This window comes from Apium graveolens, chromosome 9, assembly GCF_009905375.1.
Source record: "Apium graveolens cultivar Ventura chromosome 9, ASM990537v1, whole genome shotgun sequence".
NCBI lineage: Eukaryota > Viridiplantae > Streptophyta > Magnoliopsida > Apiales > Apiaceae > Apium > Apium graveolens.
In genome coordinates this window covers 107300044-107444222 of record NC_133655.1, presented here as the reverse complement: position 1 = coordinate 107444222, position 144179 = coordinate 107300044, and the positions used below count along the sequence as shown (strand labels likewise).

Sequence of the window (144179 nt, the reverse complement as noted above, 5' to 3'; positions counted from 1 at the left end):
AGTCATTCTGGAATTGGAAGAAGATAAGTTCTACACTCTTGATGAATTGGATGAGCTAGATCAGTCAATGACCTATTTGGCTAGAAAATTCTCTAACATTAGAGTAAAGAAGCCAAGATACTTCAAGGGTAAAGGACAGTCTTTCAACAAAGACAACAGCTGTAAATGAAAGGGGAAGTACACCTCTGATAGCAAGAATGGTTACAAAACTGGATATGTTGACAGGCCTAAGATAAGGTGCTACAACTGTGATGAATTAGGCCATTTTGCTATAGAATGCAGGAAACCCAAGAAAGCAAAGAAGGATAAAGCTTATCTTGAACTGGAAGCAAAGTATGAAGCTCTTCTAAAGAGGGAAAGAGTTGGGATGATTCTAAAAATGGTGAAGATGAAGAATTTGGAAATTATGCACTCATGGCCTTGGAGCAAGGAGAATCATCCTCATCTATATCACAGGTACCAACTCTTACCACCATTGATTTAAATGTAAGTCAATATAAGGAAACTGTAATAACTCAAATTTTTCAGACCTTGTAAAACGTTTAAATGAATAGTAACCCTGACGGACGGGAAAAACTTTTGAGCCCACACTAGGTAGTGCATGAGAAAATGAATTTCGGAGTTGATATTACGACTATACATACCAAATGAGTGTATGTAAACACTATTAGTTTTCGAAGAAAACGGACTTTGAAAAACGACCGTATTTACGACTTATCGAGGATTACGTGAATCACAATATAATTATGAGATTAAAATCCTACGGATTTATATTCAAGTAGGATAAATAAAAATATAAGGAATAAATACGTAAGGAATTACTTCACAAACCAATTACGAGTAAGTATTACGGAGAACGTTTAAGTAACCGAGCGAACGCGTAAACGATTAAATAAACGTAACGCACTAACTAAACCATGGTAAGGAAGTAACCATGGATACTTCATCAAATAGTGAGCTAACCATAGGATGATCAAGCTAGCTAGCAAAATAGTGTGCTAAGGAAGCTAACCTTGTAGTTTAGCTTGTAACCTAGTAAGCTACAAAGATTTGTCCCTAAGATATGCAACCAAGAATCAACCTAGAATGCTATACTAGGAGAATAAAATCAATTTCAAAGATATCACCTCACATTCCTAGAAGCAACCTAGCAAATCAACCAAGCTAAGCAACCAAGAGGAGTATAAATACCCCCTTGATGCTTCCATTCGGCCCTAATGCAAAAGGGGAAGAAATCAAATTCAAATCTCCAAGTTCTAGCTCTTGTAAAATCACCCAATTAATTCTCAAGCCTCCTAGCAACTAAAATAAGGTAATAAAATTCTTTCATCTCTTTTTATCAAGTTTTGGTGGGTGGAATAAATTCAAGAAACTCACTAGTGAATAGTGTGAATAGTAACCTCTCTTTGGTTTCTTGATTTCAATGGTGGTTTTAGGTTCTAAAAATCATACCAAGCACTTCCAAGCCTCCACCATCCTCAAGAACACATCTCAATATTTCAAGAAAGGTAAAAATATTTGGCCCAACTTTATTTAAGGTTCATTTTTTTAGATCCATTTAGTATGTGGTAGTAAACCTAGTGTAATGGGTGTTATTGATGAAATCTTGATGATTAAGTTAAGTAGAGTTAAGGTTGGTTGTTGTTGCCTAAAGAACATGATGTTCTTGAGAGGAGTTTGTGTGTTAATGATGATATGATGATTTTTGGTGGTTGTGTTAAGAGTTAGGGCGTAAACGAAACCCCGATCGTAAACGTAAGTTCGTTAAAACCAACAAATCATAACTTTAAGTTTCTGCAGAAAGTCCCGAAGTTGTAAACTGTAGTTTCTTGATAAATAACCTTTTTTAGGATATAAAATGTTATAAGGATCATTTAGGTGCTTGAATCGCTTGATTCCGATTTACGGACCAAAAGTTATGGCCGTTTTAGTAAAAGTGATTTACGCGACAAAAACTGCTACGAATTACGAACTTTGAAAATATAAAGGGTAGACTTAAAAGTGTTCATAAATCATGAAATATTTACAGAGAGTAACATGTTAAGTTTCCTAACTGCCATAAAAATTTCAAGTGAAAATAATAATTTCCCAATTTTATAAAAATATCGGAGTCGAGACCGCGCGAGTAGAAACCGTGAGAATCCATAAGTGGAGCCGACGGCGATAACAAGAATGAACCTAAGATACTTAGGAAAATGAAGTGACCATAATGTGAATACGACTTAAAGGAATGATAAGGGTAGTGTAAGTTAAGAGGGTGCATAATAAGTAGCGCATGAGTGTGGGTTACCATAAATTAGAACGGAACCTAACGAAATGAAATGTGTTTATGGTTATAGATTTCCGAGCGGAACCTAGAGCATCCTCCACCTCGAGATACCCAGGCAAGTTTCCGAACCCAACTCCATTTTTTACTGTTGTGTTGTGAAAGGATTATTTTACTATCATTGCATAAATACCATGCTTGCCATGATACATAGTTGTTGAATTTCCCATAATATAGCGATGTTGTACAATAAAGTATATATCGTGAAATGTTAGTTCGCTTTAAGCGTGACGTATTATATAAGACCGAGAATCGGTTGGGATTTAAGATAAAACCCGGGAATCATTCCGGTGATATTATAGGATGGTTATAAGTCCATAGTAGTACATTTTAAAGGGACTCATCGTCCACTTACGAAACATTAAAACACCTCGAACTTTTATTTAAACGATTTCCCAACGATTATATTCCCTCAACTATATTTTATTGTTCGAAATATAAATATTATATACTTATTCCTTTATTATGGGAATAGTATACTCCAGCGATTATTTATTTCAAACTCGACTAATCATTATAGATTATTAATATTGTAAATACAAACTAGTTGAGGAATATTATTTTAAAGATTCTTTTAGAGAGTAAACTCATTCGAGGTTTAATAATATATCAACCATTATTTGATTAATTATTATTCTTAAAGGGTTTATTATTGATTTAAAAATCATAGATCCTGATTTAAAATATATTTTCTGATTTCAGAATATTATTCGAATAATTTCAGATATTCGGTGAATATTATCCCAACTTATTTAATATGTTGAATATAGTTTCAAGGAGAAACTTTTCCCCCTATTAATTATCTGTTGACAACGGTCAACTCACATCCTTAGTACTTCCTCCGAAATTCTCGGAAGTACGTATATACATATATATACACTTATATCTTAGAGAGATAAGATGTTTCTATCAACAAGCAAAACGCTTGGGGAACTTCAATGTGGTTCGAGTTCTCGAGATTGATAGAATTCTTTTAAAAAGACAAGGGAGGGGTAGACTCTGGTACTATGTGTGCTAGATGGACTACCAAAGGTACCGCATGCGAAGTTACTCAGTGTACTCAGGAACTTGTGAAGTATGTGTATACCCGAAAATGGGACACGTAGCCCGAATGCGGCAAGGGTGATAACCGGGATACGAAGGTGTCGTCCTTCTACTAGTAGAAAAGGTTATTATTATCGTATTACGACTGATCATCGTATATGGTGGCTCCAACGAGTGTCCTAATTCTTCCAATTGGAATTGCGATGCAATACCGTAACCCAAGTCTAGGTGCTAGGATTAATATTAGGTATTCGCAGGATATTAAAATCCCTTAAAGAATTGTTTTTATAAGAAGGTGTGTATCACCAAGGAAAACTATTTTCGAATAAAACATAATTATCATATATGATGTTATTATACATTCATCTCCATACTGTACATTATTATGCGGGGCATTATAGCTCACACTTGTTTTCTTAAATTGACACAACACAACAGTGAATCAAGATGCCTGCCATATGAACCACGGCCAGGAAACGGGTAGGATATGGCCAGCTGTTCCGTAGATTATTCGGTGATGTACCACAGGTAGTCAGAATAAGCTGGATTAGTTTTTAGTTGTTTATAGTTTGGCTTATTTATAAGTATGACTTATGTAAGGTAAGAAACAAGAAACGTATATTTGGCCGGCGGACTAGCCTTACCTAAAGGTCACTCCCCGGTAATACTAATTATATTTGGGTTGTAATAAAATTACTCTAGTTATGATGGTTCGTTTCCAAGACAATAACATGTAAGTGTGTGTATGATAAGTGTGGGGTCATGAAGCGTGAGTATTTACATATTGTAGTGTGAGTTATGTGAGTTTGGATGGCGTGGCTTCCGAGACTCCTGACCTCGGGTTTTGGGGCGTCACATAAACTGTAGAAAAGATGAGCACATAAATGTTTCATATTCTTACAAGCATGGTTGCTGCTGTTATTCCTAGAGGACTAACAATGAGATTTACAGAAGGGGGGTTGAATGTAAATCTCAAAACTTTTTCAGGTTTTGAGAAGTTTATTAAAGCAGTGTGTTCTAGATGAACAAGTGTATGAATTGCTTTGAGCTAATGCAGACAGATATATATTCAAACACAAAATGTAAAGAACACAACAAACTTTAAAAACTTTTCTGGTGGATTTGTTGTTCCACCAGAGATGGTATATTAGAAAATCTGTGTTCAACAATGTTGATCACAGCTGCATCCTAGTACAAACTAGATGAATTTTCTCTCAAGATATTTCTTAACAGCTCTGGAAAATCTCTCTCTAATTACTAGCTTCTTCTTGGTTTATATATTACCAAGTGTACAAGTGAAAAACAATATAAAATTATAATAGTAAAATAAGTTCTTCACTTGCTTCTTTTCCTGTTCACTCCAGTACTTTGTTGACTATTGCATCTTTGTACTAAAGAAGAACGGCTGCTTTTTCTGTTGATCCTGAAATTCGGCTGCCACATCTCAGTTTTCTCTGTCAACCCATGTGCCTCTGTCTGTAGGTACAACTACCACTTATCAACGGCTAATTAGCAGAACATCCGTTGAAGCTTTCATCCGTCAATGACTTCATCCGTTGAAGGATGTTATCCGTTGAAGCTTTCATCCGTTGATGCATTTATCCGTTGATGCTCTCATCCGTTGAAGGATGTTATCCGTTGAAGCTTTAGAGACATCCGTTGAAGCTTAGCTTCTCATCCGTTGAAGGTCTTTAAGTCATCCGTTGATACCACTTCATTTATACAAAACTACAAGGCATGAAATATTTACAATTGGCCTTCCTATCTGCATATCATCTAGTAGTCAACATGACTTATAGTTTCTCTCAACTTCTAAGAATTACATTTTAAATACAGAGACTGAAATATGCTACAATACTAGACTTATTTCTAAGTAAAGCTACACCATCAACGGATAGCCAAAGTGGTCTTATCCGTTGAGGCTACTGACACTAAATTTCTACTTAAGTATTTTGTTAAACATATCATCAAACTAATGCACATATATTCCTAACAATCTCCCCCTATTTATGTCTATAAGAATTGTAGGCATAAATTCAGGGTTAACTTGATGATAACAAAACACTTAACAAATATTTGAATTGAAACTAAGTAGAAATATAAAAGTGCTGCAAAAGTGTATGTACTAGGAGGTAATTGAAGATTTACAGTATTTCCAAGGGTGCTCCTCTAGCCTGAGCAAATCATTATTTTCTTCTTTGTTCCCTGGTTTTCTTTCCTAGCCCTTTGTCATTTTCCTCAAATTGGAGTTGGAGTTGTCTGAAGAATTCAGCTTCATCTTCATCACTGATATCCAACTTAGATTGCATTTCTTTGAGAGTTTCATTGCTGGCAATCTTGAGTTGGTCTTCAAGTCTGAAAAATCTTCTGACTCCTTTGTCATCTCTAAATTCCATCAACCAATGAGGTGATTTGTGAATTTTAGTTCCCCTTTCTTGTATGAGTAAGGTTCTGGGCAAAGCATTTGGTTCCCTCCAAGTCTTCCTTATGTTGGCAATCTTGTTGAGAATTTCAGTCTTGGCTGTTCTGGTAAAGCCAGAATCCTTTTTGATGGCTGAAAAGACTCTGATCAAGGTAGAGTAGCCTTCATTTAGAATCCTGTAGAGAGGCCATGTTCTTTCCCCAGCTCCCTTATATCTGAAAACCAATCTCTCTGGTAGCTGTCTGTAGGCAGCTATTCCCCTTACTTCCTCCAGCTCATCCAGATAGAGATTAATGTCTGAAGCTTCTTTTATGTCACAGATGTGAACATAATCATCTTTAGAAATGGGTGGCTTAGGGTTAGGTTTTTATTTTTGAGTGAATTTCTTAGAGGTTAGGGGAGGTGTAGATTTAGATTTTCTTTTCTGTTTCTTTGGTAGTGGTAGAGTGGTTAAAAAGGTAGGCAATGTGATGTTGTCCCAATCAATAGGTTCCTCTTTTGGAATGATTGGTTCACCATGGATATTTATAGAGGGATCAGCAACAAAAGGTTTAGGTATGGAAGGTAGTGGTTTAGATATAGATTTGGTATCTTCAGGGTTATCTTCACTCCTTCTGTGTGCCTTGGCCTTTCTTCTGTTTCCCTTCTGCCATTCCTCTCTTTCTTCCATATTTTCACCAAATATGCTCCCAAGAACCTCATCTAAGTTAGCAATCTTTTCTTCACCCCTGACTTCAATTCCTTTCATTTCTTCAACTTGGCTTGACTTTAGCTGTTTTTCAAGCTTTGCTTGTGCTCTTTTGTCAGCCTTGAGTTTTACAGCTTCTTTCTTCAACCTTCTGGTTTCTTCCCTTTTGGCCTTTAGAAATTTGGGATGTCCTTGCATCACACAGATACTCTTTCCCTCTCTATAGATAAAGGCCATGTCCATTCTCTCATCCTTGTCCTTGGTCTCCTTCTTCTTTATGATGCTTGCACTTAGAACTTTGTCTCCATCAGGTTTTGGAAGAGGAAAGTCTACTTCCTGCATCTGAGCAAAGTCTAGGGGATTCTTTGTGGAGTCCATACTGGATCTAGTGTTAGGCTTTAGAACCATAGGTTTTAAATTCTTGAAAGAAGTCTCTCCAACCTTATTTCTCCCTACTGGCTTGAGCTCCATGTTGATTGGTTCAATCTTTGTGCTAAATTTCACAGATGTTGATTTATTTTGTGTAGAACCAAACACCAATTGCAACCTTTCATCAATTCTCCTCCATTGTTCTTTCATTTGTATTTCAGCTGCTGCTAGCTGAATCAAATCAATTCCATCAGGTTTTCCCTTGATTTGAATGATTGGAGAGGTAGTGATGGCAGGAACTAGCACTTTAGATATCTGAATCTTTGTAGAGGGCTCTCCTTCCCCTTCCCTTTTATTCTCCCCCTTTTTGTTATCATCAAGGAGAGGGGTCAAGCCTTGTGCTTTTGCCAGCTGCATTAGGAGATTGGTTTGAGATTGTTGGTTGAGAAGAAGGGTGGCCACAGAATCTTCAATTCCTTGAACTCTGTCTTCCAACTTGGCCAGCCTTTGTTCAGTAACTGATTCCTTTTTCAATCTCGAAACCAAGTCCTGCAAAGTACCATAGGGCATGACTGAATCCAATTTTTCTGAAGTGAAGGATTTCAAGTCAGCAATATCTTTCCTGAGATCATCTAGACTCATATCTTGCTTTACTTTCTGCAACTTCATGAGATGCAGTGAGTCCAGGTGAGCTTGGAGGATAGCCTTGATATTTGCATTTGAAGTGTTCTGAATGGCCTGTTGAATAGTGATGATTTGTTTGACCAAGTGGACATTGAATTCACCTGTTCTATGCTCCTTAGTCAAGGCCCATTCAGGTAGATTAGGAATGGAATTAGGGTCTTCATCTCCCCCTATGTTCATGCTTCCATCAGAAGAAATAGAGTCATCATCATCAGAATTTACTCCAAATTCCTCAGATGGCTCACCAGCTGTAGAAGGCATCCTGTTAATAGCAGTTTTATCCCTTTGAAGAGATTCTGTTGAGTGCACTAGATGTAGTGTCCTCTCTGCCTCCTCATTGCCCTGAGCAGCCAACAGTTGATAGGCTGTCACAGGATGAGTAAAAGTGTCAGCATCCAAGGAAATGTTATCAATTACAGCTTTGTAATGTTGCTGAAATTGTCTTTCCTTTTCAGCATCATCCACAATCATTGACTCATGAGCAATGGCTGGTTCCACCCTTGTATCAACTGTACCTGCTTTTCTCTCTTTTTCTCTATGTTCTTGCATCAGGGGCTCCCCCTGGCTCACACATCTCACTCCCTCACCTTCACCTTCTAAGGTGGTACTCCACTCACTGACTTTTGCCATGCTGGAAGAAATAGCATGCATTTTTGTGCTCTCAATCTCTCCTTTTGCCTGGGAGCAACCCAGCCTCTCACTCAAATTTTCACTCCCTGCCCTCAATCCTAAAAGTGATTGCACAGTATTCATGTCTTCTACACTTGGAATCATTTCAGTTATTTGTGTAGAGACTATCAACGGATGTGGAATATCCGTTGAAGTTGAAACTGTTGTTATCAACGGATAACTGCTGTTAAGCTTATCCGTTGAAGAGCAACCACTTGTCAACGGATGAGTGATATCCATTGAAGAAGGAAAAGAAGATGAAATTGAAAGTGATATAATTGTTGAATCTGTATAGATTGATTTGATATGTGTTGATACAGATCCTTCAATTATATCTGAAAGAATTTGCGGGTGATCCAACAAATCATCTAAAAGATGATGATCACCTGTATTTGAGTGGGGCTCCTCCCTGAGTTGTAAAGAGGGAGAATCAGGAATTGATGGGAATAACATATCCACATCCAGAGATGGTGAAGAAGTATTTGGTGATTGATGTGTAGTTATTGTGAGAGAATGGGGCTGTGACTCCACATTTATTGGAGTCACATCAAACTGAGTTTGAGAAGGCACAGAGACAGATGGATGTATCTGTGCAGTGTGTGCACCCTGTGTAGAAGATTGGGTTCTAGCCTTCTTCCTTCTAATAAAAGCTTTTGTAGGTGAGTGTTTGGCTTTAGTGTCCCTCCCTCTTTTGTTCTGTGTTCCTGGTTGGGAACTCTTTTCAATAGTAACATCCTTTTGGGAGGATGCTACTAGGGATGTGCTAGAAACCTTTTCAACCACCACAGCTTTTTGAGAAACTGGGGCTTGGCTAGCTTGGGAAGCACTCAACTCTCCTTCCTTATCCTGGGGGTTTCTTTGATGTTCACCCCTCCCCTCACCACTCACACCCTGTTCACTTCCCTCAGGGTTAATGGTTGTTGTTACAACTGTTGTCTTTTGAGAAACAACAGAGGTGGTTTTCTTTGTCTTGGATTTTGAAAGTTTAGATTTGGTGACCTTGGTAGAAATCTGTTGGGGCATTGACACAGATTTCATGGCCACACTAGAAGATAAAGAAATAGAGGGGTTGGAAGAAGTAGGAGTTGTAGAAGCAATTACCTCACCTACCTGGGGTGCATTCATGATTGGTAAATATACCAATTGCACACTGCTGTTTAGATCCATTCTCTTCAAGTCTGCAAGAACTCTTTTCTCTTGTGCCCAGCACTTGAGTTTATTATTCTCATTGATTATGACTAAACCTTCAGCAACATGGTTAGCCAATAACATAAAGAATCTAGCATAATAGATGTTATTAGGTCTATTAGCTTTGTTACCTAATCTAGTACCTAATTCTAGCATCACATAGTTGCTAAAGTTAAAGTACCTATCAGAAACAAGCATATAGAACATATTAACAAGAGATGAAGTTATGGCATCAAAATTACTAATTTTCCCAGAGAAAACCTTTATGAAGGCATCCCCAAGAAAACTCCATTCTTTCCTAAGGCCTTTTCGTCTAATACCCCCTAAATTAGCAGAGTTAAGAGAGTAACCTATGGAATCTAACATGCTGGATACATCACTATCAGTGTGTGGTGTCATGGCATTGTTCTCAGGTAATTTAAAACATGCTTGTAAGTCATCACAGTTAATACAGTGATTTTTACCTTTGAGAGTGAAGGAGATAGTCATATCCATGGAGTTGAACTCAGCAGTTGTCCAAATCTCCTCAACTACTTCACAGAAAATCGTTGGGGCTTCCAGCATTGCATAGCTAAGTTTACAGTTTTTGATGAAGTCCATCATTTTGTGATAATCTGAGTGGGCTTCATTCTTTTCTACCAGAGCTATGAAATTGTTCTTCTCGTAGATGAACCCAGATTGAGACATAATCTTCACGACTGGTGCCATTGTTGTGAGTAGAAATTGCAGAGAATAACTTGAAGGTTTTGCAGAGAGAAAATGGTAAATGCTTGAAATTCTAAGAAAGCGTAAAGTACTAATGAACAATCAGAAGGGCTTATATGCTTTCAAAGAAAAAGAAATAAATAAAGGATTAATCAATAAGTAGGTGTTAGTGAATTTCAGCCGTTTAAGAATAAACTGTAAGTATTCTAATAACTACCTTTAAAACCAATACATACAGATGTATGTATGGTATCAACGGTTAAGAAAATAGAATCAACGGCTGTGAAACACCTCAAACGTCTGATGTGACATTTCAACGGATAATGTAAATTGTCATCCGTTGAAAGGTACTTCAGCTTTATCCGTTGACGGATAAAAGTTCCAGAGATATACTTGTCTTTCAACGGATAATGAATATCCGTTGATAGAGCAATTTTGACTTTCAACGGATAGGGAACATCCGTTGATGGAATAAACTTTGTTAAAAGTCAAATTTGTTCTAGCAACTAATATATTTCAGGCTTCTCATCAAATTGCAAAGAAGACATGAATTTTAAGAGTAATTAAGCATACCTAGCTCACTTACCAATCTTGTGAATGTTGATTCATCAAGTGGCTTGGTAAATATGTCAGCAATTTGTTGTTCACTTGGAACAAAATGTAGTTCCACTGTACCATTCATGACATGCTCCCTAATGAAGTGGTACTTGATATCAATGTGCTTGGTCCTTGAGTGCTGTACAGGATTCTCTGTTATGGCTATGGCACTTGTGTTGTCACAAAAGATAGGTATTCTATCAACATGAAGTCCATAATCAAGGAGTTGATTCCTCATCCATAACATTTGAGAACAGCAACTTCCAGCAGCAATGTATTCAGCCTCAGCTGTAGAAGTAGAGACTGAATTTTGCTTTTTGCTAAACCATGATACAAGCTTGTTTCCCAGGAATTGGCAGGAGCCTGTTGTACTTTTCCTGTCTATTTTGCAACCTGCATAGTCTGCATCTGAATAACCAATTAGATCAAAGCCAGATTCTCTAGGATACCAAATTCCTAAATTTGGTGTACCCTTGAGATATCTGAAAATTCTCTTGATAGCAATTAAGTGAGACTCCCTAGGATCAGCTTGAAATCTAGCACACAGACATGTAGCAAACATTATATCTGGTCTGCTAGCAGTTAAATATAAAAGTGAACCAACCATGCCTCTATAACTTGTAATGTCCACAGACCTTTCAGTCTTATTTAATTCAAGTTTGGTGGCAGTGGCCATGGGAGTTTTTGCAGATGAGCATTCCATTAAGTCAAACTTCTTTAAAAGATCATAAATATATTTAGTTTGACTAATGAAAATTCCATCACTAACTTGTTTAACTTGTAAACCAAGAAAATAGGTTAGTTCTCCCATTAGGCTCATTTCATATTTACTTTGCATTAGCTTAGCAAACTTTTTGCAAAGTTTATCATCTATAGAGCCAAATATTATGTCATCTACATAAATTTGAACAAGTATACTAGAGCCATTAACATCCCTAAAGAAGAGAGTTTTATCAACAGTACCTCTAGTGAAGTGATTCTCCAAAAGAAATTTTGATAAGGTTTCATACCAGGCTCTAGGTGCTTGCTTCAGTCCATAGAGTGCTTTCAACAGATAATACACATAGTCTGGAAAATTTGGATCTTCAAATCCTGGAGGTTGACTTACATAGACTTCTTCCTCTAATTTCCCATTTAGAAATGCACTCTTGACATCCATTTGATAGACTTTGAAATTGGCATGGGCTGCATGGGCTAGAAATATTCTGATGGCTTCAAGTCTTGCAACAGGAGCATATGTTTCATCAAAATCTATTCCCTCTTGCTGAGAATAGCCTTTAGCAACCAGTCTGGCTTTATTCTTTATGATAATGCCATTTTCATCCATCTTGTTTCTGAATACCCACTTTGTGTCAATAGGACTCTTGTTCTTTGGTTTGGGTACCAGCTTCCAAACTTGGTTTCTCTCAAATTGGTTTAGCTCTTCCTGCATAGCTAATATCCAATCTGGATCCAATAGAGCTTCTTCCACTTTCTTAGGTTCCTCCTGAGATAGAAAACTACTGTACAGACATTCATCTTGAGTAGCTCTTCTTGTTTGCACTTTAGATGATGCATCACCAATGATCAGTTCAAAGGGATGATTCTTGGTCCATTTCCTTTGTGGTGGAAGATGTGCTCTAGATGAGGTGGCCTCAGTATTGTCATGATGTGAGACAGAGTGTTGACTAGTTGAAACTCCCCCTGAGTTGTTGGTCCTTTGCAGGGAACTTGGAGTTCTATCAACTGATGATGTAAATCGATTATCCGTTGATGAACTATGATCAACGGATGCTTCATTTTGTACTTCAACGGATGGTGCACTATGTCTTTCAACGGATACTGCATTGCTTCTATCAATGGATGCAGTATTTTGTGCATTATCCAGGGGCATGTTTTGAATCCCTTTTGAAGTGTCATCTCCATCAGTCTCCTCTTCACTATCATCACAATATATCTCAATATTGTCAAATTTGAGTCTCTCATTATGTCCCTCATCTGTTAGTCCATCAATCTTTTTATCATCAAACACAACATGCACAGATTCCATAACAATGTTGGTTCTTAGATTGTAGACCCTATAAGATTTTCCAGCTGAATAACCAACAAATATTCCTTCATCAGCCTTTGCATCAAACTTCCCTTTATGGTCAGATTGATTCCTCAGTATAAAGCATTTACATCCAAAGACATGAAGAAAGTTTAGAGTTGGTTTTCTTCTCTTGAACAACTGATAAGGAGTCATGCCTTTAGCTTGATTGATCAAAGAAATATTCTGAGTGAAGCAGGCACAATTAACAGCTTCAGCCCAGAAATATGTTGGTAACTTTGATTCTTCAAGCATTGTTCTGGCAGCTTCAATTAAAGATCTGTTCTTTCTTTCAACAACCCCATTTTGCTGAGGTGTTCTTGGAGCTGAGAACTCATGCATGATTCCATTTTCTTCACAGAACAGCCTTAATGTCAAATTCTTGAACTCAGTTCCATTGTCACTCCTGATATTTCTAACCTTCAAGTCAGGATGATTGTTGACTTGCCTGATGTGATTGATAATGATTTCACTTGCTTCATCCTTTGATCCAAGAAAATAGACCCATGAGAACTTAGAGAAATCATCTACAATCACTAAGCAATATCTTTTTCTTGCTATTGACAATACATTGGCTGGTCCAAACAAATCCATATGTAGCAGCTGTAATGGTTCATCAATTGTTGTTTCAAGCTTCTTCTGAAATGATGCTTTCCTTTGTTTGCCTTTCTGACAAGCATCACACAGACCATCCCTTGAGAATTCAACAAGAGGAATTCCTCTTACTAAGTCCTTTTTGACTAGATCATTCATTGTTTTGAAATTCAAATGGGATAGCTTCTTGTGCCATAGCCAACTCTCAACTGAACTTGCTTTGCTGAAGAGACAAGTAATAGATTCTGCATCTGTAGAGTTGAAGTCAGCTAAGTACACATTTCCTTTTCTAACTCCAGTTAGAACCACTTTGTTGTCTTCCTTACTAGTGACAACACAGGCTTCAGAATTGAAGGAAACTGTATTCCCTCTATCACATAGTTGACTGATACTCAGTAAGTTGTGCTTGAGACCATCAACTAATGCAACTTCTTCAATGATGACATTCCTTGTTGAAATCAAGCCATATCCCATAGTAAACCCTTTGCTGTCATCTCCAAAGGTTATGCTGGGGCCAGCTCTCTCTTTAAACTCTGTGAGCAGGGAGAAATCTCCAGTCATGTGTCTTGAACAGCCACTGTCCAAGTACCATAGATTTCTTCTATTTTCCTGCACACCACAAAATCAATCAATTTGATTTTGGTACCCAAGTTTCCTTGGGTCCATTCTTGTTAGCCTTTCTCCTAGACTTCATTCCTCCTGCATCTTTAGACTTAGGTGAGTTTGAGTCAACCTTGGTCTTAGATGTGGTTGGTTGAGGTGTAGGGTTAGTCACAACATTATCCATCACATTTATAGAATTATTAGGCATGGATTGTGCATACATGTTATTCCACATTGGCATATTGTATGGCATTTGAGGCATACTGAATGCAGCAAGATAAGGATTGTTAAAATATGGCATGTTTGCAAAATGTGCATAAGGATTTTGTTGAGACATAACAGGCATAGCATGTAGAGGTGATACAGACATGTTAGGCATGGAAGAGGGTACAATTATGGGAGATTTCTTAATAGATTTACAGTTAGCAGATAGATGATTAACACTACTACAATGCACACAGCTTTTTCTAGGAGCATACTTGTCAGGTGTGTAATTGTTATGTTTGTTAACTCCTACCTTCCCATTTCTGTTGGATTTCCTTTTGGATTCCTTTTTATCCTCAACCATCTTGAGCCTATTGTTTAACTGTTCTAAGGTCATGTGCCCTACATTCACCTTTCTGACATCTTTGGATGTGCTTGCTCCTTCTTTGACAAAGTTCTTTGAAGTTGAACCAAACTTTTTGTTGAGTTTCTTTAGATTTTCTCTTTTAGAAACATCTGCCTGTTTTAATTGAGGAACCTTCAACGGATGTTCCTTTTCTTCCTTCAACGGATAACTTTCATCATCCGTTGATTCCACATCCGTTGACAGTCCATCAATTAATTCCAGTTTCTTTTTATTTTTATCCCAGGCAGTTTTACAGAATGATTCAATTCCTTGGACTTTGGCAATTTGAGCACTTACATCCCTAGATGTTTTCCAGGCTTTAATCACCTCTTGCTCTTTCTCTAATTGATTGGAAAGTATTTCTACTTTCTTAACAGATTCAGCTAGTTCATTTTCAACAGATATACAATGCAATTTGGTTTTCTCTAGGTCAATCAACTTATTTTCTAACACAGTATTTCTATTACTTAAAAACAGATTGTTCTCTTTGATCCTACTATTTTCTTTAGCAAGAGATTTAAGAGACACACACAAATGATACAATTCAGTAGACATGTCATTGAAAGCATCATTGCACTCTTCTTTAGTAAGCTGTGTTAAATCAGTAGTGATTACCTGATTGCTTGATGAACTAACTTCGTTTTCTTCAGAATCAGCCATGAGAGCAAGGTTGACATAATCCACATCTTCATCCTCTTCATCTCCATCAGCTGCCCAGTCCTTTTCTTGAGTGATGAAAGCCCTTTCCTTCTGTTTGAGTAGATCAAAATATTTCTTTTTGTAATCTACTTGTTCAAATTTCTTCTTTTCAGAGGTTGGCTTTCTGCACTCACTTGCAAAGTGTCCACTTATACCACAATTAAAACACTTGAACTTGGATTTGTCCACCATGTTCTTATAGGGTTTAGTGGCTCTAGTGTTTTTCCTGAACTTCATCTTTGCAAATCTCCTGGACAGAAATGCAAGATGCTCATCAATACCATCAGAGTCATCTTGACTGGAGTTGTCTTCATTTTCAGCAACTTGCTCTTTACCCTTGTCTGATTCTGGATTTCTTACACCATCTTTGGAGCTTGATGTAGATCTCACAGTTTCTTTTCTGCATTCTTTCTCATTTTCAGCTACCAATGCAACTGAACCTCCTTTCTTTCTCCCCCTCTCCAATACCTCATCCTGTTCCAACTCTAGTTCATAAGTCTTCAAGATTCCATATAATCTTTCAAGAGTAAAGTCCTTATAATCCTGAGAGTTTCTTAAGGAAACAGTCATGGGTTTCCATTCCTTTGGTAAGGATCTCAAAAATTTAAGATTTGAATCCTTCATCTGGTACACTCTACCATACAGCTTCAGTCCATTCAACAGCTTTTGGAATCTATTAAATGTGTCATTTAAAGATTCATTCTCTTCAAAATGAAAGTACTCATACTGTTGAATGAGAAGCTGCATTTTGTTCTCTTTTACTTGTTCTGTACCTTCACACAGCAACTGAACTGTGTCCCAAACCTCTTTGGCAGTTGAACAATTTATCACATTATCAAACATATCCTTGTCAAGACCATTAAACAAAATGTTCATAGCCTTCTTATCCTTGTGGACTTCTTCTGTGTCTTCCATTGTCCATTCTGCTCTAGGTTTTGGAATGGATTGACCAACAGCAATTGTGGCCGTAGCAACTGTGGCTACTTTGTGGGGAATGTGAGGACCATTCTCAATGCAGTTTACATAACCTTCATCTTGGGAGAGTAGATGAAGGTGCATTTTCACCTTCCAGTGGTGATAACTGTCTTTGTCAAGAACTGGGATCTTTACTCCAATATCCTTCTTACTCATCTTTGTTAGATTCCAAGATCTTTAAACTCTTTGTGTGTCAAGAGCTTGCTCTGATACCAATTGTTATTCCTAGAGGACTAACAATGAGATTTACAGAAGGGGGGTTGAATGTAAATCTCAAAACTTTTTCAGGTTTTGAGAAGTTTATTAAAGCAGTGTGTTCTAGATGAACAAGTGTATGAATTGCTTTGAGCTAATGCAGACAGATATATATTCAAACACAAAATGTAAAGAACACAACAAACTTTAAAAACTTTTCTGGTGGATTTGTTGTTCCACCAGAGATGGTATATTAGAAAATCTGTGTTCAACAATGTTGATCACAGCTGCATCCTAGTACAAACTAGATGAATTTTCTCTCAAGATATTTCTTAACAGCTCTGGAAAATCTCTCTCTAATTACTAGCTTCTTCTTGGTTTATATATTACCAAGTGTACAAGTGAAAAACAATATAAAATTACAATAGTAAAATAAGTTCTTCACTTGCTTCTTTTCCTGTTCACTCCAGTACTTTGTTGACTATTGCATCTTTGTACTAAAGAAGAACGGCTGCTTTTTCTGTTGATCCTGAAATTCGGCTGCCACATCTCAGTTTTCTCTGTCAACCCATGTGCCTCTGTCTGTAGGTACAACTACCACTTATCAACGGCTAATTAGCAGAACATCCGTTGAAGCTTTCATCCGTCAATGACTTCATCCGTTGAAGGATGTTATCCGTTGAAGCTTTCATCCGTTGATGCATTTATCCGTTGATGCTCTCATCCGTTGAAGGATGTTATCCGTTGAAGCTTTAGAGACATCCGTTGAAGCTTAGCTTCTCATCCGTTGAAGGTCTTTAAGTCATCCGTTGATACCACTTCATTTATACAAAACTACAAGGCATGAAATATTTACAATTGGCCTTCCTATCTGCATATCATCTAGTAGTCAACATGACTTATAGTTTCTCTCAACTTCTAAGAATTACATTTTAAATACAGAGACTGAAATATGCTACAATACTAGACTTATTTCTAAGTAAAGCTACACCATCAACGGATAGCCAAAGTGGTCTTATCCGTTGAGGCTACTGACACTAAATTTCTACTTAAGTATTTTGTTAAACATATCATCAAACTAATGCACATATATTCCTAACAGCTGCTAATGAAGAAGTTAGCAAACTGACAAAGATAAATGAGAAGCTTGAAAATGAGAAACAAGAAACTGAATTGTTGTTGGTGGAGCTTGAAGCTGTAAAACAAGAAAATGCTTATCTAAAGAACAAGCTCAAGTGTGCAAATGAAATTGAAGCAGTGCTAAGGGAGAAGCTTGAAAAGAATGCGGTGAAGTTGAAGTCCTTTAGAAATGCATCTGAGTTAGTTGGACAATTCCATGAGAAAAATAAACCATGTTCAAACATTGTTATTGGTCTTTACTATGATGCCTTGAACATCAAGAAGAAAAGAGATATGTTATAAAGGAAAAGCAACAGTTAATGAAAATGTTCCAGCTATGCTGAGAAAGGTTGTATCACCTATGTTCAAGGCATGTGAAGTTAACTTCAGTGAAGAAGAGTTGATTATCAAGCAAGAAATTGCTGATGAGAACAAAGTGAAGAAAACTGCAGAATCAACTCAATCTTCCAATACTGAAGAAAAGCTCATGGATAAACAAAGTCCCAAAACACCTGTCAAAGAAACCAAGACTGAAGATGCAAGAAAGAAGAAGAAAAATAGAAATGGAAAAATTGGGATAAACAAAAGCAACAATTTTGCTTATATTGCAGATGGTCCAAGAAAGAAATCTGAAAAATGTGGCTCTGTGAATCACCTAACTCACCTTTGTAAAAAGACAGTTAGCAAGCCAACTGAAGGATCCTGCAAATACAATGAAGCAAATGCAAATGATCCCTACTCCTTCCGTGACAAGTTTGACTGCATTCCTTGCAACTTGAAAGTGATGAAAAGTTGTCACAAACTGAGAGTGTAAGTCATATGTCATAGCCTATTTGTATATTCGAGGATTCAACTCAACTCAAATAAGAATGTAATAAGTAAATAGTGGATCTACCGTCAAAAGAGATCTCACAGAGTAATATCTGTCAAAGGATTCAGAAACAAGGTTCATCTACAGACTTGAGGAATTAACTCACTGGAAGAAGTTCAAGAAATTGATCATGCCTCAGTGATATAAATCAAGAGTATGGATTTAATCAAGTGACAGAGATCTCGTCAGAGTATCATTAATTACAAGGATTTAATTTGAAGAAAATCAAAGTATCAAAGTCAAGACATGAAGAAACGTCACGGAAGTTAGTCACTCATGAACCAGATAGTACATCAAGTGTCAACGTTGAAGTGGTGGAATTGATTCATATATTTCAGTGATTTTCAGAAGATATTCAGAAGAATGGATGCTGCTCAAGATTAGTATTAATTCTCTATTAATTAATTAAGTCATATAATTTAATTAAGAGAATAAATTATATCTGCAAAGATTAATTTATTTTATTAATTGAATTAATTGATTAATTAATTCAGAATTAATATTAAGGTTTTTCAGAATTTTTAATTGGTTAAAATCTGTTTTAATTCCAAAAAGACAACTGATTGTATTAGTATGACAATCGGTATGACAATCAATAGTCATACCGAAAGTCATGCTAATTCAGTTGATTGTCTTACCAGAATTATTATTAGATTAAAATCACTTATTAATTCAGCAAAAACAATCTGTTTGAACTACTATGACAATCGGTATGACAATTGATTGTCATACCGAAAGTCTTGCTAGTTCATTCTGATTGTCTTGCTAGTTCTAAAAGATAGTCCTACCGAAAGTCTTGTTGAGCCAAAGAGATTGTCATGCCAGTTCAATTCTATTCGGTTGGTTGTTAAAAGAAAAAAAGCAGCCATTCAAGAATTAACAATTCAACAGAAAAGAAGTCAAGAACATACAGAGAGAAAAAGCAGCCAAATATTTCATCTTATCTGCTAATTCAAGATCACAATTTCTAGTTTGTAATGTTAAATCCAATCAACTAGAAATCATTCTCTTGTTCTTGTGAAACAATCTAGCGGATCAAAATCCCTAGAACTTAATCTCAAATTGCGTTTAGCATTTGAATCTTTTTATTACAAAAATAGAAAAAGTTCATGTCGAATTTATTCTAGATTTGTGATAATTAATTTGAGATTAATTCCTTGTAATCGATACAGTTGTTGTAACACCTTTCAAGTTTAATAATATTTTTATTTAACTTGAATTTTGTTTCACATTTTTTATTCCGCATTTAATTCGATTATTCGGTACTGTTTGTATTCAACCCCCCTTCTACAAACACATTGGGACCTAACAATTGGTATCAGAGCCTTCTGATTAACGAACAAATCAAGATCCTAGACTTTTGTGATTTTTCAACTCCTTGAATTTTTATTCATTCAAAAATTCATAATGACTTCACAAAAAGTTGGAACCGTTAAAATTCTACAATTTGATAAAGAGAATTATATTATGTGGAAGAAGAAGATGCTCTTATTTTTACAAGTGGAAAATCCCAAATATTCAAACTTGTTAAAGAAGGGGATAAGAACTCCGATGGTTATTGAACCGGAGGTGATAGTAGATGATGTTGTGATCACCAAAGCCAGAACCTATCCTAAAGATCCTGAGGATTTTTCTCCTGCTGAAAAAGATGAAGCCTCCTTGGATGCCAGCCTTCAGTTAATTTTAATTGATTCCCTTGATCCCTTGATGAACAGACATGTGATGAACTGTAAAAATTCCAAACACATGTGGGAAACTATTGAGGTGATCAATGAAGGCACAGAGGAAGTTAGGGAGAACAAGTTGGAGATCCTAACCTCTGAGTATGAATATTTTAAATCAAATCCAGGAGAAGGAATTGCTGAAGTGTTTGAGAGGTACAATGCGTTGATCAACAACCTGAACATAAATGGGAAATATTATTCAATCAGGGAGGTCAACAAAAAGTTTCTTTTAACACTGCCAACTCATCTTGAACATAGAATCACTACCATTAGAGAACCTAGAGATCTGAGTGAGATTTCTTTGGACAGGCTCTATGGAGTGTTAAAAACCTATGAGTTGGAGCAGATTCAACAGAAGGAAGTCTATGGGAAGGATAGAATGGTCAGCACATCTACTACACTTGTAGCTGAAGGTCAACAACAATAGCAATCTCAACAATTGGAGAGAATGGTACAGTGTTCCAAGGCTGAGGAAAATATGTTAGTACCAGAATATGATCCTCCTACTACAAATCAATCAAGTGATGATTTTTATTCCTTGGAAGAGCTGGAGCAATTGGAAGACGAGTCAATGGCCCAAATTGTCAAGAGATTCTCCCATGTCAGATTCAAGAGGAATCCCAAGCTTAAGTACAAGTCCAACTACAACAAATTCCAGAAAGGTGGATCTTCATCCTCTAACACCAGCAGTGGTGGATACAAAACAGGGATGGTTGATCGGAGCACCATTAGATGCTATAACTGCAATGAGTTGGGACACTTTGCCACAGAATGTAGGAAGCCAAAGCAAGTAAGAAAGAACTCTGAAAGGGCTTATCTGGCAAAGGGAAGAAGCTGGGATGATACTGACAGTGAAGATGAAGATGAAGGAAATCTTGCTCTTATGGCTATTGATGGAAAAGCTTCATCGTCAAGAATAGAGGTAAAACTTTCTGATGCTGAAATGGTTTATCATCTAAGAGGTAACTTAGATTGTGCACGTCATGATAATGAACTGTTAAGTTTACAGATCACAGACCTTGAGAAAGAGGTCAATGAATTAAGACTTGTGCACATTAATCAAGATAAATTAAAAGAACAAGTATCTTTTCTAGAGAATAGAGTTGACTGTTATAGAAAACTCGAAACTATTCTCAAAGACAAGATCACCGGTCTTGAGACTAAGGTTAGAGCCTACTTCAATTCTTGTTCGAAGGCTAAAGAGTTCTACAGTAAGCAATCTGTTAATCAAACATCTGGAATAGGTTATGATTACAATGTTGCTATTGGAGAATTAGGCATAAACTCCCCTCCTCGTGTCTGTGCTAAAGGGAGGGAAGTACCACATGTGCTTAAGGGTGTTGATGAACCCCTCTATAAACCATCAATTGCTGAACCATTTGATGCGACCTCTTCTGTTATTCAAGAATAAATACGTGCTGAAGATCTTGCTAATGAGAAGGTTGTTTCCAAGTCAAGTGTGTCGAAAGTTCCAGTCAATCAAAGTTGTGAAAGCAACTGAGATTAACTCAGACACACATGAGTTGGATAACAAAAATGCCATGTCTACCATGCATAAATTGCCTGCTGTTAATCACTGTCATAAAGCATGTGGTGTATCTAATTGTATGTCTTGTGCTTTTAATATGATGTATGCTTATTTTAATGGTAAGATGTTTCTAATGATAAGACTACTCCTCGTCAGCATGTGAATAACAAGAAGCATGATAGGTCTAAGACTGACAGTCCTTCTAAGGCTAGAAAGGAGACATTTGTGCCTAAGCTTAAACAGAAATTTGTTAAGGCTGTTTACAAGGTCAAATGTTCAGTCATTGAGAAAGTTGAGACAATTAAAATTAAAAATGTTGTTTTGCCTGACAAAGGACAATTCTACAAGTATGCCGGGCCCAACCAAGTTTGGGTTCCGAAGAAGGTCTAATCCATTTGTAGTGCAGGGCATTAAACAGGTATAACCGGTAGTGTGGATTCTTGACAGTGGATCATCAAGACATATGACCGGAGATAGAGCCCTACTATCAAATGTGGTTGAGAAAGCTGGCCTCATGGTTATCTTTGGAGATAACAGCAAAGGTTTATCCGAGGGATATGGCTGTTTGCAAGCTGGTAATGTTATCATTGAACTTGTAAATAGTTTCTATATTTTTGCTATATTTATATAAATTTTTATTTGTATTTTCTGTAATTGTAAATATTGTATGATATATGAAATTGAATGCTGATATCTTGTTGATAGATATTTGGTATTTAATTCATTGATATTTGTTTTTATTATTATTATTTGTATTGTATTATTTTTTTATTTTTTATTTTTTTTATTTTTATTTTATTTTAAATCTTATGCAAGATAACAATTAGTATCTAAAGTACTTGACAAGTATCGGTCAATGATTTGTTGTTAACATTATGTTGCAGATATTTGTAAGCTTTTGACATGAATGAGAATTACTTAGACTTTACCCTAAGTGATCAATGTTTTATCAAAAACTCATTCATATTGAAAAACAAAATCAAACTTCTTTCTACATTAGTGATTTCTTATTTCATGTAAAATCTTTTGAAATCACTATTGTAAATCATTTTCTCTCTATTACCATATGTTCTGTGATACAGGTTCAGTCTCCAATGACGTTCTTTCATTGACAGTCATGAGGTTGAAAACCCACAATATCTATCCCAGACTGTAAAGACAAAACACAGAAACAGAACCAACCAACACTCTCTTACCACTAAATGTAGTATGAATGAGCGTGAGGGAGATAGTGCCTTAGTGCACCGCATAAGGAAGGTTCTGTAGTCAACCCAGTAGCTCTGTCTCCTACATAGATGAGTAGTATTTAAACCGAGACAACTGCTAACCCCCATACATCTTCTCAAAAAGATGTAATGGTTGAAAAGGCACAAAAACAGTTACTAAATTCATTCTCTCAACAGGGTGCGTCTATTGAAATTTGCCTGTCGGCCAGGGTATCCGATATAGTGTCAGCACCTCAAATATAAACAATTCTTAATGCACAAGGAAAGGTTACACACACAAAGGATGAGTTGACAGAAACAAGAGTTTCGACCATTTTAAGGTCAGATTCGATTGTTCAAGGTTCGTTAATGGACCAATTGCCTTTACAGGTGTTAGGAGAGGATACTGATCCAAAAGCCATATGTCAGTGGTCATTGTCTACCTCCCCAGGCTTAAATCCCCTGGATGCATCTGCGGATAGTGGATCTGACATAGGCGCATATCGGCAACTTGTTGACAATGATTCGGATATTACCTGATAAGTCACAAGGAAATGTCTTCACAGGCATTAGAAGGGAACTTTGATCTTTATGCTAAATTCGTTGGATCATTGTTTACCTTCCCAGAATTCAAATCTGGAACCCTAAAAGGGAAACTAGCAACTTGTAAATTATGACTCAGATTCATCTGACGAGTTTAACAAGGATGGGGATTTGCGAACTCCCATTGCACCACCTGTGACCTCCTTAAGGATGGCTAAGGTGATTTTCCTTGCAGGTACAGCTGGATTATGGAGCTATGAGAGAAGAGTGATACACTTGTGAGAATGAGTGTAAACACGAATGGAGAGAAGAGTGAAACACATGTGAGGTACACTAAACAGAATCACACACTCACAGTGAGGAAGAAAGAGAAACTTCTTGTTATTTCTTTTCCAACCAAGTGAAATATGAGAACTCCTTCAGACGACGGCATACATTCCTTCTTTAAGGGGGAGATAAAAGCTTAAGTAATAGTTTGGAGGATTCCTCAACTAAGGGGGAGAAATAGCAGGGAGGAAGAAAAAGATCATATGTACACTACACCACACCATTGTTGTTTGTAACTACGGATCCTATTGTACGGGAGAGGTGGTAAACACAAGGTGATTTTCTAGTAAGGGAAGAAGCTGTTTTCAAAAGGGGAGTACCATTGGTTTTTATCTGCGGATCCTATTGTACGGGAGAGGTGGTAAACGAAGGTGATCTTCTTTAATTAGTTGATTCTCATAGGGGGAGAAGCAAGAGAGATATGGGCTTCTCAAAAGGAAATGTGGTTGTACAAATGAAGATGTAACTACTTGAAGATATGTTCAGTCTAGAGGAACATCTACTTGGAATCTGGAAAATGTTAAATCTAGTCCAGAACTTTTCTACTATTTACTTTGCATTTCTTTTTATATCTTTTTCTTATTTGTTAGTTGAGTTATCCTCTAGGTATTTGTGTGTTATTGTCTAACAAACAAATAGAGGGAGATTGTAAGTCATATGTCATAGCCTATTTGTATATTCAAGGATTCAACTCAACTCAAATAAGAATGTAATAAGTAAATAGTGGATCTACCGTCAAAAGAGATCTCACAGAGTAATATCTGTCAAAGGATTCAGAAACAAGATTCATCTACAGACTTGAGGAATTAACTCATTGGAAGAAGTTTAAGAAATTTATCATGCCTCAGTGATATAAATCAAGAGTGTGGATTTAATCAAGTGACAGAGATCTCGTCAGAGTATCATTAATTACAAGGATTTAATCTGAAGAAAATCAAAGTATCAAAGTCAAGACATGAAGAAACGTCACGGAAGTTAGTCACTCATGAACCAGACAGTACATCGAGTGTCAACGTTGAAGTGGTGGAATTGATTCATATATTTCAGTGATTTTCAGAAGATATTCAGAAGAATGGATGCTGCTCAAGATTAGTATTAATTCTCTATTAATTAATTAAGTCATATAATTTAATTAAGAGAATAATTATATCTGCAAAGATTAATTTATTTTATTAATTGAATTAATTGATTAATTAATTCAGAATTAATATTAAGGTTTTTCAGAATTTTTAATTGGTTAAAATCTGTTTTAATTCCAAAAAGACAACTGATTGTATTAGTATGACAATCGGTATGACAATCAATAGTCATACCAAAAGTCATGCTAATTCAGTTGATTGTCTTACCAAAATTATTATTAGATTAAAATCACTTATTAATTCAGCAAAAACAATCTGTTTGAACTACTATGACAATCGGTATGACAATTGATTGTCATACCGAAAGTCTTGCTAGTTCATTCTGATTGTCTTGCTAGTTCTAAAAGATAGTCCTACCGAAAGTCTTGCTGAGCCAAAGAGATTGTCATGCCAGTTCAATTCTATTCGGTTGGTTGTTAAAAGAAAAAAAGCAGCCATTCAAGAATTAACAATTCAACAGAAAAGAAGTCAAGAACATACAGAGAGAAAAAGCAGCCAAATATTTCATCTTATCTGCTAATTCAAGATCACAATTTCTAGTTTGTAATGTTAAATCCAATCAACTAGAAATCATTCTCTTGTTCTTGTGAAACAATCTAGCGGATCAAAATCCCTAGAACTTAATCTCAAATTGCGTTTAGCATTTGAATCTTTTTATTACAAAAATAGAAAAAGTTCATGTCGAATTTATTCTAGATTTGTGATAATTAATTTGAGATTAATTCCTTGTAATCGATACAGTTGTTGTAACACCTTTCAAGTTTAATAATATTTTTATTTAACTTGAATTTTGTTTCATATTTTTTATTCCGCATTTAATTCGATTATTCGGTACTGTTTGTATTCAACCCCCCTGCTACAAACACATTGGGACCTAACAGAGAGTAGACCTCAAAGAAACAAAAATTGGGTCTAGAATAGAAATGGAAAATACACAGCAGTCAATGAATTCTATTTTATCTAAAACTACTCATTCTACTTCTGCTAAATCAGTTAACAAGAAGAAAGTGTCCAACACTGCTTGGGTTGCTAAACACACTTAAAACTCATTGTGTGCAGGGAAAAGTGAGAAAAGCCATTTGGATCATAGACGGTGGATGTTCCAGGCATATGACAGGTGATAAGGCCCTGCTATCACAGTTTAAGGAGAAGGCTGACCCTTTGGTGACCTTTTGAGACAACATCAAAGGATTCACAATGGGATATGGTAAGATTATTTCTGGAAATGTTGTCATTGATGATGTAGCACTGGTAGCTGGTCTTGGTGAATCTTCTAAGTGTTAGTCAATTTGCTGACAAAGGCTTTGAAGTTTTATTCGATAAAGAAGAATGCACTTTTATCAGCAAGAAAACTGGTGAAGTTGCTCTGAAAGGAACAAGGAAATGGAGCTTATTTGTTGCAGACTTGGATTCAACAAATAAGGATGGAATTTGTTGCTTCTACACCTAGGCATCAGAAGAACAAAGCATGTTTTGGCATAAAAAGTTGTCTCACCTAAATTTCAAGGCAATTAACAGCTTGGTCAAAAAGGAATTGGTAAGAGACATTCCTAAACTGCAGTTTGCTCAAATTGAAGTTTGTGAAGCTTGTCAGACAGGAAAAATGAAAAGATCAAGCCACAAGTCAAAAACTGTGAATTCTATAAGTGCACCATTGCAGCTCATTCACATGGACTTGTTTGGGCCAGTAAATGTCTTATCTATTTCAAGGAACAAATATGCACTTGTGATGGTGGATGATTTCTCAAGATACACTTGGGTAGAGTTCATGCACTCTAAAGAAAAAAAGAAAGAAAAAAGTATGTGTTTATGCATAATTGATCAAGAGTGAGCTCTTTAATACTCGAGTTATTAAGTTCTAGGGGACTTTGTGCCTAGTGACCTAAGGCTTTTATAGTCTGGGATCCACTAACCTAACGCTCGCTACATGGGTATTATTGTATAAGTCTTTTGGGACCTCATTCATTGCATGGTCAAATAAGCATCGTTGCTATGTGTTCAATAATAATGTGAATCCTTGTATAACTCTAGTAGAAAAGAGGTGTTGTGAATCATAATGCGCTTTTGTCTATTCTGTTTATAAACTTTTGATTGTTTTGATGATAGATAAGTTATGGTTATTGATCTAGTATCGAGAGTATATCTATTAAGCATCCACACACGCACGTTTCTGGTTTGTGAGTTGGTTTGTGGGATTTATTCGAACTCTATTTCAAGTTATTGCATTCTTAGAGGCATTGGTTTATTCATTTGGTTATGGTTATTCTGAGGGGATCGATTGCATTATCATTTAGTTGCATTCACATAGTTGCATTCATGCATTAGGTTTGTTTTGTAGTTTTGAGTCTGTTTATGCTTGAGGACAAGCATCGATTCAAGTTTGGGGGTGTGATAAGTGGATTTTATATCCACTTGGAACGCTTTATTACAAGCTTAAATTGGTGTTTTGGACTCAAGTTGTTGGTATTTTGATGTGTTTTTGTGTTATTGCATTTCAGGTATCAGTTATATGAAGAAAAGAGCTTTTAAAGGAAATATGATGAAAAGTGATCAGAATTGTAAGCCAAGGCCATTGTCAAGTTGTAGAGAATCTCAATAGCTTCGCGTGGGCAGTTGAATCGCCTAATTCTAACGAGTAGAACTCAAGTTATGGTCAAAACAAGATTCATCGGAATATTTTTCCAGTCAGTAGCTTAGCGCCCGCTCAGAGAGCTGAGCGGCCGCTCAGGAGAGCTGAGCGGCCGCTCAGGGCGCGGCTGGTCGCTGATTTCGCTGAAAAAGCCTTTTTTGAGTAGAATTTGACGATTTTAAGGGTCCAGGTCCACTAGGGGCGTATATATACTTAAAAAAAGGGTTTTCATCATCCGGGAAGATTGGGATACCAAGGAGAAGACCTAGAAGCACAAAACAACTCTGAAAAAGAAGATCTTGTTTTCAACTTGTGATTCTTTGAATTAGTTGTAACTTTGGATGCTCGTTTTCGTTCTTGTTGAACCTAGATCTCGTTTATTCGTACTTTAATTATTATTCAGTTTATTAAGACCTTGTTTTATACCATGCTTTCATTGGAACCCATGGTGACGATGAGTTCGATTATGGGCTAATCGTTGTCATGGGGTTCTAGCGGATTTACTTATGGATTTCAATAGTTAATTGTTTCGATATCTTGGTGTGTGGTGATTGATTGATATCCTAGTATTGGTTGTGCTTATTCATCTTATGGGCGTAGCTAACATATAAGATAGCGTGTTAATCTCTATTGAAGCGACAGTGAATATAGAGGTTTAGAACTTGCCATGCTAGCATAGGTTCTTGTATGTGTATACATGATTCGTAGGTAACTCTAACCGTTTTACTTGCCCTATGTAATCAAAATAGATAACTTATGCTTAAACCATTATGTTGTCAAATTCTATAGACATATAGGGTCTCAATATAATTGGTGCCTATTCGGCTTCTATCTCTTTTGTGGATGTCTGGTAGAATGGTACTCGTGCAACGAAAGTTGGCGTTTATCAGTTTCGTGTTATCTGATTAGTGTCATCACCATCACATGCTAAGGTTAAGAACGAGAAGGCTATTGAATGAAGTATTTAATGAAGTTAGAATCCCATGTTTGTCATAAATATTAATTCAACCTCAATTCTCTTAGTTAATGTTATTTAGTATAATCTCTTAGTTTAATAAAAACCCAATTTGTTATTTGTCTTAGCATTGAGCGATAACCATACATTGTTGCATAGGTGCATAAATTGAACTTAACCTAAACCAGTCTCTGTGGGAACGAATCTGATTTATATCTTATACTACTTGCGAACGCGTATACTTGCGTGAATATTAGCGTGTGTTTTCGTCCTAACAGTAGTTGAAAGGAAGAACAGAACATTAGTTGAAGCTGCTAGAATAATGCTGGAAGATGCAAAGCTGCCAATAAGTTTCTGGGAAGAAGCTGTTAACACTGCATGCTATACTCAAAACAGATATCTCATTAACAAGGCTCATGGAAAATCACCTTACTCAATCATGTCTAAGAGGAAGCCTACTGTGAAGCATCTTCATGTGTTTGGAAGCAAGTGTTACATTTTAAAAGATAACTCTGAATATGTGGGAAAATTTGACTCAAAAGTTTTTAAAACAATTTTCTGGGATATTTATTGAAAAGAACAGCCTACAAAGTTTATGTGATTGATCAAAAAAAGATTATGGAGAGCATAAATGTGACTTTTGATGATGACAAGTGTCCAGGCTTTGAATGCCTTGATGAAAATGAAGCTGAAGCCCTTACATTTGAAAATCTCAACATCGATAGTGATTCTGATGGGGAAGATGAAGTTGATACACAACAGATGACAAATGAAGAGTCTACTGAACAAGAAAATCATGAGAATGGAAGCTCATCTCAAACACCTGAATTTGATAGCACAAACTCAGGGGGAGAAAGAGAAGAAAGATTTAGCGGTCATACCAATAATGAAGAAAATGATGAAGGCACAAGTCAACAAACTCATACAAGAAAGTGGGATAGAAGTCACACTAGAGAAGCAATTATTGGTGATCCTACTGCTGGTGTGAGGACTAGAAGTGCAACTGCTTATGAGTGCCTACATGCATGTTTTCTGTCTCAAGTAGAGCCTAAGAAAATTGATGAAGCTCTACTGGATCCTGATTGGATATCTGTCATGCAGGAAGAGCTGAATCAGTTTAAAATAAACAAAGTTTGGGAACTGGTTCCTGCACCAAAGAATATAAGTATAATTGGGACAAAATGGGTGTTCAGGAACAAGATGGATGAAAATGGTGTAGTTACCATAAACAAGGCAAGGTTGGTTGCAAAAGGCTACTCACAAGAAGAAGGAATTGATTATGATGAAACTTTTGCTCCATTTGCAATACTTGAAGTAATAAGGATTTTTCTAGCATTTGCTGCACATTTAAATTTTAAAGTGTATCAAATGGATGTCAAAAGTGCCTTCCTAAATGGTGAGCTAGAAGAAGAGGTTTATGTGCAACATCCACCTGGCTTTGAAGATCCAGAATTTCTAAATTTTATGTACAAATTACTCAAGGCTCTATATGGACTAAAGCATGCACCTAGAGCTTGGTATGATACATTGTCAGAATTCCTGTTTAAACATGGTTTTACTAGAGGTACTATAGACAAGACTCTCTTCTACAAGAAACATGGTGAAGATATGATCCTAGCTCAGATCTATGTGGATGATATCATCTTTAGTTCTACAAATGAGAAGTTTTGCTAAAGATTCTCCAAGAATATGCAAAGTGAATATGAAATGAGTATGATGGGGGAACTGAGTTACTTTCTTGGACTTCAAGTTAGTCAAAGAAGTGATGGGATCTTCATCAGCCAAACTAAATATGTCAAGGATTTATTGAAAAAGTTTGGTATGGTTGATTGTTCACCTGCATCTACACCTATGTCTACTGTAATAAAGCTGGATGAAGATAAAAAGGGCAATAATGTAGATATTTCAAGCTATAGAGGGATGATTGGATCATTGATTTACTTAACTGTAAGTAGACCAGACATCATGTTTGCTACATGTCTATGTGCAAGATTTCAATTCAATCTAAAAGAATCACATTTGATGGTTGTAAAGAGGATTTTTAGATACTTAAAGGAGACTCCAAACTTGGGATTATGGTATCCTAACGGAACTGGTTTTGAAGCTATTGGTTACACAGATGCAGATTTTGATGGATGCAGGGTTGACAAAAAGAGTACTAGTGGAAGCTATCAATTTCTTGAACAAAGACTTGTATCCTGGTATAGCAAGAAACAACAATTTGTATCAACTTCTACAGCAGAGGCTGAATACATAGCTGCAGGAAGTTGTTGTTGTGGCGCCCTCCAAAACCGGGTCAGAAGTTTGGGGTCCACAACACATACACAATATATAAACCTGTATAGGAAATATTATTTGCAATGACCCTATTTCACATAACCACGGATCGCAACAGGTTAAAGTATAAAAACAAGCCACAATCTTAACTTTTATTACAACGTACCAAATCCCAACTAAATTAACTTACAACTGATAATAAAATTATTCTTACAATCTGACTATCCCTCTACCGCATGAAGCTTCTGCTAGCTCGATCTAACTCAACTGGAACCTTAGCCCGCACTTTGGACTGAGGAACTTCACTATCATCCATATTCTTTTCAACTGTAAAATATATAAAAGAATCGCAAGGGTGAGCTAACTAGCTCAGCAAGTCTTAATAGGGATAACTGAGGTTAAGCAATAATCAATTGAAATGATTCAGAGGAATCAAGTTTCTTTTTAACTAATCATTAGAATTGGATATTCATTTAAGTTTTAAAAACCAAGGTTAGGCTGCTGATCAGTCACGCACTAACCCCGAGCGAAGCACACAGCTCTGCTCTACAAACTGGATCCAAGGCACACATTGGCCTAATTCGACCACGAATCTGGTCTGACCATGAATCTGGTCCACATAAAGAAAACTATCCAATTCTAAAACAATTCAATGCTATAAACAATGTAATTCAATAAGCAAGATCATAATCAACAGCGATATAGCATTGGTATAAAAATATAATGCAATTCTTGAGTATCACAAGGGTATATCAGGGTATGTATAAGAAACGGTTTCCAGTTTGTAAAGGATCAGGTATTAGACCAGTAATGATTTTTCAAGGTATAGTTCTTTGATGTTATAAAGAATGGTTAGAGTATAAAAGTTTCTGTGTTTTCAAACAATTTTGTTCCAGTATTTGGTAGTTATAGATTTGGGGTGTAGTATCATATTTGTGTGGTTTGGTGTCTGAGGATCAACAAAGGATGGTTTACAAAGAATATGGCTTATGGCTCATGATCAAGAAAAATCAGGGTTCAAAGTTAAATAGTTTAAAGCACTTGTATTATAAAACAGGAGTTATTTTGAATAATAGCGACATGTTATGAAACAGTTCGAAAATATTGGCAATATGTCTTGAAGAAAAGTTCAGAAGTACTTGCCTTACAGGGCTTTACAACTATTACTGATTAATTCTGAGCTGACTCTGTCGCTCAGGCTTTAACGTCCAATCACTAGATCCCATTGGATTCGACTTTGATACTCAAGTTCTTATGTTGAAACTCTATTGAGCTCGTCGACTGATTACTAGGTCATCTCTAGTCCATCGTCCACTTTCAGGTTCCCGATTATAACCTACAGGGTCGAAATACCCTACGTTAGACGTCTAGGTATGCTTGACATATCCTCGATACTAATTCTTACCCAACGATATTCAAACCCGACTCGTAATTATGAATATTATAATAACACACACAACAAATAGGGTTCACAATCTCGAAGATCGGTTCGGTGTTCGTTTTCGGAAAATATATATATATATACTCTTTATTTTACGAAATCAGGGTTATCGATTTGGCAAAATATTTCATTACATTGTACAACCAAGTTTCATATATAAAACATACCATATACATATATTCATTCGACACCCCGATAATCATTGGATACATTCCCGTATTTACATAATTCAGTTTCCCGGAAATCGGGCAGTGTCTCCGTTGTTTATCGGACTACCCGTCGAAACATCAATCGACGTCAATTCAATAACAACAATCCAACAATTAATTCAACCGATACCATAACCGAAATTCATGTTACAAATCCCAATCACCGATTCAACTACTTAATTATTACTATTATTCGCATTCCAATTCGGACCTAAATAATTATATCCGACTATTTAAAATTCGAAAATAATGGTACAAATCAAATATTAAACATTGTTTTATAATTATTGGACTCAGAATTAATTCATCACAGTCCACCGTCGGCTCGCCGAGGCTCATCGCCGACGGCGGTAAGTTTCGCGGGTTTCCGTTTATAACAAACATCCTACACGAATCCCACCGATTATATCCATACTTTCTCGCACAAAATATATGTTATTATCACGAAACCAATCAATTAATCACCTGCAGAAATTAAATAGAATAATTAAAAGAACATTCAAGGTACACGCGTGCCATCACGCGCACCATAAATACAAACGAGCACACAGCCGGAAAAGCAATCGGCGACACAAGTTGTAATTCAAGCAACACAGCACACACAGCAGTCCCACACACACAGAGGCACACACACGCACACCCACTACATACGCGCGCGCACACACACACACACACTGTAACAACACAGACACCATTAAACCAAGGAAACAGAAACAATCAGCCAGAGTAGCGGCCAATTACCGGAAAAGTAGGCAGCGTCGGACATAAGGGAAGAAAATGGTAACAGGGGAAGGGGAAGGAGGAGAGAGAGACCGAGTTATATCGATAAAAGAGAGCAATTGAGAGCTAGAGAACGAGAGATTAGAGAGGTTGAGAGTAATCGATAGAAACAAGAGGAATAAGATAAGCATGGATGAGATTTCTGTGTGTTTTCTTGTTTCTGCTTTATTTATTTTTTTCCTCCACTCAATAATCGACACGCATCAACCAAATTGTTGAGGACTAAACACGTGTCCTTTCCCTTATTTTGGACAACCTATTTTATCCCGCTTCTGTAATTTAACGAATAAACGTGCTAACAAAATAATCCAAAAAATTACCAAACAAATCAAATAAAATTTCCGGAATGAGTAAAAACTAATAAAATAAAAGTTTCATAATTTTTAAAATATTTTTGGATCGCACAAGATACCCGTATTTCGCAGTTAACGAATCGGGCTGCACTTAAAACAAATTAAGAAAATCCCGAAAATAGTCTTAAAATGTTATAAATATCCCGAAATTTATAAAAACATAAATTTCAAAATTTTAATATAATTTTTGAAATACAATTTATACCCGCTTTTCACAATTAAACGAATCGACGCGCGGGTGAAATTAATCCCGAAAATTTCCAAAATAATTTTAAAATTCTCAAAATATTCCAAACTTAAATAAATATGAATTTCATAATTTTTGAAGAATTCTAGAATTACATACATATTTTACAATTAAAGGTAATCAAAAAATCATATAGGGTTAAATAATCGAAAAAAATATTGATTTCTAAATTTTGTAAAATCCCAAAAATAATTATTGAAATAATAAAATTATAAAACTAATTTTAGAGACAATCCAAATATTTACGGATTTAAAACTGTAATAAAATCACCTTTAAAAATAAAACAGAACAATATAACTCAAATTTTAACTACACATTCCAATCCTTTACATCAATAAATCACAGACAATTAGTATATATCAACACACTGCTGCCAAAACCAAGACACATATTTTATTTAATTAATACTTCCACAATTATATATTTTAATAATTCAAAAATACACGAGTCGTTATAGTTGTGCTCAAGTGTTTTGGATTAGACATCGGCTAATGGATTATGGCCTAGTGTTACACAAAATTCCTATCATGTGTGACAATACTAGTGATATATTCATAGTGGCTAATCTAGTTAATCATTCTAGAACAAAGCACATTGATGTAAGGTACCATTTTATTAGAGAACATGCTACAAATGGTACCATTGAGCTTATTTTTATTCTAACAGAAAAATAATTAGCTGACATTTTTACTAAACCTTTGGATGAAGCAACTTTCACTAGACTTGTAGGTGAAATTAGAATGCTTAATTCTTCATCCTAAGGCAAGAACTCAACTAATGTTTTGCAGCAGATTAATTTAAATCAAAATTAATTTGATTTAATTGGAAATTAACTGAAATATGAATTATAAATATTTCAGAAATCTCTGCATATTTATTTTTCAAAACAAAATCTTTAACTTGAAAATTTTCATATTCTAAGTAAACTACTCAGTTGTTAATTTATATTCTTAATATGTGAAATTAACACAAGTTAGAATTAAAGTGATCTAAATGTATATAGAGAACTGAGTTCTCGATAAGTTTAACTGACTTCTCGAAAAGTCATTTTAAGACTTCTTGAGTGAATTCTCGATAAGTCAATTTACTGACTTCTCGAGTGACCTCTCGATAAGCTTAAATATGACTTATCAATAAGTTCTTGTAGAGTTCTCTAGTAGTGTTATTTTACAGAGTTCTCTACAAGAACAATTTTTAGACTTATCAATAACTCAGAACTGAAATAATTTAATTTAATAAATTATTTTGGTAAAATACTTTTTGAAAATTTATTCAAATTTTATTTTGAATTTATTCAAATAAAAGTTGGAATTAATTCAGTCCATTTTTGGACAAACTGGGTATTTATTTGACATCTCGATAAGTAAATTTTTAGTTCTCTATAAGAGTAATTTAAAATGACTTCTCGATATATTTTTCATTTCTTAAAATGACTTCTCGATAGACTAATTTCAAACATCTATTTTTGAGTTCTCGACAAGTAATTTGCTTTTACTATAAATACCCAGACATCTCGATACATATACATACTTACAATTTTCGAGATCTCAAGTGACCTAGCCTTTCAAGCAAAAACCGATTTCTCTCTTAGTTTTACTCCTTTCTCAAAAAAAAAATTTACCCATTCATTCTCATCAATCAACAATGGCACTCAGTGTTGCAAGAGCCTCTATTTCAGAGAAAGGAACCAATTACCTTGCTTTTACTGATGCTAACCAAACTCCTGACAATTTCAAGGGGTTTGTGAAACTTTTGGCTAAATCTTATCTTGCAGGAGCTTTGACTGTAAATCATATTCTGTATCTGGATGTTATGCATGAATTCTGGACTACAGCAGTAGTGATCGCTGATATGAATGACAACTCTCTCTCTATGGTAGTAACATGCACGATTGGAGGCCAACTAATAGAGTTCAATGAACAAGATGTGAATAGAGCTTAGGGGCTGCCAACTGAGAATCTAGTGGAGGTGCCAACTCTTGATGAGCTGACTGAGTTTCTGGACTTCATCAATTATGGTGGAAGAATCAACTTATCAAGCTTGAATAAGACCATTCTAATTAAGGAGTGGTCCTTTGGCTTTGATTCTGTGGTGAGGGCCTTCACATGCAGGAAGACAGGATATGACAATTTCAAGTGTGGTGCAAAATCTGGTGTACTCAATTGCCCACAACAGACACTTGAATGTTGGTCTATTGATCCTGGAAGAACTTGCAACCAAGCTAATAATGCCCTTGTCAGCTAGAGGTAAGGAAATTTTCTTTCCAAGATTTAGTATGTCCACTTTAAATCATAAAGTAGCAGACATACATCTATTAAATGGTATAGATAGCACAAAAATAGGCAATTGTAAGCAAGTGTCCAAAATAATATTTGGTTCACTTACTACAAAGAATAAGGTAAATGTAAGTCTAAGAATCACTCCATTCATGTTGGAGAGGTTTAGGACTTACCCTTACCCTATGCCTGACATGAGGTCAAATGTACAATCTAGCACAACTATGATCCCTGAACCTGTGGAAGTACAAACACAGGAAGTAAAAGATGAGGTGAGTAAAAAGAAGAGAAATGGGGTAACCTTAGCAGTTATAACTGAGAGTTGTGAGGATCAAGCAGAAGCTGAGTCACCTTTGGTTCAGAGATCCAAAAGAAGTAAGAAATTTGAGTTGACCACTCAAGCCACCTCTGTATCCTCCCAACAGGATGCAGTTGTAAAAATGGGGACTAAACAGACTCTAGATGTATCCTCTCAACAGGGTGTATCTATTGAATAGAGCATTCACCCCAATACACCATATAAAGAGTCTGCACAGCGTGCACTTGAAGCAATTCAAGTGTATGGTAGGAGAAATAAGGATGGCACACACTGTGAGGGCACATCTTTTGATGCTCCCTCATCTATTTAGGGGGAGCTTCCAACACTCACATCTGAACAACAAACTATCATATCTCAAATTTCTTCTCTACCAACAGCACTTGAATCTAATTCTCAAGTGTAAGCTAACTCAAGTGACTTGGTTCAAGAAACCTTGCTCACCACCTAGACACTTCAATTAGATGGTGAGAGGCTACTATCTGGGATAGACCTTGATGACACCATCAACGCTATGGGGGATTCATCAGTTTTTATCGAAGACCCCATGGAGATACTAAACGCACCTTCATGTGCAAATCAGTCTTCACAGACTGTAAGGTTTGAGGGTAGTACTCCTGAGGGGGAGCTATCTAAATCCTCTCCAATTTAATAAGAGGTTCCTCATGTAGGAACAAATCCCCTCAAAACCCTAGCAGAAATTGCCTTGGCAGTAGATGCTAAGAGTACAATTGCCAATGATCCTGTCATAGGGGAGGCAAGTATAGCACATTCAGGTGACAGTGTGGTGCAAGACACACAAAGGTTTGAGACTGGTGCACATGGCAGTAACCCAGTCAAATCCCCTCTAATTCAACTGAAGGTTCCCACAACTAGTGTGGAATAACAACTAGCCATAACCACAGAGTAATCTGTGAGTAAAATTGTGACTTTAGTCACATGTGTTTCTGAACCCTCAACTTCACAACCTCAACAACCACACATCCTATCACAATGGCTGCAAGAATCTGGTTCTAAACCCACATCTATTGATGATCTTCTAGTAGAACATATTTCTGGACTGGAAAATATCTCACAGCATCTATTGACTTCTGATATGAGCAATCAAGACTATCAAGCCATCATACTCACTTACAATGAAGATGTTGAAAAATAGAAGAAAAAGATTGTGACTGGTGAAGAACATGATGGAAATGTGGATGCATGGCTATCTCAGGATTTTATATTGGAGATGGATCAAGTCTTGGCAAGATTTAGGGAAGAGTATATTACTATTCTTGGGAGCAATGCCAAAGTCTTGACTCCACAGGAGGTCTATAATGCAGTGACTGAGGTCTACAAAGCTCAGCTCAAGTCTTTTTATCTTTTTGGTAAAGATCTTGAAGTCAAGATGACTGGTCATGAGGATAAAATCAGGAAGCCGGTGAAGGATAAAATGGATGAAATCATTCCATCTCAAGTACAGATCACCTCCAAGTTCAAGCGTTTTGCTGATCAGATGTCAAGGATGGATCTTACTACAATTGAGAAGGAAGTCGAAAATCTCAAACAATCATTTATCTCTCTCCATACAGTTGTCCAGCAGCAAATCACTTATTCCAATGACACTAAGGTCAAGCTGGACCAACTTCACCAAAGCAGATATGAGCTTTCAGCATTGCTTATGGAAGGCATCAAACAGGCTGTAGAAGAAATTTTTGGCATATCAACATCTACTAGCTCTTATGAGCCTGGCTCCACTTTCACAAATCTGCAAATCCAATCTCTTCAAACTCAAGTCTCAGCACTGCAAGACTCCAATGCTTCTCTCACTGCACAAGTTCAAGCCTTGACTTCTCTTGTCAAAATCCAATAGACAAACATTCAGACCCTGGTGGATTCTCACAAGCATCTCCAAATGCAAAACTCAGTTGCTTTGGGAGCCATCATGGGGAAGCTCAACATCCCTCTACCATCACTTCCAGAATAGATAAGGCCTGAAATTCCTATTCCCCTTCTCATGTCTGCCAACAAGACTAAGGGGAGATAGGGGCTAGGCTAGCACAATCCAAATCATCTACTCAACATGTCCAAGGTACTACAAAGAGCTCAAGTCAAGAAGTAGATATTGATATGGAGAGGCTTATTAGGGCTGCTGAAGGACCAAGTTTGAGCATGAAATTTGATGAACTGCTCAAAGCTTTAAGGGTTTCTCTCAACAATAATCTCTTCACCTACAAAAAGGCCTTGGACAGGACAATAAACTCTTTAAGGGTGATTATGGTGACCAAAGACAACTTTCAGGAGAAGAGGATAGTGATAAATATAAATGATTTTAGGGTTGATAGGTGTATGCAGGTGTCCCTCGATTAACTTATCTCAAGGAGGGCATCTGAGTTAGACATTCTAATTAGCAAAGTTAGAGTGGTGATTAATGAAAACACTCTCTTGATACATGAACTAAAGAATGCACAAGTGGTTGCATTTCCAGAAGCTTATCTAGAGCCTAGAAAGGGAGTTGCATACATCTGTCCAACCACCAAGCACTTCAAACACTTACAAATACCTAAATATTATCTCATGGCCAACAAGAAGCTTATCATGATTCTGGAAACTGAATTAAAAGCAAAGAAGAATAAAACTTTTGAAGATGAGGAGATGATCAAACTGTTGAAAAGGTATCTGAGAAATCCTGAAGCCACCATTCCTAAACTCAAATCAACAAGGATAATTTGGATGATGATGAGCAGAAGAAAGATGATCAAAAATCTTTTGGCTCAAATCCAAGTCAATCCACTAAACCATCAGGAAGCAAGGGTGGAGAAAAGAAGAAGGAGGATGATAAGAAGAATGAAGAGAAGAAGAAAGCAAGTGAGCGAAGAAGTAAAAGAAGACATGATGGCTCAGAACCATAACAAACCCTAAAAATCCAAACACAACAAGCTTAACCTTTAGCTCAATCTTCAAAATCAACCATCTCAAACATCAAACCTTCTCAAACCTCAAAGCCTAAATTTCTTTACAAATAAATTGCAAACTCTTTCCTAAAAATCCCAATCACCCCAAGCCAGACATCTCCAAAGAAAATCTCAGTTCCACCTTCTGTCAAACCATCACATAAAACTTATTTCAAGACTGTTGGGAGAAAAACTAAGAAGGCCAAGTCTACCAAGAAGGTTGAAGTCACTGAAAGGGCCATCTGGAAGTGCTTTAAGTAAAATGACTTTCTACCTCTAAATTGGTGCATTTCAGATGAAGATTATTTCCAATAGTTAGCTGAAGAAATAGTTAGAGTTTGGGTTGTACACCTAGGGGAAGTCATAATATACTATGAAGATGGGTCATTCGCCTTCCTTGACTGTGATTTGCTAGATTCACTTTCTCCCACAGAAATTAAGAGAATGATAAGTTTGCTAAAGGACAAGGATACTGCTACAAGGGCATGGAGATCAGTTCTAGCTGAATGGTTGATTACGAGGGAGGAAATAAGAAAAATAAAAGAGGCTGAATTTGAAGAGAGAAGGAGGAAATATTATGAAGAAATAGAGATGTTCATAAAAAGATCAGAAGAGCTCAAAGCCAAAGAGATGAGCAGAATTCCTAAGATGGGAAATTTCTAAACATCAAAGCTGGTGGATTTTCAAGATTTTGGATTGATTTGCTAGACAGTGGTTATCCAAAGGTAGCAAGATAAAAACTTCTAAGCTCTAAGTGGAACACCTATTATAGAAGAACTTGAAATTCTTGATCACTTGAAGGATCTACTTAGAGAATAAACAGACACAAAAACTGTCTTTACCTGATATTTGTAACCATTGAACTTTGTAAATCTTCTAATGTACAAAAGTTGTAACTATATCAAGATTTTTGTATTAATTTCATTTTCCATCATTTTAAACTTGGGGTTAGTCTTGTTAACAGGCACGAATTTATGTTAAGCAATCTTCTCAAAAATTGGGAGAGATTGTTGTGCAAGACATGCCTGTACTTTAACAAGACTAAGTCAATTTGACAACCCTAAGTGAATTGTATTGTTATCTTAATTTGCATTTTGTACTTGTAACATTAAAAGTCTGTAAAAATGTCAAAGGAGCAGACTTGAGTATTTTTCTATAAACATTGTCAAGCTTAAGAATTCTATCTGGAAGATCAAGAAAATCATGCCTCAGAAAAATTATGAAGAAGCTTGGAGTTGAATAAATCTGTTTTAGGAAAAATATTCTAAGTCAAGATCTCTACAAGTCACAGATTTAGTGTTATAGAGAAGTCATTCGAGAACTCCAGAATGGCTTATAGATAACTCAGGAAAGCTACTAGAGAACTCAGAAATATCGACAATCCAAATTGAAGACATAAAGACTGGAGATATCGACAAGTCATTTCTTCACTAAAGAACTCTGAGTTATCGATAAGTCAAATTCTACTAGAGAACTCAGAGTTATCGATAAGTCCAATTCTACTAGAGAACTCAGAGATATCGATAAGTCAAAATTCACCAGAGAACTCTGAGATATCGACAAGTCAAATTTGACTAGAGAACTCTGAGTTATCGACAAGTCAACAAGTCACTAGAGAACTCAGAGATATCGATAAGTCAAAGTGAAGATATGAAGACTAGAGATCTCGACAAGCCAAATTCTCTTATAGAGAACTGAGAGACCTCTACAAGTCAAATTAACTATAGAGCACTAGAGATCTCGATAAACCATTATACTTATCGAGATATCAAGTTCTCTATAGACCAAACTGGAGATCTCGAGGTAAAATCTCAAAGTACAGAATTACAGATCAGTTCAATATCCAAGATTAACAATCAACAAATAATCCAACCAGCTGGATTGACAAGTCTATAAAAAGTATCTTGAAGAGTATGCAAGATCAATGGTGAAGATTAACTGATAAAGGAAGATCAAAGTTAACACAGTGTGCAAAGATATGCTAAGCTAGAAATGGAAGATATATTTTTCCTAAAATGGAAATAATAAGTGACAGTTTACTAAAGTAAAAAGTATGTCTTATTATACAATGTGTAAACCAGAAGTTAACTGAGTTATAAAGTTAACACTGGTCCTTTGTTTAGGAGTAACAATTTAAGACAGAAAATCTTGTAACTATCTCGAGAAGAAGCTAAGCTCTTTATCAACAAAGAACCTAGAAATTTTGTAGCAAAACATTCTTAATTTTAATATAAAATTAAGTGAATTTTGAAAGATTTGTTTTCTTTACTGTTTCATGTTTAATTTTAGAAGTAACACATTTTACTACAAGATTTAATTTATTTTGTTCAACCATAAAAAGCTCAAGAAAAGCACAAAAACAGTAAAACACATTCACCCCCCTTTGTGTGTTATTCATTTCCTAACAGCTCATGTATACTTGTTCAAATTTATGTAGATGATATTATATTTGGCTCCACAGATGAGAAACTTTGCAAAAAGTTTGCCAAATTGATGCAGAGTAAGTATGAAATGAGCATGATGGGAGAACTAAATTACTTTCTTGGATTACAAGTTAAGCAAGTTAGTGATGGAATCTTCATTAGTTAAACCAAATACATTTATGATCTTTTAAAGAAGTTTGACTTAATGGATTACATATCTGCAAAAACTCCCAAGGCCACTGCAACTAAACTTGAATTAAACACTACTGAAAAGTCTGTGGATATTTCAAGCTATAGAGGCATGGTTGGCTCACTTTTATATTTAACAGCCTGTAGGCCAGATATAATGTTTGCTACTTGTCTCTGTGCTAGATTTCAGGCTGATCCTAGAGAATCTCATTTAATAGCTATTAAGAGAATTTTCAGATATCTCAAAGGAACACCAAAACTTGGCATTTGGTATCCTAGATATTCTGTTTTTGATCTAACTGGTTATTCAGATGCAGACTATGCAGGTTGTAAAATTGATTGAAAAAGTACAACATGAACCTGTCAATTTCTAGGAAACAAGCTAGTATCCTAGTTCAGTAAAAAGCAAAATTCAGTTTTTACTTCTACAGCTGAAGCTGAATATATTGCTGCTGGTAGTTGCTGTGCACATATTTTATGGATGAAAAATCAACTGTTGGACTATGGTCTACAGGTGAATAAGATTCCCAGTTTCTATGATAACACAAGTTTCATTGCCATTACTGAAAATCCAGTACAACATTCAAGGACCAAGCACATTGACATCAAGTACCATTTCATTAGAGAGCATGTTATGAATGATACTGTGGAACTTCATTTTGTTCCAAGTGAAAAACAACTTGCATACATCTTTACCAATCCACTTGATGAATCCACCTTTACTAGGTTGGTAAGTGAGTTAGGTATGCTTAATTACTCTTGTTATTCCCTAACAATACAACAAGAATTACAGAAGGGGAGGTTAAATATAATTCTAGCTTCTTTTTGAGATTTATAAAAATATTCTAACTCAATAAATATATAAGTGTTTTGATTTGTAAAGTGCGGAATAAAGAATTAAGTAAATCAAACACAAAGTAATAAAAGCACAAGTCTTTAAAACTTTCTGGAGGATTTGAATGTATCCACCAGATATATATATATATATATATAAATATATATATATATATATATATATCGATTTGAGAACTCTGTGAAGCTCGAATTGGCTCACAACTGCTTTACAAGTTGAACAAATAAACTACAGAGAAATTCTTAACAAGTACAGCTTTTTCTATTTCTCTTCTAAATGTGTTTGCTTAGTTGTTTGTTCTACTAGCTACACTTGGTTTATATATCACCAAGTTTACATGGTAATAAGACAGAATAATAAAACAAAACCTATCAAGTCTAACTCCATGCTGCTTCATTACTCTATTCCAGCATCTTTGAATATCTTCATAATAGCATGGAAATGGTAATGCTTATTTGTTCTCAATTTCCTGCTAAACAGGCTGCCACATTCATTTTGTAAACACCCAACGCATGTGACTGTGTTGTCACTGTCAACAGATATTTGAATTGATCATCCATCGGGTACATGCTTGTCATCCGTCGGGTAGCTTTATTGATCATCCGTCAGATAGCTTTGTTGATCATCCGTCGGGTAGCTATCTGACACTTGACTCCATTTCATTAATGCAGAATTACAAGACATCTCCTATTTAAAATTAATCAACCTATTCTGCATATTTACTAGTAGTCAACATGACTTATAAGCTCCTACAGAATCTACACAAAGTTGTTTGCAGAAATGTGCTACAATACTTATTATTACATAAGCTACTCACTCGATGGATGTCAAATCATCATCCGTCGGGACTATATTGAATCATCCATCGGGACTATATTTGATCATCCGTCGAGTGCTAAAAAATTCACTAAGTTTAATCTACTAAGGTGTTTTGTATGATTTATCATTAAGTTCATAACATATTCCTAACAATCTCCCCTAATTTATGTCTACTGGAATTTTAGCCATAAATTAAGAAAAACTTGATGATAACAAAACACTACTAAGAATACATATTGAAAATAGTAGATAAAACTAATAAGTACTGCAAAATTTACTGAAAATTGAACAATGCAAAGTATACAAAAAATAGATCACAATCATTATCAAGATGTTCCTCTAGTCTGAGCAGATAAGTTTATTTCCTTGATTGTCTAGGTTTCTTCCCAAGCCTCATGTTGTTCTCTTCTATCTGGTTTTGGAGTTGTCTATGGCATTCAAGTTCATCAGCTTCTGAGAGATCTAGCATTCCTTGCATTTCCAACAGAGTCTCATTGCTAGAGATACTCAATTGGTCCTCCAATCTGAAAAATCTTATAACTCCCTTTTCATCCCTGAATTCTATCAACCAATAAGGCCTCAAATGCACTCTCTTTCATGTGAAGGGAATAGATAGAGTTTTTGGAAGTGCATCTTTGGCTCTATTACTCCTCAGCTCCTCAATCTTCTTTAAAACTAATCTTCTAACAGTAACATGGTACCCAAAGTTCTTTTTGAATGATGAGTAGATCTTTATTAGAACATATTGGCTTTTCAGGAGGATCCTATGAAGTGGCCATATGATCTCTTTTCCTCCCTTGTATTTGAATACCAGTCTTTCAGGGAGATGTCTGTGAGCATCAATTCCTCTAACTTCTTCCAATTCATCTAAGTAGAGGCTAATGTCAGAAAACTCTTTGATGTCACAGATGTACAACATATCTCCTTTATTGACAGTGGATTTAAATTTGACTAGGGTCTTGGATTTGAGAATCACTGGTTTCACTTTCTTGCTAGCTCTTGGCTTTGTCTTCTTTGTCTTGAACATAGGAAAGTTTAGCTCAGGAATAGGCAAGCTATCCCAGTCCACTGGCTCATTCTTTGAAATTATGGGCTCACCATGTATATTCCTAGTTGGATCCACCACCTTGAATTCTTCAAATACCACTGAGGGTTTTGATGTTTGGGTTGTAGTTGTGGATATTTTGGGAATGTGGTCTTCCTTTTGCTCATCACTAAAGTTTAATTTCCTCTTGGAATGGAGTAGTTATGGATCTTTGTAGAAGGAAATTGACCTAGCCAACGGTTTCTTCTCATCTGGCCTAGGTGTCTCATACACAGTATCCATAAGATTCTTATCTAAAAACTTTAAATAGTTTCTTTTAGGCTTTATGATGAAATCTGCTTTTGGAGATTTGATGTAAGATGTTTGGCCTTTTCCAGATAATTCATACACATTTCATTCATAGAAATGTTCTTGACTTTAGAATGATGAATGAATGTTTTGTCTGGCTTCTGAATTGGCCCAAACTTCTGTTGAATTTCTGCATCTATCTTTCTCCATTTTTCTTTCAACTCCTTCTCAACTGCTGCTACATCAATCTTTAGTAGTTTGTCATCTGTGTTTAGTTTTGCTGTTGCCAGATTTATGATATCAATATTGTCCATGGTTGGTGGCTTTGTGAAAGTAATTGTTGGCACAATTACTTTGCTGACTTGGATGTTTAGCACATTCTGCTCCCCCCACTCCTTGACCCCTCTTGATTGATTGGGACAATTGCACTTTCTTTCTCCCCCTTTTTGTTATCAGCAAGTTGAGTAGAGGAAGAGGTTTGTGCTGCCACTAGCTTTTGAAGCAAGTCTGTTTGCTGTGCTTGATGTAGATGAATAGCTGTTAGAGAAGCTTCCATAGCAGTCATTCTTTTATCCATGGAATCCACTTGAGTAGCAAGATCTGAGTTCTTCCTTAGCTGTCTCTTAATATCAATCATTGTTGCTTCTGGAAGTTTAGCATCCAATCTTTCAGAAATGTCCTTTTTCATTTGATCATTTCACTTTTGATAGAAGTGACATCCTGATTATGTTGAAAGCCTTGAATTTGTTATAATTGAAGAGAAGAAAGGTGTGCTTGTAGGAGCTTCTTAGTGCTAGCATTTGTTGTGGATTGAAGAGCATATTGTGTCTGACTTATGAGTTGAATGAGGGTGGTCTTGAAATAATGTTCATCACATTGCTTTGAAAATGCCCAAGATAGCATACAAGATCTGGAACTAGGGCCTACTTCTCCCCATATGTACAGTGACCCCTCTTCACTGTCATCACCAAAGAATTCTTCTGATCCACCAGCTTTATAGTCTATGTCATCACCAGCTGTAGAAGGCATAGTTGTGATGGCATTTTTTGCCCTTTGCATGGATTGAGTAGTGTGCACCAAATTCAGCATCCTTTCTACACTTTCATTGCCCTGTCCAACCAAAAGTTGATATGCTGGAACAGGATGAGTAAATGTCTCAGCATCCAAAGAGGTGGAATCTATAACAGCTTGACTATGCTGAGATAGATCCTCTCTGTTTTCCTCATTGACATTCATTGACTCACTAACAATGATGTCCACCCTTATTTCTCATGTACATGCTTTTCTCTCATGATCTCTCTTTTCTTGCATCAAGGGCTCCCCTTGGCTTCCCACCCTCACACCCTCACCTTCACCATTTAAGGTGGGACTCCTCTCACTCACTTTTGCCAGTCCTGAAGAAATGGACTGCATTTGTTCACTCTTTTTCTCTCCTTTTTCCTGAGAGCAACCTAGACTCTCACTCAATTCACTCCCTTACCTTAGTCTTAAGAGTGATTGTACTACTACTAAGTCTTCTGCACTTGTAAGAATTGAAGAAATTTGAAGTTGTGCAGAGACACCCGACAGATGAGGAATATCCATCGGGATAGTAGGTTGGCTATCCGACGGATGACTACTGTTAGGCTTATCCGTCGGGATACAATCACTACTCAACGGATGAAGAATATCCATCGGGATAGAAGAAATGAATGAGTTTGGAGTGGAGAATATTGTAGACTCTGTGCAGATTGATGAAAATTTTGACACAGATGTCTCAACAGACTCAGAAAGAAATGGCAAGTGAGCCAAAAAATCATCTAAAAGATGATGCTCACTTGCTTGGATTTTTGGCTTCTCCAAGAGAGTTAAAGATGGAGAATTTGGAAGTGATGTATTTATCATGTTAACATCCAGTGAGTGTGTGGGAGAGTTTGGTGTATCAGGTGCTTCAATTATGAGAGATTTTGGCTGTGACTCCACATTTATTGGAGCCACATCAATCTGACTTTGAGATGGTGCAGTGACTGGGTCTTTAGCACCAGTTTGCACTATGTGTGTGCCCTGTGCATCCCCAAGGGTTTTTGATCTTTTCTTTCTAGCATAAGTTTATGGTGAGCTAGTGTCCCTACCCCTCTTGGCCTGTGCTCCTGGTTGGGAGCATGTTTCAATGGTAGGATCCTTTTGGGAGGATGAAACTAGTAATGAGATAATTTCCTTATTAACAACCACAGTTTGTTGGGAAACTGTGGTATGGCTAGGTTTGGGTACACTCTTCCACCAGCCTTATCCTTAGGGTTTTTTTGACTTTCACCCGTCTCTCACCTTGCTTACCCTCCTTCACACTCCCCTCTTTGGTTTTAGTGGATTTTGCAACTGGTTTTTTTGAAAGAAACCAGAGGGGGCTTTCTGAGATTTGGATTTTGAAGTTTGTGATTTAGTAGCTTGGGTAGGCATCTGTTTGGTCATTGACACAGATGCCATTGCTACATTTGAAGGCAAAGAAATGTGTGAGGTTGGAAGAGTGGAGACAGTAGAAATTACCTCACTTACCTGAGGTCCCTCCATTAATGGAAAATAGAAGAGGGGCACCTCTTTGTGGTGGTCTACTCTATTAAGATCTGCAATTATTCTTCTTTCTTGAACCCAACAATTTAGCTTGTTGGTCGGGTTCTCAATCACAATGTTCTCAATGAGATGGTTAGCAAGCATCATGAAAAATCTAGCATAATAGACACTTTTACCTCTCTTATTGAGTTCTCCTAACTTAAAGCCTAACTCAAACAAGACTAAGTCACTGAAATTGAAATACTTATTAGTAACTGGCATGTAAAGCATGATAAGCATGGATATGTTAATAGAATCAAAGTTACTAATTTTACCAGAAAACACTTTAGTTACCACATCACACAGATAACTCCATTCTTTCCTAAGACCCAACCTTTTAATTTCACTTAATTTAGAGGTAGTGAGTGCATAGCCCATGGAATTTAGCATGTTAACTATGTCAGTGTCTGTGTGTGGAGTAGTAACAGTATTATCAGGAATTCTAAAGTATGCTTTGACAATATCACTATGAATACAATACTGATTACCTTTAAGAGTGAAAGTGATTTTCTTGTCAGTTGAGTTGTACACTACAGTTGTCCATATCTCCTCTACAACCTCACAGTAGATAGTGGGAGATTCCAGCATAGCATTGTTGAGTTTACAGCCTTTCACAAAATCCATCATTTTGTGGTAATTTCCAGACTGTTGAATCTCCTTGTTCACTAGAGCTGTGAAGTTGTTCTTTTCGTAGATGTACCCAGTTTGAGACATGATTTTGACGACTGGTGCCATTGTTAGAGATTTGGAAATTTGCAGAGAGAGTATTTGCTTTTGAGGAAAAAAGAAGTTAGAGCAATTGAATCTTAAGAATGATAAAAGAGTATAACAAAAATGAATTCTGCTTTTATATTATCTCAGAAATAAACTGTCAAACAATAATAAAGTAAAATAAAGTGACCAATAAAAATTGCCCAAAATAGTCGTTTAGAAAATGAATAAACTGTAAAAATTCTGTCACTTATCCGTCGTGTCATGCTTACAAAACTGTAAGTATACTCGATGGATCATTTTCAGAGTTTTAACGGCTAGGATTGAGACAATTTGACGGATGAGGATAAATCAGTTATCCGTCGAGTTATAAAATACTCCAGAAAAATAATTGATTTTTATTAACAAATAATATTCCGATGGATGATCAAACTCGATAGATAATAAGCATCCGTCGGGATGTAAATTTTGACTTAGCCAAAATTTCATCCAAAACAGAAAAATCAATTAAATTTATGGCTGCATTACAACTTGCAAAAATATCTGAAATGATTTAGGAATAATTAAGCATACCTAACTCACTTACCAATCTTGAAAAGGTGAATTCATCAAGTGGTTTGGTAAATATGTCTGCAAGCTGCTTTTCACTTGGAACAAAATGAAGTTCCACAGTACCATTCATCACATGTTCCCTTATGAAGTGGTACTTGATGTCTATGTGCTTTGTTCTTGAATGCTGCACTGGATATTTAGTGATGGAAATTGCACTTGTGTTATCACAGAAAATGGGAATTCTATCCACTTGTAGACCATAGTCCAACAATTGGTTTTTCATCCACAAAATCTGTGCACAGCAACTACCAGCAGCAATATATTCAGCTTCAGCTGTAGAAGTAGAAACTGAATTTTACTTTTTACTGAACCAGGACACAAGCTTGTTCCCTAGAAATTGACAGGTTCTTGTTGTACTTTTTCTATCTATTTTGCAACCTACATAATCTGCATCTGAATAACCAGTTAGATCAAAACCAGAATATCTAGGGTACTAAATGCCAAGTTTTAGTGTTCCCTTGAGATATTTTAAAATTCTCTTAATAGCTACTAAGTGAGATTCTCTAGGATCAGACTTAAATCTAGTACAAAGACAAGTAGCAAATATTATATCTGGCCTACTAGCTGTTAAGTACAGAAGTGAGCCAACCATGCCCCTATAGCTTGAAATATCCACAGACTTATCAGTAGTGTTTAATTCAAGCTTAGTTGCAGTGGCCATGGGAGTTTTTGCAGATGTGCAATCCATTAGATCAAACTTCTTTAAAAGATCATGAATGTATTTAGTTTGACTAATGAATATTCCATCACTAACTTGCTTAACTTATAAACCAAGAAAGTAAGTTAGTTCTCCCATCATGCTCATTTCATACTTACTTTGTATCAATTTGGCAAACTTTTTGCAAACTTTTTCATCTGTAGAGCCAAAAATAATATCATCTACATAAATTTGAACAAGTATACTAGAGCCATTAACATTTCTAAAGAATAAAGTTTTATCAACAGTACCTCTTGTGAAGTGGTTTTCCAAAAGAAACTTTGATAAAGTGTCATACCAGGCTCAAGGTGCTTACTTCGGTCCATAAAGTGATTTCAAAAGATAGTACACATGATTTGGGAAATTTGGATCTTTAAAACCAGGAGGCTGACTGACATAGACTTCCTCCTCCAAATCTCCATTCAGAAAAGCACTTTTGACATCCATTTGATAGACCTTGAAATTGGCATGAACTGCATAGGCTAAGAAGATTCTGATAGCTTCAAGTCTTGCAACACGAGTAAAAATTTCATCAAAATTTATTCCTTCTTATTGACAATAGCCCTTAGCAACCAATCTAGCTTTGTTCCTTAAAATTATGCCATTTTCATCCATCTTGTTTCTGAATACCCATTTGGTGTCAATTGGATTCTTTCCTTTGGGCTTGGGTACCAGCTTTCATACTTTATTCCTTTCAAATTGGTTTAGCTCCCCCTGCATAGCTAAAATCCAATCAGGATCCAACAAAGCTTCTTTTACCTTCTTTGGTTCTTCTTTAGATAGGAAGCTGCTATATAGACATTCTTCTTGAGTTGCTCTCCTTGTTTGAACTCTAGAAGATTCATCACCAATGATGAGCTCAAAGGGGTGATCCTTAGTCCATTTTCTTTGTTGAGGTAGATTAGCTCTAGATGAAGATGCCTCATTATTATCTTGATGTGTGACTGAGTTTTGATTATTAGAAACTCCCCCTGAGTTTGTGAATCTTTGATTTGAGAAAAGGGAACTTTTTGTAAGTGATTTATTCTGACTTTCAACTTCTCTTGATGACCCGACGGATGGTGCACTTTGTGTCCCGACGGATGAAGCTAATTGTCTCCCGGCGGATGAGGCATTTTGCAATTCGACAGATGTTGGATTATGTGCTTCATTAGTTGTAGATTTTTCTGTATTATCCTTATTCACTGTTTCTTGATCACTTTCATCATCATTGTCATCACTAACCATTTCCACATTATCAAACTTGAGGCATTCATGAGAATCTTCATCTTGCAGTCCTTCAATCTTTTTATCATCAAACACACCATGTATTTATTCCATAACAATGTTGGTTCTAAGATTGTAGACTCTATATGATTTTCCCACAGCATATCCAACAAAAATTCCTTCATCTGCTTTAGCATCGAACTTCCCATGTTCATCAGTTTGATTCCTCAAGATAAAACATTTGCAGCCAAGGACATGAAGAAAATTTAGGGTTGGTTTCTTGTTCTTGAACAATTGGTAGGGTGTCATACACTTTGCTTGATTAATCAAAGAAATATTCTGAGTGTAGCAGGCAGTATTCACAGCTTCAGCCCAAAAATATGTTGGTAACTTTAATTCTTCAAGCATTGTCCTTGCAGTTTCAATAAGAGATCTGTTCTTTCTTTCCACTACTCCATTATGTTGTGGAGTTCTTGCTGCAGAAAACTCATGAATTATCCCATTCTCTTCATAAAATGATCTCATCACAGAATTCTTGAACTCGGTTCCATTGTCACTCCTGATTCTTCTTACTTTAAAATCAGGATGATTGTTGACTTGCCTTATGTGATTGATGATGATTTCACTAGCCTTATCTTTAGACTTAAGGAAATATGTCAAAGAGAACTTTGAGAAATCAATAACAATTACAAGGCAAAATCTTTTCCTTGAGATGGACAACACATTGACTGGTCCAAATAGATCCATGTGTAGCAATTGCAAAGGTTCTTCAATGGTTGAATCAAGCTTCTTTCTGAATGATGCTTTAGTCTACTTTCCTTTTTGACAAGTATCACACAATCCATCCTTAGAAAACTCCACTTGAGAAATGCCTCTAACCAGTTCTTTCTTGACAAGCTCATTCATGGTCTTGAAGTTTAGATGGGACAGCTTCTTGTGCCATAGCCAACTTTCATCTTGACTTGCTTTACTGAGAAGACAAGTGACAGATTCTGCATTAGATGAGTTGAAGTCAGCTAGATACACATTTCCTTTTCTCATACTAGTGAGAACCACTTTGTTGCTTCTTTTGTTTGTCACAACACATGCTTCTGAATTGAAGGTTACTGAATTGCCCTTATCACAAAGCTGGCTGATACTGAACAAATTGTGCTTGAGACCATCCACTAGGGCAACCTCTTCAATGATGACTTTGTCTTTTGAAATCAAGCCATATCCCACAATATAACCCTTGCTGTCATCTCCAAAAGTAATACTTGGGCCAACTCTCTCCTTGAACTCTGTGAGCAGGGTAGAATCTCCAGTCATGTGCCTTGAACAACCATTATCCAGGTACCAAAGATTATTTCTATTTCCCTGCACACATCAAAACCAAATCAAGTTGATTTTGGTACCCATGTTTCCTTGGGTCCTGCCTTGTTATCTTTCTTCTTTGGTTTCTTAGGTTTGATCTCATTTGACTTGGAAATTTCTGATTCATCCTTAGTCATTTGAGTTGGACCTTTGAAACCGGTCATTAAAACAAAATTATCATGCACATTTTGATTAGCAGGAAAAGGCATGCTGTTTGCAAACATGTTATTCCAGTAGGGCATGCTAAATGGCATTTGTGGCATACTAAATACGGCATAATAAAGATTAGGTGCAAATGGCATATTAGCAAATTGTGCATTCATATTCTGAGCAGACATAGCATTCATAGGCACAAAAGGCATGTCATTCATGTTGGGAAAAGAAGAGGGTACAGATATAGGAGTAGGCATAGCAAGTTTGCAATTAATAGACAAATGATTAACACTACCACAGTTAACACAGATGTTTCTTGGAGCATACTTATCAGGTGCGTAGTTGTTATATTTGTTAATCCCTACTTTCCCATTTCTATTGTTTTTCTTTTTAGTTTCTGTTTTAACCTCAGTCTTTTCTAATATGTCATTCAATTGCTTGATGGACAGATGACCAACATTCACTTTCTTCTCCTTCTTCACTTGACTTGATTCTCCTGAAACAAAGTTTTTGGAAACTGATCCATATTTTTCATTCAACTTGGCAAGCTTGGTTTTGCTCACAGGTTTGCTCACAGCCGACGGATGTGGCTCTTTGTCACTCGACAGATAATCCTTTTGATTATCCGACGGATGACTTTCATCATCCGTCGAGTCCACATCTGTTAGCAATCCTTCAACCAAATTGGATTCCAGCTTCTTCTTACTCTTTTTCTAGGCTGCATCACAAAATGACTCAATACCTTGAACTTTAGTGATTTGAGCATGGACATCTCTGGATGATTTCCATGGTTTAATCACTTCTTGTTCTCGTTCAATCTACTTCTTTAAAATCTCTTCTTTCTTCAAGGACTCAGTTAATTCATCCTTAGCAATCTTACATTCAATTCTCAATTTTTCAAATTCAATAAACTGAGACTCTAGCACATTATTCCTCTCACTTAAAAATAAATTGTTTTCTTTAATTTTAGCATTTTCCTTAGTGAGGGACTTAAGTGTAACACGCAAGTGATATAATTCTGTAGACATGCCATTGATTGCATCATTACACTCAGCTTTAGATAAATGTGCTAGGTTAGTGGTGATTACCTGATTACTTGAAGAACTTGTTTCTGTTTCATCAGACTTGGCCATAAGGGCTAGATTGACATAGCTTACATCTTCATCTTCATCCAATCCATCAGCTGCCCAATCATTTTCCTGTGTAATGAAAGCCCTTTCCTTTTGCTTGAGCAACTCAAAAAATTTCTGTTTATAATCAACAGGCTCAAACTTCTTTTTGTTGGAATCTGACTTTCTACACTCACTGGCAAAATGCCCTGCCAAGCCACATTTGAAACATTTGAATTTGGATTTATCCACCATGTTTCTACTTGGCTTGGCTGCTCCAAAGTTCTTTTTGAACTTGAGCTTGGAAAATCTTCTGGACATGAATGCTAAATGCTCATCCATATCACCCATGTCATCTTAGCTCAAATGATCTTCATTTTCAGCTAACAGCCCTTTGCCCTTGTTTTCACAGACCTTTGATGTATACTCAACAGCTTCTACCTTCATCTCTTTCTCTTTTTCTAACTCAGTAACTAGTGCTATGGACCCTCCTTTCTTCCTTCCTTTCTCCATCCTCTCATCTTGCTATATTTCAAGCTCATAAGTCTTCAGGATGCAATACAGTCTCTCCAAGCTAAACTCCTTATAATCATGAGAATTTCTCAATGAGACTGTCATTGGTTTCCACTCCTTTGGAAGAGATCTAAGGAACTTGAGGTTAGAGTCTTTTGTCTAATAGACTCTTCCATGCAACTTCAGATCATTTAGTAGTTTTTGAAACCTACTAAAAATATCAGTGAGAGACTCACTATCTTCACAATAGAAATGCTCATATTGCTGAATTAGCAGCTGCATCTTATTCTCCCTTGCTCAGTACCATCACAAATAATATGGATAATGTCCCAAACCTCCTTGGATGTTTTGCAGTTAATGATGTTATCAAACATATCACCATCAACTCCATTGAATAATATATTCATGGCCTTCTTGTCTTTCCTGACTTGCTCAATATCAGGATCTGACCATTCATGCTTAGGCTTGGGAACATATGGTTCATTTCCTGTTGTAGCTCTCATTGGTACATGAGGACCTCTCTCTATGCAATCCATATAGGCCTCATCTTGAAAAAGAAGATGTAGGTGCATTTTCACCTTCCAGTGGTGATAATTATCTTTGTCCAGAAAAGGAATTTTAACTCCAACATCCTTCTTGTTCATCTTGTTGTTTGTTGTGATCTTTACACTCTTTGTACTTCAACTTGCTCTGATACCAATTGTTATTCCCTTACAATACAACAAAAATTACAGAAGGGGGGTTGAATGTAATTCTGGCCTCTATTTGAGATTTATAAAAATGTTCTAACTCAATAGATATATAAGTGTTTTGATTTGCAAAGTGCGGAATAAAGAATTAAGTAAATCAAACACAATGTAATAAAAACACAAGTCTTTAAAATTTTCTGGTGGATTTGAATGTATCCACCAGATATATATATATATAGATTTGAGAACTCTGTGAAGCTCGAATTGGCTCACAGCTGCTTTACAAGTTGAACAAATAAACTACAAAGAAATTCTTGACAAGTACAGCTTTTTCTATTTCTCTTCTAAATATATTTGCTTAGTTATTTTTCTACTAGCTACACTTGGTTTATATATCACCAAGTTTACATGGAAATAAGACAGGATAATAAAACAAAACCTATCAAGTCTAACTCCATGCTGCTTCATTACTCTATTCCAGCATCTTTAAATATCTTCATAATAGCATGGAAATGGTAATGCTTCTTTGTTCTCAATTTCCTGCTAAACAGGCTGCCACATTCATTTTGCAAACACCCAACGCATGTGACTGTGTTGTCACTGTCAACAGATGTTTGAATTGATCATCCATCGGGTACATGTTTGTTATCCGTCGGGTAGCTTTGTTGATCATCTGTCGGGTAGCTATCTGACACTTGACTTCATTTCATTTATACAGAATTACAAGACAACTGCTATTTACAATTAATCAACCTATTCTGCATATCTACTAGTAGTCAACATGACTTATAAGCTCCTACAGAATCTACACAAAGTTGTTTGCAGAAATGTGCTACAATATTTATCATTACATAAGCTACTCACTCGATGGATGCCAAATCATCATCCGTCAGGACTATATTGAATCATCCGTCAGGACTATATTTAATCATTCATCCAGTGCTACAAAATTCACTAAGTTAAATCTACTAAGGTGTTTTGTATGATATATCAAGTTCACAACATATTCCTAACAACTCTTAATCTATTTTGATGTCTAAGAAAATTGAAATGCAGCTAGAGTAAAAGTTGATATTTCCTTTCTAAGATAAAATTTTGACTAAGTCAGAATTTGTATCTCGACGGATGTTCATTATTCCCTGAAAATAATTATCCGTTGAATTATATCATCTTTCGAAGTATCAATTATTACTCTGGGTACTTTTACCATTATCCGTCGAATTGCACTCAGTCTTTGCTGTTGATTTTGAGCATTATCCGTCGAATTTACTTACAACCTGTATGTATATTTCAACGGATTATCTTAGAATTTTGACAGTTTTCTTTATTTTTAAATGAAAATTTTGGGCTAATTTGACTGGTTACTTTATTTCACTTTTAAATTTTTGACAGTTTATTTCTGAGATAGTATAAAAGCTAATTTCATTTCTACTCTTCTCTTTTATCATTCAAAGCAATTTTTCTAACTCTCTTCTTCTCCAAAGCAAATACTCTCTTTCTACAACTAATTTCAATCACATAAATGGCACCCGTAGTGAAAATTATATCTTCAACTGGGTTCGTCTATGAAAAGAACAACTTTGTTGCTCTGGTGAACAAGCAAATTCCGACATCTGAAGATTATCACAAGATGATGAACTTCATAATGAACTGAAAATTGAGTTATGCCATACTTGAGTCTCCAATTGTGAAGTTGTCGAGGAAATTTGGACTACAGCAGTGTTCAACTCTAAGGACAACACTATTACCTTCACTCTCAAAGGTAATGAACACTGTGTTAACTGTGATGTAATTGAAAAGTGCTTTAAATTGCCTGAAAATAACACACTTGCTCCACACACAGACATTGATGTGAGTAATATGCTAGTTTCTATGGGTTATATTCTTGATGCCACTAAGTTAGGTGATGTTAAGAGACTGGGTCTTAGAAAAAAATGGAGTTTTCTGTGTGATTCATTCATTAAAGTATTTTATGTTAAAACTGGAAATTTTGATGTTGTATCTTACTTACTTGTTCACATGCTTTATATGCTCCTTAGTGATAAGTACTTCAATTTTAGCACTTTTGCTATGTATGAAATAAGGAGTAAATTAGGGGATATCAAGAAGAGGTCTAAGAATATTTATTATGCTAGATTTTTCATGATGCTAGCTAATTTTGTTTATAAGAATCTCTCTACTGAGAACCCAACAAACAAGTTAGATTGTTGGGTCCAAGAGAGGAGAATTATTGCTGATTTAAACAGGGCAAATTATCACAAGGATGTTACTCTTGTGTACATGCCAATCATGGAATTGCCTCAGATAAGTGAGGTAAATGTTTATATCCCTACTAATTCTCAACCTATCACTTCTTTGCACTCAGTTGTGGCAATGACATCTGTGATAGTGACAAAACAGATTCCTACCCAAGCCACAAAGCCAAAATTTTCCAAATCCAAGTCAAAGAAAGCCCCCTCCAGTTTCTCTCAAAAGAAACTAGTTGTAAAATCCATCAAAATCCAAGAGGGGAGTGTGAAGGAAAGTGAGTCTGGTGAGGGACATGGTGGACATCAAAGAAGCCCTAAGAATAAGGATAAAGATGTGAGTGCATCCCAGCCTAGCCACACTGCTGTTTCCCAACAAACTGCAGTGCTTAATAAGGAAATAAGCTCATTGCTAGTTGCATCCTCCCAAAAGGATGTGACTATTGAACAAAGCTCTCAGCCAAGAGCACATGCCAAAAGGGTTAGGGACACAAGCTCACCCCAAACTAATGCTAGAAAGAAGAAATCCAAAACCATTGGGGATACATAGGGCACACACACTGTGCAAACTGCAGTTAAAGACTCAGTTACAACACCTTCTCAAATTCAGGTTGATGTGGCTCCTGTAAATGTGGAGTCACAGCCAAAATCCTTAGTTATAGAAGCACCTCACACTCAAAACTCATCCACAAATTCTCTGGATGTGGACATGATTCACACATCAATTCCTGATTCTCCATCTTTAACTCTCACGGAGGAGCCAAAATCTACAACAAGTGAGCATCATCTTTTAGATGATTAGTTGGCTCACTTGCCTTTTATTGTTGATTCTACTGAATTTGCTGAAGACTCATCTGGTGATGATGGTGAGGATGATGAGGATGAAGGCATGAGCATATGGGGAGATGCAGAAACACCATTATGGATGCTGTATAAGGAATGCTCTTATCCATATCTCCAATCCACACTATTCAAGCTTATCCATGACACCCAAACAGCAATTCAAGCATCCACTAGTACCAGCTCCAAAAGACTACTTTCAGCTCACCTGGAATATCTCCAATTGCATAAAATTCAAGCTCTCCAACAAAGTCAACATGTGGATGCCATCAAACAGGAAATTGGTAAAATTAAACAAGACTTTATAGCAAGGTTGGATGTTAGGCTTCCAGGCACCACCATGACTGAAATAGCTCAAAAGCTCATAAAGGAAGCTGATTTGAACAGGAAGGTTGAAGCCATGGATTCTAGACTGACAAATGTGGAGAAATCAGTGGCCAAGATACTTGCAAATCAGGATGCTCAAACTGGTCTACTATAACAGTTGGTGGATGCACAAACCTCAACCTCTACTCAACTTAATGCTAACAAAAAGGGGGATAAAGACTCTATCATCTCAGTTAGCCAGGGGGAGTCAACAAGTGAGGGGTAGAAAGTGCTCAAGATTCAAGTAAGCAAGGTGATTGTTCCGGCAATTGCTTTCACAAAGCCACCAGCTCTTGACAGCATTGATCTAATCAATCTAGCAGCAGCTAAGTTCGACTCAAATGACAAACTGAAAAGGATTGATATAACAGCAGTTGAGCAAGAGCTAAATAATAAATAGAAGAAATTGATGAAGAAATCCAGAAGAAGTTTGGTCCAATTGGGAAGCAAGATAAAGTCTTTTCTCACTTCTCCCAATTGAGACAGATTTCAATTAATGAGATGAGCCTAGGGAACTTAGAAAGGGGTCAAACCTCAACAATCAAATCTCCAAAGGCCAGTGTGATTTTTCATCCAAAAAAAAATTATCCAAAGAACTAAGACAAAAATCCACTGGACCAATCCTATGAAACTCATAGGCCAGATGAAAAGAAGCTTGTTGGAAGATCTATTGCCTTCTTCAAGGATCCCGGAGACTCAATACTAAAGAAAAAGATTGCTAAAATCTACAGAAATGGTAAACTGATCTGTGTGGTGGCTGGACATCTACAGTTTGCAGAGGCTAAGAAAGAAGAAAAGGTGAGGCTTAAACAACAACAAAATCAAGCTGCTTTAGATGCCAAGAACCAAGCTAAGAAGCCGACAATCACAAAAGCTGTATTTCCAACTGAGACATCTGAGAATCTAGTTGAAGGAAAGCAAGAAAAGCCAAATCAGACAAATAAAATAAGGTACAAATTCCATGCAAAGAGGAAGCTAGATTTCAATGAAGATAAGGAAGACTACTTGCCTACACTACAAGAAAAAGGTTAATAGACATCACACAGTAGACATCGTCCAGTCATGCCACTGATGTCTAATGTTTAATAGACATCATCTCGTGTAAATGTGATTTCTTTCTAATTTTATGACATCGTTTATTTTAAAACTGATGCCTTAAATTCCATAAAAAAATTGAATGCGCGGCAACCCAAATTTTTTCCCCCTTAGCCGAAAAATTCCCTCTTCAACCAAATTTTACTCCCTCCCATAATCATTTTGTTCCCCCTCTTTCATCTATCATCTTTCATTTATCATTGAGAGAAATAAAAAACTAAACCCCCCACTTTCTTAATATTTTCTCTCGAGGCTCTCAAAGTCTCTCTTATCTCTAATCTCTCTCACCATGGACTCTCTCTCTCAAACTCTCCCACTCTCTAATCCCTCTCATCGTCAACGAGCATTGTTTACCATCGTCTCACCATCATCTCGCCGCTCGGCTCATCTCATATCAGCTCTCTCTACTCTCATCTTTTTGCTTGAATTAGGTTTATCTCTCCCCATCTTTTTTAAAAAAAAACTAGAATTGGTCTTCAGCTGTCTTTACTCTCATCTTCTCATCTTCAAAATCTAAGCTTGAAAACCCTAATTTTTCAAATTGGGGTTTTTCTAATTGAAACCCTAGTTTTTAAAATTGGGGGTTTTATAAAATTGAAACCTTTATTTGTTATAAGGAGCATTGTATGATTTTTTAGTTACTAACTATTTTGAATTTATTTTTTACAGGAAAATTGTTGCTTGTTTCTGGTTGTGCTTGTGGCGTGTCAATTTGTGCAAGAGTTTGTATTATGTAAGGGCATGTGTTATTTGTTTCTTAAATTATTCTTCAAATTAAATAGCTCAACTTTTATTAATTGCAATATTGATTACTTAATTCTTTATGTTCAGGTATAAGATAAGCTGCAAGAATAAGCTCAGTGAATTATTTATGCGCTACAGTTGGTCCATTTTTGATTGTGAAGTGTTTGTAATCCCTTTCTTGATAAAACTGTTTCTATACAATTTAGTGTTAAAGTATATTTTATTTTTGATACAGAGGAATTTGCTCAATCAATTTTGAATGACTAGCATATGATTGTTATGCTGATAATACACTTGGGGCAGGAGGTGGAGATAGATAAAGGATTTAAGGGATTTCAATTGGGTTGTATTTTTATTAAATAAATGAAAGAGAGTTAAGTTATGTTGACTTGTTCTAGTAGATGGCTTACGTTGAATCTTTAATGAAACTAGTATAATTTATCTCTTGGATGTGAGATTATGTCTCCCCGTTCTCATGATTAAGGTAACTTATTACTCTTTTCTTTTTATTTTAATTATTACAAGTGATAAGTATGCTGCAGAATCATAATATATACTCGCTCCTCTCAGGGAACAGATTGTACTGGGAACATAATGCAGAAGGCACGGAGCAAAGGCAGACTATTTATGTAACATCTCTGACCAGGTGAAAAGAATATTATTTTATAAAATAAATTTGCATTTAATATGTGATCCTTGTGTAAATTACTAAATAAATTTGTAGGAATCTAAATTTTTTATATTATTAGTATTATTTTATTTGTGGATGAAATTTGGAACAATGTGAGTTTTATAAGAATGGTTGATAGTGATACTTTAAATTATTATTAAAGATAAGTTGCACTTGGGTTTTTGAAAATATATGTACCTGTATATAAATTTGATTCATAATGATAAGTGCATATTAAAAAGATAGAAACTAGGATAAGTATTAAAAAAATTATATAAATAAAATTATTGAGTTAAATTAGAACCCGGAACCCAGGAATTCTGAAACTCAGAATTAAGTCATGTGTTGAACTAAGAATTTGGAGGGTTTAAGTACTTTATTAGTTGTTTATTAAATAATGAAAGTTGTTTATACACTTTCAAACTAGAAGTTTGTAAAATTTAGTAATATTTGAACCGAAATTGTATGAGTTAGGGGTTTAATCGTACGATGGACATAATGATTTGCCAGTTCCTGACATAATAGTATGTGGTTAAAGATCTAAAAATTGATATAGTCCATTGTAACTGTTAGTAGTGTGCCAGTATATTATTTTTTACAAGGACTTCTTAAATTCACTTAAAATTTCAATGTTAGACATTTAAAATTGATGCGGTTATTGTTAGCATGTGCAGGAGCACTTCTGTTTATGGCACTTGTGGGACAGACTGGATATTTTATAACTTCATGCGTTAGTTGCTTCCAGAGTGGGTAATTCCTCCTGGGTAATTTGTCTTTCCAGAATTTTCTGGTTTATCTGGTAACATAAAGATGTTCCTTTGTCTATTAGCTTTTTTTTCTTGTTATATTGGTTACTTATTACAGATTATGTTCACTTCAGACACATTTGAAAGCTTCTATAACTTAGCACAAAGCTCATATCAAGAAGTTAGAACTGAATAACTGATCCTTAGGCTATTGGATAATGATGAATTAAGTCCTGATCAGGTTAATGATGTCAAGGATTAATTTGATGACTATGCGGAACATAATCAGGTCTACCTAAGCCAGCTTCTCTACTTTTTCATTATAATTATTTTAGTTCGATTGTTGAATACTTTTTTGACATTCCCTAGTATTTTTATCATTCAAATTTGTACATAGCATTATTAGAACTTTGAAGCATGTGCTGATTTAGATTCACTCGTTTAAAAGAACAGTTGCTCAATTATGTTGGCGGCATAATAAAGCTTATTTTTTTTTCTTTGTACTAAATTTTAGGAGGACTTTGACGAGTTCAGTGATGTTGATGAACTTTACATTTCTTTACCGCTGGAAAAGGTGGAGGCACTTGAAGATTTGGTCATGATACCCCCTGGACTTGTGAATGTGGAATTTTCTGATGAGAAGCTGCAAGATAATTCTTACTGGGCAAAGGTATCATAAAATCCTTCTACTTTTTACATAAACTATTAGCTTAATTTTATCATTGTTCATGTATATATTTACCAGTATTTTCTATATCAAATAGTCTGCAGAGTGGTGCTGAAATTGGATACAGTTCTAAAGCACAAGAAGTTTTGGGGCAGGTTAGAGGAAGGTATGTCTACCACTGTAATATGCACAAACAGGATCAAATCGATTCTGTCTCATTGCCCTTTCTTTCTTTCTTTTTGAATATGTAAGAAGAACCAAAAAGTAATTTGTATGAAGAGACAAACAAAATTTGTTTTGTCCACTTATTTCCCTTACTTTTACATAGAATTAATTTTTTTAATAATAACGTGGAAGCTGATGGAATTGGAATATTTTTGCAACTTGGTCTTTCATGTTTCCGGAGTTTCAAATTTTAGCCCCCTCCCCCTGAAACACATAATAAATGGTTGAATTTTATTCCATGATAAATTCCGTAGTTGTGTCCATTTGAAGTTACTTGCATAGTTTGTTATACCTTTCAAATCCGTTTATTAGTGTTATTTATTTACCTTGAACCAATTGAAAGGCATGCTTATGTTTCTAAAATTATTTGCTCCTCAATATGCTGTACATTTTCTGGTACATAAGTACATTCTTTAGGGGAATAACAATTGTAGCTTTGCAGGATAGGATATTTTTACAAATGAAAGGATTTAATTCTTCGAGAATAACATTGCTATATTATAAACTCCCTCTAGTCCTTTGTATAGGTAGTTTGACTTTTGACACAAAACTCAAGGTAAGAACACACAACTTTTTCCAATTAAAAATATCTAGCATTTATTAACAAAAAAATTACAAAAATAATAATTTTAACTATGTTGTCTAGATACTTTGAAGTGTGTATAAAAAGTCATATGATCTGTAATAAGGACCCAAGGGAGTACATTTTATAAAAACCAGTTTCTCTCCTGATGTACATTGTACATAACGATCAAGTAAGATGTTTTAGGAGTGGAATTTTCTTGTCAAACGCGCTTTAAATTTGCTACATAGTAGGTGTAATGTTGGTTTTTTATGGTGGTCGATTGGGAAGATATAAATTTAAATTCAAATATATGCACAAGTATTAGGTTATTTTTGACATGTTCTTAAAAAATTAATGTGACTAAAGCTTTTTCATATGTAGAGATGAAAGTTGTGTGTATTTGTCTTGGACTTTATTCTTTTGGGCCTTATATGTAGATATTCTTGTGTGGTGAACTGGTGATCAAAATTGCCAACTTTGTAAACATACCATTAAATTTGTTCTTTGTATTTAACAACTCTTCAATTATGTGCCTGTTGACAGGGACTTTCGACACGAAAAGACAATGAAGTAACGTGGTAGCTATAGAGGAGGAATGATAGATCTGCAATCTCACTCTGTAAAGTTTAATTATTCAGATAAAGATTAATGACCAACACTTTGGCTTCCATCATTCTAATTTTTACCTCAATGAGGGGTTTTGCTTGGGTATACTTTGGCTAAAATTGTAAAAATGTAAAAATATTTTCAACGATTTTTCCATCTAAAATTGATCGAAGTCCAGATGTTTGTTTATTTTTGCAGTTAATACAGTTTATTTTATTTGCTATGTTAGGTCTTTTCATAAGAAGTGGAAATTTACATACTTTGTCTATAAACTTTTTATAAATCACTTTTAATGAATTAATACTGATGTCAACAAAACAATTGTACATCACTTTTAATGAATAAATACTAATGTCTCAAAAAAAATAGTACATCACTTTTAAATAAGAAAAACTGATGTAAAAAAAATTAATGTACATCACTTTTTGATAAAAAACTGATGTCAAAGACTGACATGTTCAAGTCTAAATTGAACATAGACATCACTTTGTTTGGGATAAAACTGATGTCTATATGCAAATATAGACATCACCTTTTACTGAATAAATCGATGTTTAGTATTTGATTTTACATCACCTAAAAGAAAATATATTATGTCTGTGTGGCAAAAAACATAGCTCATTATATGTTTAATCTGTTGTAATAAGTGCAATTTATTAATTAAATTATTTATTTCTAACAATTTTTATTAAAAATAATGCATGAACATCAGCCAGTTTGCCAGAAACGATGTCTAAGCAAGTAAAAGACATCGGGTTATGGCCGATGTCTAGAATAGACATCACCGACATCAACATCGGTTGCCAAACAGCATAGACATCGGCCAAAAACCGATGTTTATGGACATTTTTCTTGTAGTGCTAGAAGACTACTTGCCTACTCAATCTACAACTTCAAGTCAACCAGCCATTCCTAGAATGAAGGAGGCTGAATTTAAGGTTAATCCTAACATCACTTTTCATGGTGAACCTGTGATTCTCAAGGATGATCCTATAGATTGGGACATCTTGCCTCTTCCTGATATAAACCTTCCAATCTTTTCCAACCCAAGAAAAATAAATAAAAGAGCAGCCAAACAGTCAAGCATGTCAAGCTTCAATCCAAGTAAGTGGCCAAACAAAACCTACTGTCAACAAGGGAGATCAACTCTACATTTGTGACATAAAAGAATTTTCAGACATAAATCTCTATCTGGATGAGCTAGAAGAAGTTAGAGCTATTGATGCCCAACCACCTTCCAGAGAGATTAGTCTTCAGGTATAAGGGTGGAAAAGAGCTAACTTGGCCTCTTCACAGGATTCTCGATGAAGGTTATTCAACTTTGGTGACTATCTTCTCCTCAATCAAGAAAAAATTTGAATTTAATATAGTTGCCAAGAAAATGGTATAAACAAGATTGAGGAGATAAGGAATAGCTAGAGGGGACCAAATGCTCTCCCAAGAGTATTGACAATTCTCTTCACTGGAGATATGGTGCATTTGAGACCTTACTGGATGATGGAGTTCAAAGATGAAAAAGACATCAGAAGATTTTTCAGATTAGAAGACCAACTCAAAATTTAAAGCAATAAAACTCTAATGGAGATGCAAGAAATGCTGGATCAGTCAAATGAAAATGAATCTGAATTCTACAGGCAACTCCAACACCAGATTGAGGAAAACAATGTGAAGCTGGGAAAGAAGTCAAGACAATCAAGGAAATGATTTAAATTTGTTCAGTCTAAAGAAGCACCTTGAAAAAGATTTGTAAGACACTCTACGAATCTTTCTTTGTGAGAATTTTCAATAAACTGCAACACTTGTAAATTTTGTCTACTTTATTTCATTCGGTATTCATCGGGTATTTTGTTATCATCAAGTTTCTCTTAATTTATGGTTACAATTCCAGTAGACATAAATTGGGGGAGATTGTTAGGAATATGTTGTGTACTTGATGATAACTTGAACAAAACACTTAGTGAACTAGATTTTCGAGAAATGTTTAAGTCATGTTGACTACTAGATTGATATGCAAGATAGGGTGGTTAATTGTAAATAGTTGATGCCTTGTAATCTTGTATAAATGAAATATAGTCAACTATCAAGAAAATAGTCTCAACGGATGATTCACAAAGCTCCAACGGATGCTCAGATAAAGCTTCAACGGATGATCTACATAGTCTCAACGGATGATCAGCCAAAGTCTCAACGGATGATCAACCACAGTTTCAACGGATGATTCAATGAAGCTTCACCGGATGTTCAAATCCAAAAGAGAAGTTGATAGTGACTTGATAGTCATATGCGTAGATTGTATGTAAATGGAATGTGGCAGCCTGTTTGCATGATTTAGAAAACAAAGAAGCATTTTTATTTCCATGTTAAACTGAAGATATTCAAAGATGCTGGAAAGAGAAGTGAAGAAGCATGATATTAGACTAGAAATGTTTTATCTTATTTACTTATCTTTTTATCATGTAACTTGGTAATATATAAACCAAGTGTAGCAAGTTGAATTGTATCCAAGTAAGGAAGCAATTACCAGAAAAATAGAAAAAGCTACATTTGTAAAGAATTTCTCTGTTCTTTGCAAGCTCAACTTGTAAGCAGCTGTGTACATTTTGTAACATAGAGTTATCTACTTAATATATATCTCTGGTGGAAAAATTCAATCCACCGGAAAGTTTTTAAATACTTGTATTTAAATGCCCCGTGTTTTGATTTCTAGTTTAATTTCATTCCGCACTATTGTAAAATCAAGCACAGTCATTTGTTTGTAGAAGAACTGTTCTTGAAATCTAAAAAGGAGCCAGAATTCCATTCAACCCCCTTCTGTAATTCTTGTTTAGATTGTTTGGGAATAACAATAACTCTGAAATACACCATTAAAATTGAATCTGTTAATATTGGCAAAGATAAAGTCACATGTGTGTGTATGTATATTATTATTTATTACATTTTCGAGTAAATTATATTGGTCTCGTTTATTTATATGCTAGATATCTTGGTCATGTATATATCTAATTATTATTCAGTAAATTACTCAAATAACATGTATTTATGATTATTCAAAAATTATAATTATCTAATAAATAAATTAAAATTATTTATATATCGTAATCCTAAAAGTACCGACAATCAAATAATATCTATTTTTACTCAACAGGGCATCAATCATGGATGTGACATAAAAATAATTCATATATCGTAAAGACTGACTACAGATATTCAGAAGTTTTTTTTCAAGAATCTAAAGATAAAATTGTACTAATATCATCATTCAAATCATTTTGAAATTTCTTTCATTTATAATTCTAATATTTCATTTTATAGTAATTTGATAACATTGTATATTATTTTTCTAAAATTAAATATTTTCAATTTGATGATTTTTTTAAACATTAGTTGAGCTTGTTAATCCTTTCAAAATATCAACTAATAATAATTTTTTTTATTTAGATAACATAACGTGGATTAAATCAAATAGTATAATACATTATAATTTTAACCTTTTCAAATAATTCAAAATAGTTGTACAATATTTTCCAACACTAAATATTTTTTTTTGTAAATATATATATATATATATATATATATATAAGTTAAGTTCTATTAAATCCTTGTTTTTAGTTGAGTACGGGAGTTCATATATGTTCTGCAAGTAAAATAGTATAATTTTTTTGTAAAACGTATTATAATGTGAATCATGTTCTACAAATATCACTATTTTAATAAATATCTTGCAAATCTCATACATTTGACAAGTTGAACATTGCAGTGTACATATGATTTTATTGAACATGATCAGTTTGAAGAACATACGTATTCACGTTGTAGAACACGTAAATATTCAACTTGATGAACATTAATGATATACTAGCATCACAAGTTTATATCATGTAGTTTATTATTTTAGTTTTTACATTATTAGAAACATAAAACCTGAACCATTAAATTGGATTGTAATATAAAGTTATGATTTTGAAATCCGGAACTACATAAAAAATAGGGACTTTATGTATATGATTACTTAGAATAACCATATCAAATTGAATAATATAACATTTAGGATTTGTCTCACAAATATTTGAATATAAATATATCTTAATTAAATAATGTAATAAATAAACTATTTTTTATGAAGAAGCATCAAATGTCTTACCATTTTTTAAATAACATGTTAATGAAAATTAATAATTTTATTTTGTAGTTGTAGTTTAATTTTTTCTGAAGAGAATGAAAAGAATAGGACTTTAGGAGCACCTTTTTATTAATTCACCATCATTGAATAATATTTTAAACCTAATTTTTTTTAAAGTGAAACATTAAAAAATATACCGATTTAGTATATTTTCGTAGTTTTAACGGAACTTGTGACATCTCGTGTCAAATTTTGAATATATTTAAATACTGGGTCAAGTTCTAGATGTAATAATGTAAAATTAGTAAGTTAGTAATTTTGATACATAATATCAATTGATATGATCGTATAAAGCCTTAAAAATATTAATTTTTATTAATATAAGATAATATAAAATTTATCCTTATTGGTAAGATATTCTCGTCGAACACGTAATTTAAATTTATTAAACCTTGATAGTGATGATGTATTTTCGACTAGGTCATGTAGTCAAATTTCGAGTATTTTTTCAAAATGGGCAAAATTCTGATTTTGAAACTAGTAATTTTGATACATATTATCAATTTACTTAATTTTATAAAGACCTCAAAGATATTAATTTTTACCAACATAACATAACACACAACTTTTCTTTGTTGGTAAGATTTTCTAGTCAAACTCGTAATTTAAATTAAACCTAGATAGTGACGTGGTATTTACGGGTATGTCATTTAGTCAAATTTCGAGTATTTTTTGTCATTTAGTTAAATTTCGATTATTTTTTGAAAAATGGGTCAGGTTCTAATTTTGAATTCGAAATAAATTGAAATACGCTAATTATAACTTATCTAAATATGTAGTACACACATATATTATTTATATAAGTGTGTCTCTTTTCTACATATAAAAAAATAATTTTATGTACAATTTATTTTTTATTAAAAATATATATAAAAAATGTACGAGACATACTTTTCAAATTAAAAATTATTTAATAAATTAGGGAATGATTCGTTTATGTGTTATTTTAACTTTATATCTCAAATTCAATTGTTCAAAACTAACTCTACAAATATTTTAGTAATCATGTTTAAAGTTAAATAAATTTTTGCTATTTACGACACTCACACATTATGTGTATGATAAAGATACTTAAATAACAGTATGGTGTAGTGATAAACTGATGTGCTTGTGAATGTAAAGACTCGGGTTTGATTCCTGTCAATAACATTTTTTATATATAAATTTAAAATATATGAGTAAATTAGTAATTTCAATGAGACTTTTTAATTTTATGAATATTATTATCATATTCTCTTATTATATGAGAATTTTTAATCAGATGAATATTATCACCATATTCTCATATTATATATAGAAGAGAATTTGTTATGCCGTACTTGAAGAAGCAGTTGGAGAATAGAAATGAAAAAGGGAGGCAATGCTTGATCTATCTAAGCCGTTAAAAAAACATACATTTTTCTTAAAAACAATGGCGTGATATGCATCACACTAGATCCTCAAGAGTACTTATAAATGAAATAGTGTGATCGTTTGGGATATCTTAAAATAAGTAATTTATAACTTAAAATGAATAAGTAACTTATAAATAATAAGTAAATTAAAAATTATAAGTTATATAAGTGTTTGGATAACTTTACTTAAAAGTCAGAATTATTTTTATTTAAATGAACTAAAACAAATATTTTTTATATACAATTATCTTAATTCATGAGTTTTGAATTATTATAATATTTATAAATATATATTTTAAAATTAAAGTTAATAAAAAATGAAAAATCAAAATAAGTTAAGAAAAAGTACGTTGTTGCTAATATTGAACTTATCAACTTATAAGTTATAAATTCAACTTATAAATAAGGTCGACAAACACTTCTAAATAAGTGTTACAGACTTACAAGTTACAGGTAGCTTATAAGTTAGTCACAACATGACCAGTGTTGCAGCAAATGCAATGATCAAATGGAGACAATGCGCAAAACTACAAGTCAGTTAAAATCTTTCACGTTGAAAGCTCTGGTTCAGGGAAAAAATGGACCTGGGTTTTAACAATTCTCATGACTTAAATTTAAATATTAATAAACAGTAAATTTTTAATGGGGGTAAATTCTTTTATCTGCTTAAAGCTAATATCATAAATTTAATATTCAATTTCTTTATTGTAATTTTATTTTATTAAAGTTAATATCATAATTCGAGGGGGGTAATTTTTATAATGTAATTTAATATTCTTTTTCTTTTAAAAAAAATAAAAATAAAACTGTACCGGGGACCGGGGGTGTACTCGTTAAAGACTCATTTATTAATTTGAAATTTGGAATTAGACCCGAGTGAAAATTAAGCAGACCTGGGGGAAGAACACATGATCCAAATTTTGAATTTGTAATAAAGGGATTTGTGTTGGAAACAGGAAGAAATATGTCGAAGATATGGGGAAAGATAAGGGGACTCTTCACCAACAGATCATTTGCCGGCACTGATAAATCCGGTAATCAATACTTCGCCAGAACTGAACTTATCGACGGCATCAGTAAGTTTTTTTGGGCCTCTCTCTCTCTCTCCCAGCTCGCTTAACAATACTCAATTTATTGCTTGTTTTGCATTGTGTGCCTGTATGTGTAATTGTGTATGTATGTGTGAAAATGTGCTATGTATACTTGTAGTTGTATATCATGGCTTTTAATCGTTAGTAGTTTATGTGCCAACTTTAACTTATGCCTATTTAACTAGAGGTTTTACATGCTTCATCTTGTTGAATTGAATTTTTTAAGGTCTAGTCCAATGCTAAATATAAGACCATCTCTATTGCAATGCTATAATTTCAAACCAAATGCGATAATTCACCAATCCAAAGCAATTGCATACTTTCATGCAAAAATGTGCATATTTGTTTATTGTGTTGCAACTAATAATGAATTGTACAATATTTAACGAAACAGAAGCACAGAAAGCTTTGCAAATAGAAATATGAGGAAGAAAGACTTTTGTAATAGCAATATTCAACCTAGAGAGCCATGTTCTGAGCATACAACCTTATTTATGATAAGGAAATGATTAGCTAGCTGACAAAAATTAAGAGAATGCCAGCAAACCAACACACCTTATTCTAGTAATGACAAAATAGGAAAACAGAAAGTAGTTACTCTACATGGTAAATACTACATAGGAGTAATATTATTATTGAAAAGTAAAATTCCAATATTGGCATATTGTTGCTCTCTGCTTTATCACCCCCCTTCAAGTTGGATGCAGTAGAAGTGGATCCCAGCTTGCTGCAGTGTTGACGATGAAGTTTGCAGGTAAGATTTTAGTAAGAACATCTGCTACTTGAGTATTAGAAGGAGTGTATGAAGTGATTATGTTGCCAGCTTGAACCTGTTCTCTAACATAGTGACAGTCCAATTCTACATGTTTTGTTCGCTCATGTAGAACTGGATTAGCAGCAATGGCTAATGCAACCTTGTTGTCATACCTGAGCACCGTGGGAGGCAAATTTTTGAGACCTAAGTCTTTGAGCAAAGCAGAGAGCCAGGTAATAGTAATCTCACACGTAGTAAGGGCCATAGCCCTGTACTCAGCTTCGGCTGAAGACCGTGACACCACAGGTTGCTTCTTTGACTTCCAAGATATAGGGGAATCACCCAGAAAGATACAATATCCAGTAGTTGTTGATCTCCGTGTCATAGGACAAGAGGCCTAATCGCTGTCACAATAGGCAGTCAATTGTGCAGCAGAAGATGAAGCAAGTAAAATTCCTTGTGAAGAGGTCCCAATCAGATATCTTAACAAGCGTTTGGCAGCTTGAAAATGAGTGGAGGTTGGCTGTTGTATGAACTGGGACAAGAGTTGCACAGTGTAAGCAATATCCGGTCTGGTGATGGTTAAGTAGATCAACTTGCCAATCAGCCTCTGATAAAGAGCAGGATCAGACAATAATTCACCCTCGCCTGCAGTCAATTTCACATGTGGATCCATAGGCAGAAGAACAGGCTTAGCTGTAGACAAACCGTACTTATGCAAGATGTCACAAGTATACTTCTTTTGACACATGATTATGCCAGCAGCATCTCTATGTATTTCCAAACCAAGAAAGTAAGTTAAAGGGCCCACATCTTTCATGTGAAAGGTTTGGGACATCAGAGATTTCAAAGTATTTATAGAGTTAGAGCAGTTGCCAGCAATTAGCAAATCATCCACATAAACAAGGACTAGAGTAATAACAGTTGAGGTGTGATGAATAAACAAACTATAGTCAGTCTTAGACTGAACATATTGCATACGAAGTAGTGTAGAAGATAATTTAGCAAACCAATTTCGAGCTTTGTGTTTCAAGCCATACAAGGATTTTTTAAGTTTGCAAACTAGAATGGTAGAGGAATTGCTTACAGAAGTGACTGTGATTCTGCAATTGAAGTGTGTATAACCTGGTGGCATTTTCATGTAGACAACTTCAGATAGATCACCGTGCAAAAAAGCATTTGAAACATCCATTTGGCACGTAAACCAATTCTCCATAGCAGCTACAGCCAGAAGGGTTCGAACAGTGGTTAATTTAGTTACGGGAGCAAAAATTTCTGCAAAATCAATACAATACTTTTGTTGACAACCTAGAATCACCAAACGAGCTTTGTGTTTGTCAATTGATCTATCAGGCAGAAACTTTGTCTTGTAAATCCATTTGCAACCAATGGCATGACAATCTACTGGCAGCTTAGTAACCTCCCAAGTATTGTTTAACTCAAGAGCATCAAGCTCTTGATTCATAGCATCAATCCATTCTGGCTTTTGGACAACAGTTTTGAAGGATACAGGGTCAGATGTAGAGGTGAGAGTAGATAGAAAACAGTGAAAAAGAAAGGAGATATCAGTATTCACCAGGGTGGAAATTGCAGAGGCATTGTTGGTAGTGACAAAGTCTTTCATCCATACCGGTGGAAGATGAGCTCGAGATGATTTTCTAGGTGGTAAAGGTTGAATTTCAGCAGACACAGGGGAGTGAGGAGTAGATACTGAAGGGTCAGGAGAGTGTATAGAATATGTGGGGCTTGATTCAGTAGAGTCAGAATTGAGTTCAGATATTGGGTTTGAAAAATCAAATTCCTCATATGAGGAGGGATCAGGTTGGTAGGATGGTGGTATAGGTGTCATAAAGTTGGTTTTATCAGATGTATGGAAAGGAAAAATCTCCTCATTGAATTGGACATCTCTGGATACAAAATATTCATTGGTAAGTAAATTATACAGTTTGTACCCCTTTTTAAAAGGAGGATACCCCAGAAAAAGACAAGGAACACCCCTGTGGTCAAATTTATTAGCAGTAGTAACTGGATTGGTGGCAAAAGCCAAACAACCAAAGAATCTGATAATCAGGTTGATGTTTCAGTGAGATTTATATTTCAGAAGAGTAGGAAGTCTATTAATCAAATAAACTGCAGTCAAAACACAATCACCCCAGAAATTAATAGGGAGACCAGCTTGAAATCTTAAAGCTCTTGCCAATTCCAAAATGTGCCTATTTTTTCTTTCAGCTCTTGCATTCTGCTGAGGTCTATTAACACATGATGTCTGATGGACAATACCATGATCAGAGAAAAATTGTTTGCAAGCAGCACTAGTGAACTCCAGGGCATTGTCTGACATGATTACTTTAATTGTACTATCAAAATGATTCTGAACATATTTTAGAAATGACTCAAGTGTAACAAGAGCATCAGACTTGTGAGACAGCAAATAGACCCAGCAGTGCCTTGAATGATCATCTACTAAGGTCAGAAAAAATCTATATTTAGACAGATATGGGACTTTATAGGGTCCCCATATATCCATGTGGACTAAATCAAAGGCTATAGAGGCATGAGAAGGACTCAATGGAAAAGGAGATTTGATGTGTTTGGCCATAGGACATGTCAGACATATCTGAATGTCATTTTTAACAAATGGTTTGATATAGGGAATATGTAAAAGATTGGCAACAGGTGTGTGGCCCAATTTATGATGCCACAAAGAGGTGAGAGACCGAGTTTTGAGACTAGTATTAGCATTGGCTAAAGTGTAAGAAGACGGTGACAGGTAGTACAGTCCATTGTGAGCATGTCCTATGCCTATCAGTTTGTGTGTGGTTGCATCAGAAATCAAACACTGTGTGGGAGTAAACTGTACACTACAGTTATTATCTTTAATCAACTTTTGTACAGAAAGCAAGTTATGTCGAAAAGTAGGAACACACAACACATTTTTCAAAAATAGACCAGGGATAACAGTAGCACTACCAGTATGTGTTATCAGCACAGAGTCTCCAGTAGGTAACTTTATCTGATGAGTCTTAGCCACAGGTACAATATCATGCAGTGAATTCAAACAAGCAGTCATATGATCGGATGCCCCAGAATCTATAATCCAATCATTTTTAATAGAAGAAGTATTAGAGGATATAATACCAGAAAAATGCATATCCAACTCCTCATCAGTATCTGACTCCTTTGTGACTTGTTGCAGTTGTGGCATGAGGAGAGCAAGCTGCTCCAGTTGCTGCTGAGTAAACAAAACTCCACTAGATGATGAAGCATCATTCACCACCTGAGCTGCAGATACCATTCTTGAAGAGACAGGCTTAGATTGAGAAAAAGATACACTCCTAGGCTTTGCAGAAGCATTTGCATTGTGTCTGGAATGCCATTTGGGATATCCCACCACTGTCCAACATTTTTCAGCTGTGTGACCCTTTCCTTTACAAGCAGTACATGTAGGTCTCTGATATTGAGTCTTGGTGTTCATAGCCATAATCTCCAAGAGAGGTTTAGAAGGGTTTAACACTGCCTTCTGTGCTTCTTCTTGTTCAAATGCTGCACAAGCAGCTTCTACTGAAGGAAGGGGATCCAACATCAGCATTTGACTTCTTTGAACATTAAACTGATCACTCAAACCATTGAGAAACTGAAACAATCTTCCCTCTTCTCTCTGAGCATTGATAGTGTCAAGTAACTTAACAACATCTGGCTGTGGAGCAGCTACAGTGGGCAAAACATTGAGAGCATCCAATTCCTCCCAAATAGTTTTAAGAGAAGTGTAATACTCTGTAACTGACAAGGAGTTTTGCTTGGTTTCATAAACCTCTTTGTTCAGTTTGTACTTTCTACTACCATTAGTTAAAGCAAATCGTTTCTCTAGATTTAACCAAATAACTCTAGCTGAAGTCATGTACATAATTGACCTTTTGATAGTAGGAGAAACATTACTAGTAATCCAAGCAATAATCATATTATTACAGGTTTCCCACATCTCAGTTTTAAGAGGATCATCAGTAGGAACAGGAATAGTACCTGCCAAGAATCCCGGTTTTCTTTTGGAAGACAAGTTAATCTCCATGGACCTTTTCCAAGCCCTGTAATCTGAAGAACCTTGTAGCTTATCCACAGTAATCGAACTTGCGTTGTTAGATGGGTGTAGAAACAGAGGGTTCATCATGTCTTGATATGTGATTCGATTTGCAGCCATGAGAGGAGTTCTCAAAAAGAAGACAACAAACCAGATCTGTGAGTAAAAGACTCAAATATGATAGTTACCAACCCAAAGATGGTAACTTTAATAAGATTTGTTAATAAGAAGAAGAGAGAAGTAGATCTGAAGAAGAAAGAGCAAGATGAGAGTAGAGACTTGTTTTATGGTGAAACAAGAACCACATTTTGAATGAAATGACTATCTGCAGCTTACACGCGCATCCCCCGCTCTGATACCATAATGACTTGTACAATATTTAACGAAACAGATGCACAGAAAGCTTTGCAAATAGAAATATGAGGAAGAAAGGCTTTTGTAATAGCAATATTCAACCTAGAGAGCCATGTTCTGAGCATACAACCTTATTTATGATAAGGAAATGATTAGCTAGCTGACAAAAATTAAGAGAATGCCAGCAAACCAACACACCTTATTCTAGTAATGACAAAATAGGAAAACAGAAAGTAGTTACTCTACATGGTAAATACTACATAGGAGTAATATTATTATTGAAAAGTAAAATTCCAATATTGGCATGTTGTTGCTCTCTGCTTTATCAACCAATGATTGATATATGCATCATTGCCATATCATCAAATCAACTATAAATGAGATAAAGTTGTTGTACTAGTGTACTTCAAATGCAAGTTTAAAGAGTTAAATAAAAAAACTAGTTAAATTTGGAATCACTTTCTTGCAAAATGAAACCAGCATTGAAATGTAAGTCCTATTTTAGCACCAAGCTATATTCCATTTAGTATTGGCCTTGCTCAAATGGCTATAGATATTGCTATTTTTTGGAATGATAAAGTGACTTTTGGTGCTAAAAGACAACTTGTGCTCAAATCCTTAATTTTCAAATAAATCCATCAATCTTTTAATTTAACTAACTTTTAACCAAACTCTCACAGTTGTCAATAAACTAAAGTTGATAATTTGACAATGACAGTTGTATTCATCTTTCGTTCTAAATATAAAAACAGTAATTTTCTATCCATTTTTCTAATTAAATGTAGGCTGTGCATTGGAATGGATTTTTGTAGATTTTGTTCAAATTTTAGCTGTAAAACCTAGGAAGCACCGACACTGATACGACGACACGGGACACGGGGATTCATCAATTATCAAAGTGTCCTGGATACGGGACACAGCAAAAAAAAAAGTAAAAAAAATATAAGATTTGTATATGTCAAATATGGATTCCTTGCTAAATGAAATGGCAGTCCAGAAGAATAAAACATTCTTGCAATTTCAGCAGTCAATTGTTCTCTGGCTTCATTATTAAAAGCTTTCTCCAAAGCAGAACCCAACATTGTACTGGTCACACCACTTCCCAGATTATCTCTTTCTTGTTTCCAATCCAGAGCCCAACATTGTACTGGTCACACCACTCCCAGATTATTTGATGGAGGCAAAGGTACTTGAACTGATTTTAATTTCTTTACATTCCCGGCCTCTTGATTAAGCTTATCCATCTCAAATTTATGTTGAGGAGTCACACTATTGCAAGCAGCCACACCTTGTCCTTTAATCTTTAGTAGATGAGCAAGAACATGAGAGTAAGATCCATTATAAAGCTTGTTGCAATAGTTGTACTGCCAACTAACGTTCCCACCCTTCGTTTCCCCTTTCTCTATAACTGTTACATACTTCCACAACAGAAAATTCACATCAATGTCCTCCGCACCTGCAGCAGTGTTACTATTTGCGCTGGAACTCATTGACCCACTCATAGTATGTGTCCTTAAAACAACAAGAGAGATCTATACATATCAAGCTATATGTGTTATATATATAGAGAGAGATGTATAGTTATAAAAGACAGAGAGACATAAAATTAGTGTTAATATAAGATTGTTTGGGCTTTTAAAAACTGATTTTGGGCTTTTTAAAGATGATTATGGGCTTTTAATATGGGCTGGGTCGGTGGGCCATGTCGGTCGCGTGTCGAACCCGTGTCGGACGCCTTTTTCCGTTGACGCGCCACATGGCGTGTCGGACACGTACTCAGCCGTGTCGGTGCCGTGTCGCCTTGTCGGCCGTGTCCGACACGCATATGGCATCCTTTTTGGAGTGTCGGTGCTTCCTAGTATAAAACAAAGGGTATGTTTGTTTGGAAGGATTATAATCTTAGGAGTAAAATTCCTATAGTATAGTCCCATCATAATCCTTGGTTTTTTATTCTGTCCCTCCTCCAACTAAACACACAAGTGTATGTCAACTTAAATATGCAAAGTTAGCTACTTCTAAAAACCATAACATGGGAGTATATATTTTAAAGGATTATAATATAGTTATGAATTGGACTTGTGCACGGTGTATCTTATAGTGACCGGGGGTCTAGGTAACCAGCTTCCCACCATACTTGTTAAGACGTAAAGACGAGGCTAGACGATACTCTACCGTCTAGCCACCTCGCTTAGATGATCATTAGGCGGATTATACAGTTACTAGATAAATTAGATATATTGGATATATTTTATATGTACATACATTTTATATGTTATAATAAAATAGAGTAACAATAATTATATTTTAAAAGTGAAATCTTATAGAGTAGGTAAAAGAAAACAAGTCTGATGCATACAAGTCAAGCAACTACTTTAGCTAAACTAGATAAAATCATCGAGGTAAGGGAGGTAATTTTATTTCCAGGCTGTCTTTGTCTTGAACTTGGTATTTCACCATAATCATCTTCAGTATATTCATCATCGGTGTAAAAGAGTAAAAGAAAAGAAAGAGAAGAAGAAAAGAAAAGAACCGAAGAACATACATATATACATATATGTATGTATGATTAGGGTTAAGTAGTGACAGCTGTAGCAAGTGACTCATCTTATAATATAAATATGAAACTGGGTTGGACTAGTCCTAAATTAGAATGGGCTGGATTAGGTCAAAATCGGCACAGGTCAAAATAAGACCGCCTAGGCGGATCTGGACGGATTAGGCCCTAGCCGCCTAGACGACCCTAGGCGTCGCCTACCCACTAAAATGGAAGATGGGTCGGACGTCTTACCGTTTTTTACCGCCTAGTCGCCTAGGGGACGCCTTAACAACTATGCTTCCCACTTTTCGTTGGAACTATAAAAAATCTTTTAACTTGAAGTTCTTTTGTACAACTAATTATAGAACGCTAACATAGTAATTGACGCATGACAGCTTAGAAAGACGATGAACTTATTGAATTAAAAAAAATTGACACAAAAACCACTGCACCAAGGACTTCCTAATCGGAACAAACCCCGTAAAGTATGGATCACAACCCATGAAAGGGACTCAAATGAATATTGGTAAAAAGTCATTGTATATTAACCAAGTCCAAGTCTAAGATAATATGTGGTAGACTATAAGGCATCCTTTCCTTTTTTGTTGCTCTGATTAACTTAGATATCAGGCGACTGTGATTTTCCATGTTTTACTAGTATTTACCCTTTCTACTCATGTACAACCCATTATGTATTTTAAGTTTTAAGTAGAATTTTAAGGTAAGTGTCAATTATGGACAAGATCAACATTTCCTTCGTTATATTAAGATAGTATTGTGATTTCATTTATGTTGGCCTGCATGTTCCTGAGATGGAGGGAATGTGATGTGTGATAGGGCTAAATTTTTTTCAAGAAGACTGGGACATTGTAGTGAAAAAAGGTTATACTTGGCGTTCTGCTGAAATACGTGCTGGGGATCTGTGATTTGAGGTACTAACACCAATACTATGATTTTTATTTTATAGTCGGTAAAAATTAGTTTTAATCAAAATTCGTAGATGGTTGCAATATTATTTAGTCTTTCAGGAGATCTCTTGTATTTGAGAGATGCTATTTTACACTTAACCGACCAATCCCTTTTTAAATTTTATAAAAAGTATAAATATTAAGCCCACCAGATTTTAGAAGATTCAAGTTCTTCAGTAAGAGTGGATGTGAGTCGAGAAGTCCGTAGCTTGGCAGTCAATATCACCCTTTTTAACATCTAACGGGTAATGCTATAGGCTCCTAAATTACTTTGCGCCATCCAGGTACTTGGAGTAGCAATACCATGTTCGTACAATATGTAACTGCAATAGGCAGAGGGTATCATGATGTTTCCAAGCCGGGAGCTTCATTTGCAAGTCACTGGACTAATGAGGAGGGAATTTATTAACATTATCTTTCCAAATATTTTCTAGCTTTTCCAGAGACCCCCCCCCCCAAACATTTGCACTGTCACAATTTTTCACTTCGAATGTGCTAGAAAAGTATGCAGTATTATAATGTCTAAATTTTAAAGCTGATTTGTGCAAAGTTCTTGTACTTCATAGTAAGATAACTATATATATTTGTTGCTGTGCTGAAATTATCTGGCTCTGTTTGTGATGCTAAATACCATTGTCATAATTGACACGAATCTGACCTTGTTTTAACTCATAAAATCCTCAAATTTCTAGTGAAAGAGAAACGATGGGTGGTATTTAAAGGGGAACATGAGCCAACATCTGTACCTGGTAAGTTTTATGAATGATATGAATTTTTTGATTAAATTCTATTGTTATATCTTCTTCTTCTACGTTATAGTTGGGAAATAACAAATTCTCTAAAGCGGAACTGATTTGCAATATAAATAAATTCTGTTAGATTCAAGTTGTGTTCCTTTTGATATCAGAGATAACTCCAAAACCATATAAGAAAGCAAGAAAACAAGTTCAATATGATTAATTTGCGTCAAAGTTCATATCCTCCTACATTATAGAATTCTATACAGAGTCGATTATCGATAACCTGTGTTCTTTTTAATTTCACCGCATGCAATAAGGCTACTCTACTAGCAAGTCATGCAAAGAGAATTTTCTGTCAGTGTAATATGTGTTTTAGGCTAAAATTGAGGAAGCCGAATTCGGATTTAATATCCTATAAGATACAATATGTAAATTAGGAAACATGAAAAAAATTCCAACCAGTAAAAAGAGCATCAAATAGTCAAAGAGTGAATTTTCTATGTATATACTGCCAATGAATTTGCAGAAGGCAATAAATCCGTTATGTTTGTCTCATTTATTCCGTTAAATTCACTGTAGTATAGAAGTAAAAATTTGAAGATACTAGTTCTGAATATTTACAAATATCGTGAATTACCTAATTAAACAATGCAGTTGAATGGATATGTTGGCTTAATGGGCAGCGGAAGAGAGCTCCAACACCAGAGGTAATTTACAAACACGTTTCCTATTTCTGTAAATTCTAACTATTGGGTACTTTTATGCTTGTGTGGAAACATAATCACCTGTATATGAGCTGGAATCTACTTTGTTTATACCACGAAAATTATATCATATAATTGCTTGCTTTTGGGTCTTGCTTGCACCCAATTTATAACCTCACATGTAAATGGGATTAACTGCTCATGTTTCTTTGAGATTTCAGTTCTGTTTCTTTTTGTGAATAGTATTCATGCTAGTGTCACAAATGGACGTCACCTAATCAAACTTTTTGTATTGGAAGTGGTACAAAATTACTATTTCTAGTTTTATACTTTGAATAATTTGGATTCTTGCTCTTGAAACTTGTTATTGATATGGTTTTATTGTGTTATTGACGAAGTCCATATCTTTATTGTTAGGAAATGGCAGATATGGAGGCTAGACGTGAACGCGTGAGGCACAATGTTGCTCGTGGGTTCACTGTTATCTTACTTTAGTAATATCTTACTTTACACCTAATGAAGTTGCTTGTAAATATATATTTGAATTATTAGTGTTTAGTTTAGTGCTATATTTTATCAAAATTATAAAATGGTTACAAATACACGCGTTGTATTTAACTTTCAATCTTAAATATAGCAACAAAAAAAGACTTTTTAAATTTGTTTCATGCATCTCTTTAATGCTTATAATTTATATATGTACAACCCTCATGTTTTTTTGTTTTTTTTTAATTTAGCTTTTGATGTTTTACAAGGTTTAAAAAAATTTTAATTGCAAATTTTGGGTCTTTTTCCTTGAAAAGTTCTTAAAAAGGAAGAAGAGGAAAGGAGAGCCAAAGCTGGCAGTAATAACAAGCGGACTAGCACTGGTAAGCTGGTTTTTATATGCTGATATTCTTCTTGTGCCATTATTAGAGGATCATGTATTGTCGTATTTACAACACTGCTATCACAAGCAATAAATATCATGCGCTCTTTATATGTCCACACTCCTGTCCCTATTATTTCCAGATATAGTCGCCCAGTGACTCCAACCACATAATATTGATACAGTTTCGTTTTTGTTTTTGTTTAAATAGTACATTTCGAGGATTAAAATAAGTTTTCTTCTATAAATCTAAAATCTATGTGCTAGTGAGATTATGGTTTGATGGATTATGCATGCTTAGAACACATAAACTTGATTGTAGATGGGAGAAAAATAAGAAAAATATAGTAATGAATTTAAAAATGTCAACAATGGTAGTACATGATATTTGCACATTAAAAAAATGCCTTGTAGATGATTTTGTTATACTACTGTAGGTAAAGTTGAAGGTCCTGACTTGAAAAGTTTTGTCAAACAATTTCCTCCTGCTTCAGAAGGTAACCTTCTTACTCGGCATCAGTTGTACATAGCTTATGGAGAGTGTCTACTGCCTTTAATTTTGAGATCAGTATCTACAAATATGTTTAGTTCTAATTACTTCTGACAAATCTTACCCATCCTTTTTGTTACTCCCTCCGTCCCTATTTTGTAGTTGTCGCTTTGACTTTTTGCACGTATTTTTAGGTGCAAAAAGATAATAGCTTTGCTAATCATATTTGAATTTTTTTTTGTGAAATAAAAATTTAGTATTGAAATTTTCATTCTGAAGAAGAAAATGGAAAAAATGATTAGTCCAACTATTATTTTTTTACACCCTAAAGTACGTGCAAAAAGTCAAAGTGAAAACTAATTTGGGACAGAGGGAGTAGTGTATTATTTTTAACAATTTTTAACAGTTTTATTATATTTTTTCGTATTTTATTGTTAATATGAGAGACTGAATGATAAAAAACTTGAAACTGACTTGATAGTTTTGTTACATCAGAGTTCCTGTATTTATATCCACAACAGAGCTAATTAACATCATGCATATCTCTGATCTACAGCCTACATATCACCTGATCTTAGCCTATCATATCACCTGGTCTTGACTGATATTATTTGATATAAAATCTCCTAATTACAACACATAATCTCATATTTACATCCTAGATTTACATTAATGGTTATATTTTTTATATTTATATGTAATGAAATTTATGTCTTTATAATATTTAAAATATGTAGCTAAATATAAAATTATATGTTTGTTTAAATGTTAAATATTTTTAGTTGCCAACAATTGGACCCTTGTCCTTTCTATTGAACAAATAGCATGTCATATTTTTGTGTTTCCAAAATTCGTTAGCAATTTATAAAAGAGTTAATTGCACTTTGTACCCCTCAACTTTGATGAAAAAACAAATATATACTAGAAGTTTGGTAAAGCAGATTGCACCTTATATGTTGACATTCATTATGCACCCCTTTTCATAATTTCATTGAATTGATTTCTAAGAAAGAAGTGAACTCCCTAAAAATATACAGTGGCCGGTAGTAGATCTGCGTGTGTCTGGGCAGCCCGCATAGCTAGCATCAAAAAAGGCACAAAAGTCTAAAGGACTGGTATTTAAAAAGGACAAGCCACGAGCCGGAGTTGAACGAAGATAACGTATCATGTGATGAACTGTCGTTAAGTGTAATCTACGAGGATCCGAAACAAACTGACTCACAAGATGAACGACATAGGCAATATCTGGATGTGTCACGGTGAGGTAGACTAAACTCCCAACGATCCTTCGATAAAGGGTCGGATTAGAGATTGGAGAGCCATCTGTTTTACTTTATGTAACATTTAGCTCAAACGGAGTATCCACAACTTTATCATCAGTATGTCCTGCCATTTCAATGATGTCACGAGTATATTTATATTGACTAACAAAATAGCCATCGGGATTTCGAGAGATTTCTAAGCCAAGAAAGTAAGATGCAAGACCAAGGTCTTTCATTTGAAAAGAGTTCTGCAGGATATTCTTAAGATTCTGTACACCTTGGTGATCGTTGCCCATGATTAAGATATCATCAATAGAGATGAGTGTGAAGGTAGTTCTTGCTAATGTAGAAGATATAAATAAAGAGTGATCATTGTGACTTTTCCGATATCCAGCTTTTTGTAACACCCCTTTTAACTTAAAAAACCAGGCTCAAGAGGATTGTTTTAATCCATATATTGCCTTTTTCAATTTACAAACCATGTTTGGTGGAACTGAGGAGGACGCATGTATACTGTTTCAGAAAGATCACCATTTAGGAAGGCATTCTTAACGTCTATTTGGTAGATATCCCAGTTGCAAATTGCTGAAACAACTATCAAATTACGCATGGTGGTTATTTTGGCAACCAGCATAATCAAAGCCATATTTTTGTTTATAGCCTTGAGCCACGAGGCGTGCCTTATATCGTTCTAAAAAACCATCATACCTTAACTTTAATGAGTAAACGCATTTGCATCCTATAACTGGTTGATGTGGAGGCTTAGGAACAAGCTCCCATGTCTGATTTTGGTGTAGGCCTTTAATTCATCCTGCATGGCATTACTCCACTCAACATTATCTGCAGCTTGTTGTATGAATTAGGAATAACAAAGGAATCAAGTGTAGATAAAAATGAAAACTGATCAGGTGGTTTTATGTTACGAGATGATCGGCTTGGAGGCGGTGGTGATGGTGATGGAGGATGTGGAGAATGAGGAAAAGTTGATGTACTAGGAGATGAGTTGTTACCTGTATCCGGAGTCTGTGATTGAGGAGCTATAGGAGGGGGAACTCTGCTCGACGTTGATATGTAATGATACCCTGCACATTAGGTGAGAACGTTGATAGAAGAACATCATGCTCGACATTTGGTGTAGAGTTAGGAATAGAAGAGTTAAAATGTCATATTTTCAAAAAATATAACATTCTTTGAAATTCTCATTTTCTTGCCTTCCCAATCATACAATGATATCCTTTTTCTGTTTCTGAATATCCAAGAAAGGCGCACTTAACAGATTTTGCTTCTATCTTCAAATACTCGGATTTAAGAAGGACATAACACGTACAACCAAAAACACGAAGCTTTCCGTAATCAGGCGGATAACCAAATAACTTTTCTGGTGGAGATATGTTACCAAGCCCATGAGTTGGTAAACGATTGATCAAGTACATAGATGTTGCTACACTTTTTGCCCAGATCGTCTTTGTAAGGCAGCATAGATGCGAAGAGCGCGCGATGTCTCAATTAGGTGTCTATGTTTCACTCGGAGACACCTTTTTGCTGAGGTTAACGAGGACATCTTTTTTTATGATAATTCCTTCAGTAGCTAAAAAGTGTTCAAACTCCTTTGAAATGTATTCACCACCAGAATTTGTACGAAGAATCTTGATTTTTCGATCAAACTGTGTTTGCACCAAAGCATGAAAATATTTAAATACTTGTGAGACTTCAGATTTATGGCGTAAAAAATATGTCCAAATGTAACGAGGCCAATCGTCAGTAAATACAGCATAATAATATTTTCCACTTAGTGAGCCTCCATGAGATGGTTCCCAAACATCAGAATGAACAATATCAAAAGCTGAGACAACATGATTTATTTTTTTAGGAAATGGTAAAGTATGTGCTTTAGAGAGTGCACCTTCCTCACATGTTTTATTAGTTTGAGAAATATGATCAATCTTATATGTCAAAGCATTAGAGGAAAACATTAAATTTAAAACAAACGCATGAGGATGGCCTAGACGATTATGCTAAAGTCTCCACAACTGATTAGCTTTATTTATTTCAACAGTAGGAGCAATAAAAACAATTCGGTGAGCTAGATGTAGGTGTGTTTGAAGGTACGTTGAAATCCAAGAAAAAGAGTTCCCCGTGTTATGGCCGCTCCCAATCACTTTCCCGGTTCTCAGGTCCTGGATCAAGCAACCAGAAGAATAAAATGAGACTATGCAATTTTGTTGTACTAACTGACTGACTGAGATTAAATTAGCAGATAATTTTGGCACATATAAAGCATTCGAGAGATTTAAAGAATCAAGTTTTAATGACCCTAAACGTGTGACAGGAAGGGTGTTTCCATTAGCTAAAACAATTGTTGTCCTTCTATCATATGGAGTACTAGAATTAAAATCATCTAAATTACCATTCATGTGATGGGAAGTACCAGAATATATTATCCACGAGTTTTGACTATTTGTCTTACCAACATTGGAGGCTTGAAGGGCATGGATGATATTAAAATCCTGAAGTGCTTGAATAACTTGTTGAATAAAGTCAGGTGAATGAGAGTTCGACTGAGAAACATGATGTTGGTTTAGAGTTCGAGTAACTTCAGCTCAGGTATTAGGCACGGAGGCCATATAAGCCTTGTTACTTCGGTTCCGTGAAAGCCTGATCTTGCAATTTTCAATTAGATGTCTTTTAGCCTTACAATATCGACAAAAGGGAGAAACAATTGTGGTGCCCTTTTTGGGCAGTGAATAGCAATATGGCCAGTCTCATGACAGATAAAATACTCACTTTTGCTAATATTTCGAGCCTTAACTTTCTAGACATCCGCACCCAATGCATCATCATAAACATTTGCTTGGGAAGAGAGTGATTTCAATTGTGTTTCCTTTGCAGGTAGGTCTGGAAGAATTGTATCTACACTAGAAATTCCGCCTCGATTCATAATAGTAGCACGAATAGGTTCAAAAGCTTGCCTAAGTTTCATCAAAAATTGTCGAGCTCAAGTTTGCAGCCGGAGTTTTAGAACTGTTTAAAAGGCAGCCTCTTGAATCTTTTCTTCAATCATATCCATTTCATTCCAAAGCAACATAATTGCAGAGTAAAATTCTTGAATACTTAATGATTCTAGGGATAAAGAATTTACCTCTTGTTCAAGCTGACACATCCTCGTATCATTGCTTTGCCTATAGTTGCCTTTTAGATACTCCCACATGAGATGAGTTGTACTTAATGGACTATGGACTGAGATCTACAACAATAGAATTCTCCATCGATTCCATGATCCATGTTTTGATCTTAACATTGTTTATCACCCATTTAGGTTGTTCCACCTTCTCAGTTGGTTTGGGATTAGTGTCGTCAACATAGGTCCATAGATTCTGACCTTCTAGAAAGTTCTTGAAGTAGGAAGCCCGTAAAAAATAATTTTTTCCATCTAGCCTTACTGCCAACCTGTGGTGCTGGGAATCCAGTATACTCAAGATAGAAGAAAGAGGAGTGCCAGGGAAAAAGAAATTGAAGGAAAGCAGACGAAACTGCCAGAAATAAAAATCAGAAGGGATACAGATGGGACTGTTGGGAAAGAAAAATCAGAATGGATGCAGACGAGACTGCTAGAAAAAAATAGGATTATGTTTAGGCTTTAATACCAATTACCATGATAATATGAGAGACTGAATGATAAAAAACTTGACACCGACTTGATAGTTTTGTTACATCAGAGCTCCTGTATATATATATATCTACAACAAAGCAAATTTACAACTTTCATATCCCTGATCTACATCCTACATATTACCTGATCTCATCCTATCATATCACCTGATCTCAGCCTATCGTATCCCTAGAACTCAGGTGATATTATTTGATACAAAATCTCTTAATTACAACATATAATCCCATATATACATCCTAGATTTACATTAATGGTTATATTGTTTATATTTATATGTAATGAAATTTATGTCTTTATAATATTTAGAGAAAATTGCACTTTGCACCCTCTTATTTTGTTTCAAAAACAAATGTGTATCAATAGTATTGGAAACTCAGTTTGCACCCCTCAACTTCAACCTGCCAATTCAGAAAGCACCCCTTCAACGGTTATTATTAAAAAAGTAAGGGGTAGAATTGGAATTTCAGTAAAATATTAACTAAACTAATTTTTTTATTTTTCAGATTATATTAAAAATTGAATTTATTATTATAGCTATAAAATAATATCTTTAAATTTTTTGAATAATATTATATAGTTGAGTTTTGAATTTTAGTAATATTATTAATGCCAAAAATTATATAATTCTACCAAAATTAAATTCAAAATAATTTTTTTTATATATATTTTATATATATTTAATTTAATGTAATTATTTCATTTTAAAGTCTTTGACGTCGTTATGATTTTAAAGTGCATTTAATGAAAATATTTTGATCAATATTAATATTTAATATACAACAAATCATTTTTATAAATATTTTAACTTATTTTTGAAATTCCAACTAAAATTTATTTACATTTTGAAATAAAGTTCCCTTTTTACCCCTTATTATTTTAATTATAATCTGCAAAAGGGTGCATACTGAATTAGTAAGTTGAAGTTGAGGGGTGCAAGTTGTATTTCCTAAAGTTCTGGTACAAAATTATTTTTTCAACTTTATTTGAGGGTGCAAAGTGCATTTATCTCTAATATTTAAAATATGTAGCTAAATATAAAATTATATGTTTGTTTAAAATGTTAAATATTTTTAGTTGCAAACAATTGGACCCTTGTCCTTTCTGTTGAACAAATAACATGTCATATTTTTGTGTTTTCAAAAGTCGTTAGCAATTTATATAAGAGTTAATTGCATTTTGCACCGCTCAACTTTGATGAAAAAATAAATGTGTACTAGAAGTTTGGTAAAGCATGGTAAAGCAGATTAACTTATATGTTGACTTTCATTATGCACCCCTTTTTCATAATTTCATTGAATTGAATATGGGAAAAATCAGAAATTTAGCAAAAGATTAAGTAAATTAAATTTTACATCTTTCAAATAATATTAAAAATTAAATATTGATACAAAATTGTAAATTTTAAATTTTCAAATAATACTAGGAATTTCAGTTTTGATTTTCATTCTATTGTATCAATGCTAATATTTTATATTTCTACTATAAACAATTTTAATAATTAGTTTTGATTATATACTTAAATTTAATTTTAGTAGAGTTGTAAAATTTTAAAATTAATATTATAAAAATGAAAATTAAAACTGAAATTAATATCATTATTTGAAAATTCAAAATTTATTATTTTATAGTTAGTATAAAGAAAAAATCAATTGTTAATTAGTTTTTGAAAAAGATAAAATTTATTTTGATAAAGTATATTATTGAATTTCCGGTTTTGCCCCTGTCCAATTCAACAAAATTCTGAAAAGGGATGTATAATAAATCCCCAAGTTGAAGTATAGGGGTAGAAACTGAGTTTCCTAAAATTATGGTACAAATTTGCTTTTGAAACAAAGTAGGAGGGTGCAAAGTGCAATTAAAATTATAAACTATATATATATATATATATAGGGGAATGATCAAATACAAACTAAAATTAAAATAGAAACGTAGAACTAATCTAAGCCATTAGATCTACCCAATCTAATGGTCCCCCTAAATCACACAACCCAACTATCCTGCACCTTCCCACACCCAATTTCAGTTTTTCCCCTCTATTTTTAATTTGATATTTCCCGTCAAATCGTAATTTTTTTTAAAAAATCCGATTTCACTGTATTTTTCTACATCTCTCAACGATCGATTTGCATACCATATGTGTTATATTTCGAATTAATTTTTTAAAAAAATTATTTGGTTTCTAGTTTATATTCTAAATTGGTTTCTATTGGAGTAGCCCCTATATATATATATATATTAAAGTTAGTAGTTGCCAAGAATTGGACCCTTGACCATAGCAGAGAGCTGAGGGTGACAACTATCATAAACAATTTGTTAATTTTGTATTTTCAAAAAATCAAACCTTACACCTTTCCTGGAATCTTATAACAGAGGTTAAGAGTCATAAACAATTTGTTAATTTTGTATTTTCAAAAAATCAAACCTTACACCTTTCCTGGAATCTTATAACAGAGGTTAAGAGTCCCCTGACAACCTACGACAATTGACCAAAGATCCCTCTTATGCTTATTATATGTACCATCTTATGAACCTTCCCCCGAATCTTTATTTTAAACCATCTTTCTGAAGACAAAGGCAATTGTGATCTGATAGTGCACATCTAAACAATCAGAGGCATCACATAGACACGTGGTGACGTGGTGGCATTTGTGAACTTTAGATCTATATAGTCTAAAGATAGATTGTATATGTTTGCTGTAAGATTTTTAAAAAACTTATAATGTCTTCTTATGCATCACTTGAATGTCTAAGCTGGCTCACTACGCTTGCAGAATAATTTTTAATGCTTCTAACCTTTTTTTGTTCTGGTTCTGGAGTTGCAGGATTGGTTTGCTTTGTTATTTTTCATTTATTTTATACTGTCTATATGTAGAGCATACAGCAACACTGATTTTAATTGTTTTTGCCTTTCTATTTGTCTTTGTTGTCACAGATGGTAAAATTGAGGATACTCCTGCTGCAACAAGTGGCACAAGGCAAGTAACTATGATTTCAAACTAGCTATTTTTTTTATAAAAATGAGGCATAATGAACAATAAGAAATCACAAAAGACAGTACTGGTTAATTATTATTGGGATTTTCTATGGTGTGCCCTAGGGCACACAATAAGCACTAACTCCCATGAGTTTGGTGCATTTTGATTGGTCCTCTAATCATAAATATTGATGGACCCCCCTGCATTTACAACAACTCCACCTATCAAAATGCACCAAACTCATAAAATTTTAGAAAGACCGATTATTAATCTATCATACATATTACTATGTAATGTTCATGATTAAATTAGTATTTTAACGTTACTTTCCTGCAATTGAATAAGTGATATGTGATGTAGTAATGTTACCTTAATTACCTGTTCAATTCTTCTTATACAATCTCTTCCCACAAAACTGCTGGCGACACTATTTATTCTGATATCTTTATCCACCCGATAAAAACTTGAAAGAGATCCCAAACTAAGCTTTCTCGTGATTTTTTCTTGGACATTTAGCAAGTTGTTATGATGATAGAAAATAATTGATATACCTCTTTCGTGGTCTACCATCTGACGTACATCCTGTTACTCTGTTCTGGATGAGATGTAAGACTTTGACCACACAAAATTCTGAGAATAAAACCTTGAGATGTGATATAAATCATATCATTATTTGAATTCACAAAGTGGTTCAGCCCTGCAGTGTCAGCCAATTGAAGCATTTAGCTGGTTTATACATTTGTTAGCATCTTTCCATGCATGACTTGTTAAAAACTTAAATCTATGCCAATAATTATAAATGTAAACAGGACTTTATTCCATTAAAAGGCATATACTCTTCTCCACTCAACTTCTTCCTTGGTTGTAGATTTCCAAATTATTTATAAGCAATTTCATATTCTTTTATACAAGTGTAGTTTTACTAATGGGACTGATATCTCACAAGTAATTTACATTAAAGGGGCTTGAAAGAGAAAACTACTGACCAAGAAGGGCAAGAACACGAGTAAGTTCTTTTTCCTGTAATAGAATATCCTTACTGTTGCTTATGCCATGTGTGCGCGGGTGTGCACGTGTTTGTAAATTATAAGCTCGAACAAGGTTACAGTTCTGCTGCATATCAGATACCAAAGGGTTTATCATGATTTTGTCCGTTTATTTTTAAAAGCATGATTGTAGAGAATTAGTAGGAGACATTTATGAAACTAGTAGAGACCAGAGTACTGTTAATGAGACAGAGATAGAAATGGAAATGTTTAAAGTTGGCAAAACAACCAATAATGCTCATGCACTTTGTTTAATCAGGTCAACAGAGCCATCAGGATCTGGATCGTCATTCAGACCTGGAACATGGCAACCACCGACATGAGGACAGATTATCACATTACTGCTGATATTCACCGACTCACCTTGAAGCTCATGTATTACAAGTTGAACCAACTGATTTTAGCATTAAGAAGTGAAGGCATCAATCAATACAGGAAACACTTGACTATTGTATTCCCTTTTATTGTAATAGTTGAATTATTTTTCTTGCAAGTTTATAGCTAGTTTGGATGCTGAATTTAAACTTTAATGTACTATCACCTATCAAAACATTAATAATATGATTTCAAAATATTCGTATATGAAATTAGTTGGATCGAATAGAGCATGAACCATTGTAATGTAGTTTTGGATAATAATTAGGATGGGTGCTCGATTGGTAGGTGGATTACACATGCCAATTATTTTAGAGATAAATACACTTTGCACCCTCAAACAAAGTTGAAAAAACAATTTTGTACCGGAACTTTCGGAAATACAACTTGCACCCCTCAACTTCAACTTACTAATTCAGTATGCATCATTTTGCAGATTATAATTAAAATAATAAGGGGTAAAAATGAAACTTTATTTTAAAATGTAAATAAATTTTAGTTGGAATTTAAAAAATAAGTTAAAATATTTATAAAAATGATTTCTTGTATATTAAATATTAATATTGATCATAATATTTTCATTAAATGCACTTTAAAATCATAACGACGTCAAAGACTTTAAAATGAAATAATTACATTAAATTAAATATATATAAAATATATAAAAAAAATTATTTTGAATTTAATTTTGGTAGAATTATATAATTTTTGGCATTAATAATATTACTAAAATTCAAAACTCAACTATATAATATTATTCAAAAAAATTAAAGATATTATTTTATAGCTATAATAATAAATTCAATTTTTAATATAATATGAATAATAATAAAAATTAGTTTAGTTAATATTTTACTGAAATTCTCATTCTACCCCTTACTTTTTAATAATAACCGTCGAAGGGGTGCTTTTCTGAATTGGCAGGTTGAAGTTGAGGGGTGCAAACTGAGTTTACAATACTATTGATACACATTTGTTTTTGAAACAAAATAACATGATGCAAAGTGCAATTTTTCTCATTATTTTATTGCTGAACCCAAAAAAATTCCAAATCAGTTACTCTATTTCTTTTGTCCAAAAGATTATGATTACGCGTCATAGCGTGTGGAAACCACACGCAATAGTATATAGTACATTGACAAGATTACAAGAACCGAACTCCAGAAATGTTGCAAAACGATATTCATATATAGGGCTAGTTTATAATTAGTTTGACGTGTCAAATATTTATTAATATTTAGTTTTTTTATTAAAATAAAGTAAATTATAAAAGATTTTAATATTGGCTGCAATATTAAATATCTTTTTAATATTGAATGCAATAATCATATTTTCAAGTTCAATAATATAACATCTAATCATATTTTATGTTTGACTGAATCCGAATAAATTTAGGTTTGTATCTCTTTTATAATCATTTATATATTAACTTATTTTTTTTATATTCCTCTACTATGTTTAGTATTTTAAATTATTATGATAAAGAAGATAAAGATACCCTCACAAACATTAATCTCTTTGTATTTAATATCTTTATTTATGATATTCCATTTTGTATTCCAATTATTTAGTATTTTTTAAAATTATTATGATAAAGATAGTGATGATATCCTCACAAACATTAATCTTTCTACCTACTTTTGTTTTGGGGATGAGGTACTATTATCCGGGATAACTAATCCCATTAATATTGATTATATGAATAATTGTATACTATGTTTGTTATGAATTAAATAATTCTATTTTACGTTTATTTTAAAATTTTATAGAAATATCAATTTCTTCTGTTTATTTTTATGTAGAATTGTATTATAAATTTTTAAAATTTTGTCCCCTATATAATTTTAAGCATTTTTATTATTATATATAGAAATATTAATCAAGGATGAACTTATAAAAAGTATATAATATTACAATATAAAATTTATTCTTAATTATAATTTGATCAAATTGGGATCATAAAGTTTTATTACAATAAAGAACTTAAAACTGTACAGAGTAGTTTTATATAGAGGTTTTATAGTGTACTCAACTGTTTAACAACAAAAAGAAAAACTTAGCAAGTACCACTGCAGTGAAGTTAAACTACCAGGCTCTCAAATCAGAACGGAGACGGAGGTGAAGTGAAGATAAGAAGAGTGTGCACGCCACGCGTAAAAATATACCCTTATAAAATACATAGTAATATTCACCCTCTCGTAAAAGTCTTGTTTGCATCTGATTGACTAATATCTGCGTCAGAATCGTATATTCGGCTATTATTTTTTATATACTTTTACCGTATTACACAAAAATAATATAATTTTCACAAACTTATTATTTCTTGTCATTTTCAACGTAACATACATAAATGGGAAAATGATTTTTTTTGTCAGTGTTTAGAAACTTATCACTAATTATAATTTTTTTTGTTTTACTTACTAATATTAGGTTCCGATTTATTTTAGTCACTAACGTTAGGTTCAGATTTGATTATTAGTATTTTGTCAATTTTCTATAGCATTATTAAAATATAGTGATAACTAGTACAAAAAGTGTTATGTGTCTTATAAGAAAGCTTATATGTGTTTGAGTTTGCTAGATGCATATGAAAGACTCGTATAATGTCTGAATTATATATCTATATTATAGGAAGGACTTGTATTGTTTTGAACATCTTGTCAGAACAGATATATATATATTGTAAACAGACGCATAAAATCGGTTCATATACGTCTGTTACTTTTTAGGTAGGGTACTAAACTCAAAACCAAAATTATTAGGAAGAGGCATCCCAATTCGTAATAAAATTATTGGGAAATAAAAATTAAAAAATTTAATATAATCAAATTAGAAAACTGATCATAAAGTACTAAAAACATTAAAAAATTACATATCAATATTTTACCAAACGACACTTTCAAACACCCAATGAAATCACTAATCACAGCTCCTTCATACAACTCTTACCGACCCAAAATTATAACTATAAACTCATTCATTCTAATAATATTGTAAAACAAGTATATATATAAACACACAAATAAAATAATGTTGTAATAATGTGAATTTGGTATTAAATCAAAAAACTCTCACAATATGTTTTTCTTACAAACATAGTTTTATAACTTATTTTTAAGATATAGACAAATCTAAAATTTTTAAAATATTATAGACTAACACCATATTTTTAAAATGCTACAAAAAATTGACATAATTCTAATAATCAAATCCGAACCTAATATTAGTGACTAAAAACAAATATGAACCTAACATTAGTGAGTAGAAGGAAAAAAAATAGTTGAATGGTAAATTTCTAAAAACATGATAAGTTGGGTGACGAAAAAATTCATTTTTCCTAAATAATATGAGAGAAAGAAACAAAATTAACATTTTTAAAAATAATATTACTATTTGTTAAATTAATACTTTTTCATTCCTTACCTTTCTAACAAATTAAGTTTATTTCTCTAAAATAATGTTAAATCTATTTTCACAAATTATGACGAAAAAATGCTTCTCTCTCGATCTCAAAGCTCTGTTCACATTTTGAATAGCAACTAGCAAAATAACCAGTGCGAGGCACGAGTTATTTTCTAGAGTTTTTTATGCATCATGCAATTATAATGTTTTTAGAGCAACTCCAATAATAACCTTATATAGGTTCTTGAGTCAAATTTTGAAGAAATGGAGATAAAATTTCCCTCCAAAAGCTTCATGTCCCCTCTATAACATTAGGAGTTTCGAATGCTTCCTCACTTTTAGGAGTGAATATCCCCTCAACTATTATTATATTATATTTTTTTACACATTATTTTATATTTAATGAATAAAAATAAACAGGATAGTAAGTGTACGTTTAAAACGAAACGATTAAACTTAATCTGTAGAATGTCGTTTGTATGTTTACAAATAAAAAACTAAAAATTAACATATATGTTGAATACAGAGTTGACCAAAATCTTGAATTTTATTTAAATAAACTATACGTACTGCTCTATATTATTACTGAATTCACTACTAACTTACAATTAACTTACTCAATTTAAAAAGATAAAAACTTCATAACCGAAGTCAAAATGACTTGCAATCATAATATATAATAATGTAAATTTTACATTATTGTTAATATTAAAGTTGATTTTAAAAAAATATTAGTTTTTGAAATTTAACGTATGTATGTATGAGAAAATATTAGTTTTTTTATTTACACTACTATTAACAAAACAAGATTAAGTTATATGTATGTGTGTGTTAGCATTTAAATTATTATATGTTACATCTCTTAGTAAATTATGATGATTTCAATTATTTATATGCTAAATATCTGATTTATGTACATGTATAATCATTATTAACATATAATCAGACAATTGATTACTTAAATAACATGCATTTATAATTATTCAAAAATTAAAATTATGTAATAAATAAATTGTTATAATTTATATATGGTATTCACATTATCACCGACAAAAAATCCATATCTATTTTTTCGCAACCGAGTATCAATCATGGTTGTAACTTAAAAATGAATTATATATTTTTAAGACTTAGATATTCATGATTTTTATCAAGAATTCGAAAGGAAAATTGTAATTATATCGTTATTTAAATCCTTTTTAAGTTTCTTTCATTACGACTCTACTATTTCTTCATATAATAATTTGATAACATTTTATACTATTCTCCAAAAATTAAAAAATTTCAGTTCGATAAGTTTTATAAATATCAGCTGACCTTGTTAATTTCCTTCAAATTATTGAAGAGTATATATTTTTTTCTTTAAATAATATAAAATTCGTTGAATCAAATTCTACAATATAGTATAGATATAACTTTTATTTGAATAATTCAAAATATTTGTACAATATTATCTTGATCAATAAATATTGCTATCTAAAAGAATTATTTTTAAAAAACTAGTTTTTTTTAAAGTGAAAAATGAAAAATAAATCGATTTAATATAGCATCGTAGTTTTAACAAATCTCGTGAGATCTCATTTCAAATTTCAAATATTCTTAAAATCGGGACAAATTCCAAAAATAATAATACGTTACCAGTGAAGTTAGTAATTTTAATATAAACAATGAATTGACTTAATCTTGTAAAGACCTCAAACACATTAATTAATATTAACATAAAATATTAAAAAAAATCACATTATTGGTAAGATATTCTCTCTGAGCTTCTAATTTAAATTTACTAAACGTAGAATGTGATTATGTTTTTCGGCCGAGTCATGTATTCAAATTTCGAATATTTTTTGAACAATGGGTCAAGTTCTAAAATGCATTGACTCATTATAATTCGAACTTATCTAAATATGTAATACCAATATAAATTATTTATATATAAGCGATTTTATTTTCAATATTTTAAAAAAATTATATATGTACATTTTAATTACTTTTTATAATAAAAAATATGTTAAAAATATATGAGATATATTTTCAAACTAAAAAATGATTAATAAATAAGATAATAATTCATTTATGTAAAATGCCTAATTTTATATCTGAAATTCAATTCTTTAAAATTAACTGTACAAATATTCAACTAACTATGTTTTTTTTTGCGGAATTCAAGTAAGTATCTTTAAAATTAAATAAAACATTCATTTAGCGCACTTACATATTATGTGTATGTGTATGATAAAAAACACATGTGATAATATAGTGTAGTGACAAGGTTGTATAGTTGAATGTAATAACTTGAGTTCAATTCCCACAAAACACATTTTTTTGTTTAAATATTAAAAATAGGGACATGGGTAATTTAGTTTTTCAATGAAATTTTTTAATCTCATAAAATTATACCGTGTTCTCCTATTATATATATATATATATAGGAGATTTACTACTAGGAGTAATGTGTAGTAGTATTAGTTAGGGTTTGTTACGAATAGTCAAAAGACACCATCCTAGACTAGACTAGTAGATAAACACATATACACACCTATATATACAGAAGATATAACACGAGTGAGTTATGTACAAAATAGCCACCTCACCATCACCTTCATCTTCCCCATTATTTCTCAACTCCTCACTCTTTCGTTTTTCGTCCCCTTCACCTTATCTCTCTAAATCTCCGTCCTCCTCCATTTCTTATCCACTTCTCTCTCTACCTTACGCATCCAATTCTCGATCTCTCCGGCATCGATCTCCGCTCGGACTTCGGGCCCACTCCTCCCCTGTAATTCAACCTCTCAAGAACACCATCTCCACTATGGGTAAACATAATCACAATCTCTCTCCCTCAACTCTCTCTCTCTCTCTCTCTCTCTCTCTCTCTCTCTCTCTCTTTCTATCTCCGTCTCTCTATCTCCATCTCTATCCCTCTGACCCCCTCTATCTCTCTCTCTCTACCTCTCTCTCTCTCTATATATATATGCTAATATTGTATGCTTAATTGTTGATGCTATATCTTGTGGATCATGTTTTAATTCGATGTATTAGATATGTGTTATGTTGTTTTCATTGTTATTAATAGCTTTGACTTGTGATGTGTGATTTCATTTCATTTAATTGCTTTGTTGTTAATTTTGATATTTATATGTGAATCAGCTTCTGAAAATCCTTTCAAGGATATTTGTACTGCTCTTCCCAAACCTGATGGCAGTGAATTCGGAAAGTACTACAGCCTTACCGCTCTCAACGATCCCAGGATTGGTATGATTAATCAATACTGTCGTTTATCAATTTTTAAGTTGACTTCATTTTTCTCGATTCTAATAATTGCTGATGGTAGTAGCAGTTTGTTTTTATGTTTCGTGTTTCTTGTAATAATGTACTATGTGGACTAGCTGGTTGTCAATTTTGGTAGTAATGAGTGTTGTTGTTTCTTGATGATCCAAATTGTGTAATAAATATATGTGATTTTGTATGATTGCAGATAAGCTGCCTTACTCTATTAAGATACTTCTAGAGTCTGCGATTCGTAATTGTGATAACTTCCAAGTTACGAAGAATGACGTGGAGAAGATCATTGACTGGGAAATTACTTCACCAAAGCAAGTTGAAATTCCCTTTAAGCCAGCCCGTGTGCTTTTACAGGTCAGCGCAATTGGATTGTAATCTAGTTCGTGAACCTTTTTTGTAAATTATAAATGTCTGAACTTTTGTTCCTGTTTCTTTTAGGATTTTACCGGAGTTCCAGCTGTGGTTGACTTGGCTTGTATGCGTGATGCTATGAATAATCTCGGTGGTGACTCCAACAAAATTAATCCGTTGGTATGTGTAAATGAGTCATTTCAGTTGAAATTTTATAGTGTTCTGCAATATAATTTGTAATGTTTAATAGTATAGTATGACTTTGTTCTTCTGTCTGATAAATCTGAATCTTATTGCATAAATAAGAGACATCATGGTTCTATAATATACCTACGATCTCGGTTCGTAATTTCTATTATGTTTATTACTGAATGGAAAATCTATTCCAGGTGCCAGTGGACCTTGTCATTGATCATTCAGTTCAGGTGGATGTAGCTAGACACGAGAATGCTGTGCAAGCAAACATGGACCTTGAATTTCAGAGAAACAATGAAAGGTTTGCGTTTCTGAAATGGGGATCAACTGCATTCCAGAATATGCTGGTGGTGCCCCCTGGTTCTGGTATTGTTCACCAGGTAAAATTCAGTATATGTAATTACGTATCACTGCTGAGACATTGGCCAATCTGTTGTAGTTGCATCCTTCATATTCCTATATTTTAGTCAAAGAATATCACTGAACTTCGACTTTCTGCTATGTTTTTACATGGGCTGCACTTTTTACACATTAAATTCATTAATAATTGTTCTCGTTGAGTTTTTAACATTGTAAGTATAAGGCTTTAGCGTATTATTTGATGAAAATCATGTTAGATACCTGATCATACATGTAGTAATATGATTATTTTTGAATCTTTAATGAGAATTTAGCATGTGGTAGTGATTGTTTATTTGTTCTCTGAAATGACTGGTTTAGTTCCATTTTTTTAGGTTAATCTAGAATACTTGGGACGGGTTGTTTTCAACACCAACGGGCTCCTTTATCCGGACAGTGTTGTTGGGACTGATTCTCACACCACTATGATTGATGGATTAGGAGTTGCTGGCTGGGGAGTTGGAGGAATTGAAGCAGAGGCAACAATGCTTGGTCAGGTAATTAGTATAAATTATTCAAAGTTCTTTTACTATGTGAATGAATCTAGTCACCTCACATTGTGAATAAATATGCGAGCTTGTTAGGAGTGTAGATTGCATTATTTAGAAATACGAATAATGTTGTGTTGTTTAAACCTTTTTAAAAGGGGTCTCGACTTTTGAGTCCCCTCATTTCATATCCTTTTTTTTTCAGTTTTTGATCATTCAGAATACACTTTTGAGTTAGTCTTGTGAATATAACAGTGTATATGTATTTTTGTTTGATTTTGAGTTATATAGTACTGTAACAGAATAATCTATCTATGGTCTTGTCTCCTTTATACACTAGTTTTATATTTGTAGCTCCGCAATTTATGTCCATATTGCTACTACTTGCCAACATTGCATGTACACTTGCTATTATTGTATTAACTATTAAGGTTCATTCACAATGTAGAATAATTTCGGAAAAATTACTGTTCCTCTAAATTATCTGCCTAATTTGACAGCCTATGAGCATGGTTTTGCCTGGAGTTGTTGGATTTAAGTTGTCAGGAAAGCTGCAAAATGGTGTCACGGCTACTGATTTGGTTTTAACAGTGACACAGATGTTAAGAAAGCATGGTGTTGTTGGCAAATTCGTTGAGTTCTATGGTAATCTGATATCTTTGCAACTTGCTCGTAATTCCAGTGCAACTTATCATTAGTTTTATGAATATGATTTATTTTTATGGCTCTACAGGTGAAGGAATGGGTAAACTATCACTTGCTGATAGGGCCACCATTGCAAATATGTCCCCCGAGTATGGAGCCACCATGGGTTTCTTCCCTGTAGATCATGTTACATTGCAATACCTTAAATTAACTGGAAGAAGTGACGAGACTGTGAGTTATTTCTTGGATTTTGTCTATATGTATATATATATATATATTTCTTGGATTTTGTCTATATATATATATATATAATGTTTTGGTAGGACTTCGGCCCTGTATTATAATCTTTCTCTTTTTAATACTTGCTAGGTATCAATGATTGAGGCATATCTGCGTGCAAATAATATGTTTGTTGACTATAACGAGGTAACCCTCTTATATCTTTCTTTATGTTGATTATCTGATATAAGCTGGAACTCTGAGATTAATGGGTCTGTGTCATTGTTCTAGCCTCAACAAGATAGAGTTTATTCATCATATCTTCAGTTGGATCTAGCGGAGGTCGAACCGTGTATTTCTGGACCAAAAAGGTTTGCTTTTTCTCTAATGTTTTTTTTGATTGTTTGGTTTTTTGATTTAAGTCTTCTTCGTGATTAAGTTTAATGTAAGTTACATCTTATTGACAGGCCTCATGACCGTGTTCTTTTGAAAGAAATGAAGACTGACTGGCATTCCTGTCTTGATAATAAAGTTGGTTTCAAGGTACAGTGCAGTTCAGTTGCAAATTTATATTGTTGTAATGTACTGGCGGTGGTATCACCAGCAATGACTCTAATACTTAAGTTACATGTGACATAATTACTTTTTTTCCTTGAGGTATGTACAATAAAAGAAACTTGGTGTCTTCTCTCTACTGTACTCAGGGATTTGCTGTACCAAAGGATGCACAGGAGAAAGTAGTTGAATTTTCATTTAATGGACAACCTGCCAAGCTCAAACATGGCAGTGTTGTAATTGCTGCTATTACGAGTTGTACAAACACATCGAATCCTAGTGTCATGCTTGGAGCTGGTCTTGTTGCAAAGAAGGCCTGTGAGCTAGGATTGGAGGTATGTTATACCTGTCAATTACAGTAATCTTTAAAATAATAGGTTCGGGACCAAGGAAATGAATTTCTTTATCGGGCGTAAAAATACAATGTTTCCATTATGTTGGTATCCGGAGAAAAATATTATTTTTTAGCAAGGTTATTATTTTATCGATTAATACTTGATCAAGGTTCATCTGTACTCACTTGTATTGGGTAAACAGAGAGTTTATAGTTATGTCCTCAATACATTGTTCAGTGTTTTTCGAGTGGTAGGAGTCTGCCTTGTAATATTCATATAAATTGTATCTGCAAACAGGTTAAGCCATGGGTGAAAACAAGTCTTGCACCAGGGTCTGGAGTTGTTACCAAGTACTTGCTTCAAAGGTATTACAACTATTCTGTAAAAGAGTGTATTTCTGACTGATAATAAATTCCCAGCTTTGAATTGTTTACCTTTCCGTGTTTTAGTGGCCTGCAAGAGTACTTGAACCAGCAGGGCTTCAACATTGTTGGGTATGGTTGTACGACATGCATAGGAAACTCTGGGGACCTTCATGAATCAGTTACTGCTGCAATTACAGACAATGGTATTGTCTTCTTTTTTCTGATATTTCATTCAATGCCTCCACTAAAATTAAGAAATGTCAGGGTGCTTTCCATCAATATTTTGCCTCCCACTGCTCTGTTCCACTGGTATATTGGTCTTAAGATTTTGATTATTAAAACAATTTTCATATCACCCCATGGTGAAATCATCAGTTGTATTGTATCTTATATTGTGGTCAAGATGATTATGTTACTATGGATGAATTGGAAGATAATACAGCCTGTATTTTAAATATAAGTTACCCTTTTAAACGGAGAAAAAGTATTATACATTGTCCTGAATGAAGGCAACAGTTGTGTGCTGTTAGCTGTCTTGATTTACCTTCTTTTCTTCCATTTTTGTGGACCAGACAATAATCGCTGTACACCTATACTCTGTATATGTATGCTTTCCAGACATTGTAGCTGCAGCTGTTCTTTCCGGAAATAGAAACTTCGAAGGACGTGTTCACCCACTAACAAGAGCCAACTATCTTGCTTCGCCTCCATTAGTTGTGGCTTATGCACTAGCCGGCACAGTATGCTTCCTTACTTTTTACTTTAATATTATTTGTTTTTCCCCATCTAAAGTCTGATTGATAATGTGCATGGGAGGGTTCTGCTAAGCTTTTTGTGCTAAAAGATGAAGAGCTTTCAAGCTACCATGTTATGTCATTTTTTCAAATAGCCATATTATTGTCTTTTTCTTTATCCGGGGTTTTTGGAGCTGGGGGATTATGTATTATATTTAGTCGGGGCTTTCCTTTTCGTTGTCTGAACTTCTGTTTCCAGCTCAATGCGATGAGCCTACTGTTGACATTGTCCAGCTGACACATACCTTCTGTACATTCTTCTTGTTTGTAATATTAAGCTAGGCCATTTTGTATAGCTATCTGATATTGAATATAAAAATTTAAGAAAGTGATGATAATTTCTTTAGTATTCTAACAGTATTCATATGTACTTGTGCTTTTCTGAATCAATGTGCTAAACTGTATATATTTTTTGTTTATATGCACATATGTAAATTTATTAAAAAAAAATTCTTTAGATTTTGAATCAGTGACAATATTCTTTTTATAATTATTTATGCATGTATCTTATTCTTACTCATCCGTTCTTTATCATTTGTTTTTTTAGGTTGACATTGACTTTGAGAAGGAGCCAATTGGTATTGGAAAGGATGGCAAAGAGGTTTATTTCAAAGAAATATGGCCTAGTAACGAGGAAGTTGCAGAGGTAGCTAAATTACATTCAACGATTAAATGTATTATAGAGAGGCTATGTGTGTTCCATAGATTATAGTCCCGGGATGTTTACAATATGCGTTTCATCACATTTCATGCCTTAAAATAATTCCTTGGTCTATTTTTATATCTTCTTTATTTTCATCTTATTGGGACAATTAATCGCACTTTCTTCCAAGGTGTTCCTAATCCCATGCAAGTGAATCAAAATAAGATTGAAATGTAGACCATGGGATAAGCTAAGCTTTAAATATAGTGATAAGTCGGAGCAAATTGGCCAATATTTCTGGAATTTGGAGTTCCTTGAAACAAACATAGCCTATGTTTAAAGATTTTTAATGCATATTATCTCATGGGAATGTTAATTATTTGTTTAACAGGCTGTTCAATCAAGCGTGCTACCTGATATGTTCAAGAACACCTACGAAGCAATCACAAAGGGCAATCCAATGTGGAATAAACTATCAGTCCCATCATCTAGTCTGTATTCTTGGGACCAAAAATCAACCTATATTCATGAACCACCATACTTCAAGGGCATGACAATGGACCCTCCTGGTCCTCATGGAGTCAAAGATGCCTACTGCTTGCTCAATTTTGGTGACAGTATTACTACTGACCATATTTCTCCAGCAGGAAGTATTCACAAGGATAGTCCAGCAGCAAAGTATCTCCTTGATCGTGGTGTTGATCGCAGGGACTTCAATTCTTATGGTAGCCGACGTGGCAACGATGAAGTGATGGCCAGGGGTACCTTTGCCAATATTAGAATTGTTAACAAGCTGTTAAATGGAGAAGTTGGGCCAAAAACAATTCACATACCAACAGGGGATAAACTTTATGTTTTCGATGCCGCAACGGTAAAGTCCTATAACAATATTGCTTTATTATACCATTATTATCATTGTTCCATGTTATTTAATTATTGGTCTAAATTTCTAATAACATGCTCTCTATATGCAATACTATGCTTCTTGAAGTTTACCAATATATTTATATTTAAAGCTGTTTTTTCCTTGCCGGTAGAGTTGTAGTGGAATTGCGGATAGTTTTTTGTGTTTTCCGCCGCTCGTTCTCATTATAACACTTGAGGCATCCATACTCCCTCATCCTCTCGGTTGCCTTGTTTGCCATTCATAAGATAGTTCCTTGTTTGCCTTGTTTTCATGGAGTTTTGAGATTTTTGTTTGCTTCTATATAAAATTTTCGTTTTTGCTTTACATGTATGACATTTCAGAGGTACAAGGAAGCTGGGCACGACACCATTGTTCTGGCTGGAGCAGAATATGGAAGTGGCAGCTCCCGAGATTGGGCTGCTAAGGGCCCAATGCTCCAGGTGAGTTGTTTGTCGGATTTTTGCGAGTGTATGTACACCTTATTTGGAAAGCTATTTTTTGCTCTGACCATGGCTAACTTTTTGCCAATAACTGATTTCAGGGTGTTAAAGCAGTGATAGCCAAAAGCTTTGAGAGAATTCACCGCAGTAATCTGGTTGGTATGGGTATCATTCCTCTTTGCTTCAAGACTGGGGAGGATGCAGATACACTTGGCTTGACTGGACATGAACGTTACACTATAGACCTTCCAAGTAAAGTCAGCGAGTTGAAGCCAGGCCAGGATGTTACTGTTACAACCGACAGTGGCAAATCTTTTACATGCATAGCACGGTTTGACACAGAGGTATATTCCATGTTTCCCTTTTTTCTTATCTGAGTCTTTTTTTCCATTTCTTGTGAACAGACAAAGCTGTCCTCGGCTCCTTTATTGCTTAATTCCTTTTGTGGCATTTTTTAATACACGAAAAAAAAATCCAGTGGAGTTGGAGTTGGAAAATGTAAGAGTTGTATAGTTTGATTCTTGTCTTCTATTAAGCACATTATAGGCAATTTATGTTGAACTCATTCTTATACCAATCATGAATCATAATACATCTCATATTTTTAGAAATTGTCCAGTGAATAAGGATACTTGCACACGTGCACTTTTATATCTGTGCTTATGTTCTTAAAATTCTAATTTCATTCGTCTGCTTCTTCAGGTTGAGTTGGCATATTTTGATCACGGCGGAATTCTTCCATATGTTATCCGAAACCTTATAAAAAAGTGAATATCCAGTGATCATTTTATTGTGTCAAATCATGGGTCCAACAACAGTGGGGATCTGGAGAGTGGAGTTCAATCTGAAAATGCAGGCTTCGTAGCACCGATTTGCCTACATTTTGACTTAAATCTTTAAATAATGGAATAAGCGTCTTGTTTGTCCGTGATAGGAGGAGCAGCACACCATAAGATGTTTCACCAGTTCAGTTTTCTTTTTCATTATAATTTGTTGCTGTTGCCATGTCAGGTAGTTAGAAAGTCGTGAGACTCAAATGTAACCATGTTTCAATTGCAAGTTCAGATTGACTTTCTTGAAGAGTTTGTAAAGCCCCATAATTCTAGTTTACTTTAAAAGTCTGGTGCCATGGTTTATTTGTTTGGTAATTTGAAGTTACCTAATTATTCCTATAAAACATGATCTGGCAAGTAGGTATTTCCTCGGCAGAATTTGCAAAAATGAAGTACATATAGAGTTGGCAATCTTGGTGTTCGGTGCGGATGCCTTTGCGGTTAGGGACGGTATGGATGTAAAATATTCAGGATTTGGTTAATTTTCCATTTTAGTTATTGATCTCAACCGATTAATAGCGAATGGATATCATACAACATATTGCATTAAAAAAAATATTGCAGAACAGTCACAAATTTAGTGTTTTCTGGGCTTCCGTCCGGGTGTAAAACTTGGGTTTGGGGTGGGGGGCGGTGGGGGAGAATTCGTAATAAGTATTACACTCATAATGAATTTAAAGTTTCCATTTTGTTAATACTCTAGATTATTCTCCATAAATTTTATGGAACGATTAAAAGTGCACAGCCCCCTCTCCTTGAGCCTCTTTTCTCCTTCTGAACTTTTGAATGATGTCAGGCATCTTCTCTTCTTCAAAAGCATTCCTTTCTAAATGATTACTCTACTTTCAAAATAAACAATGAAGAAAATATTTCAAATTTTACAATTCAAGCATTGCCTCGTTGTTCTACTGCAGAATCACGGTACGAGTTTGTTCACAAATTAGGAAAGGCATAACATAATTCTCTTCCTACTTGTGTCAGTAAGGACGATTACCGACAATCGTCCCGGGTATTATCTGACTTTCCGTTTTATTTCCTACATATGTTATTTTACAAAGTATGATTTTTTTATGATTATTTCCCTATATGCAAATTGTGTTTTTTTTGTGAATAAGATCGTCGGCGTACTACCTCGTTTAATTTAAAAATTATATAATCTAATCTAATTGGTTAAGTTTTTTGTATTTTATGTATCATTATATCTAATTAAATGCATTCACTTGAAAATTATATCTAATTAAATGCATTAACTTGAAAATAATTCTCATGTGAATAAAATTACGTGTTAAGGTATTGTCTCGAAACTATCATACACTCCAAATGGTGTATGATAACTCCGTTCCACAGTTTGATCCTTCTGATGCCGCGCCTGGACCCTTTTTGTGGTGTAGTTGCGGTTTGATTCCTGCAAAACAACACCGGAGGGGGTTTGAGCCCCCACGGCGCCTCCGGTGTGAGAATAAAATATGGCTTTTGGATGATGAAGATACAAATGTAAGGTGGTCGTGTGTGTATATGAGTGTGTGTAGAAGAGAATGATTAACCTCCAAAACTCTCCTCCTTCGACTATTTATAGCTCAAGGATAGGTTTTGGGGGTTGGTACATTTGAAACGTAGTTGTTGGTTCTGGGAGCGGCGGACACTTGACTAGAATGGATGTCTTACCTGTGTCTAGGTGGAAATAGCTGGGGAATGTTCCGAGGATCCTGTGACGTGTGCCTTGATTATTCTTATGATTGATCAATGACAGTTGTCATTGTCACGTGTTTGGGCTTCTTGAGATTTGGGCCGCGGGGAAGCTTAGGTTCTGGGTTGCGGTTTAGCTGGACCTAAGTGGAGCTGGACCTAGGTGGTTGGGTCCCGGGTCGCGATTGAGCTGGACCTAAGTGGAGCTGGACCTAGGCGGCGCTGGACCTAGGCGGCGCTGGACCTATCCGGACCTAGACTAGGTGGCCCAGACCCGGGTCCAACAAGGATTTTATATTCTATCATTTTCTCCCCACTCCCTTATGTAGAGTTTCTGGATGGGGGAGTAGAATAAAATATCTTCAATAAAAAATTTGGGTTTCTTGGGTGTCCATTGAGGAACTTTTGAGCTTCTTTGCCCCGAGTTCGGGTTGTGTTTGAAGTAGACCCCTCCGGACTCATGGGATTCACTATACTTGGATTTTAGGAAAATTTTGAGCTCTCCCCCAGTCTGGGTTGTGTTGAAGTAGACTAATCCGGATTCACGGGATTCACTATACTTAGCTTGTAGAGAGAAATTTGATCTTTCTTGCCCCCCGGTCTGCGTTGTGTTAAAGTAGACCAATCCAGACTTGTGTGATTGATTGTACTTGGATTTAGGAAAAAATTGATTTTTCTTACCTCCCAGTCCACCAGGTTGATTTGTCCGGGTTGAGAAATTGAGTTTTCTTGAAGAAATTGAACTTTATTGCCCTCAGTCCGGGTTGTGTTGGAGTAGACCAACTCGGACTAGTGGGATGTACTGTAGATGGTTTTCTTGAAGAAATTGAGCTTTCTTGGCCCCAGTCCGGTTGTGCTGATTCCATGGGTCCGAACTTTGAGTGAAACCCTGAAGCTGTGGAAGTTGAACGGTTTTTTGGCTATTTTCCTTTTTTTTAAAAAAATTAATAGCTTTTAATTTCTTTTTAAAAGACGTGTCGTAACAATTACAATAATTACTTCTTTCTATCCACGGCTGGGATTGTGCCACATGTGAGTGGCAGTTCATGTGACGCCCTCAATCTCGGGGTTAGGAATTGAGGACCCACACACATTTAATCTAATAATTAAATAAGCATAAACCCCGATTAACTACTAACAGGATCAAACAAGATAAAGTATGAGACAAGATTACAACTACCTAACCATAAAATATAGCTTACAACCCCAAAATAATATTAAATAAACATATTCGATTCCGGCTTGGAACCGACAGATAACCCATTGTATCTTTACAACCTTCTGGCTAAGCGCTTTCTCACTCAAAAACACCACTACCTGCTCTGGCAACCGGAAGCCCTTAACACGGTAGGGACCACCAGGTACGCTCTTACGAGCAGTGCGCCTAAGCCTGACCATCTTTTTGCTTAACTGCCATGGTTAGATTAAAACAAAATATATGAGTATAAAACTCAACAAGTAACTATAAAGCAGTTCTACGATATAAAATCCACAATATACTTTACCAATCTCAGGACATTCTACTTTATTTGTTCTAGGTGGCAGATTTCCATCTTTCGGGCAATGAAAGGGTTATGAAGGAAAAATGTGGGGCTTTCAAGGAACAAGGCTCGAAGCAGGGTGAAAGCCGACATTCATCACAAATCATTAAAGGATCAAAACAGATCTTTCAGAAAGGAAAGCAACAATATTTTCATTAAATGGAATCAATTATATGATCAACATATTAGAATCAGGGTTCACAAGCTTTAAGCTTCACAATATCACAATCAATTCTTTTCACAACAATATAAACCATTTTTCATTTTCAAAGAATCAATTACTGAATAGGAAGTTTCAATTTCTTTTTAAAATCAATATAGAACGCTTGATTGGACCACTTTATCTTTTCATTTCAGTATAATACGGGTGATCAGCCCGTACCGACCTCCATCCGGTCTTTAAGATACCATACGGCATAATTTCAGCCTTAAACTGGACTAGCCCCGCTAGCCTCTCACAATGACTGGACTAGTCCCACTAGCCTCTTACGTCCAATCCAATCCATCAGGAATTCGTTTGGAAAACCTTGAGTTGGAAAAAGTAGGTTTTCTAAATTCATTTTATCATTACCAAGAATATGAAATCATTCAGACTCTTTCGAGTCGAAACTTATTCTTAAGTCAAATTTCAAGAAAACAAAGTTAAGGAAGTGATTCACAGACAAGCAAGGAGCAATTCTTAGGATTCTGAATCAGGGATAACAAGGTACTTAAATTAGGGAATCAAAACCGTTTCAAGGATCAATAGGGTATTAGGTAAACAAAAGAATAAAGGATTATTACACAAGGGGTTCGTAAAGGTTCTCGTAGGGTTTACAACAGTTCATGGGGTTAACAAGTAATTAGGATAAGAAAAGGTTACCAAAAGGTTTGAACAATGATCTTATCAGTAGCAAGTTCACAAGAACAATGATTGGGTATCTCAAGAATCAATAACATGGGGTATATCACTAAAACAGTTCAATACTCTACATGGCATGAACAATATCCTCTCTATAATAATTTACACAAGTAATTAGAGTTACTTGCCTGAATTCGCTTTCCTGTTTCACAAAGGTTGAACTACTGCCACCTAGTATACCTTTCCCTTTCCTAGCATGAATGCCCTCATGCTCCAAATCTACAATAAAAACCAAAACCTTAATCAGTTTCTCAACTCTCGTTCCCGGAACGTTCACTCAATACGATAGCTCGATTATACTTCTGACTCGAACTATACAAGTATAGCTTATATACACACATGCACATAGCACATAACACATTCTTTTCTTATAGCCTTTATATCTCTATATATATTCTCGATCACCAACTTATACTCGCTAAATCTTGACTATTCTCCGAATCAAACATTTATAACTCATATGAACACAGAATTTCATTCATAGCTAATTACTTACGACCATAGCTATCACTTATAGCTTTTAAAATCAATCAACTCAATTTCCCTTTTTCTTTTATCCTTAATTCGAACCAAAACAACAATCCAACAAGCAAAATCAAAGATTTTAAATATAAACACTCAATCATTCTTTCAATTACCAAAAATCAAGTTTTAACCTTTATTCCCTATGGCCTATTCGGCCTTAACACTTATCACAATCAAGAATCAAACATGCAAAGCCCTTATTTGACATGCATCAAGTATATCATTCCAAACTAGTTTAATTTCATTCTTACAACTCATTTAAACTCATAATTCAAACTTAATCATGGATGATCACTCAATTTAACACTTAATTCAACTTAATCGAGTAGAAACATTCGAAATTTCCGAGAATCATAACATGCATGCATCAATTTGGACTATAACTCATTCTAATTACTCTACAATTTATAAAACAGTCATTAATAAATCATTTGCACCAACAATTCATCATGATTTTCCAAAAAAAACAAGAACCATTCGGCTTCTTCTAAGAATCCTCACATGCAAACTCAATTTCAAACTTTTGCATCTTTAATCACATTAATCTCTTAACATTAAGCTAGATTAACATTCATAATCAACAAGAATCAACTCATCAACTTGTAAACTACAAAACCATTCGGCCTTTCAAAAGAAACCACATGCAAACACAAAATAATTGATTAAATACTAGAGCTTCAGTGTTTAACATCATTGCTCACCACCGGTTCACCGGAGTTCATCACCGGTGGCGGTGGCATCACGGTGGTGCCCCCATTCGGGAGTTTCCAACCTTCAACCACCGATTTTCTCAAGTGATTACACACATGCAAGCACTCATCTTCACTTTAAATCATTCAAGAACCAAAACCCTTTTATTTTCCTAAAAACCGAATTCAAAACCACCAAATCCAACTTTGCTTTTTCTAAAAAACTTGAAGATAGTGACATGCATGCATGTATGTATATAGGTAGATATCACAAAATCTCACACAATCATGGTTCTATAACCGAAAAAGAGTGAATAACAAGTGAGAGATTGAAGAGAGAGTGTACCGAGAGTGAGAGAGAGAAATCCCGAGAGGGATGGAGAAATGAGATAAAAAAAAGAAAGAGAAGAGAGAAGCTCGGGTAAAAAAAAGAAAAGAGGAGGTGGGTGAGATTATATACTACCAAGGGAGGGGTAGTATGGTAATTAAGTATCCCATTTCTGATTCACTTTTTATTCTTAAAAGAAAACGAATTTGATTTGCAAATGTCTCTCTCGGAAAAGATGAATTTGATACGAATGATAATTTTAAAACGTGAATCTAGAAATTAGCTTTCCAACCATTACTCATAATAAGATTTTGAGCGTACGGTTGATTTTATATGTTATTTACAAGTTTGTGCTAATAATAACACTTTATCGCATAAAAATCAATTTAAAATGCAACGATCACCAAATAAATCCGTCCATCATTTTTAGACAGTCTTTAGGGTTATTTTGAAGATAATAGAACAAATCTCATACCTTTATCTTACTCAGATAATTTTATAAAAATGTAAGAAGGTTAAATAAACCTTTATTTACATCAATTAATTCCCTTAAATCCATAAAAATGTCAACAGATCAAGTAATCCTGCATACAGACAAGTAAGCACACATACGAACATATCTCAACTCATGTCTGATCATAAAATTTGTCCTTCTTTAATCTTTATTCTTTTTTACGCGTACCGGGTCACGTTCAGCCTGACGGCCCGACGCTCAGCGTTTCAGTTACGCTTCTCATTATCGACCGACACGTCACTAGGACGCAATACTTTACTTAAACATTCATTTCACACAATAGCACATATTTCACATTTTATGTACTTAACCCCTTTTTAGGACGGGTTCCGTTCTACCTGACGGCCCGACAACACAGCTTAACTCCTAAGCTGACTCTTTAAATTGGAACGCTTCTATTTACGCTCCTAGATTCTAATATACAGTAAAGAGAAATAAATCATCACTTAATCACATATTTTATAATCATATCACACTTTATTGACTTAATTACGTCGCAAAATTCTCAGTCATCACAATCTACCCTCCTTAAAAGGATTCTGTCCCCAGAATCTAGTCTGAGCAAATAGATGGGGATACTTTTCTTGCATTTCGCTTTCTAATTCCCAAGTTGATTCTTCCACTAGTGGATTTCTCCACAACACTCTAACTAGAGGTACAACTTTATTTCTAAGCGTCCTCTCTTTACGGTCCAAGATCTGAACTGGTTGTTCCACATAAGACAAATCTGGTTGAATTTCCATTGGTTCCAACTCGATCACATGGCTCGCATCAGCATTATACTTCTTCAAAAGAGAAACATGAAATACATTGTGCAGATGTTGCATTTGCGGAGGTAGCGCTAATTCATATGCCACCTTCCCAACTCGTCGCAGTACCTCGAATGGTCCAATATACCTAGGACTCAACTTCCCTTTCTTTCCGAATCGAGTTAAACCTTTCGAAGGAGATATCTTTAGCAAGACTTTGTCTCCATGTTCAAATTGCACATCTTTTCATTCTTGATTTGCGTACTTCGTTTGTCAATCTTGAGCTGCAACTAATCTTTTTCGAATTATTTCTACCTTTTCCTTTGTTTGTTGAACCAACTCTGGGCCAATTAATTTACGCTCACCAACCTCGTCCCAATATATAGGGGACCTACATTTTCTTCCATACAACGCTTCATAAGGCGGCATGCCAATACTCGCGTGATAACTGTTGTTGTAGGAAAACTCAATTAACGGCAAATGATCGTCCCAATTTCCTTTGAAATCTATTGCGCAGGTTCGCAACATATCTCCAATTGTCAGAATTGTCCTTTCACTTTGTCCGTCCGTCTGCGGATGGTACGCCGTACTCATTTTCAGCTTAGTTCCCAAATGATCATGGAATTATTTCCAAAATCTCGAGTTAAACCTTGGATCTCTATCAGACACGATAGATACAGGGACTCCGTGACGCATCACAATCTCATCCAAATACAATTTAACCAACTTTTCCAACGAAAATCTTTCATTTATCGGCAAGAAATGTGCTGACTTCGTCCACCGATCGATTACCACCCAAATCACATCATGATTAGACTTGGTTTTAGGTAATCCTACCACGAAATCCATCGCTATATGCTCCCATTTCCATTCTGGTATATTCAGTGGCTGAAGCAATCCGCTTGGCCTCTGATGTTCCGCTTTGACTCTTTGACATGTGTAACACTTACTTATCCATTCCGCAATTGCCTTCTTCATGTTTGGCCACCAATAACTTTCTTTAAATCCTGGTACATTTTCGTACTTCCAGGGTGAATTGAAAATCTCGAGTTATGCGCTTCTTGCAAAATCTCGTGCTTTAGTTCCACGATATTAGGTATCCAAATACGTGAGCTAACACGGTATATTCCTTTTCCATCCTTTTGAGCTTTAATTTCTTCTCCTGACAACTTATCCTTTTCGCGATTCATCACTTGCTCTTGACAGCATCGAATCTTTTCCAAAATTTCAGGTTGAAATGTCATTGCATATGTAGCTTCACCTCCAATTCCTGGAGTCCGCACTTCTATCTCCATCTTTTCAAAATCCTTGATCAAATCTTCCGACAACGTTAATATATTCAACCTTTCCTTGCGTCTTAAAGCGCCTGCTACCACATTTGCCTTTCCAGGATGATAGTTTATCGTATAATCATAATCTTTGATCAATTTTAACCACCTTCTTTGTCTCATATTCAATTCCTTTTGAGTGAAGATATACTTTAAACTCTTATGATCTGTATAAATCTCGCACTTTTCCCCGTATAAATAATGCCTCCAAATCTTAAGGGTAAACACAATTGCTGCCAATTCCAAATCATGCGTTGGATACTTTTGCTCGTGCGGCTTGAGTTGCCTTGACGCATATGCTATTACCTTCCCGTATTGCATTAACACACATCCAAGTCCTTTATACGAAGCATCACTGAATATTACAAATTCTCCTTTTTCATCAGGTAACACCAACACTGGGGCAGTTACCGGTCTCTTCTTTAACTCTTGAAAGCTTTCCTCGCACTTTTCCGTCCATATAAACTTCTCGTTCTTCCTTGTCAACTTTGTTAATGGGACAACAATCTTAGAGAAATCTTGCACAAACCTTCTGTAGTATCCAGCTAATCCCAGAAAACTTCTGACTTCCGTAGGAGTCTTGGGCCTTTCCCAATTCATTACTGCTTCTATCTTGGCTGGGTCCACTTTGATTCCTTCTTTATTAACTACATGACCAAGAAATTGCACTTCCTTTAACCAAAATTCACACTTCGAAAACTTAGCGTATAGCTTCCCTTTCCTCAGAGTTTCCAAAGAAATCCTCAAATGCTCCTTATGATCTCCTTCCGTCTTGGAGTAAATCAGTATATCGTCAATAAACACAATAACTAACTTATCCAAATACTGTTTGAACACCCTGTTCATAAGATCCATAAATGCGGCTGGCGCATTCGTCAAACCAAATGCCATTACCAAAAACTCGTAGTGTCCATATCTCGTTCGAAACACTGTCTTGGGTATATTTTCCGCTTTAATCTTTAATTGATGGTACCCAGATCTTAAATCAATCTTGGGGAAACACGAAGCTCCTTTTAACTGATCAAACAAGTCTTCGGTTCGCGGTAGAAGGTACTTATTCTTAATCGTCAACTTATTCAATTCACGATAATCAATGCACAACCTCATACTTCCATCTTTTTTCTTTACAAACAACACCGGTGCGCCCCACGGGGATACACTCGGCCGAATTACTCCTTTATCCAACAATTCTTGCAACTGAGCGGCCAATTCCTTCATCTCGACTGACGACATACGATAGGGAGCTTTCGATACTGGTTCCGTTCAAGGAGCCAAATCAATCATAAACTCGATCTCTCTATCTGGAGGTAGTCTAGTCAATTCATCAGGAAATACATCCGGAAAATCTCTTACTATTGGGATATCCTCAATCCTCGTGGATTCTTTCTCCACATCCATAACATGAGCCAAATAAAATTCGCATCCTTGACGTAATAATCTCCTTGTCTCGATAGCCGTTAGGAATTTCTTCTCTTGCCTCTTTCCTTTGAATATCACTTCCTCACCATCCTTGGTCCTTAACTTCACCTTCTTACTTTTACATTCTATTTGCGCCTCATGGCTTGACAACCAATCCATTCCTAGTATAACCTCAAATTCTCCTAACTTAAAGGGAACTAAGTCAGCAGAAAAGTGCCGACCTTCTATAGTCACATCACAATCGGGACAAATATTATTAACAATAACTTTCTCTTGATTTGCTACCTCTATAATCAAATTAGGTTCCAGAGGGTACGCAACACAATTTAACTTATCAAGAATACTTTCAAAGATAAAAGATCTAGTTGCTCCAGAATCCATCAATACTTTTACTTCTACCGAGTTAAGAACAAGCATACCTGCCACCACGTCCACATCTTGCACCGCATCTTTCATTGTCATATTAAAGGTCCTAGCTCTGGGTTGAGCTGATGGTGCTGGGAGAGACGGCGGTCCAGCAATCCTAAGAACATTGGCCTTTTGAACAGGCTCCTTGCAATTCCTGGCCATATGGCCCACCTTTCCACACTTGAAACAAGCCAAGTCAGGCTTCCTTGCTCCATTTGGACACTCCGAAGAATAATGCCCTTTCTGGTTGCACTTGAAATAGGTCACATCCAACTTATTACACCTTCCCGGGTGTCTCTTTCCACAATTCTTGCATTCTTGAATCTGAGGTCTATTATCCTTCCCCGGTTGTCCTGCTTTCTGGAAACGGTTCTTCTGAGCTCCGTTACCGGGTTTAAACTTCTGAAACTTTTGATTCTGACCTCCACCATTCTTGCCAAACTTTCCTCTAAACTTTGAGCTTCCTTGCTCTTGCTCCGAGCTTTCAAATTTTCTTTTCTTTCCTTCATTTTCTCTCCTCGCAGCTTCACGCTCACCTTCCACTATCATTACCTTCTGTATCAAGCCAGCATAATTCTTGATCTCCAACAACGCTACTTGACTCCTAATCCATGGCTTAAGTCCCTGTTGGAACCTCTTAGCCTTCTTTGTCTCCGTATTCACATACTCAGGTACGAACCTAGACAGCTCCGAAAATTTTACTTCATACTCCGCTACCGACATATCCTCTTGCCTAAGGTCCATAAATTTCATCTCCAACTGATCTTGCATATAGCTCGGCAAATAATTCTCCAGATACATCTCAGTGAACTTCTCCCATGTTAAGTCCTTTCCTTCCAACAACGCTTTCGAAGACTCCCACCAGAAACTCGCTTCATCTTTAAGGTAATAACTTGCATAATGAGCTTTCTTGTCGTCCTTAACTTCTGCTAACTCAAAAGCTTTTTCCATTTCTCTTAACCACGACTGTGCTTTAATCGGGTCTGGCAAACCTAAGAATTCTGGGGGATGAACAGATTGAAAGTGTTTGAAGTTTCCAAATTTAGGGGCCACAGGTTGTTGCAAAAGCTGAGCAAGTCTGCTCATCATGGTGGTTTCTGGGTTTACTTCTGGGTCTTGGGTTGGTATTTCTTCTTCTTGGTGATCTAGTAAGTTGACCATTTCTTACAAACCTGATTGAGCAATTATTTAGCAATACGATAGCATGGCATATATACAACAACATTTTATTATGAAATCTTTTTGCGGGTTTTAAACTTTACCCAATTTTGTACATGCAATTCTATTACTACATAATTCTCATATCAGTGTTGTTTCTGATAGTGATGAAGGGCTTATAGTGTTCAAGCTAAATGTGAAGCCAATGGAGGTTACTGGTACTGTTACTGAGGATACACAGAATACTGTTGGAGAGGATGCTCCAAAGAAAAAGAGATAATTGATGAAGTTGGGTGATAAGCTTACAGTCCAACAGGACAAAGTCAAGATACAAACTACACTTCATGCCACAACTGATCAATCAAAGCTCTATCCTGACAGTATAACATTATCAATTTCTGATGAAGTTATACCATTTCCTGATTAATCAAATCATGATTCACCTCCAGCTAAATTTATTGAGGTCTCAGCTGAGAGGTTGAGAGAGATAGATAAGGAAGTTGGTCTTGATAATGCTGGAAAAAGGAAAGCTGAAGTTACAGAAGTGTTCCAGAGAAAGAAATCAAAGCTACAATCTCCACAGAAGGAGCACAACACACAAGAACCACTTTCTCAAAGTGAAAATGCAGCTGTTCAGGCTTCAGCCACACAACAAACCACCCTCTGAAGTGACAGTGCAGGCACTGCTATTCCAAGGACAATTCCTGACAATGCTCAAGGTGGTCCTGATTATGTGGAGACTGATGTTATGCAACATGTTCAATAGAAGGAAGCTCATCAGAAGCATTTGGCTAAATTGGATGTTATGATCAATGATCCTATTTTTAAGATAAGCCCACAAGAACCTTTAACTTAAATGGTTGAAGTTGCTTCACAACCTCCAGTCACACAAGAACCATCAGTTCAAAGTACTGATGTAGACAAGCTTGCAAATCCTGATAAGGGGTCCAATCCTGACATAGCAGTTCTTGATCCTAATAAAGCTATTCCTGACAACTCAAATCCTGATCAAGAAGTTGAACTTGTTACTGCAAGGAACAATACTAGAGCTATCTTGGCGATTCCTTTATCTGCTCTACCCATGGATCCACTCACTATAGGTACACCTTTAACTCAATCTTCTACTCTCTCTGTTAGTATGATTATAAATAGACCTTTGCATGAGGGTACCCTTAGTTATATGACCGCAGATCAATTCTCTTTATCACCTCTTATTTATTCATTTGTGAGTGAACTGCAATTTTTAAGTGAGAATGTGGGAAAAGATTTAGTGAAAATAGAATTTCTGAAAGGCGGTCTCCTATACTGGAAAAAGGAGAGGTAAAATTGAGTGATAAAAGTGAGAAATATATTACTCTCGAAAGTAATATATGTGTGAGAAGTGATGAGATCACTTTAAAAGAAAAGAGAGATTTGGGTGTTCCTTGTTCTTCTGTTTCAGGTGCATCATAGGATACTGGGCCTGCTAAATCAATTATTGATCTCAAACTTAAAGGCAAAATTGATGAGCCAGTTCCTGCCATTTCTGATGTTCCTGATGAGTTTGGTGATGATTCTGATTCTGATGGTGATGATCCTAATGATGTTTAGCTTAAAGCTGCAGTGCAGGCTTCTAAATTATCTACGTTTGCATCTTTATCTGGCCATGCTGCTCTTAATTCTCATAGGGCACATGAGTGGAATCATTCTTGGAGGCTAGCAAATGAAAGAATCTCTATGAAAGTTTCTCACACTCTTGTAGATCATGTTGTCAACTCTACTGCTAATCCTGAGCTTAAGAATGTGATGAAAGCTATAACTGTGTTCGTCAAATGGATGCACTCTTCTATCTCTTCTTTGAAAGATTCTAACATTGATCTGAAAGAAGAAGTTGCTAACCTTTCGGTGACTATCAAAGGCACAAATAAGCACAATGGATCGGTCAAAAGGATGATGAGTGTGGAATCTCAGCAAGAATAGATGAATGAAAGGTTGGATGCTATTAAGGCCAATCAGCAGACCACATATCAAAAAATGGATGCCATTTTCTTCTTGTTTCAGGGTCTTGATGCCAAAAAGGGGGAGATTGTAGCCAAAATAAAATGTGCACCTGAATCAGTATTGAAGAAAGATGATGCCAATTCTGATAATGATAGCGCAGGGACCCTGATACTTTTGTGGTTCAATCTAGAACTATAATTCAAACTCAAACCACACAGTCAACTCATTTCTCTAAATATGGTTCAAAGACTATAAAAACTCAAACAGTTACTCACTCTCAGATCCTGATGGAAAAACAAATTGTGTCTGCAATTCCTGATGAAAACAAAGTGATAATTAATAATCTTGATGATGCTCAGAGATATTACAAGACTTTAATGACCAAGGCTGGTGATAGCATAACTCTCTACTACAAGGATAAAAGAGTTGAAGAGCTATTTGAAAGGAGAGTTCTCACTCATTTGGCTGATGAATTTCCTAACATGTCACAGGAAGAAATGCTCGAAGAGCAGAAAGAAATTCTCAGTCAATTGCAAACTATAAATTAAGGTCCTTATAGAGGAAGAGCTAGAGGATCTAGGAGTACTAGGTGAATTGGTAGACAAAGGAATGCAAGAAATGATCAACAGGCAATTATGCTTTCTCAAAGAAGAACAAGATCAAGTGGGGCCAGGATTGAAAAAATACCTGAGACATCTCAGTCTCAGGCTCCCAAAGTGCTCATTGATCCATTATTTCTCAATCTTGTACCAAGGCCAAGGGAGTTACCTAATCTAAACTTGTACAGAGATAAAGGTCATGAGGAAGTTGAAGTTCAGCTATCTAGAAGACCAAGACAATTATAAATTGAAGCAGCTCCTGACAATAAAATCAAAATCCCGACACAGGAAATCCTGAAACTGCTAATCCTGGCAGTTCAGTTCCTGATCCTAACAGATGGTCTATTCCTAACTTGATTGAAGATGGAGAAGAAGCAGTCATAGAACACTTGAATATTAAAATCTTGTCTGTCTATGTTGATTCTTATAATGCTGAAATTGATAAGGAAGAGAGAAGAGATGAAGGAAAAATCAGAATAGCTATGAATAGAGCAAATTAAGAATTCAGAAATATGGAGATCTGGAAGAAGTAGATGAAGAAGCACAGATGGAAAAGAACTTAGAGAAAGGGAAGATAGAAGGTCTTATATTTTTCCTAAGATGAAGCACAATTACAAGTGCGAAAAAGTTGATGACTTAAAATGCTAAGAAGGAGATGAATTTTATTCCAGGAGGAGTAAGGGATGAAGGATTACCTGAGCCTAGCACTGTGGACAAAAATGATGATACACCTTCATGGTTGAGACAAGCTCAAGCTCTCAAATTATCTGGACCACACACAAGAGCAGGAATTGGGTATCATGAAACTGAACTAATAAATCCAAGAATGGTAAATTTCACATTAGCTGGTAGACCTGGTCAGGAAGTCACAGTTGATCATTTGGACAGACTGGAAGCTGTAAAAATAATTATTGATAGACATGATGGCTTAGAATCAAAACATAAGATTTTGCTTGTGCTGCCAGGAGAACAAGTTCAAGTTCTTTCTTATAATGAGCTGATGATGATGTCAACCAAAGAACTCAAGTACATTTATTATCTAATGAGGGTTGAGAATTAAGCATCTAAAAAATGGTCAGACTTGATATTTTATGCCATATGAAGAAGGATTCTTGACAAAGGCATACAGTATTCTAGACACTATGTTCCCCCATACATGAATCTCAATAATCAGGAAGTAAACATGGAAAAGAATGTAGCTGCATTTGAAAAGTATTTACTTCAAGAAGATTAACTACAAATCTTGATGGTCTAAAGCCATATTATGTGATGATGGATGAGTTAATGATTGAAAGAACTCCAATTGGGAGTCTGAGAGCTGCCATAGATCAGTTGTCTGAAGAGACTGAATATGAAATGAACTTGAAGAACAGACCGAAACAGCTGCTTAGCAAGAAGATTGATGAAAGAGTCAAATCTTTTGTACAGAAATACTCATGGGTTTATCAAAAACCATGAATTGACTATCTGCATCAGTAACTTCATCTCTCTACATTCCACTTCACATTTTGTCCTCTTATTTTTTACATCAGATACAACTACAGAATTCATGCTTATTCTACAAAGCATAAATTGGGGGAGATTGTTGGAAAATGTCTAAGTCAGAAATCAGGATTTAATGGGATCAGGATTTGTTTAAGTCATCAGGTCTGTCATGTCTGTCAGGATTTGCTCAGGCATCAGTATCTACATGCAGCCAGGATTTACAGCAGGATACAGACTGTCGGGATATGACCGTACTAAGGATAAATCAGAATCTTTTGATTTATATAGTCCTAACATTTGAGGAGTTTTATATAGTCGGTTCCTGACTTACAGGATCGAAGCTGTTGATTTAGATATGTATGGAAAATAGATAAATTATACTGTAACATATCTTGTAATTGATAGAGATTGATTATATAGCTGTGTGATATATAAACACGGAATAGGTTATTTTTTAAGGTGCGCATTACTCGAGTATCATTAACCTAACAGCTCTTAAGAATATTGTTTTCTTGAGAGAGTTCTGTAACAGTTTATATGTTAGATATATTTGAGATGTCATGTCTAATATATTTCATGTTTAGTTTTCAGATCTTAACAAACAGGAAATATCAGTACTTACGGGAATCAGTACTTACTGGAAGTCAGAACTTAAGGATATCAGGATTTAGATTATTAGAAGATAAATGTCAGAAGATGGATATCAGAACTTAAGTACCGGAGGACTAATAGTTAAGGAAGGAAACTGATTTACATAAAATAAGATCGAGACTAATACAAAAAGAAGATATGCATGGAAAGAGTTAGAGGACTTAAATAATTGTCTAAGATATCTGATTGATATATTTTAGGAGACAGAATTATATTCCATATCAATTAGAAGTTATCTTGTAACTGTGTACTATATAAACACAGACATAGGTTTACACTATATGTGTTATCATTATCGAGAAGATCATACATTATAACCTAGCAGCTCTCGTGATATTTGTTCATCACTGAGAGAGAACAGTTCCATTGTAACAGAGTTTATTATATCGAATATATCTGTTTACTGTTACTTGTGTGCGAAATCGATTTGATTGTATTATATACTGTATTCAACCCCCTTCTACAGTATTGTGTGACCTAACATTATAAGAGATTAAATAGACTGTTATTTGATTCTATTACTTGTACTTTACTTCTTGATAATCGAATTGTTTGAGTAATTGTATCCAACCCCTTAAACAATTATTCTTTATTGGGTAGCAAAAATGAGAGGGGTCAGCTTAGAATATCGTACTTAATCGGCTTCAGGTCATATTAGCTTCGTATCAAATTAACTTTCAATCAACTTTATGTTAACATATAATTAGATAAACTTCAGTTCAATTGAGATTTAATTCAGTTTAAATCTAGTTAAATTTTGCATAAATTAAATCAATTTTAATCCGTATCTGGTTAATTTCAGTTTGGTTCAAATTCGAATAAAAGTCAGATACATTATAAATTAAGATTAGATCAATTTTAGTTTAAAATTTTCTAGTTTCCTTTTCCATATAAAATTTTGTTTGGACGAAGAAAGGAAGATTTCAATAAATTTTAATTGAATAATTTAAAAACTTCATTTATAATTATCTTAATTATTTAAATAGGACTTTTTCTAATAGAGAGTAATATAGTTGAATAAATAGTGGGGTAACATAGAAGGTGAACCATTAAAATACAGTCATCCTTCACCAAGCCGACTGAACTCTCCAATTGCGACAAATACACCCAATCCAACACTTTTGGAGGAACTAGTAAGTGAGATTCTGGTACGCGTCCCAGTCAAATCATTAATCTGTTTACAATTATTTTACAAGGCCCGGTTATCCCTAATTAAACACCCTGCTTTTGACAAATCTTAGCTCCTTCATGCCGAAACTGATCAAACACATATCACCACCCATTTTATACTTGACGGAGAAACTAAATTTACATTATTCAATGCCGATTCTCGTCAAATTGTGGCTAATCCCAGGTTTTCGGGTGAGTTGAATACTAAACATTATTATATTCTTGTTGGATGTGTTAATGCCATTGTTTGTGTTGTTATTGCTAGTGGTTATAGTATATAGAGCAATAGTATTTATCTTTGGAACTCTGCTATATTGTCTGCCTACCAAATTCGATTGAAAATATCTAAGTGTCACTAAATTTCTATAATGGTGGTTGCAGTTTCCGCATAAATTAGTTAAATTTTAGTTGGATAACAGTATGTGTAGTGTTAAGGATGCATCAATCTTCTATATGACACTTTTGCTAACTATAGCCGATACAGGGGCTCGCATAAGCATGTGACAATATATAATTTTTCATTGAAGTGTTAATGACCCTGTGAAACTTAGCTAGAGATTTGGTCATATAATCTGCCAAATTACTATGAATAAGATGATATACGCATTTCTCTGATAACTGCAGAAAATGAGAATCTATACTTGTTTTGTTAAATTTGTAAGAGCAACTAACAGTATAAAGTCAAGGTTACTTTCAGAATGAAAAGCTCTTTCATGCTATGTCAATAACAGAGCCTTCCCCTGAAACAATATCAGTTACTAAGGGAGGACCTAATAAGCCCGTGTTAGCATCCTTTAGGAGTCAGTTTGTAATATCCGGGATATATCGTGTAATTATTTTTATCAATAAATAATTATTATGTGATTATTATGTGAATTTTGGTAAATTACTTGGTAACTGGAGTTGATATTTGGATATTTATATGTGATAAAATGTGAGTATTTTAATTTTGATATGTCCAGAATATAGTATAGAAATTTTTGATATTTTTTTTGGTAATTTTTGGATTGCTATATGATTTTATAAAGGATTTATAGAGTTAATAATTATTTTCTGAGTAATTTATAAAACTATTTTCTAAAACCAGGAATCGTCCAACTTCAACCGTTTTTGCATTTTTACAACCCGAAAATCTTCGGAAAACTCCTTCATAACCTAAACTGATTATTCTGAATATTTTCCATGTTTTGACTTTTTAGATCAGGAGTACGGTTTGACCCGTACGAGTCCCGACGCAAAATTTTCGATACGATAGTCATTTCGATAGATCAATAAAACCCGTATTCTCGAGAGACAGGATATTTTTACATTATTTTCACGTAAAGTGTTTTATAAGAAGCCCGATTTTAATAATTATCCAAAACTGGTATCAAATTGGATCATTTTTATTGTTACTTAACGGCTAAGTAAACTATTTTCGGATCCGATATGATCCAACGGAATACTAATATTCCATAAGTATAAATAGTCTTTTTCTTATTTTATTTTATACACATAATCATAAAAAACAGTTAAAACCAATAATTTACATAGAAAAACCCGAAAACCCGTCGCGTTCTTGAGAATCAAACCTGAAAATGAAGGCGTTACCGAACTCAAAATCGAGCATTCCTGTTATTCCCTAACAATCTAACAAAGAATTACAGAAGGGGGTTGAATGTAATTTTGGCTACTTTTTCAATTTTAAAAACAGTTCTACTATGAATATATAACTGTGTTTGATTTGGCTATGGTGCGGAATGAAAGTATTGATGAAATCAAAACACAAAGTGATCAAATACAAGTATTTAAAAACTTTCTGTGGATTGAAGTTTTCCACCAGAGATATATATTAATTTGAGAACTCTGCTATGCAATGTCTTTGCATACAGCTGCTTACAAGTTGAACTCACAAGAATAGAGAAATTCTTTTACAAATACAGCTTTTTTTATTTCTCTGGTAATTACTTACGAACTTGGATATATTTCTACTTGCTACACTTGGTTTATATATCACCAAGTTACATGATAAAAAGACAAACAAATAAGACAAAATGTTTCTAGTCTGATTTCATGTTCCTTCATTTCTCTATCCAGCATCTTTGAATATCTTCAGTTTAGCATAGAAATGGAAATGCTTCTTTGTTCATTAAATCCTGCGAATAAGCTGCCACATTCCATTTGCATACAATCAACGCATGTGACTCTCAAGTCACTATCAACTGCTCTTTTGAATTTGATCATTCGTTGAAACTTCATTGGATCATCCGTTGAGACTATGGTTGATCATCCGTTGAAACTTTGTGAATCATCCGTTGAAGCTTTAGTTGATCATCCGTTGAAGCTTTGTGAAAGATCCGTTGAGACTGTCTTCTTGGCAGTTAACTCCATTTCATTTATACAAGATTACAAGGCATCTAATATATACAATTAACCAACCTATCCAGCATATCAATCTAGAAGTCAACATGACTTAAATATTCTAACAACATATATTTCACCGAGGCATTACAATATGCAGAAATGTGCTACTAAACTTATTATTACATAGGCTACCCTTTCAACAGATGTTGAAGTGATCATCCGTTGAAAGCTACAAAATCACTAAATTGAATCTACTAAGGATTTTGTTTAACCTAACATCAAGTTCACAACATATTCCTAACAATCTCTCCCAATTTATGTCTACTGTAATTGTAGCCATAAATTAAGAGAAACTTGATGATAACAAAACACACTATGAATACAGACTGAATTATAGTAGATAAAATATACAAGTGCTGCAATTTTTTGACAAACATACAGAGGAAGGTTTGTAGAGAATCTCACATGTCATTTTCAAGGTGCTTCTCTAGACTGAGCAAATTTGGATTACTTCCTTGACTGTCTGAACTTCTTTTTTCTAATTTCATATTATTTTCTTCAATCTGGTATTGAAGTTGCCTATAGAATTCAGATCCATCTTCATTTATCTGATCTAGTATTTCTTGCATCTCCCTGAGAGTTTCATTGCTTGCAATTTTCAGCTGACTTTCTAATTTGAAGAATCTTCTAGTGCATTTTTCATCTTTGAACTCATCAACCATTAAGGCCTCAAATGCACTTTACTTCCTCTGTAAGGAATTGTTAGGACTCTTGGGAGTGGATTTGGTTCTTTCCGGCTATTTCTAATTTCCTCAATTTTTTTTAGCACCATTTTCTTGGCAACTATGTTAAACCCAAAGTTCTTTTTGATCGAGGAGAAGATTTTTACCAAAATAAAATAGCCTTTATTGAGAATTCTGTGAAAGGGCCAAGTCATCTCTTTTCCACCCTTGTAGCTGAAGACAAATCTTTCTGGGAGATGTTTATAAGCATCAATAGCTCTAAATTCCTCTAGCTCATCCAGATAAAGATTGATGTCTGAGAATTCTTTGATGTCACAGATGAAGAGTTGATCTCCCTTGTTGACAGTTAGTTTGGGCTTGGTTGATGCTTTGGATTGAACTCTGACATGCTTGACCTTCTTGATTGCTCTTTTCTTTGTCTTTCTTGGTTTGGCTTGGATTGGAATGTTTAGATCAGGAAGGGGCATGCTATCCCAATCTATAGGTTCATCCTTGGGAATTATGGGTTCACCATGGAAATTCATGTCAGGATAATCCTCGAATTTAGCCTGGATACATTTTAATTTTCTTAGACATCAAAATAAATTAAGAGTAATTAAGCATACCTAACTCATTTACCAACCTAGTAAAGGTGGATACATCAAGTGGCTTGGTAAAGATGCCTACAAGTTATTTTTTTCTTGGAATAAAATGAAGTTCCACAGTACCATTCATGACATGCTCTCTAATAAAATGGTACTTGATGTCAATGTGCTTGGTCCTTGAATGTTGTACTAGATTTTCAGTGATTGCAATGGCACTTGTGTTATCACAGAAAATAGGAATCTTATTCACCTGTAGACCATAGTCCAATAGTTGATTTTTTATCCATAAAATTTGTGCACAACAACTACCAGCAGCAATATATTCAGCCTCAGCTGTAGAAGTAGAGACTGGATTATACTTTTTACTGAACCAGGATACTAGCTTATTTCCTAGAAATTGACAGTTCCTGCTGTACTTTTTCTATCAATTTTACAACCTGCATAATCTGCATCTGAATAACCAGTTAGATCAAAACCAGAATCTCTAGGATACCAAATGCCAAGTTTTGATGTTCCTTTGAGATATTTTAAAAATTCTCTTAATAACTATTAAATGAGATTCTCTAGGATCAGCCTGAAATCTAGCACAAAGACAAGTAGCAAATATTATATCTGGCCTACTGGCTGTTAAATATAAAAGTGAACCAACCATTCCTCTATAGCTTAAAATATCCACAGACTTTTCAGTAGTGTTTACTTCAAGTTTAGTTGTAGTGGCCATGGGAGTTTTTGCAGATGTGCAATCCATTAAGTCAAACTTCTTTAAGAGATCATAAATATATTTGGTTTGACTAATGAATATTCCATCACTAACTTTTTTAACTTGTAAACCAAGAAAGTAGGTTAATTCTCCCATCATGCTATTTTCATATTTACTTTGCATCAATTTGGCAAACCTTTTGCAAAGTTTTTCATCTGTAGAGTCAAATATTAAATATCATCTACATAAATTTGAACAAGTATACTAGAGCCATTAACATTCCTAAAGAATAAGGTTTTGTCAACAGTACCTCTTGTGAAATGATTTTCTAAGAGAAACTTTGACAAGGTATCATACCAGGCTCTAGGTTTTTGCTTCAGTCCATAAAGTGCTTTCAAAAGATAGTAGACATATTCTGGAAAATCTGGATCTTCAAAACTAGGAGGCTGACTGACATAGACTTCCTCCTCCAAATCTCCATTCAGAAAGGCACTTTTGACATCCATTCGATAGACCTTGAAATTGGCATGGGCTACATAGGCTAAGAAGATTCTGATGGCTTCAAGTCTTGCAACAGGAGCAAAAGTCTTATCAAAATATATTCCTTCTTGTTGACAGTAGCCCTTAGCAACCAATCTAGCTTTGTTCCTGACCACTATGCCATTTTCATCCATCTTGTTTCTGATTACCCACTTGGTGTCAATAGAATTCTTTCCTTTAGGCTTGGGTACCAGCTTCCAAACTTTATTCCTCTCAAATTGGTTTAGATCCTCCTGCATAGCTAAAACCCAATCAGGATCCAACAGAGCTTCCTCTACCTTTTTAGGTTCTTCCTGAGATTGAAAGCTGTTATATAGACATTCTTCTTGAGTTGCTTTCCTTGTTTGCACCCTTGAAGATACATCACCAATGATTAGTTCAAATGGGTGATCTCTAGTCCATTTTCTATATTGAGGTAGATTAGCTCTAGATGAAGAGGCCTCACGGTTGTCTAGATGAGTGGCTGAGTTATGATTAGAAGAAACTCCCTCTAGTTTGTGGATCTTTGACTTTCATCATTACTCTCATCACAAATCATCTCAACATTATCAAATTTGAGGCTTTCATGGAAACCTCCATCTTGCAGTCCTTCGATCTTTTTATCATCAAACACAAAATGTACAGATTCCATAAACATGTTAGTTCTGAGATTGTAGACTCTGTATATAACGACTCGTATATTTTGTATTATTTTAAGAGTGTAATTATTGAATAATTAATTAAATAAAATATGTGTATCAGTTTTGATAACCGTGTCTTATTTACTATTAGTTACTTGTGAATTATGGTGTACAGGGTTTATTTGTGTAATTAATTATTGAGTTATATTGATTTATTTTCACTTTTAAAAGTGAATTTAATGAAAATTTATTTGCATTAATGTTTGGAATTGATAGGGATAAATAAATCCTGATTGTGTAATTAAATATTACATAAATTATACAAGGTGTGGGCTGCTAGGCCCAATAAGATGTATGATATTCAGACCAGAAAGTTTAACACGTTGATCAGGCCTGATGGACCAGATCAGGCCTGATGGAACAAAGAAGGCCCAAAACCCTGATTATTTATTAATTTCATAATTAATAAATAAGAGAGAAAAACAGCTATTAAGATAAGTCCTAGTGGGGATATAAATCTTTGTAGATTGGCCTCCAAGGAACCTCATGGGATAAGGAATCAGCTTCCTACTCCCTAGGACTCCTAAGTCTATCCTAATTCAGAGACTTGACCATCAAGTCTCCTATACCAAGTCCAATTCAAGGACTCCCACATCTATATAAGGGGCCTCACCCCATAAATCAGAACTACATTTTTTGACTTGATCCTTGGCAATCAGCAAGGTACGTAGGCATCTTGTTAAGGCAGATTGAGTCACAAAACATAAGAGCAGTCAAAACGAGCCTTGAAACTCACGTTCCTTAGTAATAAATACAGCAATTATATATATTAGTTTTTAATCCATAACATTTGACGCCGTCTGTGGGAAGGCACAACAACAACCATGGCGAGAACACAGAGAACAATTAGAGCTCTGGAGGAAAGAACACCATCGGGGAAAGCCCAAGTGATTTCGTCAACCGTGGAGATACCCCCTCACTCAACTTATGCATCTACTCAAGGGGAAGCCCAGATAGGGGCAACTCAACCTCAGCCATAAGGGACGATTCCACCGGCTATTCAAGGTACGAATCCTCAAGTTCAACAAGTACATGTACCTGTGAATTCTCGACCCGTCGGGTATGAATATTCAACCGTCATTACTACTAACCCCCCTTATGGGATGCCCCTTTACCTCGAGGTTGGAGGAAGCAGACATGCTGGGCAAAGTGAAGCACGAGGGCAATCGCCCCTACATACGAGGTTTGGCTCCTATCCCCGTGGATCGGGAATTTTCTGTTCCTTACACTGAGAGAGACTCCGAATCTTCGGATGATGAAGTGGCCCCAAGAAGGAGGCGTGCTGGCAAAGAGCCGATGGCTGATGGAAGCCAACGCCCTCAAAGCACCCAAGGGGCAAATCCCCAAGAAGTGCAGGAAATGATCAGGGCTCATGAGGCTGAGATTCAAAGGCCGAGGCACGACTTGGAGGCGCACCAAACTACCAGACCCCAAGCACCTCCTAGAGGGAGAAATCCTCCTCCCATCATAGACCTGGACGGTCCGGTGCAGAGAAGGGCTATTGTCCCAAGTGCTGATCCAAGCAATCTTCTTCCCCTTGGAGATTCTGATGATCCTACTCCACCCTTTACTGAAGGAATAATGAATACCCATATCTCAAGGAAGTTCAAGATGCCAACTATCAAAGCTTATGATGGCACGGGAGATCCCGCTAATCATGTTAGGACATTCTCTAATGCACTGCTGTTGCAGCCCGTGAATGATGCTATAAAGTGTCGGGCCTTCCCTCAAACCCTGTCGGGTATGGCTCAAAGGTGGTACAGTCGCTTGTCCCCAAACTCTATTGGGTCGTTCAGAGAATTAAGCCAGGCTTTTATTAAGCAATTCATCAGTGGGAGAGTTCATGAGAAAAGTTCTGCATCTCTTATGAGCATTGTGCAGGGGACAAAGGAATCCTTGAGAGATTACCTGAATCGTTTCACAAAGGAGGCTTTAAAAGTCCCAGACCTTGATGAGAAGGTAGCCATGATAGAACTGCAACAAGGAACTAGGGATGAGTTTTTTAAGATGTCCTTGGCCAAACGCCTCCCTGAAAGGATGTTGCAGCTCCAAGAGAGGGCAGGGAAGTATATCAAAGTCGAAGAAAGCATGAGGAAGACCGTAGTGAGTAATGAGCCCGCTGTAGGCAAGAAGCGGAAGACTGATCCGGAGTATATCACTAAGGACAAGTATCCTAGAACCGAGCAAAACCCTGATTCAACCCCCAAGAAGGGAGGACCTGGGCAAAAGTTCACCGAATACGCTAAGCTGAATGCTCCTAGAAGCCAGATCTTGATGGAAATCGAGAAAGATCGAGATATTCGTTGGCCTAAGCCCCTGAAGGCTGACCCTGCCAAGCTAGACAAGAGCAAGTATTGCAGATTTCACAAAGATGTTGGTCACGACACCGATGAGTGTAGGCAGCTGAAAGATGAAATTGAGTTCCTCATTCGAAAAGGAAGATTGAACAAATACGTTGGAGAAGGAGGGGACAGGAATAATAATGGAAGGAAGAACTTTGAAGATCGTAGGAGGGACCAAGACGATCAGGGGCGAAACCCCCAGCCTAGAGGACCAGTTATAAACACAATTTATTGAGGGCCGCGACCTCGAGGGCCTGTGATAAACACGATCTTTGGAGGTCCAACTGCTGCTGGATTATCCAAAAATTCCAGAAAGGCATATACTAGAGAGGTTATGCATATTGTTGGAGAAGCCCCGAAGAGGGCCAGGACAGAAGTAACATTGGCTTTTGATGATTCTGACCTAGAGGGTGTGAAGTTTCTTCATGACGACCCGCTGGTCATAACACCGGTAATAGGAAATAGCCCGGTCAAGAGGGTCCTTGTGGATAATGGTGCTTCAGCGGATATCTTGCTCCATGACGCCTTTTTAAGGATGGGGTATAACGACTCCCAGTTGACACCAAACGACATGCCGATATATGGATTTGCAGGAGTAGAATGTCATGTGAAAGGGATAATCAAGTTGCCAACCACCATAGGTACGGAACCAAGGCAAGCAACGCAGATGTTGGACTTTGTGGTGGTAAAAGCTAGTTCAACCTATAATGCTATCATGGGAAGAACAGGGATACATGCCTTCAAGGCAGTCCCTTCTTCCTACCATTCAGTCATAAAGTTTCCCACCCGGAACGGAATTGGAGAAGAGAGAGGAGATCAAAAAATGGCTAGAAGCTGTTATGTGGCCTCTTTGAGGGCAGATGGAGTCGGGGGCAGGTTCTTCCTATTGAAGATATGGATGTCCGAGAAAATGATGAGAAGAGAGGAAAACCAGCAGAAGACTTGGTTTCGATTCCTTTAGACCCCGAGAATCCTGAGAGGATGACTTTCATTGGAGCCACATTAAAGGAGCCCCTTAGAGGGAAGTTGGTGACATTTTTGAAAGAAAATAGTGATGTGTTTGCATGGTCAGCAGCTGATATGCCAGGCATAGACCCGGAGCTGATTACTTACAAGTTAAACGTGGATCCAAGCCGGAAGACAGTGAAACAAAAGAAAAGAAACTTTGCCCCGGAAAGACAAGATGCTATAAAACAGAAAGTAGAGAAGCTCTTAGAGGCTGGTTTCATTGAGGAGATTCAATTTCCGGAATGGTTAGCAAACCTTGTAATGGTGAAGAAGGCTAATGGAAAGTGGAGGATGTGTATAGAATTCACTAATCTGAATGATGCATGCCCTAAAGACTGTTTTCCGTTGCCAAGGATTGATACTTTGATTGATGCCACTGCTGGGCATGAGATGCTGAGTTTCATGGATGAATTTAGCAGATACAATCAGATTAAGATGCACAAGGATGACATTCCAAAGGTATCATTCATCACTGACTTTGGTGTTTATTGTTATCTTATTATGACATTTGGTCTTAAGAATGCAGGAGCCACCTATCAAAGGTTGGTATATAAATTTTTAAGGATCTTATTGGTAAGACTATGGAAGTCTATGTTGATGACATGTTAGTCAAGAGTCTAGTAAAGACTGATCACATAACCCATTTGAGGGAAGCTTTTGAGGTCCTGAGGTACCACAAGATGATGTTAAATCCTACAAAATGTGCTTTCGGAGTAGGATCTGGAAATTTTTTGGGATTGATGGTCTCTAAAAGAGGGATAGAGGCTAACCCCGATAAAATAAAGGCAATCCTGGACATGGAACCACCAAAAACCGTCAAGGATGTTCAGAAGCTCACAGGAAGGGTTGCTGCGCTAGGACGATTCATCTCCAAGTCAGGAGACAAGTGCTTGTCATTCTTCAAGTCACTAAAGAACATTAAGGACTTTGTATGGAATGAGGAAAACCAGAAGGCATTCGAAGAGTTAAAGAAGTATATGGCCCAGGCCCCATTGTTGTCCAAGCCAGCTTTGAATGAAGTTTTATTCTTGTACTTAGCCATTTCAGAAAGTGCTTTGAGCGCTGTGTTGGTTAAGGAGGAATTAAAAATCTAGAAACCCGTATACTATGTCCGCAAAATTCTACATGGTGCTGAATTGAATTATTCAACTATTGAGAAATTTGCTCTAGCCTTGGTAATGGCTTCGAGAAAGCTGCGTCCTTACTTTCAGGCTCATCAGATTGAGGTGCTAACAAATCAGCCCCTAAGAAATATCATTCACAGTCCCAATGCAAGTGGGAGATTGATTAAGTGGGCAATAGAGCTGGGAGAGTTCGATCTCAAGTATAAGCCACGAACGACAATAAAAGCCCCGACACTAGCTGACTTCGTGGTGGAATGTACCATACCCAACCAGGAAGTCGGGGGGTAGGAAGATACCATACCTCAAGACAAGGGAGTCGATAATGGGGACAAAGAGAAGGATTATAAGGAGAAAGAATATTGGGTTCTCTATTTTGATGGAGCATCAAAAACAAACTCCAGTGGAGCAGGATTGGTTTTACAAAGCCCTGATGGGTTCTTAATTGAGTATGCTATGAAGCTAGACTTCCCAACCACAAACAATGAAGCAGAATATGAAGCTCTGATAGATGGTCTTGGCCTAGTTGGAACACTTAGAGTCAAAAACTTAAAGGTCTGTGGAGACTCGAAGCTGATCATATCCCAGGTAAAGGGAGAATTTGAGGCAAGGGATGATACGATGGCTAAGTATGTCCGCCTAGTAAGGGCTGTGATGACCCAATTTAATGAATGCCATGTTGAGCACATTCCAAGGGAGGAAAATGCTAAGGCAGATGCATTATCAAAGTTTGCTTCATCCGAGATAGAAGAAAGTTCAGGAAGTGTGTACTTCCGTGTTTTGAAGACACGAAGCATAGATGTTAAGCTTGTGGCTCCTATAGGCCTGGGGACGTCATGGATTGATCCCATTAAGGCTCACATTCAAACCGATTGGTTGCCAATCGATGCAACAGAAGCACGAAAGTTAGCTGTTCGGGCACTAAGGTACTCTTTGATAGATGGGATTTTGTACAAAAGATCTTTCGTGGTTCCTTACTTCAGCTGTCTCAGGCCCGATGAGGCACGCTTGGCTCTTGAAGAAGTGCATGAAGGTATTTGTGGGCAACACTTGGGGGGCAGGGCCTTGGCTCATAAGATAACCCGTTTAGGCTTTTATTGGCCAGAAATGATGGCTGATGCCAAAGAATAGGTGAAGAAGTGTGACCACTGTCAGAAGCATGCACCTGTTATTAGACAACCCCCCGAGATGCTGACCTCTATCAACTCGCCCATCCCCTTTTCTATGTGGGGAATGGATATTCTGGGGCCTTTCCCCATGGCCACGGCACAAAGAAAGTTTCTGATTGTAGCCATTGATTATTTTACCAAGTGGATTGAAGCCAAACCCTTGGCCAAAATCACAACTAAGCAGGTTGCACAATTCCTGTGGGAAAATATTATGTGTCGGTATGGAATTCCCCGCATCCTAGTCACCGACAATGGAACACAATTCAACAACGTGGAATTCAAGAAGTACTGTGAAGAAAATGAAATTGAGTTACGGTTCACCTCTGTGGCTCACCCGCAAGCCAATGGGCAAGTGGAGGTAGCAAATCGAATAATCCTGGATGGACTAAAGAAGAGGATCGAGAAATCAAGAAATAATTGGGTGGATGAGATACTTCCAATATTATAGGCCTATAGGACTACCTGTAGAGTCACGACTGGAGCAACTCCCTTCATGTTGGCATATGGGGCATAAGCCGTTGTTCCCGTGGAGATATCACATTCCTCACCAAGGATTCAAGCTTTCAATGCTGGGGAAAATGAGGAAGGACAAAGGTTGGCTCTGGACTTAATTGATGAAGTGCGAGATGAGGCACGTGCAAAGATAGTAGAATATCAGAAAAAGGCTTCATTCTACTACAACCTAAGGGTTAAGGAAAGGTTTTTCAAACAAGGTGACCTAGTCTTGAGGAAGATAGAAGCGTCTGGTGTAGGACAGAAAGGGAAGCTTGCCCCGAATTGGGAAGGGCCGTACAGAGTCAAGAGCGTTCAAGGTAGAGGAACCTACAAGCTAGAGACCATGGATGGTTTTGAAGTCCCGAGAAATTGGCATGCACAAAACCTGAAGGTTTACTATGTGTAGGGCAATTGGATACGATTCTCACTTGTCAAGATGGCGAGTAGGTTGAAAAGCACCTTGAAGTTTTTCTTGCTTAGGATTTATATGTTCTAGTTTTATTTTGAAGTTTATTAAGACTTGTGTAAGGGATGAATCCCAAACAATTTATGGGAATTCATGAAGTTTTCAAAATATGTTTGAATGCAAGACAAGGAAAACCAAATGTGTGAAATGCAAGCGTAAAATATGATAAATAAAGTAGATAGGATAAATACTACAAGAGTTCGATAAATAAAGTCTCGAAAATAAGATAAAGAAAATAAGCCACGCAGGGCTGGAAAAGCTCTAAGGAGCTGAGGCGCCCTCGACATCCATATCATCGTCCCCTCCGCTCTCGCTAGATGTCTCTGTCATCTCGGAGGAGGAGGAAGAGCTATCGTCCTCAGCAGGCCTGGAAGAAGACTCGGGAGGAGGAAGGAGCGGATCCTTAGGAACATGATCCGAGATAACTACTTGGGTACGAAACCTCTGTAGCAAAGCCTCGTCATCAGGGCAGACATAATCCGCCGGGTTAATATCAGGACAAGCCTCGTTCATGGTGCCAAGGGCCGTGTCCCAACCAATCCTAAAAAACCCGGGAAAGACTGAGTCATCCCTAATCCTCATGGACTGGGCAAACTCCTCCGAGTCCAGGTTGTTATCTATAGCTTTGTCCTTCTCCGCCCGAAGTACCACCAGTTCGGCGTTAGACTCCCCGAGTTCTTCCTCCTTGCGCTTGAACTTCTTTTCTAGAGTAGCATACTTCTTCTGCTGCCTCCTGAGGGCATTGTCGGCCTTGTCCGAAGCCCGCTTCCATGACTCGGCATGTCTTACAGTGCCTTGGAAGTAGGCGTTAGACTGAAACAAAACAATTAACAAAGTATAAGGCAAGAAAATGCTACAAGTAAAAAAAAGAAGATAAGTCCAAAAAGTTGAGAAGGGAGGTATACCGAAGCCAGAGACTGAGCTCCCATGAGCTTTATTCTCTCAAGGTCAGGGGTGGCCACTACATCAGTAAAATCCTTTGGAGTCACGCCATAGTATGACCAATCCCAGGCATGCTTCGTGGATCCAACCACGCTATCCCCTCGGCGGAACCCCCAGAGAGGCTGGAAGGCGCCTGTAGCAGCAGCAGCAGGAGCAGCAGCAGTGATAGGAGCACCGTGGCCCTCAGCTCCCTCAGTTGAAGCCTCCCCCATAGGCTCCTTGTGTTTCCTCAAGAAGCTAGGCTCCGTGGCCTTTCCTCGAGTGTCCAGGCCTGCAAGGCGAGCTTTTTTCATCCTAGAAGTCTCTTCAACGGGAGGTATATTGTCCTCATTGATCTCCTTAGCAGCTGCAAAACAAGGCAAAAAACAAAATAAGTGGTGTTAATAATGCATGAAATGAAATAAAGTTGAGAAGGGAAGAAAAATACCCTGTTGAGAAACAGAGGATAGTCCCACGTGAATGAGGGAAAACTCCTCTAAGAGAGTCCAGCTGGTAGTAGTGCCGTCGTCCTGAGTAAGCCCATTATAAATAATAGTTTCCTCGAGAGTTAAGTGAATGAATTTGAGGCTACCATCACTAACCTTCCCGAAGGAAGATCAGAAGAGTGTGCCCCAGTCACCATTCTCCCAACGTAACCCAACGAAACTATTCCTCCAATTTTGATTGTTATCGGGAATGGAGGCACTGTTAAAGATATGTTTACTTTTAGGCCTTTGCTTAACATAGAACCAACCAAAAATACTGGAAGAGCTATTATAGCACTGAAAGACCTTCCTAAAAACAGCTACAGAAAGGGGAAAACCCTCCCTAAGGCAGCAGACCATAAAACATAAAATGTTCCTCCAAGCGTTTGGAGGAAGCTGACATGGGTTGATTTGTAAATCAGCTAAAAGATGAGGAATGAAAGGATGGAAAGGAAACCTAAGCCCAGCATTAAGGGCATCTGAATAAATAAAAAGAGTGTCGGGTTTCCAGTGGCAAGTACGGTCACCACCAGAAACTGGAACTAATCTAAGAGGAGGAAGGACATTATAACGTGCATTTAGTTTATCGAAATCAATGTTGTGCCAAGTGTTACAATGATTAAAAGAATCGAGATGTGCAGTAGAGGGATATTCATCCCCCCTAGTGTTAATCATATCGATTAAAGACATGTATGAAGAACGGATCTCGATATCCTTACCTCGTTTTGAAGCCGAGGCTATCTTCGCCGCTCTCTCGGAATTCTTGTCAGCCATTAGTGAAGCCTAGAAAACCTGAAAGTCTTGAAGGGAGGAGTGGCCAAAAAACTAAAGGAAGAGAAGTGTGAAGAGGGAAAATTTGTAGGATGAGTGGAGAAGTGAAATGAGAGGTGTGAGGAATCACACTCTCATCCCACCTTTATATAGCCAAAAAGAAGGGGATTTGGGCCTTGAAAAGCCCATTTGGGCCCAAAAATAAGAAGGTTCTGGAATTATCCAGGAAAGTCCTGGAAAAATCAAGAGGAAAATCTGAAATTTTTGAAGATTCTGGAAGAATCCAGAAAAACCTTAGAATAGTTTGGAATTTGGGCTCAGAAATGAGGCCCAATTCTAGAAAAATCCTGAAAAACCCAAGGCCCAGTACCAAAGCCCAAATACAAAAAGCCCTGTTTGAGGCCCAAAGGATTATTAAGAAAAGCCAAGTCTTCAGGCCCAGGATTAATAAAAGCAATGGGCTCATAGGTCAGCCCAATGAAACCAGCCCAGAAAAGGGCCCAATTAGTTTAAAAATATAAAGCCCAGTTAGGGGCCTAAGTGTTTAAAAAGCCCAACCTGATCCAATAAAATAAAAGGACACAAATACAAAAGCCCAGGCAAAAAGGCCCAAGGATAAAGCCCAATATGTTGGAATAATGTTAAAATAGTCCCGTGAGCCAAAGCCCAGTTGAAAGAAAAAAATGGGCTCAAGAAAGGCTCAAAGTTAAGACATCAACCCAGAAAGTTAATGGATCAAAAATTATAAAGAAGGAGCCTGACCCAATTCGATCAGGACTTGCACCAAGATCCTAGTCGAATGCATTGAGGTCGAATTTCCTTCGACCAAGGCTAAAAAAGGGCTATTTCAGTCAAGAGAAGGATCCTGACCAAAAATTCCTGGTCAAAAAGGGAAATGACTGTTTCATTCGACCAAAATGCCAGAACAGTTTTAGACATTTTTTCTTGACCCTGTCGACCAGGAAGCAGGGTAAAATCCTGGTCGAATGGACCCTGCCCGAATTTACGTCGACCTGGGCAACAAAAGATGGTTAATTCGGTCAAAAAACAAGAATCCTGACCGAAAGGGAAGAAAATCCTATTCGAAAAAATCCTGCTCGAAATATACAAATAAAAATAAAAATATAATATATGTGAAAATCCTGGCCGAAATTCGACCAGGATTCTTGCTCGAAAGGATTCTCCCCGAAATACTGTCGACCAGGACATAAAGAAGGGTAATTCGACCAGGATCCTGGTCGAATAGGATTCCTGGTCGAAATCTGTATTAAAAAAAAAGAGAAAAGAAAAAAGGAAGAAAAAGAAGGGAAAATTCCTTGAAATATTTTCTGAAAAATGTTAGTATTTTCAGAAATAAGGAATAAATCTAGAAAATTAAGGATTAAATCCCGAAATTAAAGGAAAAATCCAGAAAATTGAGGAAAATCACAGAAATTAAGGGAAAAATCCAGAAAATTAAGGATAAATCCCAGAAATTAAAGGAAAAATCCAGCAAATTAAGGATAAATCCCAGAAATTAAGGGAAATTAAGGAAAAATCCCAGAATAAAGGGAAAAATTCCTAGAAATTAAGGAAAAATCCTAGGATTAAAGGAAAAATTCATGAAAATTAAGATAATTCCTGAATAAAAGGAATAAAAGTAAATCGTTGTAAACGTGTAGGTCTCTCCACACTTTATGCAAAAACGAAACCCTGTAAGGGTACGAATAGACTTAACTTCTGCGAAACCTAGTCAATGTTTCCCAAAGGTTGGGGGGCAAATGATAGGGATAAATAAATCCTGATTGTGTAATTAAATATTACATAAATTATACAAGGTGTGGGCTGCTAGGCCCAATAAGAAGATGTATGATATTCAGACCAGAAAGGTTAACACGTTGATCGGGCCTGATGGACCAGATCAGGCCTGATGGAACAAAAAAGGCCCAAAACCCTGATTATTTATTAATTTCATAATTAATAAATAAGGGAGAAAAACAGTTATTAAGATAAGTCCTAGTGGGGATATAAATCCTTGTAGATTGGCCTCCAAGGAACCTAATGGGATAAGGAATCAGCTTCCTACTCCCTAGGACTCCTAAGTCTATCCTAATTCAGAGACTTGACCATCAAGTCTCCTATACCAAGTCCAATTCAAGGACTCCCACATCTATATAAGGGGCCTCACCCCACAAATCAGAACTACGTTTTTTGACTTGATCCTTGGCAATCAGCAAGGTACGTAGGCATCTTGTTAAGGCAGATTGAGTCACGAAACACAAGAGCAGTCAAATCGAGACTTGAAGCTCACGTTCCTTAGTAATAAATACAGCAATTATATATATTAGTTTTTAATCCATAACAGGAATGTATCTAAAATTGTTTTTATGATCTTCTAATTTCAATATTTATTTTTAGGATTTTATAAAATTTAGAAATCAATATTACATTAATTATTTAGCCCTGAATGATTTTCTGATTGTATTTTATTGTAAATTTGATATTAAAATCAAAAATGTTTTAAAAATTATGAAATTCATATTTGATTAAGTTTGGGATATTTTGGGAATTTTAAAATTATTTTCAAAATTTTTGGGATAAATTTAACCGCGCGTTGATTCGTTTAATCGTTATAAGCAGGTATAAATCGCGTTTCAAAAATTGTCCTAAAATTCTGAAATTTATGTATTATTAACTTCGGGATATTTAGAAAATTTAAAAATGGTTTTTACTATATTTCAATGAATTATTATTCGCAGTATTATGCGTTATATGCTAAAAACAATTAGGATTCGGGTTTGCGGTCAATAAAAAAGCAACATGTGTCCTACTAATTGGACACGTGGCTTGAAATTGAGCAACACAACAACTTTACATCTTGTACTCATCTGTAAAATAAAATTGATCTCTTCCCAGATTCTCTCTCTCGATTGTTAATATCTCGATCATCTCCCTTCTCTCAATCCTCTGTTCTCGTTTTTCTTTTCTGGTTTACCCACTTCTCCGATAAGCTCCGGCCACTGTATAGTTCCGGTTGACTACTTCGATTTCATTTTTGTTGGATTGGATATGTGTATATACGCGGATAATATGTGTATATCTGTATTTGCAGTCGATTTGTGGGGTTATGTGCCGCCTGTGTTTTCCGAGTCGCTGCCCTTCTCGATTTTTCCGACGAAGTGGTGGTGCGTGGATGCGTGTATATTGCATGTGTGTATTGTTTTTGCAATCTGGTGATTGTTTCCATCCCTGGTTCTATGTTATTCCTGGTTTTCGTTCTTGTTTCGGCCACCCGTGCGCGTGCGTGTGGTGGTAGTTCTCTGATTGTTTTGTTACTGTGATGAATATTCGAATGCATTTAATTAATTATTTAAAATGAAAAAATATTATTCGTGCAGGGATAATTGCAACTAAATCGGTAAAATTCATATTGGAAACCCGAATGATTCGGGCACCGACGAATTTTGCCGCCGTCAACAATGATTTTCGAAAAGTTGACGGTGGATTGTGATGATTATACTGAGTCCTATAATTATAAAACAATATTTAATATTTAATTCATAAAATTATTTTCGAAGTGTAAATAGTCAGATATAATTGTTAAGGTCTAAATTGGAATTACGAATTTGCGTAGTCAGGTTGTAATTGATTAATTGAGATTGTTGGTTGTTGAGACGTCGATTTATGTTTCGACGGGTAGTCCGATAAACAAAGAAGATGCTGCCCGATTTTTGGGAAATCAAACTACGGAAATACGGGAGCGTATCCAGTAATTATTAGGACATCGAGCGAATATATAAATACATATGTATTTTATATGAAACTTGATTGTATGTTGTGGTGAAATATTTTGTCAAAACCAATAACCCTAATTTCGTAGAATGACGAGTATACTTATTTTCTGAAAATGAACACGAACCGATTTTCGAGAACATGAACCCTAGCTGATACATGTATTACAATAATGTGTATATTACGAGTCGGGTTTTGTTAACGTACGGGTAGATTGTTAGCGAAGATATGTCAAGCATAATCGAATGTCTAAATTAGGATATTTTGACTCTGTAGGTTATAGTCGGAAGGCCCGAGAGTTGACGTTGGACTAAAGATAATCTATCGATCAGTCGAGAATCTCAGTGAGGTTCCAAGTGAAGGACCTGAGTGTTGAAGTCAGATTCAGGATAGTCTGATAGTAAGACGATAAAGACAACATCCAAGTCGATCCAAGGTCAATCATAGATAGTTGTAAGTTCTTCAAGGCAAGTACCCCTGACCATACTCTTATGGTTCAGTATATATTAATGAAATGTTGTTTTATTTTCGAATAGGAACAGAAACGTTTTAAGTTACGTATCCCCTGTAATTGAAATATTGTTTAAATATGTTTTTTGGGACAAGTAACTTCTGAAAGTAACTGTCTCTAAAATGTGATTAAAATGAAAGGAAGTTTTGAATAGTGTGATGTGACAGAATGGTTTTTAACAAGAGATAGGTAAACGTGATTTTGAAAACTGGATAAAACGAATTAAATATTGGATAACGTTGCGTAAGTGGCTGATTCGGTTACGCACCCTATATTCACCGATTAGTACAGCATAGTTAATCAGAGACCTAGATGGTCTCTGCAGATCCGGTTAATTTATGTGAAAGCCCGATCAGCTTTCCTATATAATTTGTGTGATAGCCCAACCAACTATCCTAGATAATTTGTGTGGAGGCCTGATCATCCGTCCCTAGATAACATCCAATATATATGTGATTGTGATTGTAGTTCCAGTAACGGAACAAATGGTTTTGTGGTTTCAGTAATGGAATAAATGGTTTTATGGTCCCCATAACAAGACAGATGGTTTGATGATTCCTGTAATGGAACAGTGGTGTTGGAAATGAAAATAACATGCTCAAATTGAACTCTGGTATTTATATACAGCTTATGACTGATGATATTGTTTTGCAGAGCATGCTAGTTTTGAATATCCAGTTTATACATGTTTTACTTGTTTTCAAACAAGTTATGAATTCTGTTCCTATAACTTCTTTACTTTAAATCGTTTTACTTGTTATTCATATTGTGGTACTGCTGAACAATTGATTCCTCACCCTTGCAGAATATTTTGTATATATGTATTGCAGATGATTAGAAGATTCTTTCGTCGTAGTCATGGCAGAGTTCCAGTTCCATCCGTACCAGGCTCCTCTGAGGTAGATGTGTTGGACCAAAGATGGTATGTTGAGTTGTTGTATTAAGTTAGTTGCGTCAGGTTGGTTTGTTAAGTTGGTTTTGTAATGGATGTAACCCAAGTCATATTTAAACCTTGAAAAGGTCTTGCTAAGGGGCCGTGTTTATGTTTTATCATTTGAATGGATTATATTATGTTGTTATTATTGTTGTTGATGACGTCAACTCCTGACCCCGGGGTTGAGGCCGTCACAGTTGGTATTAGAGCTACAGTTTTGAGTCCCTGATTTAGGTTAGGAGTAGAGTCAGAAGAGTGTAGGAAGGTTTATATGAAGTGGTGAGTCAGTAACTCAACTAGAGGAGCGGGTCTATGAGTTCAATCGAGGGTTTTGAAGGCGTAACCCTCACGCCTATTGAAGATTGGCTGGAACTGCTCTAGCTTAGAGTACGTCTCCTTCGTATATGTATTATTGATAATGTTCGATAGAGATTTATAGTTCTCATCTTGAGAAAATGAATTTGGTTACGAGAATTCAGTTTCTGAGTGGATCTTTAATGTGTCAGCTGAAGAAACATCCACATTATTCCTAATTATTGAACCTTCTATGTCAAATGATGTTGCTGGACCAAGTGTTCGACCTCGGTGAGTTTAGATGGAATGATAATAGTCAGAGGCTGCTATGACAGCCAAGTCTCACAATGAATGTGGATCAGTATTGTGGTTTATATCTTGAACCCTATTACTTCTTTCTTGAGACGTAATTTTGTTTCCAGAGTAATTGTTTACTATCCCATAAGTTGCTTATTTTTCCTGTGAGGAAGTTAAGAACGCGAAGTAAGCAACTTAGGGTCCTGTTGATCTCATTATAAATCATATTTTCCCCATCCTATTTGTGAATTTCTATTTCAATATTGTTTCTTTCCTCGGTGATTATATCGGTTGATTGGGGGCAAAAAATGCATATGATTTGACTATTTGTTTGTGTGACAAAAGGGTCTAGCGGGACGCCACCGAATTATGTGTTGTGAACTATGTGGTACTAAGACTGGCCATCTTACGTACTTGTATGGTTGCTCTCAGTCATATCTATGTATTCTTCTCTTGCCCTCCCTGTATCATTAATTCTTTGATTTTAAAATTCCGTTTGATACTCCCTGGTAGTGAATTGTCAATAACTTCTGTAATTAGACAGTCCTGGTATTTGAAAGTAAACAAACATTGACTGTCAGGAGAAATAGAAGTTTTACTTCTGGTTGCTACTTCATAAATGAAGATAGCTGAGAGGATTCATGATTCGATATTGAAGGTTGCATCTTTAGGAAAGCTAACTCAGTGGTAGATGGGTCATTTGTAAGAGATAAGAAATTGATTTGAGAAGAATGGTTAGTTGAAACTCGGACTAGTGTGTCATCCAAGTTCGTGATTTCTTAAGTTTGACTTGACCTACCAGTTTACCCTTTTTGGGTGGTGACTAGTATAGCCGTCCAACTTTGCGGTATATGGAATTTTTTAATGTATTTTTAATGGTGCTGGGAAGTTGATCAGTGGTTGTTAGATTGAGAAGTCATGCTACAGTGTTTAGTATCTTTATATTCCAATTTTCCTGCACTGTTGTTGATTCTGCTACTGTTATCGTTGCTATTGTTGCTAGTGTTGTTAATCTAGATATTTTTTATAAATGGATCCTGAGAATAAAGACATGGGTACTTTGATTGGGCAGCATTTTCCTAAAACAGGTGCACCGTTTGAACGGTGATATTTTGTTATACATCCTTGTTATGTTTTTGAATAAATTCCCTGTTATATTTCAGGAAAATGCCACCCAAGAAAGCTACCAGTCTAAAGAAAATAGTAATAGTTTTGCGGAGGGTCCAGTTATAAACGAAATTCTAGACTTGTTACGGCAGCAGCAGCAACAACAGTTGCAGTTAATCCAACAGATTCTACAACAATAACATCAACAAGGAGAGCCAAACCAAACTACTAGTTTTAAATCCTTTCAGTCTGTTAAGCCCCCAGAGTTTAAAGGTGAAGTGGACCCTGTTGCTGCCAGAAATTGGCTTAAGGAAATGGAAAAGGCATTTACCCTCACGCAGGTAAGTGACGATCTTAAGATAGATTATGCAAGTTATTTTCTTAAGAATGAAACAAATTATTGGTGGGAATCCACTCGTACGTTGGAAGGAGAAGACCCTGTTTCTTGTACGAAATTTACAGAATTATTCTTAGAAAATTATTTTCCCAATTGTCTAAGGAATCAATTGGAAGTCGAGTTTCCAGAACTAAAACAAGGTGAAAGAAGTGTGTTGGAGTATGAGGCCAAGTTTACAGAATTAGCCCGATTAGTTCCTGAGTATGTAAGAACGGAGACCCGAAAGGCAAGGAGATTTCAACAAGGGTTGAAGCCTGAAATTCGCAGAGGAGTTGTGGCATTGCAAATCAAGACATACTCTGCTGTAGTTCAGGCCGCCCTAGTAAAGGAAAGTGACCGGAAGTTGGCTGTTAAGGAAGAGGGTGATAAGAAAAGGAAGTCTGAAGGTGTTATAGACGGGGCAGACCAAGGAGAATCCAGTCAGGAGTTTCAGAATCGGTTTGGCCGAAACAAGAGTAAAAAGATTTCGGAGAAAGAGTTTCTCTCAGACTAGGTCTAGTGCTACTTCTGTCACTTTCACTCCAGTCCAGTCCGTCGAGTTAGTAGTGGATTGCAAGTCCTGTGACAGAATGTTAAATGTTGTCATAAGGGTCATTATGCGTCGGAATACAATCCAGAAAATCCAGGAGATACTTGTTACAATTGCGGGAAGGTTGGGCATATTGCAAGGAGTTGTGGAACAGATACTCAATGTACTACGTCCCAA

At 35.5% G+C, this 144179-nt stretch overlaps 3 protein-coding genes across 6 annotated transcripts; all 3 read left to right on the top strand.

Annotated features, from left to right (window-relative positions):
- Positions 1 to 59232: 59232 nt before the first annotated feature.
- Positions 59233 to 63498, top strand: LOC141686691 (uncharacterized). Of its 3 annotated transcripts, none has more exons than XM_074491745.1 (9): positions 59233 to 59536; positions 59775 to 59838; positions 59937 to 60011; positions 60420 to 60495; positions 61194 to 61318; positions 61400 to 61554; positions 61780 to 61935; positions 62030 to 62098; positions 63266 to 63498. In XM_074491745.1, exons 1-4 carry the CDS (start codon positions 59395 to 59397, stop codon positions 60442 to 60444), a joined length of 306 nt encoding a protein of 101 aa, XP_074347846.1. In that variant the 5' UTR covers positions 59233 to 59394; the 3' UTR covers positions 60445 to 60495; positions 61194 to 61318; positions 61400 to 61554; positions 61780 to 61935; positions 62030 to 62098; positions 63266 to 63498. The 3 variants fall into 3 exon arrangements, 1 of the variants encoding a protein (XP_074347846.1); XR_012560772.1 differs by having other exon boundaries at positions 59234 to 59536; positions 59937 to 60333; XR_012560773.1 differs by lacking the exon at positions 61400 to 61554 and having other exon boundaries at positions 59937 to 60495; positions 61194 to 61283.
- A 6257-nt stretch (positions 63499 to 69755) lies between these two features.
- Positions 69756 to 91022, top strand: LOC141687400 (uncharacterized). 2 transcript variants are annotated; one of them, XM_074492651.1, is made up of 9 exons: positions 69756 to 69978; positions 79373 to 79429; positions 80075 to 80127; positions 80542 to 80593; positions 80928 to 80993; positions 81430 to 81489; positions 89347 to 89389; positions 90351 to 90395; positions 90695 to 91022. In XM_074492651.1, the coding sequence occupies exons 1-9, from the start codon at positions 69867 to 69869 to the stop codon at positions 90756 to 90758; spliced, it is 552 nt and encodes a 183-aa protein (XP_074348752.1). In that variant the 5' UTR covers positions 69756 to 69866; the 3' UTR covers positions 90759 to 91022. The 2 variants fall into 2 exon arrangements, with proteins under 2 accessions (XP_074348752.1, XP_074348753.1); XM_074492652.1 differs by lacking the exon at positions 81430 to 81489.
- A 5743-nt stretch (positions 91023 to 96765) lies between these two features.
- On the top strand, positions 96766 to 104940 carry LOC141687399 (aconitate hydratase, cytoplasmic-like). The gene is made up of 20 exons (XM_074492650.1): positions 96766 to 97025; positions 97360 to 97464; positions 97688 to 97848; positions 97933 to 98025; positions 98235 to 98420; positions 98775 to 98936; positions 99428 to 99572; positions 99661 to 99803; positions 99942 to 99998; positions 100083 to 100162; positions 100259 to 100334; positions 100496 to 100681; positions 100979 to 101046; positions 101131 to 101249; positions 101665 to 101786; positions 102388 to 102486; positions 102875 to 103354; positions 103732 to 103830; positions 103932 to 104174; positions 104533 to 104940. Exons 1-20 carry the CDS (start codon positions 96782 to 96784, stop codon positions 104599 to 104601), a joined length of 2937 nt encoding a protein of 978 aa, XP_074348751.1. The 5' UTR covers positions 96766 to 96781; the 3' UTR covers positions 104602 to 104940.
- The last annotated feature ends 39239 nt before the right edge of the window (positions 104941 to 144179 follow it).

Bases quoted from the DNA above. Each gene is read 5' to 3' on its own strand.
- LOC141686691 (XM_074491745.1), top strand. From the start codon at position 59,395: ATGGACTCTCTCTCTCAAACTCTCCCACTCTCTAATCCCTCTCATCGT. The intron at 59,537-59,774 runs GTTTATCTCTCC...TATTTTTTACAG, and splicing joins CATCTTTTTGCTTGAATTAG to GAAAATTGTTGCTTGTTTCT. The intron at 60,012-60,419 runs GTTTGTAATCCC...CGCTCCTCTCAG, and splicing joins TCCATTTTTGATTGTGAAGT to GGAACAGATTGTACTGGGAA.
- LOC141687399 (XM_074492650.1), top strand. From the start codon at position 96,782: ATGTACAAAATAGCCACCTCACCATCACCTTCATCTTCCCCATTATTT. The intron at 99,573-99,660 runs GTAATCTGATAT...ATGGCTCTACAG, and splicing joins CAAATTCGTTGAGTTCTATG to GTGAAGGAATGGGTAAACTA. The intron at 103,831-103,931 runs GTGAGTTGTTTG...AACTGATTTCAG, and splicing joins CTAAGGGCCCAATGCTCCAG to GGTGTTAAAGCAGTGATAGC.
- LOC141687400 (XM_074492651.1), top strand. From the start codon at position 69,867: ATGTCGAAGATATGGGGAAAGATAAGGGGACTCTTCACCAACAGATCA. The intron at 80,994-81,429 runs GTAAGCTGGTTT...ATACTACTGTAG, and splicing joins TAACAAGCGGACTAGCACTG to GTAAAGTTGAAGGTCCTGAC. The intron at 90,396-90,694 runs GTAAGTTCTTTT...TTGTTTAATCAG, and splicing joins CAAGAAGGGCAAGAACACGA to GTCAACAGAGCCATCAGGAT.